Source organism: Puma concolor, chromosome A1, assembly GCF_028749965.1.
Source record: "Puma concolor isolate L17-30 chromosome A1, mPumCon1.1.hap2, whole genome shotgun sequence".
Taxonomy (NCBI): Eukaryota; Metazoa; Chordata; class Mammalia; order Carnivora; family Felidae; genus Puma; species Puma concolor.
Window position 1 is genome coordinate 205,348,362 of NC_141667.1, and position 121,896 is coordinate 205,470,257.

Consider the following 121,896-nt stretch of genomic DNA (forward strand, 5'->3'; position numbering starts at 1 on the left):
CCCTCATTACTCCACATGCCATTCCTTCTGACAAGAGAACACATGCCTCAGCAAAAGGAGAAAAGAAATAAGCTCACATCCACAGGATTAATTAGTCTTACCCTGACAATCGAAACAGATGGTTTGATAGAACAGTAGACTAGTCCATTGAAGACTTGGTTGCCTGGTTAGTTGGGTTGTCTTGTGGGCTACAGTCTCTTGCAGGTTGGGCTCCTTGGGAAGCTGATTCTGTCAGTCTGATTAGCACAATAGAAAGTCTTGGAATCAATGTCTATCAAACACATGGAAGGAAGCAGGATTGAACAGAGACAGAAGCTGAGCTAACAATATAGGTCCAACAGAAGCCTCAGTTAACCTTGTGTAGGGTACTGAAGATAAAATCATCCAGAGCTAGAGCAAGAGGATTAAGCCTTTATAACCCTATGTTAACCAGTCATTCATTCAATGCACTAGGTCCTGGGAAGGGATGAGATCTTGAAAGAGGTAGCTTTCTTCAGCTGCAGCAATTCCAAAAAGGGGTAAAAGCTAAAGGCTCTGTGCCAGAAGCACCCCCAGCAGCTGAGGGAATGAGTATTTTATTCCTTAAGGAAGGATCTGGGTGATGCATCACAATATCCACTGTATGTGCTGTCCTAAAAATGCAATGCATGCTCTGAACCGGCAAACAACACATGGTTTCTGAGAATTAGGTGGTAGAAGTGGCAGTGATTCACTTCACTATTAACCCTAATAACATACTTGCAAAGTGTTTGCTTGCCATGTCCCAACATCTTTGTGCTACTCTTGATGTCTTAGTTCCCAAAAAAGGGATATTTCTACCAGGAAACAGACAAGACTTCCTCTTAACTAGAGGCTGAGATGGCTACCCAGCCACATTTGATTCTTCATGCCACTTAACTGGAAAAAATGAGGCTTATGAAGTTTCTAGGGTAATTGATCCTTATTATTTTTTTTAAATTTTTTTTTCAACATTTATTTATTTTTGGGACAGAGAGAGACAGAGCATGAACAGGGGAGGGGCAGAGAGAGAGGGAGACACAGAATCGGAAACAGGCTCCAGGCTCTGAGCCATCAGCCCAGAGCCCGACGCGGGGCTCGAACTCACGGACCGCGAGATCGTGACCTGGCTGAAGTCGGACGCTTAACCGACTGCGCCACCCAGGCGCCCCATTTTTTTTTTTTTTAATTTTTTTTTTTCAACGTTTATTTTTGGGACAGAGAGAGACAGAGCATGAACAGGGGAGGGGCAGAGTAATTGATCCTTATTATTAAGGGGAGAATTGTGTTGCTTCTCTGCAACAGAGAAACGGAATATAGGTAATCCAGAAAGCAAAAGTCCAAAGAATAAAAGTTAATGCGACACACCAGTAACCCAGTGCGGGAAGGACTACTAATTCCTTGATCCTTCAGGAATTAAGATTTTGAGTCACTCTACCAGGTAGAGAAATCTAACCAGCTGAGGTACTGATATATTTTAAAAGAACATGGAATGGATATTGGAAGAAAGAACTCATAAATACCAAGTATAGCCACATAACCCACTGTAGACACAAAGACAGAAATGGCTATACATTTTGTCTTCCTTGCTTTCTGAATATATCTATATTTATTAACTATTTTTCCTCTTTCTATGTCTAGTATTATGTGTGTTCATAGCGGTTAGCCTTATCATTCAATTTTTAAGTTTTACAAAATATCAAACGGGAATTATAACTAACCTAGGAAAACAATAAGCATCAGGTAGAGAGGCATACAGCTAGAATGCAGCTCTGTATATATAAAACACCTGAAGGAGAAATCTTATTTATCAGAAAGCCATGTTATTGAACATAATTCTCACAGATGGGTTAAAATGTAGATTTCCTATATGTGTCAGAAACCAAGTCTATACTGGGCTCACACAACTTAAAACATTGCCAATTTCTGTCCATGGAGACTAAGGCACAGGAAACCTACACTATAAAAATTCTCTTCTCTGTCCCTCTTACTTGAAACATTTATTCCTATTAGCATGAATAAAGAGTGAGGGCTCTCGAAATCCTCACTTTGCTTGGCTCTAGTCATGCCATACATTCCTCCTATTTCTTTATTCATTCAAATTCTCTGCTAGTTCATCTTCTTCTACCTAGTTCTTAGTGGTACCTTGAAGCTCAGCCTTCTTATTTTTTCCAGTCTGTACTCTCTCCATTAGCAATCTCATTAGGACACATGGATTCAATGAGCAATTAATGCAAGTGTTTGCAAATTCATACTCCAACCCAAGTTAAACTTTTCCTTGAACTCCAGATCCATATATCTAACTTGCTGCTCAACATTTTCATTTGGAAATTTCCAAGGTACCTCAGACGTATGTCCAAGACCAAATTCACTATCTGTTCCCGGAATTCCAGTGTTCAACTCAGTGAATTACACCGCTATAATTCAGTTCCTCAAAGTAGAAACCTAGATGTAATCTTTGTTACAAGTCTTCTTCTTACCCCTTATAACCAATTTAGTTTGTTCAGTTGATAACAGCTCTTAAATTCCTACATCTGTGCATTTCCACTGCCACCATCCTATTCCAAAGTGACAGGGATAGCATGGCAGTCTCGAAGAAAAAGTCCTGGACTACCATAATAGCCTCTAACTGGACTCCACAAGACCCTTTGTGCATCTTTATAATCTGTTCTTCTCAGAAGCAAGAAGTGTCTTTTCAGAATACAGACCTGATTTTATGACTTTTAAAATTCTTCAGTGAGTTCCACTGTTCTCAGGTTTAAGCTCGAAATCATTACAATGAACCATGAGGCTTTGCCAGGTCGAGACCCTATCTGTCACACCCTTCCCTTCCAGGAACCACAGGAACATAAGCCTTCCCTCCAGGATCTATCCTCTTCTCCACCATAGGTCCTCTGTACACACTGCTTCCCTGTCTGCAAGAAGCCGGCCCTCGTGTCTGAAATGAGCCTGCACATGTGTACATGTGTACACACATATGCACACGTGCATACACACCCACACTCATCTAATTAACTTCTATTCAGGCTAATCTAATTTGTGATTAGCCCCTCCTCAGAAGAGCATTCCTCAATGCCATAGTCAAGATCAAGATGCTGTACTATATACTCATACTATATGTTCATTTCTTTCATAGCTTTTAACTAAACAACAATTTCTGTGATTATCCTGTTTAACTCCATCTCCCCCACCAGACTGTAATCTCCACAAAGGCAGGACCATGGCAATTTTGCTCATTTTATCCACAGTATCTAGCACAGTGCTTTACAAAGAGGTAGTACTTTCCAGAGGTTTGCTGAATATTTAAAAAATGACAAAAAAAAAAAGTTAGTAGAAACCCTTGAGAGATTTACCTAACAAGAAATAAAATGATTTAAAAGTTAAAAATCACATATGTGATCTCATTTTATCTGCACAATAGCTTATCAGATGAAATGGTTACAGTAATTTGCCACTTTACAAATCACTGTCCCTTGCACTAAGAGAGGTTTACTCCAACCTTCCTAACCAAAGTAGAGATATTTCTGCTCTACGGCTAAATATGCCTTACGGAAAAACCTCATGTTCTTATGAGAGAAACAGGACTGTGGCAGACCAGTCAAAACCCACAGGACTCTGTAACCAGATGACAGACAAAACCAATCCCAATCCTGATAAATCCATTAGCACAGTTAAGCCTCCACTGGCATTTCCACCTAAAATCATCTCCAGTACCTCCTTTGCAATCTTGTACCCTTGGGCATATGCTTCCTACTTTGAGATGTTGATCCTTGCAGAATTCATTTCTAATAGCCAACTATGTGAAAATTAAAAATTTGATCCAAGGATATTCTTCTCCATTAATTTTTTCAACACTGGAGAAATGTATTTTCACCCGCTGCTTCTGCATTTGCAGCTTCCCCAGATAGCTTCACCCAGTGGAGATCATACCATTTCCTAAGCCAGAAAGCCACTGTCTTCCAGGAAAGGAAGTCACTTCTGAAGCAATTTTCAGCTATTTTATTAAGGCATTTCTAATTGCTAAGACTTTCTTCTCAACTGTGTAAAAGTTTACATCTGATAGCTACAAAACACTGGCATGTTGGGACATAACATCTACCTTCCATGTTATGCTGACATCATGCCCTATTTACCAAATGCATATGAGCTAATCCACATTAGAGAAACATGCATTTCAGCAGAACAAATTGTAGACTGTTCATTTCATTTATTATATTTGAGTTGAATGGAATTGTCAAGCTTATGTCATTACTGAAACTTTATTTCACTATTGAAAGTCTCTCTCTTCAACTTACTATTTGTACAAAGAAATATACACTTGAACAACTGTAAACCCATCTTGCATATTAAGATGTTTCATAAATGATAGCCAAGTACAAATTCTTTATCGAAAGAGAAGACATGGGGCGCCTGGGTAGCTCAGTCAGTTCAATGTCCATCTCTTGGTTTCAGTTCAGGTCACGATCTCATAGTGGTGATATGGAGCCCCACATCAGGCTCTCTGATGAGCATGGCACCTGCTTGGGATTCTCTCTCTCTCCCTCTCTCTGTCCCTCCCCCACCCACATGTAAACTCTCTTTCTTTCTCTCAAAATAAATATTTAAAAAATAAAAAATTTTGGGGGGTACCTAGGTGGCTCGGTCAGTTAAGCATCTGACTCTGGCTCAGTTCGTGATCTCATGGTTCACAGGTCTGAGCACTGTGTCAGGCTCTGTGCTGACAGCTCAGATCCTGGAGCCCGCTTCAGATTCTGTGTCTCCCTCTTGCTCTTGCCCTTCCTGACTTATTCTCGCTCTCTCTCTCTCTCTCAAAAATAAATAAAAACATTAAAATATGTATATTTTAAAAATTAAAAAAATTTAAAAGAGATATTATTAGTGTTCTCCCCCCTTTAAAAGTTCAGCATTTGGGGCTCCTGGGTGGCTCAGCTGGTTAAGTGTCTAACTCTTAATTTCGGCTCAGGTCATGATCTCAGGGTTCATGAATTCAAGCCCCACGTCCAGCTCTGTGCTGACAGTACAAAGCCTGTTTGGGATCTTCTCTCTTCCTCTCTCTCTCTGCCCCTCCCCCACTTGTTCACTCGCTCTCTCTCTCTCTCTCTCTCTCTCTCTCTCTGAAAAATAAATAAACTTTAAAAAAAAGCTCAGTGTTGTTTTCTGAAGGCCACATACACAAATCAGTAAACATAAAACAAACACCACTGGAGTAATATTATCCATATTACAGACTACAAGACACCATTTAGATTTTAATGCAATTTATGAGTCCAGTATCTTCCAAGTAATACCACATGTTAAAAACTAAGTTCAACTGATGTGTTTTACAATTTGGAGCCATCATATAGTTGACAAATAAGAAAAATCATACCAATGATAACATATCCCTGTGACCACAATGCTCCACACAGTGGAGGTCAAAATCTTCCTGCAATACTCTGTCATATGCTCATACATTTTACCTGACATATGACTTATATTGAAGGAAATGGAGGGCATTTTGCTGGGCTTATTCTGTTGACATTTTATGAGATATTCTAAAATGGAATCCCATTTTGTGAGGCCTTCAAAATAGAAAATTTAATTTTCCCAAAATTCGTCTTTAAGTAAGGCAGAGTTCAATGGATTCTGTAGTGAAATAAATGTATTTCACTCTTCTGTTAAACTATAATGAATACCAAAAAAAAAAAAAAACCACACACTTAATGTTGCATGCATGTATAACAATTTGTAGGAAGATAGCAAATTAAAAATATCAGCTCCTCCCTATTCAACCACCATACAATCAATAGATAGACCTAAAACAACAAATTACAAGTTACCAAATTAATAGGCCTCCAAAACAATGGTAATGTGAACAAAAGCCACGTAGATGCAAATCCAACACTCTTGTTGGCTCTGAAAAAGACAGTGTGAAGGGCAACTGTCAGAATAGTTTCATAGAAAACTGAGTGTTCCAGTCAATTTTCCACTCCCTATGGAAGAAGAGATGAAATATGGATCCACACTGGCTAAGTGTCAAGGGGCTTAGAAAAAATTAGAATTACTGACAAAAAGGCCTGGGGAAGAGCAATGTGAATGGACTTTATAGAAGGGACACAAAGTGTGAAAATACTTCTATTGTATTTGTAAATATTCACCAGAGGTGAAATTTAAAGCAAGTAAACAGGGTGAACAATTCTGTAGATGTCAGTTACCACATTTTCAGTGCCACCCCAGTGTTGTATCAATGGGGCCATGTAAAAGTGGCTCTGGTTGTATGAGTGGATGCAATAAACGGAATCAACAATATGGTTTTCTTGTCATCATTGTTCATCTGGTACTGTAACTGCTGAATGCCCTATCTGCAACCATAGATTCTAGAACAACTAACCAGCCATCTGCTTGCAGGATGATTATAATAAACTGTCATCATGGAGAGCACTTGTCTACACTGCAACAAAGACCACTGTTCTCTCAGCAACACTATCCATGGGCTTATGAAACCTTTATTGCAATGCCATTATTGTTACTCTAGTATTGATGTTATTCCAAGCAGCTCTGCTTCTTGACCAAGGACTGCATTTTAAGACCAAAAAAAGTGAGCTTAAACAGCTGGCACCTACTATATTTTCATGTATCATCACACAAAAGCAGGTGACTTCACAGAACATACTTGCTTCTTGAAGACTCAGTTAACTGCATCAGCTTCTAGGCAACACCTTGCAAAGTGGGAGTGTTCTCCTAGTGAAGAACTCGACATGGTATGTGCTCTGGATCAGCAATTATTACATGGTACAGTTTCTTCTAGAGATGATAGGATTCATGTGTTTGGTGGGGGAAGCACTTGTTATATGTAATTGGTGAAACATAAATTTTGCTTCATGACACAAAACTTTAGATTTTACTGGTTTAGCTGTCTTATTGGTTCTACTGAACTTGAAGCTGAGGCAGTCATATGGCCCTTAAAAGCATTTGAAGCAGTTAAAGTCATGAAACAAATAGGGACAGGGAAGAGGAGAAGGGGGAAGGGGAGAGGGGAAGGAGGGGGAGGGGGAAGAGAAGAAGTAGAAGATTTTGTGGTGTTTCAAGTAATCGATATTTTGTTTTACACAAAGAAAATGAGAAGTGCATCTCTTTTCTGGTAATGCCATGTCTACTGGGAAAAGTTGATGGAAAATAGAATAATCCAGTACAAGCAGGACTACCAAGGTTCCTAGTGCCTCAGGATTGAGGTTTGGAGTCATCCCAACTAACCAAGGTTAAAAAAATTAAATTAAAATTATAAACAAACTGAGGTACTGGCTTTGGAAAAAAGAAAACATAAAATAGTTAATAAGATATAAGTACCAATTATACCCTCATGGCCAGGTGCAGAAAAAGCTTATAGGAGCACGGTGCCTGGGTGGTTCAGTCAGTTCAGTGTCTGACTCTTGATTTCGGCTCAGGTCATGATCTCACAAACCCTGAGTTTGAGCCCCACTTTGGGCTCTGCATTGACAGTGCAGGCCCTGCTTGAGATTCTCTCTCTCTCTGCCCCTCTTCCGTTCACTCTGTCTCTGCCTCAAACCTTTTTAAAAAGGAAAAGGGAAAAAAAAAGACCATAGGAGCTATGTATCTTTCTTCTTTGCTCTTTATATGTACAGTATCATATATACAATATTTGCATTATATTTATTAACCACATTCTCTCTTTTTCCCCTAATATTTTATATAAATTTTTGCTGATACTGAATTTACAATTTGTTCTTCAGGTTAAAGACATCAAGATAGGATTGTGACTAAACTCGAAGAGGAATAAATGTCACTGAGATGGTACAGTGACTATTGGAACTAGAGGTCTCACCATTTGGGGAAAGGACTTTATATATACGAAGAACAATTGTATTGTGTTAGGCAGGATTATGTATGCTGCCGTTGTTCTTTAGAAGGCTGTTTGTTTTGAGGGAGCCCGGCTGGCTCAGCTGGTGGAGCATGCAACTCTTGATCTCGAGGTCATGAGTTCAAGCCCCGTGTTGGGTGTGGAGCCCACTTTAAAAAAAAAAAAAAAGGAGCTTGTTTTGTTTAGATTTCAGTTGGAGAACAGATACTATGTCAGCTTACCATCACTGTATCCAGATTATGGCAGCCTAGTGCCCAGCCCATAGCAGGCACTCAATAAATAATAAAGGACCCTCAGTAAAGAACCAATATCATAGGTTGAGGTAAAGGAACTTCCAATAAAATTAGGAAAAGCAATTCCATTATAAGCAAGGACAATAATTAGTGGCTTCTGCCACAAAACTATAGTCTCACTAACATGCTTTTTATCACCAATTCCACTTATCCCTATACTAGTAATGATTGAAACTATCAGGCTTTTTCTTAATAGCTTTGGCTGTGAAACTGATATAATATTTAACAAATAGCGTAACAGGTCATTTATTAATTTACCTGCATCAAGAAATCACAGTAGTCCTGATCCCAATTAGTCCCTAACTGGATCCAATTGCATTTATGATTTTAGCACTCATAATTTTAGAATTTGGAGTAGTCTTCATTCAACCTTATGTCTTTACACTACTGGCTAGCCTTCATTTATAACACTTACTGACACATGTATATCGCATAATAAATCTTAACCCTTGATCCCAACAGGAGCATTATCCACATTTTTAATAACTTCGGGGTTAAGTATATGTTTTTGTTTCATTTAACAACTTCGTTAATTCTAGGCTTGTTATCAAATTCAGTTGACCCTCAAACAACATGGGGGTTAGGACTGTCGACCCTCCGTGCAATCAAAAACCCACATGTAACTTTTCACTCCCCAAAATCTCAACTATTAATAGCCTACTGTTGACCAGAAGCCTTACCAATAATACAACCAGCCTAACTAACACACATTCTGTGTGTTATGTATGTTATATTCTTACAATAAAGCTAGAGAAAAGAAAATGTTAAGAAAATCATAAGGAGGAGAAAATTCATTTACAGCACTGTACTGTATTATTTTTTTTCAAAGCCACTTGAAAGTGGCCCCACACAGCTCAAACCAGTGTTGTTCAAGGGTCACCTGTATTTTAACAAGTGTATCAGTATGACCAAAGACTGTGAGAGAAAGTACATTCCAAGGTCATCATAAAAGAGAGACAAGTTTAAAAATGAAGGTCCCACTACAGATGAGGAATTCGGTTAATCTGATAGAGAGTAGTAGCAGTTGGATAATGAGAAAGGAAATGAAACTATGAGTCAGAGCTGCTGGGCTGAGTGACCACATGCTAGGAAAAGAAAGATAAGGAGGAGTCTAGAATGACTCCCAGCTTTTTGGTTTGTGTGACTACATGGGTTGTGATGCCACCAAATGAGTGTGGGAGGAGGAGGAGGTCAGTTTTGGACACACTGTGCTTCACAAGTCAGCTATATTATACCCAGCTGTCTGGAATGAAACTGATTTGAGAGTCATCAGTGTCAAGGCAGCAGTCATGCATTTTGTAACACTTATCCCATTAAATAAAATAGTTTGTACTTGCTTTTCCCTTCTTCAACCTCTGTTTTCTATATAGACATACAAGCTATACTGATCCAATCTCAAATATCAATGAAAGTGAGAGAGGGTAGCCCACCCGGAGGGCTAGCAGAGTTGTGTACCAGTCACTGCTCCGGCCTTGAATGTGAATAAGTGATTGTATTATCTCCACCTTCACATCATAAGTAGCTTGTGAAGACCCATGCAGGAGTGGTAAGTGTATGCTCAGTACCCCCACTGTGCCAGCTGCTGGGCACCTTCTCCCTGCTCTATTACATCCAGTGCCTACATCTGGGAACTGAGTCCAGCTCTAGCATCTGCATGTGCTTGGATAAGCTTCCATCTACTGCCCTGTTACTACTCGACCAGGCCACCCACTCTCTCCCCCAAGGTCACAGCTTGCTCCACCACCAGCCCTTTTGAGCTCTGGCTCTCCCTTATGCCCATGAAAGCTACATCTAGCCATCCTCCCTTCCCATGTTATGCCCAAGAGACCTTACGCAATCACCCTCGGATGGCTCACCAAGACAGTGTGCAGAAATGAGGACAAAGCAAAATGTTCCATAAGAGGAGGGAGAAAGAAGAGGCCCCAAAGGGAAGGGGAAAAAAAAATCACCAAAAGAGAAAATTTTATTTATAATCTTAAAGTAAAGGTAGTCTCATTTCTAAAGGAAAGGGAAAAAAATCCATGTATTGAAGAGTATGAGAAACTGTCTAAGAGATAGGAAATGCAGGTCATTTCTCTAGAAGTTTGGTTGTTAGGACTAAAAGGTGGAAGACAAAACACACAATACATATTCAGTGAAAGTTCATGAAAGTTACTCAATAGAGTTCCTCGGTCACCATTTACCTTTACTCTTATTTTCTACTTCTAATATGCTCTGTCGTCTGGTTTCTCATTCTATGCAAAATTATACTTAAAAAAATCAGAAGGGAGAACACACTAAGGAGAGTAAATATAACACTACAATTTGACAAAAGAGAAGAAATAGGGGGGAAAAGGAGCAGCAGACCTCGGACATAGCCACCCAGCATCACTGAGTACAGATGTAAACCACTTTAGACAAACACCCAGAGAAAAATCATTGCATTTCAGCGTAATGCAATACATGAAATTCCCAAGATGAATCTTGGATGTCAAGAAAATGCTAAACAGTGCTCAATGGATTTAATTTTAAAGGACTACAAAGTGAGAGGATTTTTACCTAAACTTCTTATAAGACATTTGTGTCCTTAAAAGGGTGGCGCAGCCCTGGACCCTGGCCTTGTGCTCCAGGCTAGTGGCTATAACACTGCTCCTCAAACCAGCCCCACTTGTTAAAAGGAGATCAGTGGGAATTAACACCATATTAGCATCTATTTGAAGCTAACTTTTTGCTATAGCACTAAAAGAAAAGTTTTGGAATAAAAGTTTGTATTTGGGGAAAAGGAAAACTCTTATGAAGAATACTGAAATTCTTTGGCTTTATTATTTGTGCAGCATAGGTAAAAGTAAATTGATTATTGATTTTTTTATGTCTGTGCTTTATGGAAAGGATTCATCTATCCCGTATTTAAAATGCATCCAGACAGGAGAAGATGAGGGATGCAGGAGTTGCCATAACCCCTACTTGTCACAGCCATGGTTTCTTTCTAACTGAAGTAATCTACAATGTGATCATGAAAGATTTTGATTGATTGCAAAATAGCTGAGCCCCTGATATCCCTCTTTAAATACATTCAGCCTCCACTCTAGGTTGAACAGTTAAAACTAGCTGGGAATTGCAACTTGTAGAAGGTATGATAAGATTTCCAGGGCTCTGCCTGAGTGCAGAGCATGGGAGCCAGAGCAAAGGAAAAGCTTAAGACTCAGTTACTCATGATGCACACCAGAGACAGGGATGCTGGCAGAAGTGGGAGGTGACGGGACAAACCCAGGGGACACCGTGCATCAGGGAAATGAACCCCACTTTTGCTACAGAGCCATAAACAGTTCCATTAATATTTTGACTTAACTCGATAAAGGACTTTGCAGCCCTGGGCATTTCGGCTTCGTCTCTGCCTTCCCCAGATTCCAATCACTTCAGTGCCTACATAAAGCTGTCCAATAAAAAAAGTATTACTGCTAACTTCCTTTAACATATTGTACTTTTCAAGGTTGCCCAGTCACAGTTATGCTCTCCTGCTACCATTTCTCAAGTGAATTACAGTGTTTCTTTTCCCCCTCCCTCCCTCTATTTTTGCCTTCCCAGTGCTGGGTCATTCATGGTCTCGGTATTCTCTGGATAATAATGCTGCTTTCCATCAGGTACAAAGAAATGGAATTCTACTTGAAAAAGCAGCCCAGCTAGGTACTGGTTACTCATTAATCAATGGAACTAAAGGTTTTTATCCATAATTATTTAACCTAGAAAAGCAACTAAACTTGATGTCAGATAACGTACTAACTGGTTGGAAGGAAGGGGGGAGGTTTTAGAGGGGACAGGTTTTCCATCTGACAGTTACCAGAAATAAGAAATGGTACACCAGTGGAAAAGGGAGGCATAATAATCATCATTAACCACGTTGAGGAAATAAAGTAGATCATCTCTAGGAGTGAGCCATCTAATAAAGGTTCCCACACTGGCTCAGAATCACCTCAATAATGGGCAGATGTCATTCATTAGCTCTGTGACCTTGACATGTTACTACACCTCTCTGGGCCTATTTTCTCATCTATAAACATAAGATTGTTGTGAGGTATTAATGCAAAGCTCTAAGAATGCAAAGTTCTTAAACCAGTAGCTGACATACAATAGGTTATTCAATAAGTGTGATCCATCATATATATTTTATATACATCTGTATGTATACAGAATGTCACCACCACCATCATGAGGCTGGTATTATTCACCTGTCAAAATAATAGGCTGTTCCTAATGGAGCAGAGAATCTGAGAGTCTTTATTAATTGGCCATCAGCCTCTGGTTGGAATTCCAACTTGCTCTACTTCTCCTACTGGAATAATCCTAATACCACTTTATGTATCTTGATATGACTCACTTTTAGTTAATTCTTCATGTCTATGGTCCTAAATCTAGTTATAAGATACATTTTTCCTAGATATTCAGCTTCCCCTAGGCTGATAACTTGATTAAGACTGCTAAATTTTTCACATCTCTTTTTTTAGATTCTCATCCTCAGATTCCCACCTTTTAAAAAATCTCATATGTAGCAGGTGCTATAGAAGGTTCTTTAAACTCATTACCCTTAATCCTTTCAATTATCTATCATTACGTCCAGTTACTAAGTTGGGGAAACCTCACCAAAATTTTGACTCAATTTCCAGAGTGATAACATTGAATTTCAACCTTGGCCCAATGTGTCCAAATTGTTCTGGTTTGCTTTTTCCTAGCATGTTATCATGCCCCTGGCTCTTTTCTCCTCTGCCTGGCCTTCTATTTTTAGCCCTTAATATTCTCGAACTAAATTTTAGCAGGTATTTTTCTGAGACAATGGGAAATAAAATTTGGAAAACACAAAAAGAAAGTAAAAAGAAAATAAGAATCATCCATATTTTTAGCATACAAAATCAGTGTTATGATCTATTTGTTTCTATTATTCTAATACTTTCTCCATATATAAACTTTTAATACACAAGTAATATATGAATAAATTCTCTGCAAGAGAATGTGAAAATCCCAAATAAAACTAAATGTCTTATTTTTAGTACAAAAAGAAAACTACAGTCTCCTTTGACCATCAATCCAATACTCCCCGCAATCCTCATTTTCTAGACACTATGAATTTGGTGTATATCCTCCTAGTCCATTTTTATTCTTTTACATAAATACATTGAAATATAATAGTATATTCTGTGGGTGATGTTGAATGTAAATATCTCATGGTGAATGTAATATTTACAGTTTGCTTTTCATTGAATGATTCTCCTTAAAGCACTTGCACTCTTTGTTAGGTTTATTTCCAGATACTAGATAGGTTTTCTTGCAATTTTGAACAGATCCTTTTTGCAACTCCATTTTCTAATGGGTAATTGCCAGGATATAGGCAAGCAATTGATTTTTATATGCTGATCTTGTACCCAACAATCTGGCTGTACTCTTTTATTACTTCTAAGAAGGCAGGTCTTTTCTACTGCCTTGTTATCTCTGGAGAAACTGGGTGCCACGTATGTCATTTGTAGTCTTGAAAACTGGACAATTTGAGCAAGGTTCTGAAAATAACAAAATTCCACTACAATGAAACTGTGATGTCTCATGAGGTTCCTGATAATGGGAACTGCCTGTCATGCTTTGCTGATTTATAGCTCAGTCAGACATCACATACATTTGGCAGCTGCCTCTACTTGTGTATGCCTATAAGGTAATTGCAGTGACTTTCTGGGTTGTTTTTTTTAATATCATAGCACAAAGTTATAGTCACTTTTCCAAGGTCCAGTCATGTTTAATTCTCCTCCAGTGAATTACAGTGATGAAGATGATGTTAAGCTTCTCAGAACTAACCTGCAGGAGGTTTGTTTGAGGGAGTGAAGTGTTCTAAGTAAATACTGTAAGTTGATACAGTGTCACCACGATTCCCACAGCAAGCAAAAAAAGAATAAAAAATAAAAAATAAAAATTAAATAATTGTTGAAAAGTAATACCGTACCAGCTAGTGATTTCAGTTAAAGCTCTGAAGTAAAATGCCTTTTGCATATATCCAGATTTCATGCCACTTCTAATTTTCATTTGCATTATTCCAAGAAGCCAATGGACTTTGGCCATATCTACCTGTACAAGATGAACCCATAGTACATTCCGTCTGCTCAGTGGATTGGATCCATCAGCAATCATCATTCTCAACCACAAAATGCCCAAAGTTAATAAACTGGCTAACCTTTTATTCTATACATTTCTAGTCTATGTAGATAAACTTCTATAGAAACCTTGTTTTTTTCTTTCGTTCTCTTTCTCTCCCTCTCCCCCATGCCTTCTCACTCTTCCTTTTTTTCTCCAGACGTAATTCAGTCAAATGAAAGGAAAAACGTCAACAAAAAAAATCCATCTTCCAAACTGATGAAATCTTCTTGAAGGATTTTTCATGGTGACTACAGAGCCTCCCCCCACCTCCCTCATCTTCCGGTCAGATTTAGGGTTTCAAAACACTCTACTGAAATGAACAAAGAACAATTTGCTTTAAAAACCTTAAAGAAAAATTATTTGCTTCCAGGTACAATGAACCTGAGCCCTCTCCAAACTCTCAAAGGCACTGGAAGCATGATGAGGTTAGGACTCCCTAGCCTTAGACTATAGGACCTGTTTTGTGCAAGTAGTTGTACACTGAGTTTAAAGTAAGTACTTTCCATACTACAAGATGTTTCTTTTTTTCTTTTCATTCCAGATGATTATTATAGAAAAAAAATGATAGGAAGAAAATACAGACTTGACATAGATATCAGCATTGAGGCAGTTAGTTTTTTTTTTTTTTTTTTTTTTTTTTTACCTATTTGAAAAATGCCAAACTGTCCATGACTGAACTGGTTTTCTTATTCCCACTGCTACTAAAATGGAGGAAATTCATGAGGTTTTTGAGATTAGTGATCTAACAGTTTGCAAATTTCTAAAGAGTTCTAGATCAAAATATTAAGTTCTGAAGCTGAATGTTTTTATTTTATTCTTTCTCTCTCTCATAAACACACACACACACACACACACACACACAAAGTCAAAGGTAAAAATAAATAATTGAGGCAGAAATTAAGCAAATGAGTATCCTGTATGAATAATTATGCTCTTTCTGGTTGTAATCTGGTCCAGAGGATCACCATAATTCATGCTATGTAATTCAAAACTTATCCTTTGTTCTATATTACAAGGCATAGATAAATCACAACTGAAGGAAAGATAGCATGCTTTGAATTAAACACATAAGGGTCACTTTGCAAGAACTATGTCCCAAAATACTGTTCTTTCCATTCAAATTTTTTAAATATTTATATTTCAGAAAGAGATAGCATGCAAATGGGGAAGGGGCAAAGAGAGAGGGAGACACAGAATCTGAAGCAGGCTCCAGGCTCCAAGCTGTCAATACAGAGTCCCATGTGCAGCTGACAAGCTGAGAGATCATGACCTGAGCAGAAGTCGGATGCTTAACCAACTGAGCTACCCAGGAGCCCCTGTTCTTTCCATTCGGACAATAACAAATGATCATTAATGAAAAGAACAATTTTCATGGATCATGGTTGAAGGGGATATAAATATTTACTAGATGGCCGTTTTATTAGAGTCTCAATATAATTTTTAGGAGATAGGTGATATTTAATAGTATTTTTCTTTGTTTGGGAAAACCAAGCTTTTCCCACAAACTTAGTTACTATAAAAAAATGGAAAATATTTTCTTCTATATTTTCACTTTTAATAATTAGGAATCACAATAATCTTTATCATATATGCGCCCTTTCAAAAGCATCTGACAGCAAGCATCAAAATAAAATTCATTTATTGTCAAGAAGGTTACTGATACATGCTATGACTAGGACAGAACAATAAGTTACAGCCTTTAACAAGGAATCTTGATGGAATGCAATGGGTTTAATTGTAAATGCGTTAACATGAAAAAAGAAAGAAAATAATTCTTATGAGTACACTGCTATAAATAATTCCCAAAAAAAGACTTAATCAGTGGACTAGACCGATCAAACATGCAACTTATTTTTTATCCACGAGTGGAGGTTTTACAGTGTTTTAATCATTAGTCCTAAATTTATCTTATTTTTTGTTCATGTTTAACCTATTACTGAAATGTAATGAGTGAAGAGAGTGAAAACAGAGAAGAGCATAGGAACTAAGTGTTTTGGCAAGCCGAGCCTTTTCCGGAAAGAACATTACTGTCACGGTCAGTTCTGCCCCGTATCCAAGGAGAGAATTGGAGCATACTTAGAGGAGCCCTGCCATACTCCTTAGGAGGTGACTAAGATAGTGAGAGCTCGATGGCATTGGGTACACCTCCTAATAATGGCTTCTGGGTGGCACAAGATCCAATGGCTGCAAGCTGCCAGGAAACTCAAGCCAGCAATTACACAGCAGCGGCACTTCTACATAATGACCTTCAGCTCACTGACAATCAGCTGCTGACTGCCCCGAGCAGGAGCAGAAAAGCACATGAGCCTAGGTGAGGATGTTAGGTACCCATGGAATATGTAGTTCTCAGAGTGTAAATGGATCAGACTAAATCTGCCTCTCATAACTTCCAAGAGACATTTTTTTTTTTTTTGGATCCAAATCAGAAACAAACAAACAAACAAACAAACAAAAAAGATGAGGGAGAAGTTAGAAAGGATGAGGTGGTTTGAATAGCATCTGGCCATGGTTTCTGGAGCCACTCAAGCAGCTGAGATGTTGGGAAGTGAAAGCAAAGGTTTCCTGAAGATGGAGCAGCTAGCTGCTCCATTCGGAGGCACTCAGGACACGTGAGACCCTACAAGACGTGGTTCAGTCCATTGTGCAAAGGACCGAAAGAAGCCCGTGAGGGTCTTTGCATCACTGAAGTAAGGGAGGCTCTGAGGCCATCTGTGGGAGTTTGTGGGACTTCTCAAATACAGGCTCTCACAATCTCATTTGCCTATGTCCGTACCAGCTTGCACATACATAGGCTATGCATTCAGATGTCATGTAACTAGGCAAAAAAAAGTTCCACGTGCCTAGGTGAATACAATTACTAAAAGGAAAAAGTCTTTAGAGGCAAACATTTGTCAATATACAGCATTTCTTTTTAACCATTTCTGTCTTAAGGTTCTGCCAAAATTCTCTTCCTTATAATAAGCACTTCAGCCTATTATAGACAAAAATAAAATGAAATCAGGGCAGAGACAGCAAGAAACTTTTCCCAAACTGCTTTTAGGACACCATTCAATGCAGCACATGGAAATTAAGTCGGAAGTTTCTCAGTCCTTTTGAAAGTTGTTTCTTTTTTGTTTTGCTGAGTGAGGAGAGAAATGATATAAGCACTTTAGAAAAAGAGGGAAAAACATGTCATCACTGTGTCAAAATTATTTAGCTGAAAAGGATGCATTATTTTTAATGTGTATTCATCACATAGTCTATGATGGCTCAAATGCCATGACTGAAGGATGCAAACTATTGTTAATATGCATTGGAGTTCCACCTTGCCAGCTGCATTAATTGTAATTAACTGACAGATTGACAGCTACATATTGATGGATTGTGTGGTGAAGGTTCCTTTAATGTTACTATGTATAGTGTGGATGCATATTCACAGAATAAATAATTAGCATATCTCAGACTGATCACATCTAGTCTTGTATTTCTCTTGTATCTATAAATACAACTAGTATAGTAAAATATCCTCACACAAATTAAGAAAAACTGTATGAGCAGCAACCATTTGTCCTGCCATTTGTATCCCTGGCTGTTTTAAAGTAGTAAAATAAGTGAGTCATCTATTCTAAGAACTAATAATAATGCATGAGATTGAATTTTAAAGAGAAAAGCAGGCATTTTTTTTTATCACACACACACACACACACACACACACACACACACACACACACATCAAACTTCTATGTACTAAGATGGGCTCAGGAGAAATACACCTACTCATTCTGCTTGTTCCTAAACTTGGGTAACTTAGTGGGTGGGGAGGAATGGATGGCAGTTGGAATGGCATGGGCTCTGGAGTCAAGCTTACATGGGCTTAAAAGTCCTCTACTGCTTATTAGCAATGACTTTGGACAAACTGTGTAGTCAACTATTCTCCTTAGTAAAGTGAGAATTACAATATACACCTCAAAGGTTTGATTTCAATATCAGAGAGTAATGTGAATGAAAAATTTAGCATAGTGTCTGGCACAAAGTAGATGCTGTATAAATTATAGTTACTATTGTTACTGAAGCAGAATTAATAAGAAAGAAGCTTCCTGTGACTACAAAGAGATTATGGATGGATATTATCAGCCTTTTCCAAAACTAAAATGGTAACAGTGAATAGTCAATGCAGAATACAGTTTTAAATCTTTTCTTTCTACAACTATTTCAGTTTTGTCTAATTCTTACTCCATTTTTACTGATTCCTGAGTTGGCTTCCTTCACCAAAGAGATCTTAAAATGGTCAAGAGAAAGGATTAAGACAAACACCTCACCCACAATTACCCCATTATAATCTTCCTATAACATAGAAACTGACAACTAACTGTTAATTTTGACCTGTTGTAGGACAGAGAGATTTTCCCCCGTACATCAAACCTTAGCATGGAATTAAAGTGGCCCCTGATTGTTAGGCAATTATACAGATGGAATTAGCACTAAAAAAAATCTTTATCATAAAGTATACTGAAACATCTTGTTACTCTAGAAATTTTATTAACAAGGGCATAAGCAAATCAAGGCATATTATAGATTCTTTATTACTTTTACTTTAAAAACACTCCAAAATCCATGGTTTCATAATCTACCTTCCCCTCCCTGAGTCTGTCTGTTCCAGCCACCACCGTGGCTGGAACCTGCAATTTCTAACAATGCATGAACAACGCGTTCTAATGAACTATGAAATTCAGTGTTCCAGGCCAGCACATGGGAAATCAAAGAATGTCATTTGCTTAATTATACAGGTCTTTGGGAAATGGCAAGGAGGTCGCTTTTCAGTGCTCTTACCAAGTTCTGTTGCATACACTATGGATAATCAATGCTCCAATTCCCTGAGATGAGCACTGATGTATACTTAATTAGTTTTTATTGATAGATTACAAAACACTTGTATGTTATTTATATTGTTCGATGATTGATTTCTTTTATTTTCCTGCTATGGTGGTCTTATCTTCATGAAGCCTAGATTTGTATAATCCCAAACCTTGCCATGGAATTAAAGTTTTTGCTTTGAAGACCTGCCCTAACTCTGAAAGATGGCAAAAGAGATCCAGACTTCTTGTGTTTCCTATAAAGTGTTCTACAGATGAATTAGCTGCTGCTAAATGGATGATTCATTTAGTACCTAAGCATGCCCCACTACCACCTCTATCTTACTTTCTGTGGGTTTTCAAATCTTGACAGTGCTGTAAAGCGATGGCTTTGTTCATTTCAAAGTAAAAAGAGAGGGGCAAATCTATCAACAAATATTTCACCTGAGTATTTTTCTTAGTGTTTTGAATTCCAGCTGTGTTCTACTCTCTCACATAAAAGCAGGCAGAGATGCACGTCATCTCAGACAAGTTTGACAAACAAATCAGAAGGTCATGCGGTGCTTTCCCCATAGCTTTTAAACAGCGGGATACGTCAGGCTTATGTTTAAACTGCGGTTGACCTTCCTGATAGTAAAACAACACAGGTTAGCTGACCTACCAACGTCCTTGTATGGGTTCCTTGATTTCAAATCTGAAAGAACTCAAACAGATAATTCAGAGCATGAGCGCTTCTCGCTCATGAGATTTGTTTTGTATTTCTCATCTGCTGTGATGCCATCTCCAAGAAAGGAAAGCATGGAAATCATTGCAAGTCAAATCTCAGGACAGGCAACATGTTCATCTCCTACCAGACATTAATACATTTTGAAGTGTTTTGGAATACTTGCATGTACTTGTCCAACCTTATCAGCAAAACTTTAAGCCTGGAAACCCATGGCCATTCATGGCTTGGTGTGGTGAGGCTAAGGCAACACAAGAGGTCAGCTGTGAACTTCCTCAGCATCCCATCAACAGTTACTTCCGGGGGAGGGAGACCTCAGAGGAAAAGTTCCAAGCTTCTTTAGCTTCACTTTCTAAATCTATAGGTAAGGTACAGGATGAATAATCTACCAAAATGAACATAAATCTGGGGTGCCTGACTAGCTCAGTTGGAAGAGCACGCAACTCTTGATCTCGGGGTCGTGAGTTCAAGCCCCAGGTTGGGTGGAGAGATTACTCAAATAATAAATAAACTTATTTAAAAAATGAACATAAATCTAAAAGTGAAAGGATCTTGGACTCTTTAACTTGTCACAGCACATACAGAAGAGCTGAACTCCCCACGGCTGCGTCTCTATTTACTTTCAGAGAAGCTTGCCTGAGAATCGTATTAATAACTCTTCCATCACTATAGCTTGCCCATATTGTATAGCTGTGAGACCAAAATATGGAGGTCCTGGCTTTACTACCCAGAAAACCATGAACTGAACTTGATCGAGGTCAAGAATCTAGTTTGCCTTGGAGCAATGATCATTCCTCATATATGGCATTCATATAAAACATAAAACTTCATTTATTCATATGTAACATAAAAAGAATAAGGCAATGTCATCTTTAGGCATTCAAGAAAATAGTAATTTGAAAGCCCCTGTGATGATGAAGAAACAAAAAAATATGAATATGTTAATCATTACTAAAATGGAGGATGAATATGGCACCCTACTGGTTATTTTAAAAACCAGGAAAACCTCTTTTGGAGCAAGTTGACATTTTCACCTCATCGATTTCCACTGCTAATTACGACATGATCAACTGTTCACTGGAGTTTCATTTCCCTTAATTTTCCTCTTCTCCTCTTACTCAGCACTTCTCTGAATTAGTGCTTCATTTCCAACTAATGACCACTGTAAGCTATTAGCAGCAGCTGATACTCCTCTCTCACCCCTCAGTTCCTACCTTAAATTCCTAAATTTTGCAGCCAGACTCTCATGTAGTAACAAAAGGTAGCCACCCGGTGGGATAACAAGGAGCTCTGGGGACTCCCACTCCCATTTACACACACCTATACATACCTCCCCAACCCAGGCTGCCACTCCCCAAGTCCCACTGTGGTCTGTCTGCTAAAATGAAAAACCTCCATGAAAACACAAAGGATCATCAATTATATATATCTCAGGGTGAGCAGGTAGCTCATTTCTTAACAACAGGGTTTAAAGAGGAAGACCAGAGGATTCCATACAGCTGTAGGGGTGGGATGAGGTCAGAGCTCAACAGGTTAGTGAAGGACACAGAACAGAAAGCTAACCCAGATGATCACAGAGGTCTCAGTTTTGCTTAAACATGCACATACATACAAACACACAAAGCTCTGCCCAGATAAGAGTTCAGCTCCATTCTCTACCACATCATTCCAGGGCTCTTGGAACTTGCCCCTATCACAGCCCTAAAATATTAGTGTGATTTACATTCACATCTCTCCCACAAAACTACAGATGCCTTGATGGCATAGGCTTGTCCTAATTTTTTAAATATGTGCCTTGGCACTAAACATAGAGTTGACAACACATCAGAATTACCCAGAGTTTCATAAAAATACAGATTTCCAGGTCCTACTCCATAGGCCCCAGACAGCTCTCAGAATGATTGTGATATACAGCAAGAGTTGAGAATAATTATATTAAAAAGATGTTACGTGATGGGGCGCCTGGGTGGCGCAGTCGGTTAAGCGTCCGACTTCAGCCAGGTCACCATCTTGCAGTCCGTGAATTCGAGCCCCACGTCAGGCTCCGGGCTGATCAGAGCCTGGAGCCTGTTTCCAATTCTGTGTCTCCCTCTCTCTCTGCCCCTCCCCCGTTCATGCTCTGTCTCTCTGTCCCAAAAATAAATAAACGTTGAAAAAAAAAATTTTTTTTAATAAAAAAATTAAAAAAAAAGATGTTACATGAAAGAAATAGCTCTGATTATCCTTTTTACCTACTGCCCACATTGGGAAATGTAAACAGAATTGCGGTACTGCATAACTCTGGAGGCCTCATTCACATAAGCTATAGTGATGAATGGGAACTCCCTGGAGTTATGTGACATAGCAGCTCCAAAGGTACACAAAGGCCCTGGATACACAAAGTCAACAGGGAAAAATGTGCTGATGCCTCCAAGTTTTTAGCCTTTGTAATTTCAAAAATTTACCACCAGGGAATGTCAATTGGTGCAGCCACTATGGAAAACAGTATAGAGGTTCCTCAAGAAATTAGAAACAGACTACCCTAGGATCCAGCAATCCTACTTCTGGGTATTCCTCCAAAAGAAACACTAATTCAAAAACGTATGTGTACCCCCATGCTCCCTGCATTGTTCACAAAAGCCAAGATATGAAAGCAACCTAAACCCAAGTGTCCATACAAATATGAATGGATCCAGAAAATGTGGTGTATAGATAGATAGATAGATAGATAGATAGATAGATATGGATACCGATTAGACAGAGAGAGAGAGAGAGATGATATAGATACACACACACAGTGGAACATTATTCAGCCATAAAAAAGGAAATCTTGCCATTTGTGACAATATAAATGGACCTAGAGGGTATAATGTTTAGTAAAATAAGTCAGAAAAGAATGTCTTTTCTCACTTATATGTGGAATCTAAAACAACAACAACAAAAACAAACAGACCAAAAAACAATAACAACAACAAGATCATGGAACAGAGAGCAAATTGGTGGTTGCCAGAAGCTGTGAGGGGGGAAGGTGGGCAGAATGGGTGAAGTGAGTCAAAAGGTACTGACTTCCAGTTATATAATAAGTGAGTCCTGGGGATGTAATGTACAATACAGCAACTCTAGTTAACAATACTGTATTGTATACTTGAAAGCTGCTAAAAGAATAGATCTTAAAGGTTCTCATCACCAGAAAAAAAAACTGTAGCTACATGTGGTGATAGGTGATAACTAGACTTACTGTAATCATTTGCAATGTATACAACTATCACATCATTATGTTGCACACCTAAAACTAATACAATTTGTCAATTGTATCTCAATTTAAAATAATAATATATCTTAGAAAAAACTTATTCTGGCATGGATCAACAGGAAAGCTTTCCATGAAAATAAAAGGAGCTAGCCTTTGTCTCATCTCCAATTCTGCCGTCCACAACCTCAAACTACAGCGTCGCCATTGCCTTATTGATTACCTAACAGTATGATACCAAGGCATTGCATCTTTTGCTGCTAAGTGCTTGTAGGTCCTAATTACCTACCTAATGATTACTATTTCCTTCCTGGAGGTTTATTGAGACCTCCCCTGAGGAAACTGCAGCCCGCACCCCTTCCAAATTCTGCTCCTTTATGACTTGTCTCTTCCAAACATAACAAAACAAGCACTTTACCCAAAGCACTGATGGCTTGGAAAATGGATTGCAGCTGTCATTTTGCTCGAGTAGACCAAAAGTCAACTTCCAAATGTAGTAATGTGTTTGCAAGAACAGTAAAAGTGGTACCAATGTTCATAAAACAGCAGACATTGATGCTTGGAGGAATTCTCTTCTATAACAGGATTTGTGCAAATACATCGAGTCTTGGGCAGATATTCTGAGGACGAGGGACCTTAGAATTACAGGACAGATTGCTTGGATTCATATATCATTGCTAGAGCCAACCCATCATTTTCCTCCCAATTCTCTACAGTACTATTTTTCAAACTTTAATGTGCTTACTAATTACCTGGGAATTGTGTTAACGTGCAAATTCTGATTCAGTAGGTCTGAGGCTGGGCCTGAGGCTGCGGTTCTAACAGGCTCTCAGGTGATGCTGATGCTGCCTCCCTCAGGCACACTTTGAGCAGTAAGTACTGAAGTACTGCATAGTTAGCACACAAAAAAATTCCGGTAAATTCTCTCTGGAGCTCATAACCACCTTGTGATACCTAAATCCAGAAGAAGGCCTTTGCCCCACCAGGTCCTCTGAAGGTAATCTGAAAAGGTGATGAACTAAAAACAAAACATTTTCCAACTATTTTTCAAAGATTGACTTCATCACTAACGTCACATGATTGAATAAATTCTAAGGGCAGAAATTAGGTAATAGCCTCAAACTGTAATCGAGAAATGTCCACCTTCCAATTATTCTCCCTACTGCTACTGATGACTGAAAATCTCTGTCAAAACAGTATTTTAGAATGTACACAAAAGAACTTTAACATGAAATCCAAGGTAGCCAGAATTCTATTCTATGAGAAAATATCCAGCCCTTCTAGAAAGCCACTCTGCACACAGCAGGCTCTTCAGGAGCATTAGAGCCACTCGTGGAGAAAAATGGAATAAACTACAGTGGGAAACTATGGCATGCAGGCAGCAATGCCCAGCAGAATCCGTGGGCAGCTCAGGTTTGCTTGGAGCGCCACTTTCCATCTTCCCTCACCTTTATTACTGACTCTGAATTCACCCGTTTGCACAACAATCGTAGAGGATATTTCTGAAAGTTCTATTGGGGATTGTCTAAACTTGCATTTGGGATGAGAAAGGTGAAGCAGATGTGTGGGAGTCTTCCTCCACACGTATATTCTCTCCTTTTGTTGAGCGATTCAGACTGAGACCACAGTACCGACCAAAATTTTGATAGTGGGTGTGTTTCAGATCAAAATGTATCATGAATCAAAAAGTAATTTTGTACTGGCGCATGAAACCCAGTCGGATGTGTGTCCTAATGTATTAATGTTACTTCCCTACATAAAATGAAGTGGTTAAGCCAGTAGTATAGATTCTGCTTCCTCTGTCACTGAGTACTGAATAAGCCCCACGCGGTTCAATAGAACAGCCTCAGGGGTTAGAGAGACTCTGATCTGTCTGATGCATAAAAGTCAAGTGGGGAGATTTTGTATAATGTCTACACAATGCCCTATCTCTTTTTAGTAGGGTCCACACCAGTCTGGTCAGTTGACCCCCAAGCTCATCAGCCTAGGACAAAGCAGGACAATTTTTCCACCACTGTCTCAATTATAATGCTAAAATCCCACATCCTAGAAAGCCCCTCAGTCTTGGGAAAAACAGGACGATTGTTCATCCCAGCCCTGAATCCTAACTCTACTCCCTAGCCCTACCTATGATGTGAAACACCTGTGCAGCTAAGCACATCTCCCATAAAGCCTCTTCCATCCCAAGGGTACATATACCTATACCCATGAGACTATCCCACTCCAATGAAAGAAATGGAAGCAGAAGGGTAGCAGATGGCATATGCATCTTTTTCCCCCCTTTTTAATACATGTATCACGTAAGTGGAGGTCTCTCAAGCCCTGAGTGAGAGTGCTGAATAGTCCAACTCAGGGGTGAGAGATGGAGAACTGAAGTAGTTACAAACTACTGATTTGGGTCCATGAAGGCATGCTGGAGCCTACCGCATTCTCAACATGACTCACTTGGACATTCTGAGTTTCTCCTGCATCACGCCCTAACTCAAGCACTGCCATGATCGGTGTCCGCATGTCTCTGAACCTGACTCTTGGTTCTGTATGTGACCACAGTCCATCTCGTCTGCTCCAAACTCCCAGTTCATCTCCAGCTCTCCCCAACTCTTCATCTCCTCTCCAGGGACCATTAATGGTAGAGTCCACCAACACCCACAAAGGAATACTGAATCCTAACAAAAGTAATTTATCCTCTGAAGAGGCTATACCTCAGAGAATTTTTTAAGTGGGAATTAGAGGATTAATTGAATTATAATATATGTTGCAAAGGACTACGTAGCAGCAGAGGAAGAGCGCAGTGTTAAGAGTTGTCAGCTTTACTCAAATGCCCATCCTCTTCTCAATAGAGTCACAAGGTTTGTGCTTTTCTTTCACAAATTCAACTGTTTATTGAGCTTCATGCTGAACAGAGAGTTGTGTCCTCTGATTGCAGTGGGGGGGAAGGGGGGGGAGGGGTACAGTGCAAGTAATATCCCAAGGAATCTTTGACTACAAGAGAATTAATGAGGTGGCTGAGAGAGAAAGATGGGTGTTAACATTTTCATACTTAGAAAGTTCCTCAGAGATAATTTGGAGATAATCTAGAGAGTATTCTAGATAGGCTTAAACCTTATCTGTCATGGCATCCCTAAACATACACTTGCCTGTGAGAGTCCTTTCTCCACATTCCAGGGACTTGGGCTAAGCCACATGGAGCCCCGGGCTCTCTCTGATCCAACCTACACAGGTTAAACGTCTGGTCTTAATAAATCTGAGAACCTAATTTGACCTGTAAAAACTTTGGTCATCCTTTCCACAAATGTCCACACTGTAAGGTAACAGAAAATAATAGAAGACATAATTCTAACCAAGTCATTTTCCTCTTTGGAAAAAAAAAATGTCTAGTTGTGAAAAATTGCTGACCTGGCCTTTTGTGGATGACCATGTGTTGCTATTAACTTTAAAAACCAATGGTTAGCCCTGGTTAATTTTGTGGTTAATGTTTTTCTTTTTTTGAAAGTGGGCTTTTTTCCTGAACTCTCTCTATATACCTACAACTTTGCACTCCTATACTAAGTCTCTTCCTACAGGAGACTGACAGTCATGCTAGGTTGAGCCCTAACAGATGGCTCTGTGGCTCTGTGAACCAGCTTGGACCAGTGATCATATTTTACTCCAATCCATCTGTCCCAGGTTTTCCAAGCATGCACACCTGCCCCATAACTCACTCAGCCAAGTCCTGATAAAGCATTTCCTTTTCACTTCCTGTCATGATGTTCCATTCACAGAGAGAGTCACACATTGAAAAGAAATAATTCATTTTCTGCAAATTAACTCTGAGCCTCATCGTGTTGGGCCAGCAGCTGGCTGTTTTCCATTTCAGCTATTCCCGCTCGTTTGCCATTCTGATTCACTGGATGGGTCCCAAGCTGCAGAAGATGCCTTTGAGCCCTGCTCAGGTGGCTGTAACCTTACATCAAGCAAGAGGAGTCCAGAGATCCAATCACACCAATGGCACCAAAGCACCTTGGCTTCTCAAGGGGGATATCCTGAATAAAACAATTCATTTCTCATTTCAGAATGACCACAGAATCCTTTAACTGGACACTAGCCCACTGCAGCAACAGAAAATCTAATTCTTCAGCAGTAACACAAGACTACTAAAAGTAGAAGAAATTCTCATCATCATTTTCACCAAATGGCATCCTGAAAAGGTCCCATAAGGCTACCCTTGCTAAGGGCTCTGTTATAAGTGAAGGGAAGCTATAACAAGGTCCTTCTGGCACTTAAAGGAACAAACTGCTCTCACTGCTTGCAATGGATCTGCCTTACATGAAATTTTACGCCATAGTGAGGCTTCTGTGTGTTTAATGATGTGTTTGTCCTACATTGACCAATTAGGGAGGAAATAACGTACTGCAAGGAAAAGGACCCCTACATAGTTCCTTAAGTGCTTATTTATGACTCATACAAAAATGGGCATACCAAAATAAAAAAAACAATCCAGACAAAGCCCTAAGATATTTTAATCTGCTTTTTGAGTTTTATACCAATTTTCCTTAACTCTATACTTTGTGTTTTCCAATAGTATTTAAGAGCATTCAAAAATTGACTTAAATATAGTTGCATATTACATAAAACCTGACTATACCTGATTTAGTGCTGTGTGTATACATGTGTGTTTGTAGACCTAAGAATCTTAGCACCATACCCAAGACTGAACAGGATATATACTTTACCTGTGTCTCTTTATTCTGAATATATTGTACATAAGGGATACTTTGTTCCAATGAACTTGAAGCAAATATAAGAGCAGCAGAGCAAATTGATAGATTGCTAATAATTAAAAAATTATGATGTGATAATCTCCCATGTATATTTTCAAACAAAAATCATACAATTATTCATTTTAATACATAATGTTTAACACATAAATCCTATAACACTTATAAACTTATAAAATGCATCACATAATTTCAGAGACCAAGCGGAGTGTCATCGTCAGACATAGAAGGGTTAGAATCCTAGACTTGCAATTAAGTAACTTTGTGAGCTGATGCAAGTCACTTAACTTCTTTGGGCCTCATTTTCCTCATCTTCAAAATGATAAAAATAACATGTGCCCTGCTGGTGTTGTGAGGACTAAAGAAGGATGCATATAAACCATTTAGCACAGCGGCTGGCACATATTACATGCTCAATAAAATGATATACATTATAAACTTCACTACATCTTTATAATTATTTAGTCAGATTTAAAATGTACAGCTGACATCAAAAAATATTTTAGTGACATTCACAGATAATTACTGACAATGTACTGTGCTCCAAGTGCTATTTTAATCATGGGAACTATAAAGAATAATGAAAGTTTCCTGCGTCCAATGAAATCATTATATAAAGAGCTTTTTGATTTATACTTAAAATATTCCTATCTGCAAACTGGTGCAGCCACTCTGGAAAACAGCACGGAGTTTCCTCGTAAAGTTAAAAATAGAACTACCCTACGATCCAGCAATTGCACTAGTAGGTATTTACCCAAAGGATACAAAAATACCCATTCAAAGGGACAAAAGGTGCCCATTCAAAGGCACCCCGATTTTATAGCAGTGTTATGTGCAATAGCCAAATTATGGAAAGAGCCCAAATGTCCTTCCACTGATGAATGGTAAAGAAACTGTGGTATGTATGTGTAATGGAATATTACTCAGCCATAAAAAGAATGAAATCTTGACATCTGCAATGACATGGATAGAGCTAGAGAGTATCATGCTAACTGAAATAAGTCAGTCACAGAAAGACAAACACCCTATGATCTCACTCATATGTGGAATTTAAGAAACAAAACAAATGAGCAAAGGGAAAAAAAGAGAGGGAGAAAGACAAACCAAGAAACAGGACCTTTAACTACAGAGAACAAACTAATGGTTACCAGAGGGGAGGTGGGCAGGGGAATGGGTGAAATTGGTAATGGAGATTAAGGAGGCCACTCGTGATGAGAAGTGTTGAATCGCTAAATTGTACATCTGAAACTAATAGTATACTGTATGTTAACTAACCGGAATTTAAATAAAAACTAAAAGAAAAAGAAAATATTCTTATCAAATGAAGAAAATGGGAAAATATGGATGTCTGGCCTTCCGTCTCACAACTTTCCATTTAAATACTAACACAGAGGGGCGCCTGGGTGGCGCAGTCGGTTAAGCGTCCGACTTCAGCCAGGTCACGATCTCACGGTCTGTGAGTTCGAGCCCCGCGTCAGGCTCTGGGCTGATGGCTCACAGCCTGGAGCCTGTTTCCGATTCTGTGTCTCCCTCTCACTCTGCCCCTCCTCCGTTCATGCTCTGTCTCTCTCTGTCCCAAAAATAAATAAACGTTGAAAAAAAAATTAAAAAAAAAAATAAAAATAAAAAAAAATAAATACTAACACAGAGACAAAGAGAAATTTAGAGTTTCAACAGTTTTAAAAACTAAGAATATTGAAATATTGACCAGTGATCTACCAGACATTAGCCAAATCCATGATGAAGTCATGAGGCAGAAAGCAGGACCCTAAAGAAGTGGCAGAGGTAGAGGAACAGACTCCATTCAGCAACCCCCACTGGGAAGCTCCTCTCTGCAAAAGCTAAGGAAATGCCCGTGCCGGAGCTTTCTAGGTTGGCCAGTATCATTTCTCTGCCACTTCCAGGACCCTCGTCAAACCCCCCACTCTTTTTCTCTCAATGTGCACTGTGTGTCTTAACTTCTTATCTTCAAATAATTCCAGATCTACGAAGAGTTACATACGACGGAGAATTCCACATCCAACCAGCTTCCCCTAAATTAGTATCTTACACAATATAAATATCAAAACTAAGAAATTAATGTTGATACAGTATCATTAACTACACTACAGACTTTATTTACTTTTCACCAGTTTTACTATTAATGTCCTCTTTCTGCTTAAGGATCTAATTGATATTGCACTGAATTCATTACATTAGATGATTGACATTGCAATTCATATTACATTTAGTTGTCATGTCTCCTCAGTTTTCTTGTCTTTCCTTGTGTTTCATCACCTTAACACTTTTTTTTAATCACCTTAACACTTTTAAAGAGTACCAGTCCGTTATTTTCATAGTACGCCTCCCAATTTGGGTTAGTCTGATGTTTTCTCATAATTAGGTCACAGCTGTGCACTCCTGGAAATGACACCAGAGATGGCAAGCCCTTCTCAGTGCCTCATATTGAGAAGTACATGACATTGACAGGTCCTAAATGGTAATGCTAACCTTGATCCTTGGTTAAGATGGTGTCACCCAGGTTTGTCCACTGAAAAATTATCATTTTCCCTTCTGTATTTAATAAATATTTAGTTTGACTCTCCCTTATTTTTTTTCCTCTCTCATATTAGAAATTCCCTCTGTTTCACCTGCATTTCCGTGTACATTTTACATTTAGGCTCAACCATAACCTCACAACAGTCATTCCTCAGGTCAGTGGGGTTTCATGTAAGGCTCGGATACCTCACAATGAAACAGAGACAAGCAAGTACTGTCTGAACTCTTTCAACTACAAGCTACATAAACCCAGCCAAAACAAGCTTAAGTAAAAAAGGTATTTATTGGCTCACATAACTGTGAAGGCCGATCATGGATTTGTTCAGAAACTGTCAAATCTTTGGGCTCAAATAACACCATTAAATCTTTCTCACTCCTCTCAACTCTGCTTCTCTCTTTGTGTGTGTTTTGTTCTGTACAGTTTCTGTCCACATGGATTGGAATAAGACTGACCAAGAGCTCTCGAGCCATACCCTGTCAAACTAGCAACCCTGTGAATAAAGGCATTTCCATTGCTGAATACCCATATAGGAATTCAGTAAATGATTCTGTTCAGCTCCTACCCTACAGAGGACCACCACTGAGCCGATCTCAATAGCCCATGGGACAGTCTGATCTGTTAGATTATTTCTACTTGTGCTTTGTTGTGTTTTCCTCATCTTTTACATGTATTACTCTTTTTTTTAACGTTTATTTATTTTTGAGACAGGGAGAGACAGAGCATGAATGGGGGAGGGTCAGAGAGAGGGAGACATAGTATCTGAAGCAGGCTCCAGGCTCTGAGCCATCAGCCCATAGCCTGACGCGGGGCTCAAACCCACGGACCGCGAGATCGTGACCTGGCTGAAGTCGGACGCTTAACCGACTGCGCCACCCAGGCGCCCCGATGTATTACTCTTAAAATACGTTTTTACTAAGTGGCAATTGAATAAAATAAATATTACATTTTCAATGATAAAAATGTTCATTATGAAAGCCCATAAATCCTTCGCACTTCATATCTAGAGGGGCTCACAGAATCTCATGAACTGTTTCATGGTCTTAGACAAGGTAAAAAACCCTATTAGGAGTCTCTGTTGCTGTGATCTTCTAGGGAACTCCCAATGCAGCCACCTCCAATGCAGTCACTGAGAGGTGATGGTGAATGACAGCACTTGTAGCAGAACTGAGCCTGACACCTAAGCACCCCATTAGGACTCATTGCTTGATTCTATGAAGCCTCCGTTCCTCTCCTCCATCCCACTGTAATCTACCCTCAAGAGAAAAAATAAATAAAAAGTACGCTTTCACTCTCTACTTAACATTCAGTTATAAGCAGAGATCACTGACTTTTTTGTAATGTTCCTTGTTAAAGGAAGGAGTAATAATTCCTCAGCAGAAAACCTGGTAAGATGTTTAGGGAGCCTGAAAATCTAGGTGGAAATTTGAATCAGCACAAACCTAATGGGGAAGGTTAATCTAGGGAAAAATAACTACCCTGAAGAGACTAAAATTAGACTATAGGCACACCACTTGGAAGATTCTGGAATACTGTACTTTAAGAACCACTGACCTGTTAAAAAAAAATTCACTGGGAACTCTCCCAACAAACGGAATCATATATTCCAGCCACAGCAAAGCCAAGAAGGCACTGGAGAGATTTTTAACAAACATTACCAATGCACAGGGAAGATTACACCTTTGTCTCTGTATCTTGTGCCTTTATTGAATCAAGAACAGAATGGCAACAATGCCAGACCTAGATATTTCAGTCCAAATTATATCTCCAAGTAAAAAGTGCTAGATCTTTCCTAAAGTCAGCCACAGTCCCAAAAGCATCTGGTAAATTTGAATAATGTATGGACAGAGAAGGATTATGTAGACTTTCAAAACATAAACACCATTGACTGTTAGACATTTAATCCTCCTTTGCCTCCCAAAAGTAAACCTACATTAAAAGAAATCAAATCCAATACAATCTCACATTACACTTTTTGAAAATACACTAGTATACTCTGCAACAACATGCGTATAACTTTATGTATTGTTAGTAGTGGCTTTGTGTAGTAAAAACTATAATCTAGGCTTTATTTTCTATTTTCTCCTATATGCACACAAGGAGATGTTTTGGATCCATGCAAACTAGTATACTTGATCCTGAGAGGCCAAACATGTCTGCACTGTGGTTCATTCAAATTCCCCTGGCTAATTCCATAATTACCTTAATTAAGCATAATTAACTATTACTTTAAAATAACTTTAATTAAGCTACCATAATTAGTTAAAAGGGCACTGTGATTTTAAGGGTTTCATAACAAATCTTTTGTTCTTGCGTCTATCTCCTTGGATGCAGCAGACTCGCATTGCTTTATTTCTGAACTCTTCCTCTCTTCAGGGAAAGAAATGGGACTAAGTTAATCACCATCATAAACCCACACTGAATTAACTTCCTTTTTGTTACCCTCATTATCTAGATGTTAAATTGTAAGTGATTTCTGGAATATTGAGTTTATTGACTTTTATGAACTTACGTAAAACTTATACAGTAAATAAAACTCCAAATGCAGAGGACAGACAATTAAAGTACAAAACTGTTTTCTTACCCAGGAATTTAGTGGTAATGATTCTGAGGTTTTCTCTGGCAAGCACTTTACTTAGGTAAGAAAAAGTTGAGGAAAATGTCATATAAACAATCATATTCTTCTCATTAGAGAATGAATAAGATATGGGGCTTCAGTAAAAGATTATATTGAGTTCACATCCTCAGCTCTTCCTTCAATTTGCTAAATTGGACAAGTTTTTGTGTTTTTTTTAATGTTTATTTTTTATATATATAAAGAGACAGAGCATGAGCAAGGGAGGAGCAGAGAGAGAGGGAGACACAGAATCTGAAGCAGGCTCCAGGCTCCAAGCTGTCAGCACAGAGCCTGACATGGGGCTCGAACCATAAACCCTGAGATCATGCCCTGAGCCAATGTCAGATGCTCAACCGACTGAGCCACCCAGGCGCCCCACTAGACAAAGACTTTGAGCTTTACTTCAATTTCCTTTCTTTTGAAGGATTCTGCTTTGAAGATACGTTATGAGAACTCAAGGACATAAAATTTCACAAGTACTTGGTAGTAACACCAGAGAAAAATGGTGGTGCCTTTCGTTCTACCTTCTTCATTCTTCTCTCAGATACTAATTCATGACTCAGAATGGCTTCCAAAATAGGTGGAGGAAAATTAGAGATGCCTAAAGAACCTCCATTAAATTAACACACAAAAAACTACTCTTTGAAAGAAGTCAACCGTCAACTACCCCACTTCCCCATGTATTACACTTCGTCTCTCTTCTGTGGTTTTCATCACATAATTCTCCCTATGTGTAGTGCTCTCTTTTAGCTAACTGTAGCTGGTAAGCTCTTACTCACTGATTAAGATTCATATAGAGTCATCTCCTCCCAGATACCTCCCAACCTGATGTAATTTTTATCTGCTTTCCTCGAAAAAAAGGCCAAATTAGATGTCTTTTCATTAAGCTAACATGATGAAAATATGTGTAGGTCCTACACATATCTGCATATGATGGCCCTGAATATATACTCATCAGTGCCTTACTAAATGTCGTCACCATTGCCTATTTATGCGTCTGTTTCCCTCACCTGAATGAACTTCTTTAGGACTGAAGTTGGTGATTTTCATTATTGTATCCATTACCTGGCATAGTGCAGGCACAGAGAAGGCACTCAATAAATATTTCTTGTATGAATGAATGAATAAATGAATGAATGCAATACAGTGGTTTAGAGCATTAGCTTCAGAGCCAAAAATATGTGGGTATCCATCTGAGCTCAACTACTTGTATGACTTTAGACAAATAACCTTTCTAAGTCTCCCTTTCTTCTTCAAAAATAGGAATATTACCTACCTTACAGAACTGCTGGCAAGATTATGGGTGACAATACATGCAAAGTATATAAAGTTCTTAGCACACTCAATAAATGATATGGCAGGGGTGGAAGTGTGTACCGGGTGTATATATATGTTTAAGAGTAATTTCATCTTCTAGCAATAAATTAAAGTGAAAAATGTAACTTTGGGCATTGATGCTCTTTCTTGTTATATCAAAGAATCGATTGTCTTGCCCTGGGAGACACAGTACAGCAATTTGAGACTTGGAACTTTGTCCTTTGGAATGAGCGACAGTATTCCTTATTTAAGAAGGAATCTATATTGTCCTGTGTCCTGGTTAGAGGAGCAAGAAAAAACTAGGCTTTGAAATCAGATCAAATAGGTTTCAATGCTGAATCTACCACTTTCTAACTGAGAATCTTCAAAAATCACTAAACTTTCCTGAACCTGTTTTCTCAAATAAGTGCTAATGCCTGATTTCCATGGATTAAGTGAGATACTGCACAATGGAGCACCTACTGTAGTGTCTGCACCCAACAGGCAATGCATAAGTGTGACCTTTCCTCCACCACCGCTCTCTGAACTCCACTATGGGTATGATGGTATCCACACTGCACCCATCCTCTTGCACACACCCTTCCCCCGGAAGGCAGTTGGAGGAAGGGAAAGGAGAGTGTCCTGGGCTAAGTTCATGGCCCTAAAATACTGATTTCAGAAAACTCAACCCCATCTATTTTGTCATTTTTGTTCTATCCTACATTGATTATTATTGTTTCGAGGGTAGGTGGCAGCAAGAGGGTATTTAAAGGAGAATAATGTAAAAGAACTCAAGAAATTAAAATATGAAAACAAAAAGGGCAGAAAAGTCTGTGATTTGTCTCCTATAATGCCATGACTTCCCTCATGCGATGACCACAACACACATGATAGCCTTCAGATCATTCCATCATCCCTTTAGGGTATATACACAATGCTTTCTCCATGTTTCTTAGTTCCTTGACTTCTCAGTTTCAAAACAGCTTAGCTTCAAAAGTTCTTTGAAACATTTCTCCACTTTGCCTTTAATCCTCAATTAATAAATTATAGGGGTAAAATCCCTTGCTTGTTCATCATAATTTCTCTTTGCTTCTTTTAAAATATAGTGACAAGGCAAAGAAAAACAATGTCCTAGAGCAAGATGTTTGTTAAAGGTCTCCTCACCATGCAAATCTTGATCCCATCTCACTGCCAGCTGCTTTGCTTGGTTGGTGTTGGAAAATGAAACATGGGGAACTCTATATCAAATACCTATTCTTGGTCTCTTCCTAGGTCTCTGCCCATCTGCTTTCCAACCCCAGTGAAATGGGTAAACAATTCCAACTACTCATTGATTCTCCAAGAACAATAACTTTTGGCACTGGAGATACAACAGCAACTAAAAGCAGACCCATTATCTGCTCTTAAGCATCCCATAGTCTGGTAGGGAAGACAGATGTTAATCACAGAGCCACATTAAGTTTATAGTTTCAGGCTGTAATATGATGTCACTCTGTCCATGAAAAAAAGAGGAAATGGGTGTTTGGGATATTATGACACACCTTGGCCTCAATCATCATTGAGAAGCAGAATAAAGAAGAAAAGAGGAACTAATACTGTTATCTACCTGTGATGGTTAATCCTCTATGTCAATTTGGTAGGCTTTGGTGCCCAGCTGTTTGGTCAAACACTAGTCTAGATGTTGCTGTGAAGGTATTTTTTACATGTGATTAACATTTACAATCAGTGGACTTTAAGTAAAGCAGATTGTCTCAGATGGATGAAATCAGTTGAAGGCCTTAGGAGTAAAGACTAGGATCTCCCAACTAAGAAATCCTGCCCTCAAACTGCAACACAGAAATCCTGCCTGTTTCCAGCCTGCTTGCCTTCCCTTCAGATTTCATACTTAAGACTGCAACATCAACTCTTACCTGAATTTCCGGCGTACTGAACTCGCCTTAAGGATTTTGGACTTAACAACTCCCATGGTTACATGAACCAATTTCCCCCTTCCCTAACAATTACAAGAAGCCAATTCTCTGGAGAATCCTGACAAATATATTACTGTTCTCCCTACACCATACATGCATCCCTCACAACACACATACACACAAAAAACCCACACACCCCAGGGCTGCAAACTCTAAACATCAAAATGCTGTCTATGCAATGGTGGCTCTACTTTGATCCAAGGAACAAATTTTGACTTCTTTCAATCCTAGATATTATAATAACCCAGGAAAACATCTTAGCATGTTTAACAGTAAACTAAATGGAACATTTCCTGATACCTTAGAACTGATAACACTACATCGTTCCCTGATTCACCTATCTCAACCTGACTTCCTGATGTGAACCCTACCCAGCCTCTTGCAGTGGGTACCTTGCACCCGCCAGGTAGATTTCCTTGTCAAAATCATTCAAGATGACTCATTTCTGGCCACCCTTTACAGCACTCATTTAGCTCATGGGGTAAATTCGACCCCCAAACTCCTTCAAATGCTGGAAATGCAGACCATTTCCAGTGCATCCCCTTCTCTCTTCACTCTACTCTGGTTACCTGCTTATTTTGGACTTTTTCAGGCACTAGCCCCTGTGCCTTTAAAATACTAGAGTTATACGTCAAACTCTCTAAACAGTTCTCTTGGGGGAACCACTTGGCTTGAGGTAGCAGTGGGAGCAGCAGAAAGTTTCCAACATACAGCACTTCTATACCTCACCGTAAAGTATTCTTGACTCAACGGTCTTTACTCATCCATCTCCTGGTGGCCCTTTCCATCCATCTCCTGTTGGGGAATGAGTTCAAGGTTGCCTAACTAGCTTCGGGCCAGTTCTTAGCAAGTCATACATAGGTGTTTCCATATAGGTATTTTGGCATATCTTTTTGGAGTATTATACTTTACTATGTTTGTCTTTACCTTTACGGCTTTCTCTAAAGCTTTGAGACAACAGGAAATGTTCCATTTAGTATACTGTTACACATGCCAAGATGTTTTCCTGGATTATTATAGTATCCAGCATTGAAAGAAGTCAAAACCCAGAAGCGCCCCAGAACCCAGAAGTGCCTAGAACCCAGAAGTGCCCCAGAAGAGAAGGGCTCAGCTATAGGGCATTGTCTCACATGACAGCACACATGACAGACCACACCACTGCCAATCAGATAAGCCCTTCTCCTCCAGTTCTGGCTCATCCTTCTCTCTGACCCGGAAAGCCTCAGACAGCAGTGAGTCAAGAAAGACAAAAATGCCTGTCACCTTCCCTATGTAGGTTTCTGACTCTGGGAAGAAACTTTTAAGTTAGACAAGTGGGACTAGATTATTAATACATGAACCTGGAGAAGTTAATGGATCTGCCACAACCTTAAAAAAAGTGGTTTAAAAGGAACCTTACCCAAGATTCTACCCTAAAAAAGCAGTCTTGCCCTCTCTGTGTCATTTGTTCCTCAAAAGTGAAACTTCTTTCCCTATTTCATTTCTTCTACTGAGCATGTGCTCCAAATTCCCATCTTACTCAACCTTCCTAGACTTCATTATAAATGACTTCATTATAATTCCATTTTACCCTAAGATAATTTTTAAAGCACACTTAAATAAAATATATTATCATTTTGAAATTGAGATAAACATGATTTTTCTGTTGTAAATAGGTTAAATATTATGTCTGAAGAACTAGTAACGGTAACAAAAAAGAGAAGATATGTTTCAGATTTTACCAGAAAACAGACAAGCAGGTAGAAATGATCATTTACTAAAACACTTATGGAAACAAACCTCACATTAGGTAACCTATATTTAACAAATAAAAATGCCTATGAATACTTTCCTAACAGCAGCATATTTAAGGTGAATCAGAAAAAGATATACAGGTACATACCCACATACATGAAATAAGTAGTAGTTGTTTCTATATTATTTATGCCATGACAGGTTGGATGGATGATGAGAGAGAGAGGAGAGAGAGAGAGTAGGTGCACCAGCCAGCTATCAGTGCATTGTTTTATACTATGAGAGATTCAAAGTTCATAAAACATGGAAGTATCAGAAATAATGGTACAATGAGTAGAGACGGTGATGAGCAGAGATTCTTCTAATTAAAATACAATAATAATAGTAATTACAATAATTAATTACTTTTATAGTCTTTTAAATGTTTGAATTTGAAGAGCATTGGTCAATGGGCCAGATAATTTGATAATCAAGGCTCTTCTATTTACTAGTTAGGCCACTTTAAACAAGCCACTTAAATTCTCTCAGCCACCATTTTACCATTTATTATAAATGGTATGACCATTTATTATAAAATGAATAGATCAATCTTTAAAATTACAATGAAATATAATCTTCCATAAATCAATTTCATACTTCACCCCTCCCCATCTTAACATGATTCCCCATTTCTCTTAACTCTATCTTCCCCTTCCTATGGTAAAGGATATTACATGGTGGCAAAGATAGGAAGTAAGGAGGCTTGCAAAGAATGTAAATGAAATCTCAACCTCTGTCCCAACTGCACTGATTTGTGCTGATTTGTTCTTTTTCTCAGTCTTCATTTGATCTCCTAATGGGGTGCCTCACCAGAGAATAAACTTGCTTGGTTTTCCTCCTTTGAGCTAGTTAGAGAGGAAGTGCTGGAAAGTCCCCATTGGTCATCCTAATGGAGCAGATACCCTTTGATGTACTGAAGGCTGCCTCCAGAGAGTAGATGTAGGACTCTTTGAATGCAAGATGCAAAAGTATTTCTAGGATGGTAGGTAGGAAATAAAGTGCAATCAGACCCATTTTTTTCTGCAGTTTGAAAAGAGAAATCTATAAATTCAATACAATTTCAAACAGAATCCCAATGGACTTGTCTCGCTTTGGATCTTGACAAACTGATTCTAAAATCTGTATTAAAAGAGCAAAAAACTATTTGAAGTATGATAAGAATAGGGAAGTCACTCTGCCATACATCAAGTCTTATTATAAACTATATTATTTAACACAGTACAATATTGAAGCAGAGATAGATGACTAAACCAACAGAAGGGATGAGAGAGCCCAGAAACAGACCTGTGCATATCTGGTAACTTCATACAGGAGAGAAGTATCACTGCAGATCAGCCAAGAAAATAGGGACAATTCAATAAATGGTGCTCATACAAGTAGACACATGGGAAAAAAAATTGGATTCCCTGCCTCAGCCCATAAACAAAAATAAACTCTATAAGTAGTTAAAGACTTAAATACAGACAACACAATTTTAGAACATTGAGAGGAATATTGCTTTTTTAAAAAACAAACAAAGGGGGCACCTGTGTGGCTCAGCTGGTTAAGTTTCTGACTTTGGCTCAGGTCATAATCTCATGGTTTGTGGGTTCAAGCCTCATATGGGGCTCTGTGTTGGAGCCTACTTCAGATCCTGGGTCTCCCTCTCTCTCTGCCCCTCCCCTGCTTGTGCTCTGTCTTTCTCTCTCAAAAATAAACAAACATTAAAAAAAGACCAAAAAATTGGGGCGCCTGGGTGGCGCAGTCGGTTAAGCATCCGACTTCAGCCAGGTCACGATCTCGCGGTCCGTGAGTTCGAGCCCCGCGTCAGGCTCTGGGCTGATGGCTCAGAGCCTGGAGCCTATTTCCGATTCTGTGTCTCCCTCTCTCTCTGCCCCTCCCCCGTTCATGCTCTGTCTCTCTCTGTCCCAAAAATAAAATAAAAACGTTGAAAAAAAAAAAAATTAAAAAAAAAAAAAGACCAAAAAATAATCATAAAGGAAAAGACTAATAAGTTAGACCATATTAAAATTAGGAATTTCTGCATATCAAATGGCAATATTAAAAGGAACGATGTCATGTCAAAAGACAAGCTGAAGACACCTGTAACCAGTTTAACCTAGAAGGGATCAGTATCCAGAACAAGCAAGCCAAGAGAAAAACATGAGCATGCTATTTAAAGTTAATCATGGAAGAGAAAATTCAAGTGACCATTAAATATATAAAAAGATGCTCATCTTCACAAGAAATCAGGGAAATGCATAAGAAAACGTAAACAAGTTAACATTTCACACCCATCTAATATTACCAACTGTTGAGAAGAATATGGAGTAATTGGAACTCTTACCCAGTATTGGTGCCAAAACACACTGCTTGGTGGCCTTGACTGGCTCATATTATTGAGCATAAATTGGTACAATCACTTTGAAGAGTAATTTAACAATATCTAATTAATTTGAATATGCACAGATCTTTTTTACCCAGGTAATCCATTGGAACAGACTACCAGGAGCAAAATCATGAAAGCAGAAAAGATCTGACATTTTGGGGGAAATGACAATGAATTCATTTTGGCTGGAGCTCATGTGAAAACATGCTGGATGAAATAAAATCTTTGATTTGGCAACAAGGCACTCTGGCTCCAAGCTGAATTTCCTACTCAAATTCTATTCCATAGGCGATGAGGATCATTTGAAGACTTGATAGGACAGCAAACCCAGCAGAGCTTTGAGAATTCAAGCTTAGGACAATGAGGAAACCTCTGAATGATTATAAACTGAAGAGCGACATGATCCAACATGCACTTTGGAAAGATAACTCAGACAAAAAATGATTATTCCATCTCTGTGTGTTTGCTGCCAATCAGAGTTGATGCTCGGTGTAATCGGGTGGAGACAGGGCAAAAGGACAAATGGCCACAGAAACCAGTAAGAGACCAGATCACACTAAAGAGTAAGTCAAGACCTTCAGTGTGAAAAGTTTGTCCAACACAGACTTTATCACAGGAGAAAATTTCCTGGTGGATGTTAAGAAACAGAGCTATTACAGGATATTAAGATAGTACAATAATTTGCTTATTACAGATTTTTACTCTTTTTTTTTTTTTTCAACGTTTATTTATTTTTGGGACAGAGAGAGACAGAGCATGAACGGGGAGGGGCAGAGAGAGAGGAAGACACAGAATCGGAAACAGGCTCCAGGCTCTGAGCCATCAGCCCAGAGCCTGACGCGGGGCTCGATCTCACAGACCGCGAGATCGTGACCTGGCTGAAGTCGGACGCTTAACCGACTGCGCCACCCAGGCGCCCCGATTTTTACTCTTTTAATAAAACCTTCTTCTTATAGTAAAAAGCTTCTCCCTTTTTGCCAATAGACAATTTTGATACAAGAATTATGTAAGAATGCTTCCCATGTTATTACTCACATATTTTTCACTGTCCAGCTTTTTATACAGCTAAGAAAATAATCAGAAAAAGTACAGCAATGCTAGAGAAATGTAAGTGTAATAAAAGAAATATACTCATATACCCACCCTAATTCCACCTCATAAATGAACAAAGGTGCTTTGCTATGATTTCATAATATTCTTTACAGAGGTCCGTAACTAAAAGAAATTTCCAAAAAAATAATCTCCAAAACAGTAAAATGCTGCTTGTTATAGACTATTGCTTATTAATACAAAAGATTGTATTGCAGAACTTACTATGTAGAGAACAATGATATATTCTTATTTTCTCTTAAACACAGCCTCAGTATACATGAATGGGGCATATTACAAATGATTGTAGTATATTAACAATTCTTCTGAAAATAGTCCTATAGCGACTGTCAGGTAGAATAGTATAAGTGACTCACATAGTTATTTTTACACCATATTTCTTTTATTTATTTTCCTACAGTATCTGAAACTGAAAGAACATCTGAAATAGTTTCTTCAAAATTTATCATAAAGAACTACTTATTCCACTTACTAAAATCCCATTCACTAATTTCTACGAAATATTAGAAGAGATTTCTGTTTTTCATCTCAAATGTACCAGTGAGAAATAAACAAAAATCTCCAGCTTTTATCCAAACATTTAAAAAATTAACACCCACTGTAAGCAAAATGTAACTGGTCTCGCTTTGTCTAAAATGCCCATTAGTTTCATTTTAGTGCTACTCTTCAGTATTTTAATACAATATTATTTGACAAAGTTTCTTGTTTATTTCCCACAATAAGAACGCCTGAACTTTGAAAAGAACATCTAAGTACCATGAATTTGAGGTGTGGATTCAAATATCCTGACTATGTGCTTCCTTTTTCTTCCTTCCAAAATTGGCATCAGCTAGCTCTTCTTGGAGAACAGATAGAGGTACCACAATTCTTAATGGGCTCTCCATTTTCAGAAGACGTTCTTTTTCAACTACACAAAAAACTATGGAACTAATATAAAACTACTTCCTCTAAACACAGCAGGGGATAGGTTTCAATACTGTCAATATTTTGTCCAAACCAACTTCACAAAATGAACAAGCTGGACAAATGGAGCACACGTGGGGAATCTTGGATCACAACTCCATGTATAATTATTGTCATGACTATTGTTGTCATCATAAAGTATATAGCATGCTAGCACCACTAAGGGCACAAAGAAAAGGCTGAATTTTGGCTTCAATTTTGTAACATTTTTCTCCATTATTCTTCTTGATCTATAACTAGCTTGTTTCTGCTATTATAATAGGGAAAAAACACTTACTCCCCATATGAATGTAGGAGTATTTTTTCTTTCCTTTTCTTTCCTTTACGTGTCTCCTGAATACCCACTTCAGAAAATCACAGGATGACTTATTCATACAGGCATTTTCCCATAAAACCAGCTTCTTCGGAGATCCTTAGTAACAGGAGAGTATAATTATTAGAATCACATTTAAATGCATTTTAGGAGTTCATCACAAAATAAATTAGAAACGCCACCAACATTATCTTTCAAAATTGCTCACACAATTCTATGAAAGAACAGTCCTTCATTTAGGCTTTCAAATTTCTGACCATTAAATCTGACCCATTAGTGTCATTTTGATTAGAAAATACTGCTTACCCAGTAAAGGACTGTATCTCTGGAAGTGAAAGTAAGTTTTTCCTATATGTACAATTACATCTTCTTCAGAGAAAAAAAAGCACTCTCATGAATATCTAAAGGAAATTATTTTACCTTTCTGATATTCTCAATTACCTTTCAGATAGAAGCAAAACCAAAAATTTTGGTATTTCAGCACTAAATAAAAAACATTTAACTTTCTAGGGCTTTTTTTCTTCTTGCTACAGAGCTCATAATTATTAATATATGAATATATCATATCATATCATATATCATATCATATATATATGATATATTCGTATATTAATTCACATCTATCCCATAGATTATTACTAATGGAAACTTGACACACCAAGGATGTACAAAACCTTTGAATCAACTCATTCCGTCTTTTGTTTTTCAAAAAAGGACCTTTTGTCAGAACTTGTCCTTTGTTTGCATAGAAAATAATTTGTAATTGCTAAAAGGCAGAAAGTGTACCTCTGAGCAGTACCAGGCTCTACTGAAAGCCATGTCCCCATGAGCCCATCATAACCTGGATTCTGACAACTACCTCCATTTCCTACAGTTGCGGTCCTTTCAGCTTGCATCCCTGAAATCTCCATGAGGATGGAAAAGCTGTCATTTCTTCTCTTTTAAAAGTAACTCATAACTCTAATTTAATATATTTAAACTGCGGCTAAACATTCAGATGATGCACCAGGGTTACAAGATCCAGCCCTTGCTCTCAAGGGGATGTTTAATGAAGCTTCATAATGCTACAAATTAATTCTGGTACCCTGTCAGAAAGAAACAAATAATTAAGTGCCCATTGAAGCAAAACAAATACTCCAATATCAATATAGCACATAAGACACCACAACTTGTCAGGTAATTTAGTGTGCTGGAATTCTTTCAATGTAACTGACAGTAGCAGGCCCAATTTTCAAGGTAATCTGGAAATTTTATCATGTATTGAAATGCAGTTCCTTTTCAACGTTGAACACTGCACATTTTAACAGCACTTATTTCACAGCCTCATGCACAGCCCATTTATTCCGCTGTCAAAACCTGGGGCCAAGGAAGCTAGGACCAGGAAAAAGCACCAAAGAAACTCATGTATAGTACTCACTTCCCCTTTAGAAGGACCGTAACTAAAACTACTTTGCATTCATAACGAACTGAAATTATAAGAGCAAACGACAGTGCCATTTGACTGACTTATATGACACCTGTGACTGAAGATGCTATAATTTCCCTCATTAACCAAACACAAAACAAGAATTAATGAGTAGAAGCAGTAGGGGTTTGGGGATAGCCTGAAATTTTTTGGTCTCTTTTTTTTTAGGGACTATACTTAAATCTTACATTGACCCCCCAACTCTAAAACTAGTTTACAATAGCTTTTCTTGTCTTAAAATTGAAATGGATTAAACCTACCTTTCTTCCATGGTTATCTGCAACAACTTAGGACCCAAAATAAAACCTCTTTCTCTCTCCCTCTCTGCCAACCCTCCCCCTGCCTTTAATTCATTTCTTAGGTTTTGCCTATATATGCATGGATGAATTCGCATGCTTTTTTAGTTAGAGAAGCCCTAGCTGCTATAACAAATAAAACCAAAAGTTTCAGAGACCCAACATAATTAAAATTTCTTGATTTCTCACCTAATAATACTGAACAGGAAAACAGAAGGAATAGCCCTTCAATGAAGCCATAGGAACTCAGGATTACATAAATTCTGCCATCTTTACCAGAAAGCTTGTAAATTCATCCTGGGAGTTATCACCTTCCCAACTGGCTAGAGGGAAAGAAGAGCCTGGAAAAGAGTAGGACAGAAGAGTATGTGTCGGGCTTGAAAGTCACGGGCATCACTTGCAGTCCCTTTCCATTTACTAAACCCAATCAGCGGCTAAATCTAACAAGAGGGTCTTGGAAAATGTGGTCCCCAGCAGAACAGCCACTTCTCACCAACAGCTCCATAACATGTAAGCTGAAGGGCTGAGGGACAGCAAAATATTTTGCTTGAAAGTTCCATGTTCCATGTTTCTATCATACATGTGTCCTCATCAGAGACATGCGCTCTAAGGCAGCTTGGGACCAAGCCTGGTTGGCTGCTGCCTGATACTGTCAACCTCAGTTTACCTGTAAGTTACCTTTGAGATACATGTTGGGGGAAAGAAAAAAAAAAAAAAAGCATGAAGAGACTCAAGATGACTACTGATTTTTTCATGTGTTAAGTGATTTTGAAAATAAATGTTATTTGTGACATCCATAAGCTATCAAGTGTTACAATTCATATCTCAATACAGTTTTCCTATTCCATGCAACTACTAATTTTGATGCATAGGAAACTAAGAAAGGGTAGTAGAAATCAACTTTTATCTCCAGTAGAATATGTGATATCCATGGCATTTCCAGTTTAAATCAGTGAAGAAGTGGATCTTTAATATAGTCTGTAATGGTCTTTAATACACTCATATATCTCATACAAAAGAGTTGTATGCTGTAAACATGACCTATTCATTTTCTACCAAAGGAAATCTGACCATAATTTCAGCAGAAACTTGTAGTTCTAGCAGTCAGATATGAAGAGTTTCGCAAAGGTATTTTTGAAACTTTTTAATGACATCAACCTCTGCCTCTGGCCCTCGTCTTTTTACTGGCAATTCTAAGAGGATTGAATAAATCTAATGAAACATTGAACTCTTTCAAGTGGCTAGTAATCCATAGAAAGTGCACTAGTTAGGAATCATTATTGCCTGAGCTATATCAAAAAAAAATTGAGTAGAGCACTAGGTCATAATCTTCCAAGAAGAAGTTATAAATAATTCAGTCTACATCTCATGAAAATCATCTGGAAAAAAAAAATGAATACTATGCAGCTCTTTCTGCTACTGAACAAAATTGGAGAACAAAGCAATTTGCAAGAGTGGCAATCAGGGGTAAGATATTTGCCATGGTAAATGATAAAAATAACTGAGATTTAAAATTTCTAGAAAGAGGTGAAAAGTTATAATCACTGAGCCTTCTTAACATGTTGCACAACATCTCACCCATTTGAGACAGAATGAAAGGATACAGGAAACCTCCCACTTCTCCATACAACACACATCACCAACTGCCTCTGCAATATTTTCTACCTATTCCCCTGAATTGTACGCATGTCCCTGCAAAGTAGTTCTCTCTCTGAAATTCACAACAGCAACAAATTTACATATGAACTGATGTGAATTTAATTGAACACTGATGTGGTTAAGTATAATTAAGGGCACCAAGACTGGGGGGGGGGGGGGCGGGGCGGGGGTGAAAAGTGTGTTAGAGCTGACAATATGTTATGCATAGCAACTTGGTCCAATTTAACTTTTGATCAATAGTGGCGTTTGGGAGTAAAGAGAAAATAGACTGTGCATATCAATTAAAAATTGGTCTGAAATAACAGGAGCCACTTCGGATGAACTTCAACTGCATTTTAAAAAAATGTGATTTTTTTAAAAGGCCAATATAATGCCTGGCTACTGCCTAGATTCCACTTTTACATGAGATCTAGAAAACTGCAGACCCAGTGCTGGTCTACACAATGTATAACATTTCCCATTTTGCATTTTGTGATTTGAAAGAGAAATACACTTGTACCCATCCAGATGAACTATGCAGTGAATGGCAAGTACTCTCTGGCAGAAAACCACATGCTGTGGATTTATTTTCACTTGAGAGGCTGCTCCAACATGTGCTGCAACTCAGTTTCTTGGGTATTCTCTTGGGGGCTCTCCAATCAGCCACTCAGCAACCTTATCTGCCCTTTTCAACATAACTCATTATGGTAACAATGGAAGCTGATCCCCAAAAGATAGCAGCAATATAAATCAGAAACCTGTTTCCACTCTCTATATTTACAATTTGTTCTCTACCTTAGCATGGCATGACACTTTGCTTATTCTTGTTAGCCTCTCAGGGAAAAAAAAATCATTCTATAATCTTGCTATAGTCTGTTTCTCATTTCATATATAAATATTAGACTCAGTTAGCCCTGAATAGCAGGAAGAGCACAAGCAAGATTTTTGTTCCAAATCACTCAATGCTATTTTGGGGTTTGGGGGCTTTGGGCAAAGGGCTGAGAATCATTGACACACATTGTTACTTAGTTTCAGGTGTACAACACAATGATTCAACAAGTTTATACATGATGCTGTCCCCCCTACATCACTATTACAATATCATTGACTGTTATTCCTTATGTTGTGCCTTTTATTCCCGTGATTTATTCATTCCACAGCTCAATGCTATTTTGACTGGAGGAACTTTAATTTTGTAATGTGAAGTATTATTAAATATGCTACATAAATAAATTACTTAAACCAACAATCTTAGTGAGATAATTCAGTATCCTTGTTACCCTGAAATACCTCCACAGTAGATATATGATACTTCACACATAAACTCTAATTACGCTAATTACAATGCTGGGGGAAAACAGCCTTTGTTTTGTAAATGCCTAATAAAATTGAGAATCAGAGCATTCCAAATGAACACATTAGGCATTGGTTAAGCAACAAGTCTCTTTGTCAGGTTATTTACAGGGACCAAGAGAAACAGCCTTCTCAGATATTTCCTCTTGCCATAATTCTCCAACCTGGGCCCGAATATTTAATAGCTAAACTTAAGTTAAACTGGGGGAGAAACAAAAACAAACTGCTATTTATATTTATAACCCAAACTAATTTGCCTAATTATCTTTGATGAGACTAATCAAATAAAGTCACTATTTGATTCCATGAAGCATCTAACCTATCTATCTGAAGACATGTTTGGGTTGAATTAGGACAAAGCACAAGAAGAACATCACTGGTTCTTTATAAGCTACTCCAAGAAAGCTATAAAGCATTGAAAGATGTATATACCATCCTGAAAGCAGGAGGGAATTATCTAGAGAAAGAGAAAGAATATAGAAAGGGAAAATGAAAGAAAAGGACGACATATAGCAATAATGTGGCTTATGGTGATTCCATGATTTTAAAACCTTATTTTCCAGTAATCATCTTTTCATTCATTCTATGATTATACACCAACTGAACACTAGTTATACTAGTCATAAAACTACTGAACTCAAGTAAAAGATCTAAATGTCTGGATGTAAAGAAGCAAAATAATGGCACTATTTCTCATACTATTCTCACTCCATCATAAAAAGAATATTCTGGTTTCTTGACCATCAAAAAGAATAGAATCTTGCCATTTGCAATGATGTGGATGGAACTAGACTGTATAATACTAAGCAAAATCAGTTGATCAGAGAAAGGCAAATACCATATGATTTCACTCATATGTGGAATTTAATAAACAAAACAGATGAACATATGGGAAGGAGGGGGAAGAGAAGAGAAGGAAACAAACCACAAGAAACTCTTAACGATAGAGAACAACCTATGGGTTGAGGGAGGTAGGTGGGAGAGGGGCTACATGGGTGATGGGTACTAAGGAGAGCACTTTTTGTGATGAGCACTGGGTGCTCATAAATAAATCACTGAATTCTACCCCTGAAACCAATATTGCACTGTATGTTAACTAAAATTTAAATTTAAAGAAAAGAAATATTCCAGGAATATGGTAGCCACATAGTTCTTGAAACTTCTTAAATCTTCACATAAACACAGAGCAGAAAAACAATTTGTGGACAGCATTTCTATCAAGCTAAGTGACAAGACATCCCCCACAAACCCTAAATTTCAAGACAGTGAGAACAAATCACTAACAACCACAAGATCTGCAAGGTATCAGTGTTTGTGCAGAAGAAAACAAAGAGAAACAATACAGTATCTGATGATCCTGAGGACAAGAAATGCACCTGAAACTGGAGGATTTTGCCCAATCTAACAGTGGGAGAGTACAAGGAAATGGCATCAAGGACTGAAGGAAACAGAGTAGACTAGACCCTATAAAACTGACCAGACAGGCTTCTCTTCTCAAAGAGACCCACATGCTGAAAAGAAACGGGTGGGAAGTCAATCAAAATTTCACAGAACAAGGAAGACAGAGATGAAGTGAAAAAGGAAACAGATGCAGGAAATCTCAGAAAGCAAGCCACCAGCTTTTGAACACTACTCGACAGTAATGGAAGAAGAAATCCGAAGTTAGAAAGCATTATTAACAGTAAGACTATGGTTTTGAGTTGTCTTTTCCTATGAAGAGGAGCCAACGCTTCTTGGACAAATAGTTGATTTCATGTCTGGGGCAGGCTATGCACAAAACAATCCTGAAATACCTTGTCAAAAAGAAGCAAAGACTACCAGACCTGTTAAAAGGACTCAGTAGACAACTTTATGAGGTTTCCACTGGTCAAAGATGGGACAATTTGGCTTCAATAAGGGAAATAATTCCCATGGATTGAAATCAACAAATATGCATAAATCCATTCATTTATATTTAAATTAAAAATTAAATGATCATCTTCAAAGGATGTAAATAAAGAGAAAGAAAGAAGCATTTATTCTGCCTTTCCTACATGACTAGACCACTGGATAAACAAATAATAGATGAGAGCAAGTGTCTATTTATAAAATATTTCAGATTACAATTTTTTAAATGATGGATTATCTTCATTTGCAACCACCCCCCATTCAATGCCTGATAACAAAAAGAGACAATCAGACATATGTACATTCTACTGACTTGCTAAAATGTTAAACATGAGTATGACCAACCCTCTGAATCCTGTGGCACATTTTCAGAAAATAGAGAGGAGAATAGAACGTGTTAACTTAGCCAAGTATATATAGTTAACAAAATCTAGACAATAGGAAACTTGACACTTCAGATTATCTAGGTCCTTTAACAAGAAAATTTTAAGTAAAAGAAAGGGATGAGACAGGGGTGGGGAGAAAAACTGTAGGTTAAAAGAGAATCTAAAGACATCATTTTTTAATGCAAAAGACTAAGATACAATGTATAAAGATGCACTGTTGGTAAAAAATGTATATATACAAGGACATAATTACTATAAAAGTCAAGATAATAGTTAATATGACAGAAGGGAGTGTTTGTAACTGTGAAGGGCCTCACCAAAGGGTTTCTGGGATGGCAGGCATGGTTCTGTCTTTTGGTTTGGATGACAGTTACCACAGTGACTATTTTAAAATAATTCACTATCGGGGCTCTTGGGTGGCTCAGTAGGTTAAGGGGCCAACTTCAGTTCAGGTCATGATCTTGTGGTTCATGAGTCTGAGCCCCACATTGGGCTTTGTGCTGACAGCTCAGAGCCTGGAACCTGCTTTGGATTCTGTGTCTCCCTCTCTCTCTCTCTGCCCCTCCCCCACTCGTGCTCTGTCTCTCTCTCAAAAATAAATATTTTAAAATAATATTAAAATAAAATAAAATAAAATAATTCACTATCAAGAAATATTAATAAAAGGGGGCGCCTGGGTGGCGCAGTCGGTTAAGAGTCCGACTTCAGCCAGGTCACGATCTCGCGGTCCGTGAGTTCGAGCCCCGCGTCGGGCTCTGGGCTGATGGCTCAGAGCCTGGAGCCTGTTTCCGATTCTGTGTCTCCCTCTCTCTCTGCCCCTCCCCCGTTCATGCTCTGTCTCTCTCTGTCCCAAAAATAAATAAAAACGTTGAAGAAGAAAAAAAAAAAAGAAATATTAATAAAAGGAGAAATGAAAGGGGAAAAAAGGGGGGGGGAAGCAACAGAAGACTTGTAGCTGTGGGAAGATGGTAGGGGCTATGCATGAATTTCTGTCTATGCAATCAGAAAAAGACTGAATTAAGATTCTCAAACACCCACCTTCCACCTCCAATGAAACCTTAAAGAATATTAAAGCAGAGGCCAATAGCAGGTCTTTAGTAGAAAGTACCCTGTTTCCCCCCAAATATCTGTGTGTTCAGATTTTTTTTTGTCACAGTATTTTTGCAGGATTAGGTTACAACACTCACTATAGATCCCACAATCAAGAAATAGAAAAACTGTCCTAGGAAACTTACACTTTATACTGACAAGAAAAGAATTTGCCTCAATGTTCCATCATCTCATGTAAAAAACAAGAAGTTGGAATTGAAATGTTTCAGATGATTTTATTTTATTCTATTGTTTTTTTTTTTCTTTCTATATCCATAACGTCTATAACAATAAAATAGTTTTGGCATGGCAATATATTGTTATGTATTGTGTAATAATATATGAAAGTATAATTTGATGAAATGACAATTCTGAAGCCTGAAGCAACTACAGACGCTTAACATAAGACAGGGGAAGATGGGTGAGGAGGAAGCCAATTTCTTGAACTGAATTTAAAACCATGCTGTGGTTGTTACTCTTCTGCTCCCCACAGCATTACCTGGATACAAACCCCCTTACTGTGGAAGGGAAGAGTAGCACATTCAGCAAACAAAATGTCATTTCTACTACCATGTTATGGGGCCCCACGGAGGACTTTTCACCATACTGCCTTCTACCCTGAAGGAGGCAGGGCATCAGCTAGGGAGAGGGAAGGAAAGACCATCTTACAACCTATTTAGTCCATGAAGCACATATGCAGAATGTTTTTATTTTTTAAATTTTTTTAATGTTTATTTATTTTTGAGAGAGAGATAGACAGAGACAGAGAGAGAGAGCAGGGGAGGGGCAGAGAGAGGGAGACACAGAATCCAAAGTAAGTTCCAGGCTCTAAGCTGTCAGCACAGAGCCCAACGCCAGGCTCGAACTCATGAACCACAAGATTGTGACCTGAGCCAAAGTCAGATACTTAACGGAGCGACCCAGGTGCCCATAGCTGGAATCTTAAAAAGCGTCCAGTTAGTTATTTACTGTCGGTTCAAACAATTTAGTCTACAGCGGGGGCAGAGATCTAGGAGGTTTCCTGCAAAGGAGTCATAGTCCAACTGGTCTCTTGGAGGATAGCATGCAAGCCCTCTCCGACCAGAAGAGACTCTCCGTCAGAGCCCTCCAGGAACTCCCTCTGCTCCTCACTGCCATTCCCTCCTTTTAACCCTACACCCCCACACCCCAATCCTACCCCTTTGTTCTCTTCTAGTTGGCCTCCAGAGAGGGATTTCAATCAGTCCCTTCTCTCTCTGGCTCTCTCACTGCTTAGGCATAAAGAATGCTTCAAATTCCCCATGGTGGTGTGACCTTCAAATAGGATATCCAAAAAACAACCAAGCCATCCTGTAGCGGGAGAAATAACCCACTGCCAGCATACCTCTTCAACCTTATTCTGCTGAAGCAGAAGCTTTTCCTTTGCCAGCTTTCAGTTATACTATCAAAAACCTCCATCCACTGCATCAAACTTAACATCCAGGAAAAAAGGCAGGATTGCCACAGAGCTAATGCAAGGAGAATCAGTGTTTATAACTTAATAAAAATTTCAGATTTATATCACAGATATTTTACATACATAGGCATACCCCATCGTCTGTGGTATGTGTAAGACCATTACTTGAAAAATAATAATGGAAATTCCAAGGAAAACAACACTAAATGGGGAATCATGAAGAATAAGAAACCTCTGATGTAAGGAAAAGTTGGGCTGCGTTTCAGGAGCTGGCCTTTAGGAGGCCTCCGTGAGTCTCCAAGAAAGCATAGGGTCACAGAAAGAGTTGTTTCAAAAAGGGCTTTGAGGGAGGAAGATGGCGGCGTAGGAGGACGCTGGGCTCACCGCGCGTCCTGCTGATCACTTAGATTCCACCTACACCTGCCTAAATAACCCAGAAAACCACCAGAGGATTAGCAGAACGGAGTCGCCGGAGCCAAGCGCAGACGAGAGGCCCACGGAAGAGGGTAGGAAGGGCGGCGAGGCGGTGCGCGCTCCACGGACTGGCGGGAGGGAGCCGGGGCGGAGGGGCGGCTCGCCGGCCAAGCAGAGCCCCCGAGTCTGGCTTGCAAAAAGCGGAGGGGCCTGACGGACTGTGTTCCGACAGCAAGCGCGACTTAGCGTCTGGGAAGTCATAAGTTAACAGCTCTGCTCAGAAAGCGGGAAGGCTGGAGGACAAAGGGAAGGAGAGCTGCTGAGCCCCCGGACGACAGAGCTCAGTTTGGTGGGGAACAAAGGCGCTCGCCAGCGCCATCTTCCCCGCCCATCCCCCAGCCAAAATCCCAAAGAGAACCAGTTCCTGCCAGGGAACTTGCTCGCTCTGCGCAAACACCCAACTCTGCACTTCTGCGGAGCCAAACCTCCGGCAGCGGATCTGACTCCCTCCTGCTGCCACAGGGCCCCTCCTGAAGTGGATCACCTAAGGAGAAGCAAGCTAAGCCTGCCCCTCCTGCCCCTGTGCACCTTGCCTACCCACCCCAGCTAAGACGCCAGATCCCCAGCATCACAAGCCTGGCAGTGTGCAAGTAGCCCAGACAGACCACCCCACCCCACAGTGAATCCCGCCCCTAGGAGAGGGGAAGAGAAGGCACGCACCAGTCTGACTGTGGCCCCAGCGGTGGGCTGGGAGCAGACATCAGGTCTGACTGCGGCTCCGCCCACCAACTCCAGTTATACACCACAGCACAGGGGAAGTGCCCTGCAGGTCCTCACCACGCCAGGGACTATCCAAAATGACCAAGCGAAAGAATTCCCCTCAGAAGAATCTCCAGGAAATAACAACAGCTAATGAGCTGATCAAAAAGGATTTAAATAATATAACAGAAAGTGAATTTAGAATAATAGTCATAAAATTAATCGCTGGGCTTGAAAACAGTATAGCTGACAGCAGAGAATCTCTTGCTACAGAGATCAAGGGACTAAGGAACAGTCACGAGGAGCTGAAAAACGCTTTAAACGAAATGCATAACAAAATGGAAACCACCACGGCTCGGATTGAAGAGGCAGAGGAGAGAATAGGTGAACTAGAAGATAAAGTTATGTAAAAAGAAGAAGCTGAGAAAAAGAGGGATAAAAAAATCCAGGAATATGAGGGGAAAATTAGAGAACTAAGTGATACACTAAAAAGAAATAATATACGCATCATTGGTATCCCAGAGGAGGAAGAGAGAGGGAAAGGTGCTGAAGGGGTACTTGAAGAAATAATAGCTGAGAACTTCCCTGAACTGGGGAAGGAAAAAGGCATTGAAATCCAAGAGGCACAGAGAACTCCCTTCAGACGTAACTTGAATCGATCTTCTGCACGACATATCATAGTGAAACTGGCAAAATACAAGGATAAAGAGAAAATTCTGAAAGCAGCAAGGGGTAAACGTGCCCTCACATATAAAGGGAGACCTATAAGACTCGTGACTGATCTCTCTTTTGAAACTTGGCAGGCCAGAAAGAATTGGCACGAGATTTTCAGTGTGCTAGACAGAAAAAATATGCAGCCGAGAATCCTTTATCCAGCAAGTCTGTCATTTAGAATAGAAGGAGAGATAAAGGTCTTCCCAAACAAACAAAAACTGAAGGAATTTGTCACCACTAAACCAGCCCTACAAGAGATCCTAAGGGGGACCCTGTGAGACAAAGTACCAGAGACATCACTACAAGCATAAAACATACAGACATCACAATGACTCTAAACCCATATCTTTCTATAATAACACTGAATGTAAATGGACTAAATGCGCCAACCAAAAGACATAGGGTATCAGAATGGATAAAAAAACAAGACCCATCTATTTGCTGTCTACAAGAGACTCATTTTAGACCTGAGGACACCTTTAGATTGAGAGTGAGGGGATGGAGAACAATTTATCATGCGACTGGAAGCCAAAAGAAAGCTGGAGTAGCCATCCTTATATCAGACAAACTAGACTTTAAATTAAAGGCTGTAACAAGAGATGAAGAAGGACATTATATAATAGTGACAGGGTCTATCCATCAGGAAGAGCTAACAATTATAAATGTCTATGCGCCGAATACCGGAGCGCCCAAATATATAAAACAATTACTCATAAACACAAGCAACCTTATTGATAAGAATGTGGTAATTGCGGGGGACTTTAACACCCCACTTACAGAAATGGATAGATCATCTAGACACACGATCAATAAAGAAACAAGGGCCCTGAATGAGACATTGGATCAGATGGACTTGACAGATATATTTAGAACTCTGCATCCCAAAGCAACAGAATATACTTTCTTCTCGAGTGCACATGGAACATTCTCCAAGATAGATCATATACTGGGTCACAAAACAGCCCTTCATAAGTTTACAAGAATTGAAATCATACCATGCATACTTTCAGACCACAATGCTATGAAGCTTGAAATCAACCACAGAAAAAAGTCTGGAAAACCTCCAAAAGCATGGAGGTTAAAGAACACCCTACTAACGAATGAGTGGGTCAACCAGGCAATTAGAGAAGAAATTAAAAAATATATGGAAACAAACGAAAATGAAAATACAACAATCCAAACGCTTTGGGACGCAGCGAAGGCAGTCCTGAGAGGAAAATACATTGCAATCCAGGCCTATCTCAAGAAACAAGAAAAATCCCAAATACAAAATCTAACAGCACACCTAAAGGAAATAGAAGCAGAACAGCAAAGGCAGCCTAAACCCAGCAGAAGAAGAGAAATAATAAAGATCAGAGCAGAAATAAACAATATAGAATCTAAAAAAACTGTAGAGCAGATCAACGAAACCAAGAGTTGGTTTTTTGAAAAAATAAACAAAATTGACAAACCTCTAGCCAGGCTTCTCAAAAAGAAAAGGGAGATGACCCAAATAGATAAAATCATGAAGGAAAATGGAATTATTACAACCAATCCCTCAGAGATACAAACAATTATCAGGGAATACTATGAAAAATTATATGCCAACAAATTGGACAACCTAGAAGAAATGGACAAATTCCTGAACACCCACACTCTTCCAAAACTCAATCAGGAGGAAATAGAAAGCTTGAACAGACCCATCACCAGCGAAGAAATTGAATCGGTTATCAAAAATCTCCCAACAAATAAGAGTCCAGGACCAGATGGCTTCCCAGGGGAGTTCTACCAGACGTTTAAAGCAGAGATAATACCTATCCTTCTCAAGCTATTCCAAGAAATAGAAAGGGAAGGAAAACTTCCAGACTCATTCTATGAAGCCAGTATTACTTTGATTCCTAAACCAGACAGAGACCCAGTAAAAAAAGAGAACTACAGGCCAATATCCCTGATGAATATGGATGCAAAAATTCTCAATAAGATACTAGCAAATCGAATTCAACGGCATATAAAAAGAATTATTCACCATGATCAAGTGGGATTCATTCCTGGGATGCAGGGCTGGTTCAACATTCGCAAATCAATCAACGTGATACATCACATTAACAAAAAAAAAGAGAAAAACCATATGATCCTGTCAATCGATGCAGAAAAGGCCTTTGATAAAATCCAGCACCCTTTCTTAATAAAAACTCTTGAGAAAGTCGGGATAGAAGGAACATACTTAAAGATCATAAAAGCCATTTATGAAAAGCCCACAGCTAACATCATCCTCAACGGGGAAAAACTGAGAGCTTTTTCCCTGAGATCGGGAACACGACAGGGATGCCCACTCTCACCGCTGTTGTTTAACATAGTGCTGGAAGTTCTAGCATCAGCAATCAGACAACAAAAGGAAATCAAAGGCGTCAAAATTGGCAAAGATGAAGTCAAGCTTTCGCTCTTTGCAGATGACATGATATTATACATGGAAAATCCGATAGACTCCACCAAAAGTCTTCTAGAACTGATACATGAATTCAGCAAAGTTGCAGGATACAAAATCAATGTACAGAAATCAGTTGCATTCTTATACACTAACAATGAAGCAACAGAAAGACAAATAAAGAAACTGATCCCATTCACAATTGCACCAAGAAGCATAAAATACCTAGGAATAAATCTAACCAAAGATGTAAAGGATCTGTATGCTGGAAACTATAGAAAGCTTATGAAGGTAATTGAAGAAGATTTAAAGAAATGGAAAGACATTCCCTGCTCATGGATTGGAAGAATAAATATTGTCAAAATGTCAATACTACCCAAAGCTATCTACACATTCAATGCAATCCCAATCAAAATTGCACCAGCATTCTTCTCGAAACTAGAACAAGCAATCCTAAAATTCATATGGAACCACAAAAGGCCCCGAATAGCCAAAGTAATTTTGAAGAAGAAGACCAAAGCAGGAGGCATCACAATCCCAGACTTTAGCCTCTACTACAAAGCTGTCATCATCAAGACAGCATGGTATTGGCACCAAAACAGACACATAGACCAATGGAATAGAATAGAAACCCCGGAACTAGACCCACAAACGTACGGCCAACTCATCTTTGACAAAGCAGGAAAGAATATCCAATGGAAAAAAGACAGTCTCTTCAACAAATAGTGCTGGGAGAACTGGACAGCAACATGCAGAAGGTTGAAACTAGACCACTTTCTCACACCATTCACAAAAATAAACTCCAAATGGATAAAGGACCTGAATGTGAGACAGGAAACCATCAAAACCTTAGAGGAGAAAGCAGGAAAAGACCTCTCTGACCTCAGCCGTAGCAATCTCTTACTCGACACATCCCCAAAGGCAAGGGAATTAAAAGCAAAAGTGAATTACTGGGACCTTATGAAGATAAAAAGCTTCTGTACAGCAAAGGAAACAACCAACAAAACTAAAAGGCAACCAACAGAATGGGAAAAGATATTTGCAAATGACATATCGGACAAAGGGCTAGTATCCAAAATCTATAAAGAGCTCACCAAACTCCACACCCGAAAAGCAAATAACCCAGTGAAGAAATGGGCAGAAAACATGAATAGACACTTCTCTAAAGAAGACATCCGGATGGCCAACAGGCACATGAAAAGATGTTCAGCGTCGCTCCTTATCAGGGAAATACAAATCAAAACCACACTCAGGTATAACCTCACGCCAGTCAGAGTGGCCAAAATGAACTAATCAGGAGACTATAGATGCTGGAGAGGATGTGGAGAAACGGGAACCCTCTTGCACTGTTGGTGGGAATGCAAATTGGTGCAGCCGCTCTGCAAAGCAGTGTGGAGGTTCCTCAGAAAATTAAAAATAGACCTACCCTATGACCCAGCAATAGCACTGCTAGGAATTTATCCAAGGGACACAGGAGTACTGATGCATAGGGGCACTTGTACCCCAATGTTCATAGCAGCACTCTCAACAATAGCCAAATTATGGAAAGAGCCTAAATGTCCATCAACTGATGAATGGATAAAGAAATTGTGGTTTATATACACAATGGAGTACTACGTGGCAATGAGAAAAAATGAAATATGGCCTTTTGTAGCAACGTGGATGGAACTGGAGAGTGTGATGCTAAGTGAAATAAGCCATACAGAGAAAGACAGATACCATATGGTTTCACTCTTATGTGGATCCTGAGAAACTTAAGAGAAACCCATGGGGGAGGGGAACAAAAAAAAAAAAAAAAAAAGAGGTTAGAGTGGGAGAGAGCCAAAGCATAAGAGACTGTTGAGAACTGAGAACAAACTAAGGGTTGATGGGGGGTGGGAGGGAGGAGAGGGTGGGTGATGGGTACTGAGGAGGGCACCTTTTGGGATGAGCACTGGGTGTTGTATGGAAACCAATTTGACAATAAATTTCATATATAAATAAAAAAAAAAAAAAAAAAAAAAAAGGGCTTTGAAACATCAGCAAGAGTTATGAGCAGAATTACAGAATATAGTTGGGGCACCTGGGTGGCTCAGGTCATGATCTCGCTGTTTGTAAGTTCAAGCCCCACATCGGGCTCACTGCTGTTAGCCTGTCACCACAGAGCCCACTTCAGATCCTCTGTCACCCTCTCTCTAGCCCTCCCCCGCTTGCACTCTCCCTGAAAAATAAAATATTTTTTTAAAAAAAAGCATGACTATATGTAGTAGGTGACCAATAAATAGTTGTTGAATGACTGAATGATTAAAAAATATAGTGTGGTTGATGACACATGCCACCATTCAAATGTGCAAAAAAAAAAAAAAGGAACTACTTTCAACAACAAATCTCATCTTGCTTTTGAGCCCACTGAACAGTAATAACCATCTTCAACTCATCAATGATCAGAACTGAGTCTCTCTCAGTTTTCAGCTATTACCTACTTTTCAGCTATTATCTCAGTCGCTTCAGGATTTAATCTCAGTAAATTACATCTTCGTTCCTCCTTCCTTCTGATGACCTCTTAGCCAGGGACTTTCTTTTTTTTTTTTTTTTTTAAATTTTTTTTTCAACGTTTATTTATTTTTGGGACAGAGAGAGACAGAGCATGAACGGGGGGAGGGGCAGAGAGAGAGGGAGACACAGAATCGGAAACAGGCTCCAGGCTCCGAGCCATCAGCCCAGAGCCTGACGCGGGGCTCGAACTCACGGACCGCAAGATCGTGACCTGGCTGAAGTCGGACGCTTAACCGACTGCGCCACCCAGGCGCCCCAGCCAGGGACTTTCTAAGTTCTTGCAGACTTGAGGCAGAGACGTTTTGACAATAATGTGCTCTGGTCTAGCTTGTCCCAACTGGCTCATCATCCTGCTAATGTGAGATTGGTCCCGTCCATTTCCAACTTGCACCCAGTGTTGAAAGGGATAGGCCCTCCTCCAGACTCCAGCCACACGGTCAGTCCCCACATGTGGCAGCCTCCTTGTCCTGACTCTATGGCTCTTGCAGTCCTCTTAGCATTTATGCACACCCCACAAGCACTATGAGAAAGGTCCACTCCCCAGATGACACACACAAGCCACAGGAACCTGCTAGCACAGGCTGATTTGCCTAGACCTCTTCTTCAGACATTTCAAAGCAACCACAGCCGGCAGCTATGCATGCTGAATATACTGAAGGTTTGACTTCATTAAGAGAGTTGCAGTTTCTCCAGGCTATGCCATGAGAAACAAGGAAGCTTCCTTGTTCCAGACACTCCAAATCTCTCTGGCTTTCCCTACCCTTTGCCTCCTTCCCAAAGATTTGATTGTGGAGGGGGTGTGGGGGAGAGGTTCAGGAATGAAGACACTCTGACTTTTGGCTTTTCTCCTCCTCCTTCCTCAGGCCCCTGCATAAGAAGCATTTTTCTCCTTCCCCTTGGATATCATTTATTTGTGTCACTGTTCTCCATTGGTATTATACAAATATTAATTCCCACTCTGTAGGAGGTTGTAAGACTTGAATAAAATATTATGTAAAGCTTTCCTGCCTATTCAGTGCTCTCCTAATTTTACCCCAACAGTGAGTTGTCTCAGTCCCAAAATCTGCTTGGACACTTATATGCCCAAACCCACTGATACATGTCCAGAGTCCAACAGTGGGTCAAAAGACAGAATCCTGGTAAAAGCCAGGACTCCTGGTGTGTAACTAAACTTCTCAAGCTTTTCCACAATAAACACTTCTTTCCTGAAAGATCTGTGAAAAAGAAGAGCAGAAACATTTGTTTATTCTTTCAGGAAACACATCTACTGAGAACTTTGGGTATATGAAGCACAGTGCTCATTACTGGGGAAGAAGAAGGTAGGAGCGCAATGAGGGGTCACATTCACAAAGATGAAAAAGCACTTTTGTGTGCTCAAGAGAACTTGGAGCATGTGGTATTGCTTGAGCATTCTAGTGAGATTCTTGGCTGGAGAGGTAAGAAACGTAGGTGAGGAGAGCCTTGAAGCTGCCCTAATGAGCTCTAACTTGGCTAAAGGGGGAAATGTGGTTAATACTGGTAATATATGGCTGCAGCGACAGTGCAGAGAATGCTTTAAGGAAGATAAGATTAGAGATGAAGAGACCATTTTATAGGCTGTTGTAGTAACCCAGGTCAGGTATTATTATATGGGCTACAATGAATAGTAAATAGGGATAGAGGATGGGAAAGATACAAAAGAGGAAAAGATTTTTTTTGAAGTGTCAAAATCAGTAGTCCTATTTTTACTCATTTTTTTCTCCCTTTGGAGCCACAGTTAAGACCTTCCCATAAACCGAACTTGTGTAATTAAAGCACATTTTATATTAAAGCATGTTATAGAAAAACATTCCACAAGTAAATGAACATGGAAGTGTAAGAATAAATTTTGTGATTAAAAAGGCATATATTTTCAAATAAATCTTTTACTATATGGCCATGTTTAAATCTTGACTTTGGCTTTAGAGTAGGGAAATCTGGATTTCAATTTTGGTTCAGATACCTTTTTAACCACTCTGAGTAGAATATAACATTTATGAAATTAGTATAATCATTATTCTATCAAAGGAGATTTGGAGTACCAAACGAATTGACCAATGAAAGTAGAGTTCCCCACCATGGAAGAAAATGTGTCCTATTCATCTTAAAACTTTTCCCAAGTATAGAAACAAGAAAGCATCCAAAGCAAGCGAGAAACAAGCTAACTTCTATACCAATATCTGATTAAGAAAAGTGGTTAAACTGATGAAGCACTATTCTAAGCATTTTTCATAGATTATCTGCAATCCTCACAATAACAGCCAGTAAGTGATAGAGCTGGGACTCATCTGGCACTGACCCATGTAATCTTACATTACATTCACAGCCTCTTAATAATAATCATTCTTAGATGGCTGGGACAAAACTTATATACAAAAGTAAGGAGCTTTCTGTGTAAAAATAATAACCAATCAAAAATATAATGGAAAAATAACAAAACAAAGAGAAAAGATATCTAATATGCTTCAAAAGAAGTTTAGATGAAGAAAACATTAAAATGCAACTAAAGAGGGGTGCCTGGGTAGCTCAATTGGTTCAGCATCCGACTTTGACTCAGGTCATGATCTCATAGTTTGTGGGTTCGAGCCCTCCGGTGGGCTTTGTGCTGACAGTTCAGAACCTGAAGCCTGCTTCAGATTCTGTGTCTCTGCTCTCTCTCCCCCTCCCCTGTTCATGCTCTGTCTCTCCCTCTCAAAAATAAATAAACATTAGAAAAATAAAATAAAACGTAGGGGCACCTGGGCGGCTCAGTCGGTTAAGCATCCGACTTCGGCTCAGGTCATGATCTCGCAGTTCCTGAGTTTGAGCCCCATGTCGGGCTCTGTTCTAACAGCTCAGAGCCTGGAGCCTGCCTCTGATCTCTGTCTCCCTCTCTCTCTGCCCCTCCCCCACTCTCTCTCTCTCTCTTTCTCTCAAAAACAAAATAAACATTAAAAAAAAATTTTTAATAAAATAAAATGCAACTGAAGAAACTAGAGACACTTAATAAATTAAAAGATATAACCTATTCTTGGGTGGATAGATATTAATTCTGTATTAATACATGATCTCTACAACAATAACAATAGGCCTCTTTATTAAGAACTACTCAAGGAGTACCTGGCTAGCTCAGTCAGTTAAGCATTTCACTCTTGGTTTCCACTCAGGTCATGATCTCACAGGAGGTCGAGCCCCACCTAGGGCTCTGTGCTGATGGTGCAGACCCTGCTTTGGATTCTCTCTCTCCCTCTCTCTGCTCGTACCCTGCTCGTGCACATGCACATACACACACTCTCCCTCTCAAAACAAATAAACATGTGTAAAACAAAAAACAAAGAGATATATACACCCCTATGTTCATCACAGTATTATATACACAGTCAAGATATGCAAGCAACTTAAGTGTCCATGTATCCATCCATACATAAATGGATAAACAATACATATACATATATGTATATTTATAAACACACACACATACATACATACATACAATGGAATATTATTCAGCTGTAAAAAAAAAAAAAAAAACAATGAAATCTTCCAATTTAGCAATGTGGATGGGCCTAGAGGGTATTTGCTAGGTGAAATAAATCAGACAGACAAAGACAAATATCATGATTTCACTCACATGTAGACTCTAAAAAACAAATGAACAAACAAAATAGAAAGAGGCTCATAGATACAGGAAACAAACTGCTGGTTACCAGAGCTAGAAGCACTCATGGGAATGAGAGAAATAGGAGAAGAGGATTAAGAGGCACAAACTTTCAGGTATAAAATATAATTCATGGTGATGTAATATACAGCATAGGGAATATAGTCAATAATATTGTCATAACTTTGTATAGTGACATACAGTAACTACACTTATTGTGGGGATCATTTCACATCTATAAAAATATCAAATTGCCATGATGTACATCTGAAACTAATAGGACGTTGCATGTCAATGATACTTCAATAAAAAATTAAATATATGCATATATAAAATCTAAAGATGATCTAATTAAATGATCTTTTTTTTGATATCTGATTAAAACATCATTAAAAACGTAAGGTTTTCAGATGTCATTATTTCCATTCTAAAGTGAAATTCCAATGATCTCTTTGCCAAAAATTAATGTTGAATTTTTTTTGTACTACTACAAAAGGCTTTTTAATGCTGGGATTCCTTCAAAAGCAAACAAATGACAAATAATCAGAAAAATACACTCATAACAAAGAAATGTTGCTAATTTATATGCTGCTTATACATCTTTGCATTTTTTTGTGGTATTTATCACACTGTGTTGCATGGCTAAGAACCAAGCACAAGCTTCACACGGTAAAGCTCAATAAATACTGCTGTTCATTACAAAATTAAAAAAAATAAAAAAGTACTGGAACAGGAAGAGGCACTCCTCAATGTCACCACACCCCAGGACCTATGCAGCAGGGAATACTGCGGTGGCTTCAGTATAACTCACTGCACATTAGAAATACAATTCTACCTGTGTTCAGCTCAGGCAACACAGCAAAGAAGAAGTGCATTTTGTGCATAATGGAAATGTGCTTAGAGCAATCTGCCTTCTGAAAAGTTCTTACGGCACTAGGGGATGCTGCCATCCCCAAAGTGACAGACAATTTTAAATTATGGTTTGGTTTTACCATTTTCATAGAAAAATTACTGACATTTCTCTTAAGATTGTTTTCTTGAAAAATGAGATGTTGTTACAATTACTGCAAAATAAATGAGAGTTGGCTAAATGATAACACTTAATACCTATTTTTTTCCTAGAAGAGTATTCTGTGGATCCTCAATCTAAAGAATCTGTCCATTTTCTTCCATTGTATTCTTAAATATTACAAAGCAATAAAAGTTATGAGATAGAAGAAAAGCTAGTATCAAATACCATTTTTACTTATAATTTAGCAAATAGCAAAAAGCAGAAAAATTCGTGCAGTATAACTATGGAGAAATATATATTTTCATACTTTGTTGATGGAAATGTAAACTGTATTCTTTTTATATAAAAGATATTCCAACCATAGGGAAATTTGAAAACATCTGTAAAAGTAAATATACATATACCATTCTAGATGAGCAATTTTACTTCTAGGAAGTATTCTTCTCCATATACATGCACATGTGTGCAAACATAAACTTTTGAGCATATTCACTGCAACACTGCTTGAAATGGGGAAAAATGGAAAGAATCTTCATCATAACTGTACTTAAATCATGACTCATTTATGTATACAGTATACATCTATCAAAAAATAAATAAGCAGCCTTATATATACTAGCATTAAATAATCTCAACTAAATATCCTTAAGGGGAAAAAACAGTTACAAATAGAAAACTGTGTGCATAATATACTACTCTATATAAAGAAAGGATAAGTACAGTGGCTAAGCCCAGCTCTAGTGTCAGACATTTCTAGGCTCTGCCACTTACTAGCCGTAGGCATAATAGTTTATGAATCTGTAAAGTGGGCATAATAGTAGCCCCTAGTTCATAGAACTGTTGGATGAACACATTAGTAAGGCAAAGACGGCTCGCTGATGGCCAAACACAGTTCCTCTTCATCTGTGGGCACAATAAACCATATCTGCCAGCCTCTTTTGCACTAAGGTGTGGGGACACGACTGAACTCTAGTCAATGATTGGCAGACCTGGCCTATAAAAGCCTCTCACATGCTATCCTTTATGCTCTTTGCCCTTTTGCCAGGCAGATATTAATGGCCAGGTCAGTCTCAATGACACATATGAAAGACTGCAAAGCCTCTTTTAGTTGGGGTCCTTTAATGACTCACTGGAACAAAGACTCCCTTCACCACACACACATACTGCTCACCTAGATTACTTTCCATTGGGGTTGAAGAATAACTTTTAGGGTCAATTGTCACAGCAAGCTCTTACTAAATGTTTGCTGCCATTACCACAGTTATTACTTTTTTTGTTATTAGCACATAACTTATCTCTGAAAGATAGGTAAGAAACCAGGAACAGTGGTTGCCTCTGGCAAAGGAGACTGTCAGGACTCTTACATCTCTTAAACTTTGTGCATCTGCATGTCCGATATGCATAGATCATGTCTGAATCAGCAGGCTAGCCTGTACTATGCTGTGATCAATTAGCCCTGAAACCTCAGAGTCTTAACACAGCGGAAGTTTATTTCTCATCAACACCAGAGTCTGACAGAGACCTGGAGATTCAACTGCCTGCAGCTCCTCCACAAGGTAACTCAAGAATCCAGACTGTCTCATCTGCCAACCCCTTCCCTTACCGCAGCACCGAAGGGAGAAACAGGCACACCCTTTCCTAACTGCCATTGCTGCTCCCATTTCAGGGGCACGACCCCACTGAGAACCTGAGAAATGGAGCTCAGCCCTGTGTGCTTGGTAATTAAATGTCTTGATGAATGCCCTTACTTCCCCATGACCTCTGGGGAAACTCTGACAATACAAAAGACACAGGATAAGGTTACTTTCTTGGCCATTTGCTATGCTACAATGTTTCCTTTAGCTGTGAACATACAGATTGAGGAACCTGTCTCTACAAAAGCATGATGTATGAAGGCCTAGGCTATGCCAGGTCTATCAGATAACTGATATAAGATACAACAAATAAAAATAACTAGAGCTTAGGTGTTCTTGTATCTTACACTCTATCATAAGAGCTTTGTTGTGTGCTTTCTGTTTTAATATCTCTACCCAAGAACTGCAGAAGTTCACCTCTCAGCACTCCAAATGAGAAAGTTAAATCTGTGATCAGATGCTTTCACTAGCAATATTCTCGAGTACATAAAAGGAAGGCAGGTCACTTTTCTTGAGATGAGAAGCAGTGACCAAGCTATGGTCCATCACCACACTTGTCCATCACCAGCCTCTTTTTGCCCAAATCTCCCCAGACTTCGAAAACAGAAGAGAGGTCGCACATCGCTGCTTGGACGGAGACCTCATCAGGGGCTCAGAACTAATAAGAGTAACAGCTACTGATTTCCTGATATTTATCATTAAAGAACAGCTTTTGAGCTGAAAATCTTTCTAACTGGTATTTGTCTCTTTCATTTGGTAACTCATTCAAAAAACTATTAATTTGGATGCTATCGATTAAAGGAGTATTAATTAATGATTAACTGACAATGAATTAGATATTTGTCAATTATAACATACAATACCCTTTTTAATGAGGTACAATTGACATAACATTAGTTTCAGGGGTATAATGCAATGATTCCCTATTTGTATATATTGCTAAATGAGCACCGCTCCAGTTAACATCCATCGCCATACATAGTTACAATGTTTTTTTCCTTGTGATGAAAACTTTCAAGACCCACTCCCCCAGGTACTTTCAAATATGCAATACAGTATTATTAACTTCAGTCACCATGCTGTACGTTACATACCCATGACTTTCCGAATTTCCAGTTATAAAATGAATAAGCCATACCCGTTTTTATACTGCAGAGGGCCGCCTCTCACTGACAACTGCATTGTTCAATCCCCTCGTGAAGGGTTGGGTGAAAAAGCCATCTTCCCCATCACAGTGTGCTGATAGATGTGCTGGGTCAGAAAGAGAGAAGAATGCTCTGAGGCATGCTATTCAGGGGAAAGCTTCAAGGAACAGGCAGCAATGGTTTCCTGGGATGAATTTTAGACACCTCGCAGCTTCCTGGTGGAATAACTGGCACCAGGGATGTGCGATGGAGCGGCACTTCGGGGCTGCTGCTGTCCAAGACCCGGCAACCTGCGCCCACAGAGCTGCCAGGGCCTTTCCGGATTCGCAAGGCTTTTCGGCCCAGGCATGCGCAATTCACTCCCCAGTTCAGGCCTCAGTCATCCCTCCGTTCCTCGGCTTTTGGGCCACACCCCGTTCGCATGCACCTTTCCGGGGCTCTGAGGCGAGGCACCGCTGCACTGTGACTCTGGGTTGAGGCAGCGAGGCCACGAGGATTGGGTTTTGTGTGAGAAATGGAATGAGCCAGATTCCTTTGGATCGAGTCTCGGAGGAGAGCCCGCCAGTCCCCTGGGCGCCCAGGTTTTTCTCATCTCAGCTCTCTCCTGCTAATTTCCCGTGGGAACTCCTGAGATCCCGCGAGAATAGGTTAGGACGTGTACGCCAGGCCAGGTCAGTTTGCCTCCAGCCTGATTCTGCCTATGTCTGAACGGCCGCTGATGATCAGCCTGCTCCAGTACATTGCCCTTCCATGGGGACCTGCACTTACTCCCCCTACACCTCCTAAGTTCCATAGCCCACACTGTGGGACCCAACTGCACCCTGTTTGCCTTCCTGAAAAAAAAAAAAAAGAGGGCGGGGAGGTGGCGGCAGGTATTCAAGATCTTTAGGTCACGAATTCCCGTTTTTTTAATGAACACATCAGACGGAAAACTAAATGTAAATATTGATCATTGGATCCTACTTTGCTCTTTCTCCCTCTATGGCAGAGTCATTTCCTGCTGTTCTCTTCCACATTTCCCTGTCCTCTTGCAAATCACTAGATTTGGCCAAAGGGCTATGAGCAGAAGTAAGGTGTGTCAGTTCTAAACCAAAGTATTTGGGAACCAGTGCATGGCTCTCTTTTCCTACTATGGGGACTTGGAAGCCTCCTGTTTTAGATGGCAGAGCTACGGGATATTATAGGCCTGGACCTTGGAGTCACCATTTGAAAAGGAGCTGCTCTGTAGAATTACCAGATCTGTGGTGCATTATGCATGACTGAGAAATAAATTTTTATGTGATAAGTCACTAACATTTAAAGGCATGTTTGTTACTACAACATAGCCTAGCCTAAAATAACTGAACTATTTCCAATTCTCCAATACATTTGAAAAACCTATTCCAATATAATTCAATTGACAACACATATTAAATATCTACAATATACAAATATGCTAGGTAGATAGATAACAGATACTATCCTGCATAAAGTAGATACTCCATAGAAACATTGAAAATTAGACATGGCTAGAGTACAGAAATAACAGGAGTTCTTGGAACTCCAGGAGTTTCCAAACGAATTTCAACACACCTTTATTTCATTTTAATAAACATTTATTAAATGCCTGTTATGGACAAAGCATCTGCAAAGCAGATGGCTGCAAACATGAAGACACAACTCCTGCTCTCAAAGGTCTGTCAGACCAGTGAAGGAAACAGACAAGCTAACAGACAATTACTGAAAAATGTTCTGAGTCCAGCAGTCAGCATATGAGGCCATGGGAGGGACATCTACCTCAGACTAGAAGAATCCTGGAAGGTTTTCCCAAGGAAATGATTCCTAAAGAACGATAGTTGGGGTACCTGCGTGGCTCAGTCAATTAAGTTTCCAACTCTTGATTTCGGCTCAGGTCATGATCTCAGTCATGAGATCTAGCCCCACACTGGGCTCCATGCTGCTGAGTGTGGAGCCTGCTTAAGATTCTCTCCCTCTCTCTCTCTCTCTCTCCCCCCCTCCTCCTCCCTCCTCCAAAAAAAAAAAAAAAAAAAAAAAGCTATAGTTGGATTGATTCTACTTTGCTTTTCACAGAGGACAGCTATCAAAAGTAGATGTTGCTTTTCTATTCAGTTGGAATTTGATGCATGTAAAGCAGTTGGCTCTTGAAGAAAATGGGGCAAAATTCTGACTGTACAATTCTTGGAATTTCAACCTTCTTTAATCAATCAGGAAAGAACATAAAACTCTTATCAACTCTCACTGTGAAGCCCAAACCATAGGAAATCCCACCCTTGATATGCATTTGCCCTAAATATAATTTCCTTCTGCACATTTATAAAAATGCTTCTAAAGCATATGCCCATATCCTGTATTTCTATTCCTTTGTGTAAGTTATATGTCCATATGAACATGGCTTAGAATGTTTGTGGTATTTAGGATATATAGCTTGACAATTTAGTATAGTGATCAAGAACTTGGGTTTTAAAACCAGTTTTCCAGGAGCGCCTGGGTAGCTTAGTTGGTTGAGCATCCAACTCTTGATTTCTGCTCATGTCATGATCCCAGAGTCATAGGATGGAGCACTGTGCTGGGCCCCGTACTGAGAGCGTGGAGCCTGTTTAAGATTCATTCTCCCTCCCCCCCCTCCTCTGCTCATGCTCTCTCTCTCTCTCTCTCTCTCTCTCTCTTAAATAAATAAATAAATAAATAAATAAATAAATAAACAAATATTTTTTAAAAAGTTTTTCATATCCTAGCTCTGACCATAACTAGTTTTGTGACTATAGGCAAGTTACTAAAATCAGTGTACTTTTGTTGCTTTGCCCAAGGAGAGGAGATTATTGTGGATTCTACCTCATAAAGCTGTTAGGAGGATTAAATAAGCTGATATAAGTTCCACCTACAGTACTAAGTGTTTGATGAATTAGTTAATATTGTGAGTATGGTTGTTTTGTTGTTGTCATTAACTCTATAAAGATGTTTTCATTTGGAATTTATAGTTCCAATCTAAAATTAGGTACATAGTCTTGTATGTAAAGCATAAAAATAACAAAGTTAAATGCTTGAGAAATACTATTAATAAACTAAAAAATGAATAGTGTCCCAGCATTTTCATGAAGGAAGGAATTAAGAAGGGAATTAAGGAGCTATGGTACCAGAGGAGTAGGAATATAGGAATAGGGGATTCATTCAGTGGCTTTGTGTCCTGTTTGTAAAAGGGATTCATTGCTTTGCCTATTTAAGTAAAAAGGTGCTGTTGAGAAGAATATGAACATCAACACTTTGTCAATTTCACGTCTCTGGGAGGTGCCATATTTGGAGCATGTTCTTTTCTACCTGAATAAGCAACATTGATTAAAAAACCCTAAGGTTAGGGGTGCTGGGTGGCTCAGTCAGTGAAGCATCCGACTTCAGTTCAGGTCATGGTCTCACTGTGTGTGAGTTCGAGCCCTATGTTGGACGCTGTGCTGACAGCTCAGAGCCTGGAGCCTGCTTAGGATTCTGTGTCTCCCTCTCTCTCCTCTCTCTCTCTGTCCATCCCCCACTCACATTCTGCTCTAAAAAATAAACATTAAAAAAAAATTTTTTTAACCTAAGGTTGAGAAGTCATCTGAAACAGTCCCCTAACTTTAGTCAAATTAATCTTAATTATTTCATTTTACAGATTACGAAGTGAATTCCAGAAATGTTAGTGTTATTATAAAGAGTTACAATGGGGATTAGAACTTGAAATTTCTCACTCTGGGTAAAATAGCCTCAGCAGACTTTAACTTCAACCATACAGAACCCAAAGTGTAATACCCCGGGAAACTGAAGAGGAAAATAGATCAGTTGAGTGACTATAATCCTGGAAACTAATAAATCTGTTAAACACTGTTCTGGCCCAGATTTGCTCTATGCTAACGTCCAAGTCATTTATCATTTTAGGATTTCTCATACTCTAACAATAGAAAACCAAAGCACTTTATAAGGATATTAATCCTACCTGCTTCCTGGGGATGCAATAATAATGCAAAGTTCTTTGAAATGGCAAGTACTAGAAGGAAAACTATCTGATTCAATGTTCTATTCCTATTTCAATATCAAAGCCCAATGCTGTGAGTTAAGGACAGAATGAAATCACTTGAAATCAAATGGTTGATGAAATTTCCCAAAGCCCAGCTGTATCTCATTACATCAGATCCTTTAGTTACTAGTCTTTGCAACTATTATTTAAAAAAAAAAAAAAAAATTCCCTGTCTGTTGAGACGGTAGACTGACATTCTTCCGTTCACTGTGCATTACCTCATAAACTTGGTTCGTAACATTATCCCACACCTTCTTAGATTTAATGATAGATGTGTGTACATGTGCATATGTGTGTGTGTGTGTGTGTGAGAGAGAGAGAGAGAGAGAGAGGGAGAGAATATGCACAATATTCAAAGCGAAGTGGGTGCTCACAGAATCTGAAAAACTCACTCTTTCTTCTTTTTACAGAAGGAATTCCCTCCTGCCACTTTAAATACTTTTTTCAAAAATCTTTTTTTTTCTGCTTCACTCAAACAAAAATAAAAATCTGACATAAGGATAATGGGTATTGTAAAAATGGAAGGTGAACAATATGTACACTTTAAAGCAGAGACCCATAAAGGACTGTTTAGCCCAGTTTCTACATGTTTGCTGCTATTCCACTGCAGACTCTAGAATCCTTCTGTGCAGTTCTGTACAACCACAAAGCTTCCATGAGTTTATAGAGATTTTATGTTCTAGCATATGACCTAATGAAATAACCATTCAGCTGCTATCCGCAGAAGTACAAAAGCCAACACCATCAACCCCTGGTTTCAAAAGCACCCCATTTTCCTCCATGATTCCTGTGGAATTCATTTCCTAAATATGGAATTGATAATGAATTAAGTTGATTATTTCAAAAACAGCCACAAGTTGCTTTGAGTTCTCCAAGTAATACAGAATACATGGAGTAGATGGTGGAAGTTTAGGAAAAGAGAAGCCGAACAAAAGTCTCCACCCATTGTAAGGATCAGATCTTGAGAAACTGGGAACATATGCAAATGAGCTTAAACTTTAATCTGCTGGATACTTTGAGCAAGAGATCACCATAATAAGGTATGTGCTTTAGGAGCACAGATTATGCATAAAATTCAGAAAGAAAATTCAAGAGGCCAATGTGCTATTTTGGGAGAAGTTGATGAAGAGTGAGTTTATCATTGACATTGGGGATGAAGAGGAAAGGATGAATTCAAGAGACAGTCAAGAGGTGGAAGTAAAAGAACAGGTGGGAGAATCTCAAATCCCTGGAAATTCGGTACACATTTATCTTCTGAGATTGGACAAACTACCAGAGGGTGATGCTATTCACGGAGAGAATAATTGCATGATGAGGATAAGGAATATGTACTGAACACCTACCACGTGCCAGGTGGTGTTTTAGGAGCTAGCATCACTAGGCTGAACAACACTTCTCCTTCAGTGGGCAAATGATAAACTGGTATATCCAGACAATGTAATATTATTCAGTGCTAAAAAGAAATGAGCTACTGGGGCACCTGGGTGGCTCTGTCGGTTAAGCATCTGATTTAGGTTCCGGTCACAATCTCATGGTTTGTGAGTTTGAGCCTCGCATTGGACTCTGTGCTGACAGCTCAGAGCCTGGAGCCTGCTTCGGATTCTGTGTTTCCCTCTCCCTGCCCCTCCCCCACTTGCACGCGCTCTCTCTCTCGCTCTCTCTCTCAAAAATAAACATTAAAAAAATAGTTTTAAAAAAATGAGCTATCAAGCTATGAAGAGACATGGAAGAACCTTAAATATATGTTAATAAGTGAAAAAGGCCAATCTGAAATGGCTACATGCTGTATAATTCCAATTATATAACATTCTGAAAAAGGCAAAATATGGAGACAGTAAAAAGACCAGCGGTTGCCAGGAGTTTGGAGGGAAGGAGGGACAAATACATGGAGTGCACAGGATTTTTAGGGCAGTGACACTACTGTCTATGATACTACAGTGGTCGTTATATGTCATCATACATTTGTCAAAACCTATAGACCATAAAACACCAAGAGTGAAGCCTAATGTAAACTATGGACTTTGGATGATAATGATGTGTCAATACGGGTTCATCATGTATAACAAATGTCCACTCTGGTGGGGGATGTTGATAATGGAGGAGTCTCTGCATGTGTGGGGGCAGGGGGGTATATGGGAAATCTTTGGATCTCCCTCACAACGTTGCTGTGAACCTAAAACTGCTCTAAAAAATAAAGTCTATTTTGTAAAAACTACGTCCTTTGGGAGAAAAGGGGAGCTGCATACATTCTGGGGTGGGGGGACTCACATTCCAAAAGAAAAACAAATTATAAACAAAGACAAATCATCTGACTGCCAATGAACTGAAAGGCAAAAAGAAGGAGAGGAGAGGAAGTTGTTTCTGTACTGGACTGTCAAGAGAATAAATATTACACAATTGGGTCAGAGAAGAGTATGTGTGGAATGCAGGAGATCTTCAGAATGCACATTTTACTACTCCCATGTTCTAGGATTAAAAATAATGGATACAGGGGCGCCTGGGTGGCGCAGTCGGTTGAGCGTCCGACTTCAGCCAGGTCACGATCTCGCGGTCCGTGAGTTCGAGCCCCGCGTCGGGCTCTGGGCTGATGGCTCGGAGCCTGGAGCCTGTTTCGGATTCTGTGTCTCCCTCTCTCTCTGCCCCTCCCCCGTTCATGCTCTGTCTCTCTCTGTCCCAAAAATAAATAAACGTTGAAAAAAAAATTAAAAAAAAATAAAAAATAATAAAAAAATAAAAATAAAAATAATGGATACAATATTGGATATATTATTGGATATTGGATAATATTGGGTATATGATTTCCTTTGTATATATTGGATATTTTACACACACACACACACACACACACACACACATTCTATGGAGGAAAAATACAGTCAGACAGGGGTTAGGAAATGCACAGAGTATGAGCTTGTTCTTTGAAAAAGGTGGTCATTGGGGGCACCTGGGTGGCTCAGTTGATTAAGTGTCAGACTTCGGCTTGGTCATGATCTCATGGCTCATGAATTTGAGCCTCTCTTTGGGCTCTCTGCTGTCAGCACAGAGCCCACTTCAGATCCTTTGTTCCCCTCTCTCTCTGCCCCTCCTCTGCTCAGGGGTGCAAGTGCATGCTCTCTCTTTCAAAAATAAACAGAAATAGGGGCGCCTGGGTGGCTCGGTCGGTTAAGCGTCCGACTTCGGCTCAGGTAATGATCTCACAGTCTGTGAGTTCGAGCCCTGCGTCGGGCTCTGTGCTGACAGCTCAGAGCCTGGAGCCTGTTTCAGATTCTGTGTCTCCCTCTCTCTCTGCCCCTCCCCTGTTCATCCTCTGTCTCTCTCTGTCTCAAAAATAAATAAACGTTAAAAAAAACAGAAATAAATAAATAAATAAGGTGGTCATTAAATAAAGTGATTATGAAAGGCCTCATTGATTAAGGGACATTTGGACAGAAACCCAAGCACTGTTGATACCTGGGAAATAGCATTCCAAGAAGGACCTAAGTATGAAGTCTCTGAGGCAAAAGTATGTTAACGTGTTCAAAAATGTCACAAAGTCCAGTGTTACTAGAATGGAATGAGCCAGAGATTTTAGGACAGAGAAGTAGATAAAAGTAGATTGTTCCAGTAATTAAAGGATTTTGTAAGGATTTGAGATCTTACTCTAAATGAGATGAGAAGCCACTGAAAACTCCACAGCAGAATGGCATGGTGATTCTTTCATGTTAACAGGCTCTAACTGCTACCCTGAGAATAGATCAGGAGGAGAGAAAAGGCAGAACCAGGAAGAATAATTATGAGTTGATGGCAATTATTCAGGCAAGATATGATGGCACTTTAGACCACCGTGGCAGCAGTGGTGAGAAGAGATTGGATTCTAGATGTATTTTGAAGGTAGAGCTGGCAGGATTTGCTGATGCCTCTAAGATGGGCTGTGAAACAGAGAAGTCAAGATGGCTCCAGGTTTTTTGTCTAAGCATCTGAAAGTCTGAAGTGGTCATTTACTGAAGAGGGAAAGCTGTGGAAGGAACAGAACTGGGGATGGTTAAGAAGGTTAGGAATTTGGTTTTGGACATATTAAGTTCTTGGTAGACATCCAAATGAAGATAGAATCCTGAAGACCAGGATTGAGGCCTGTTTAAATTTTGGCATCATCAGCACACAGGAAATTAAATAAGGCCATGGGAGTAAATGTACTCACCTAAGAGGTGAGAGTAAAAAAAGAAGAAAAAAGTTCAACAATCGACCCCTGGGACACTCCACCAATAAAGTTTGGAAAAGTAAGGAATAAACAGAAGAAGAGATTGAAAAGAAACAATCTGTTCTACAGAAAGAGAAAGACAGAGACAGAGACAGAGACCTTGGCCAAGTGAAGAAAGGGTTGCAAGAAGGAAAAAATGATCAATTGACAGGTGAAGTAATGTGAGGGATTAGAATGGCCTGTTGAAATTAGCGTTGGGAGGGGCGCCTGGTGGCACAGTCGGTTGGTGTCTGACTTTGGCTCAGGTCATGGTCTCACAGTTCATGTGTTCGAGCCCCGCGTCAGGCTCTGTGCTGACAGCTCAGAGGCTGGAGCCTGCTTTGGATTCTGTGTCTCCCTCTCTCTCTGCCCCTTCCCTGTTCATCTTGCTCACTCTCTATCTCTTTCTCTCTGTCTCTCAAAATAAATAAACATTAAAAAAAAAACAGAAATTAACATTGGGAGAGCCACTGGGGAACTTGAGAAATCAATTTCAGTAGAAAGTGCTGAGGGAAACCCGATTGAAATGAATTTCGGAAGAGAAAACAAAGGATATGAGTTGGACACATTGATGATAGATAAATGTCTTAAAGAACTTTGCTATAACTGGAAGCAAATAAATATGGTGGTGGCTGAAAAGGGATGTAGAATTAAGGGTAATTGTTGTTGAAATGGAATAAAACTATATTGTTTGCCTGTGGGAGTGATCTACTCAAGAGGAGATCATTTATGATGCAGAAGAGAGAGGAGACAATTGTAATATCAATGTCCTTGAGGAAGATAATCATTCAGAAATCAGTCACTCAAGAAGAGACATGATGACTAATATGGGAAGAAGAAATGTATTATAGAGGGGCGCCTGTGTGGCTCAGTTGGTTAGGCATCAACTCTTGATTTAGGCTCAGGTCATGATCTCACAGTTTGTGGGATCAAGCCCCATGTCAAGCTCTGTGCTGTCAGCAGAACTTGCTTGGGATTCTCTCTTCCTTTCTCTTTCTGTACCTCCCCGCACCCCCTCCCCCCCCCCCCCCCGTGCTCTCTCTCTTTCTCTCAAAATAAGTAAATAAAAAAATGTTTAAAAGAAATCTATTATGGAAATTAGAATTTATGCTTATGTAAGAGATGCTGAGGAAGTAAAATTTGTAGGGTCAGAGCAAGAGTTACTAGTCAGCCTGCCTAGGTAGTGTGGGTTGGTAGTTTGGAGCTTGTGGAAAAATCCAAAAAACCAACATTTCTAGCTGCCAAATTAGGACCACAAAGGAGGAGCTCACGGAGGGATCTATGGAAGTTGTTGTTTCTGTGCAGCTACCACCTGTGTGGGTTCACATCCAAGCATCTGGTGGTTGGCCTGGGGCCACAGGTGGTCAGCAAGGCCAACAGTTAGGAAGATGAGCTAGACATGGAACAGAGTGAAGACCAGCTGAGACCCACTAGACATCCTCACATCTGATGGTCACAGTATCTGAGCACTACAACCTTCCAAAAGCAATGACCACTGATTCACTTCCACCTCCTAAATCTTGTGCAAGTTGCCTTTTGGGGCACTTCTAATCTAGCATTCAAGGGATTCTAGAAAACGTAGTTCCTAAATTGATAATAGCACAATCCAGGACTTTTCAACCCTTTCAACTTAGCATCCACATACAACTCTTTCAGGCATACTTAACTTTCAGATAAAGATGGCAAAGGCAAAAATATGTTTCTACTTAATATAATGCAAATGTCACACGATCAAAAACTGCTAACCCTCTCTCCAAAAGAGAATACAAAAGAGAATACATATATTTAATCCATCTCTAGGTAAATTTATTCCTCTTCTACCTGAGTCACATGCTCACTTTGATATCTTATAACTTAAATCCTGAGATATAAAATTAACCACTATTAACCGTATATTAGTTAGTGGAAGAAGAAGTTGTTGCAGTAATCAACCTGTCACCAGGAAAGAGAAGGGAAGAGGGAAAAAGAAATGTTTTCATTGGTTAATTGCATATACAAATATATTTATATAAAAGCAAGTAAGAAAAACACATACCTCTACAAATTCTATAACTGGTCCCATAGTCATACTGGTATTTGCTGTCCTTCTACTACCTATTCTATGTTGATTTTGTCCTCCCCAAGAATGTCTGCTGGTCATGGTTCCTTGCCTGTGGAGTGACAGAGACTTTCATTTCAAGAGGCTCTGTCAGTTTGGGGCAGTTTCTCATGGTTTCTATCACAGAACATGGGAGTACTAAAAGGTGGCCCTGTGAATCTTCAGCATTCCATATGTACACTTCTCTGGCCAATTGTGTAATAGTTATTTTCTGGATGATATAAATTACCCCAATATAGTAACCACTTCTTTTTTTCTTTTCTTTCTTTTTTTTTCTCTTTACGTATGTATGTATTCATTTATTGCCTATTGTTTCACTAGCGTGAGAAACACTAAGTTGCCAGGTGACTGCTGATGAACAAACTTTCTTTTAATGTTAAATAAAAGAAGCAGCACTATATGTAGGTCAGTAATTCAGAGAATACTCCATATTCTGGAGAACATAACCCCATACTCACAGTTTTATTACCCTCAGAGTGGTATAATTGAGTCTTCAAAAGGACATTTCACCATCCCATCATATAAGCTCCTATAGGGTGAGAGAGATGGTGGTAAGACCAGCGAATTCCATGAGCACAAGCCCATTTCCTTTAAAATGAGTTGCTTTGTCAGAAGCAATGGTTTGTAGAATATCATGACATGAATAAGGCATTCTGCAAATCCATGGATGGTAGATTTGTCAGATGCATTATAAGCAGAGAAGGCAAATCCACATGCAGAGTGTCTATTTCGATGAGAACAAAATGCTGTCTTTTCCAAGATGGATGTGGTCCAGTATAATCAACCTGTCACCAAGTGGCTGCCTGGTTCCCCCAAGAAACTGGTGACAAATCAGTGGCTCAGGGTTGATGTTTTCTGTTGGCATATTGGACATTTAGCAGTGGCTGTAGACAAATAAGTCTTAGTAAGTAGAAGTCCATGTTGCTGAGCCCATGCATAACCTCCATCCCAGCCACCATAGCCATTTGTTCATGAGCTCATGAGAAAGAATGGGGGTGTCTGGGAAAATGGTCTAACATCCACAAAACAGGCCATTTTTCCACCTGACAAATAAAATCCTTCTCTACTCAGGTTTTTCTTTAAAGAGCACTCATATGGAACATAAAACTCCTTGTACTGTTTTGGAGAGAGTATTTCCAGAAATCTCTTCCCAGATCTCCTAGCTACCTACTTTCAAATTTTTTTTTTTTCAAACGTTTTTTATTTATTTTTGGGACAGAGAGAGACAGAGCATGAACGGGGGAGGGGCAGAGAGAGAGGGAGACACAGAATCGGAAACAGGCTCCAGGCTCTGAGCCATCAGCCCAGAGCCCGACGCGGGGCTCGAACTCACAGACCGCGAGATCGTGACCTGGCTGAAGTCGGACGCTTAACCGACTGCGCCACCCAGGCGCCCGCTACCTACTTTCTAATCATGTTCCTTCCAAGCCTCTGACCACCAAGCCAAATTGTTAGCCACTTACCCTGAAATAATGTAGATCTCTACCTACCTCTGACCATCTCATCTCCCAAGAAAAAGGAAAAAAAGACGGGTTGTACTCAAAATTCTGCCTTGGTGGCGGGAGGGGGGGGGGTTCCCTTCACCACTATTCTTCAAAGACATCCCAGAGAGGATTTAGAGTGCTGTCACTGTCTACTTCCACATGATACCATAATACTGTGCAGAACCATCTGTAAATTAGGCCTTGATTTTTCTTCCTCAGTCATCAGTTAATGGGGAGCTTCCCATGAGGGGGATGCAGCAATGTGTCAGGAGTGAAGACCATGGGCAACTGGGCCACTCACCCATGCAACTTTCTTGAGCCTTCAAGATATGCTCGAGCCTGATCTCACATATATCACCTATACTTGATGGTGGAATGCTGCTAAACATTATATCTTATTGAGTCAGGTAACAAGCAGTTTATGATGGTTACTTCGTGGTCCATTTTCAAGTGTAGAGCCCGGCAGGAAGCCAGAAGTTGTTTCTCAAAAGAAGAATAGTTATCTGCAGAAGGTGGCATTGCTTTCATCTAAAATTCGAAAGGTCTGTTTTGTCGGTCACCTATGGTGTCCCGTCAAAGGCTCCACAAAACATCCCTCTCTGCCACATTCACTTCATGTACCATCAAAGGGACCTACTGGGTCATAGAGCCTAAGTGGCAGAGCAGCTTGGCACTTTCAACCAGCTGCCGAGTTTCTCTTGTCTGAAGCTCCTCAAAACTGACAGCTCTTCAAGTTATTTGATCAATGGGTCTGAGCATCAGGCCCAAATGAGTGTATGTTGCCTTCAAAAATCCAAAGGGATGCATTCGGTGCTATGCCACTATCATTGTTGTAGGAAGGGGTTACAAGCAGCAACTTATCCTTCAATTTAGAAGGGATATGTCAACATACCATGAGATGCCTAGAACTCTCACAAAGTAGAAGGCCGTCTAAATTTGGGGGCAGTTATTTCCTACCCTATGTTTTGCGTGTGTTTTACCAAGATGTCTAGAGGTGTTGCTACTTTTTGCTCACTAGTCCAATTAGCATGATATCATCAAATTAGTGGAGCAGCATGGTGTCTTATGGAATAACGAAGAAATCAAGGTCCCCATGGACAAGATTATACCAGAAAATTGGAGATTTTTAATCCAGAGGTAGTACACTGAAGGAGTATTGATGACTTCGTGTATTGAAAGCAAACTGCTTCTGATAATATTTATTAAAACATACAATGAAAAAGCATTCATTACATCAGTTGCTATATCAGTCAGGGTTAAACCAGAGAAATAGAACCAGTAGGAGATATATATTAAGAGATTGATGGCAAGCAATTGGCTTCTATGCTTAGGAAGGCTAGCTAGGCAAGTTGCAAATCCATAGCATAACTGGCATGGACTGATGCTGCTATCTGTAGGAAGAACTTTTTTTTTCATTAAGGAAGCCTCAGTTCTATTCTTGAAACCTTCCAACTGATTGAATCAGACCTACCCAGGTTAGCTAGAATAATCTCTCTTTCTGAAAGTCAACTGGCTATCTAATCACATCCTCAAAATAATCACCGCAACACCTACATTAGAGTTTGGGTGGATCACTAGGGCCCACAGCCTACCCAAGTTGCATACCAGGTGCCAGAGGTATTGACTTTCTCCAGCAAGGGAAACATCTGGAACAGCAGTTGGAATTTGATTCACCACTTCCTTAAGTTTACAAAAATCCCATTGTCATTCTCTAAGATCCAAGATCCATCTGTCCTCTGCAGAAACGAAATACGTGAATTGAATCAGGATGTAGTAGGAATGACCATGCTTGCATCCTTCAACTTTTTGATCAAGGCACAAATTTCAGTATTTCTTGTAAGAATGCAATATACTTTTAGTTGGAGGTACAGGCCTTCCTAGTGGCTTCCATGCAATCTTTCCTACCAAAACAGTCCTTTCTTCATGGGTCAGAAAATTAGTGTGGAAATTCTCCTAGTGGCTAAGTATGACTCCTATAACTATAAATTCCAGACTTGAAAAAATAACCACAAGATAGACTTGGGAACCAACTGGCCCACTTTGAGATGGGCACAAGCCAAGATTCCATTAATTATCTGAACTCCTCAAGCCCTTAATCTTATAGGTGGACCATGGAGATGTTTTGAGTCTCCAAGATTTAGGGTCAGTTCAAAACCATAAAGTCTAGTTAGTTCTCCTTCCCCAGTGCACAGACACCAGGTAAGTACCATGGTCACTTCAAGGAAATCTAAAAAGAAAGATTTACAGTATAATTTTTGGCATCATAGCAGGATTTTCCTCAAAGGGACTTAGTCTCCCCTTCATATAAGGGGCTCTTGATCTGTGAACTGGCTCCATCCAGGAAACAATTGAAGGACTGCAAACCCTTCCATGGTGACTAAAGTCAAGACTACTGTTTGCAAGATACAGAGATCTTCACTTATTTTAATCAAGTACAATTTTACTAGACTGCCCATTGATTTCGGTCCAAAGGACACCATGATTGATTAGCCAATGCCAAAATAGATCAAACCACACTGTTACTATTTTACCTTTGCTGTTTATTACAGTAACCACGTCCACTTTGTCTCATCTGACTGCCTGACCACCATCTGACCCCTTCTTCATTATCGCCATTAAATCCCCATTATCCCCCTTGACTTCTAAATGGACTTCTGGAATTCCTATTATCCCTGCTAAATTCAGGAAGTTTCTTTCAACGGCAGAATTTCCCATTCTCCTTTCTGACTTACAGAAAATTATCCACAGAACTCTCCAAAGATGTCGGTTCACCTCTCACTAAGTATTCTTAATGTCCTGCTAAATGGGAGGCTTTCTGCACCACTCTCCCCCAGGTGGCATTTTTAAAGAGTGTGGAAGCATGTATTCATAATACATCTATGATAGAGATTTTCCCCCCATTTTACAGATGTGGAAATTGAGGGATGCTGTTTACTCGAGGTTATTCAATTTCCAATTTAATTGATGTATTTGGAATTTGAACCCTAACTCTATTTGACCCCAAATTCATGCTTCTTAGAATTAGACCCTTAGCCACACAAAGTACAAGTTTACTCTAGTTACAGCTTTTAAGGATTTTTTTTTTAATTTTTTTTTTCAACGTTTATTTATTTTTGGGACAGAGAGAGACAGAGCATGAACGGGCGAGGGGCAGAGAGAGAGGGAGACACAGAATCAGAAACAGGCTCCAGGCTCTGAGCCATCAGCCCAGAGCCCGACGCGGGGCTCGAACTCACGGACCGTGAGATCGTGACCTGGTTGAAGTCGGACGCTTAACCGACTGCGCCACCCAGGCGCCCCCAAGGATTTTTTTTAAAGTAGACTTAATTTATTTTTAGAATAGTTTTAGGTTTACAGAAAATTGAGTAGAAGGTACAGAGAATGCCGATGAACTCCCTGCTCCCACACATGTATAGCCTCCCCCCATTATCACCATCCCCACTAAAGCATTTGTTTCAACTGATGAGCCTACATTGACAAATAATTATCATCCAGAGTCTATAACTTACATTAGGGTCCACTCTTGAGAGTGAATACTCTATAGGTTTGGACAAATATGTGATGATATGTATCCACGTAGAATAGTGTCACAGCCTGAAAAATCCTCTGTGCTCTACCTCTCTCCCCCTACACACACTTTTCATGGATTTTTATGTAATAAACATAGTTTTTATGCCAGATTTCAAACACAAACATTCTTGATCAATTCTTTTTTGTCCAAAAAAATTCACATGAGTGAGAATATTTTGAGATACTGTTAAGATACTTAACTGGACTGGGCATAACCTGCCAATTATAATCAATATCTTGGTGCACATGATAGGCAAGTCAGGTAAGCAGCACCTTGAACAGAATGCAGGCTAAAAGAGGTTTATTTCTGCCCATGCATGCTGCATGCTAAATGGTCCCTTTTCACGCCTCTGCACCTTGGCACATGTTGCTTTCATTTTTACACTGCTATCCTTTTTTCTACCTAAAAGTATGCCTACTCATCTTTTAACATGTTAGGTAACATGTCCCTCTTCTATAAGCTCCTACTGGATTTTCCTGAGTGAGAAAAGACTTCTCCTTTCTTTAGGACATACATTCTCAATGGAGGTGACATCACACCCAAATGGACAAAAAATCTTGCCCTTTTTTATATAAGACACAGATAAAACATTAGTACTTAAACAGATACACAACATATGTGTGGTATTAAAATTTAATGTGGGAAGGAGTTTTTGAGATAAAAAATGTCTAGAAAGGCTCTTTTGGGACAGAGGATAATAATAATAATAATAGTAAAAAAGGCTAAGAAACATTGCCCCAAGATGACATTGTATCTGTACATATCTGAATTAGTCTTTATAATGTTTTATTGTCTCTATCCCCCACTAGATTATAAGATCTTGAGGACAAGACCCAGGTCTTATTCTGTTTAGTCCTGCTCAACACACAGTAGACACTTAAATACATGTTGAATACATTAATGAACCAATTTCCTCATACATTAATGAACAAATCATATGAGTGACTATTTACAAACTCATGATGAGATCTCTATCTGGGAAAACAACCGCTCATCCATCATCTGTCTCCAGTTTAGAGAGTAGAAATTCCAGGTACAAGAACCTCTCCTGCAGCCCCCCAGATCCCTCTTTTTCTTTTTCCAAGGATGTTTGGGGTACAGAACAGTTGATGGAGGAGCGTCCTCATGAAATTCCTGAGTACTTTATGCACACGGAGAGTTTTCAAGAAAAGCATATGAACTGATTACTTTCCTCCTTTCTTCTCCCTACCCTTTAAACTGCTAGGTGTTAAGTTGGGTCATTTTAGGATAAGACTGCTTATAAATATAGTTTTGCAAGCCATCACCAACAACAGCCCAGAACCCCATCCCAAATCACTTTCCAGGTGAAAAATAGCTGAGGTCCAAGACTGTAAGCTAACTGATACAATGTGTCCAAGAGAAAAGAGCGGAAACATTGCTATCAAATTGGATTTTCTGTGTCCCAAAGGCAGTGTTATTTTTGACAGGGTTCGATACAAAATACTTCTACAATTGAAAATGTATGATTCCTAGCACCTCCTTTACCCACGGTCTGTGGGAGGGCAGCATCAAAAAGCCACCCGGTGCTCATTAAAGACTGCCCTGAGAAAATAAGAAATCGTCCTCTACCAGCCCACAGTAAACACAAAGACTGAGCAATGTCTTCAAGGGTTTCCGAACAAGCAGTTGCTACTCGCTGCCAAGAGCAACTGTCTCTCAAACGGATTGTGCATTTGGCCTCCAATAAAGAGATTCTGTGCACTCGATGCAGCGAAATGATATTAGAGTAGAAATACAACTTTCATCGCACTGTTTAGCTTTCTTGGAGAAGCCAGGCTGGGGATGTGCAGGTGTAAAGCAATTAACCTTTTAATACAAACATTGAAAATGGAGCTAGAATTGACCCAGGAAATAGCTGACTCCACTGCCTGGCCAAGATGAGAGACGCCTCCTGCAGCACGCTAGCTCCTGGGTTCACAGGAAGGAAAGAGCATTCCAGGCCACACTAGGGTGTCAGTCACAGGCACTGCCCCGGCTCACCTCAGCCCGGCTCAGCCTCCAAGCCCTCACACGTCTTCCAGGGCAGCTCGCACGGCTCAAAAAAGCACAGGTGGGGGGAGATTCATCAGAGCTGGGGTGGGGGGTGGCCAGGGTAAGTGTGACAGGGCCCCAGCTCTGCAGAGAGCACGGCTCTTCTGGATTGAAAAGGGAAGTGACAATACTGAGGGAAGATGCCCAAGTGAAGCACAGATAATAGAAAAGAAATCTGTTCCTTTGTTCACCCAAACTTTGATACATCAGAGGCTATGCACACACACACACACACACACACACACACACACACACATATATACACACATATGAAATATATATGAATATATGTGGATATATAAATATATATGAAAACAATATATATATGAATATACATACACACACACACACACACACACACACACACATATATATATATATATAAACAAAACCAGAAAACAAACAAACACCCCATGGTCTTTGCCCTCAGGTGCTTACGTCCTAGGTACACAGACAGAAAACAAACAATAAGCTAACAAATGAGGCCATTTTGAATCAAGGATTGAACAATAAAGGAGAATAGATGTTCTAAGTAAGAATACTACTGGGCTCAGAAGAAGCTTTGCTCGAAGCTTGTTTCCACCCTGAGATTCATGCTGTTGGGAGTCAGGGGGCCAGAGCATCTGTCTTTTCTCATGAGCTGATTTCCTTTGGGAAGTGGTCCACGTGGATGAGCTCTCTCCACATACCTGGGAAGACAACGAATGTAGGAGATGGAGAGGAGTTTTCAGCTAGAGCCCAGAATTCAGTGACAGAGCAAATATTCAAAATTGAGCTTCCTGCCTTCAACTCCATAGTGTGAAATAGTCTGCAAGTTCTTGAGAAAGAAGGAACAGAATCATATGAAGTTCTTTTATGAAGGCCCACATTCCTAGCCTCTCTCACCTCCCAACATACTTCAAACATTCAAAATCTAAAAATCAGTGGTGTGTTTCTATTTTCTCTCCCTCACTCTCCAGCATCCTCTCATCTCTACTCTGTAGTCAGTGAGAGTCAAGGCTTGGTGTAAGTCCACCCTCCGTCTTAACTCCCTTCCCAGGGGAGATGGTTATAAAGAGTGGCAGGCAGATGAGCACGTTGGCTGGTCTGACCCTACTAAATAATAACCTGGGGTCCCAAGATGCCACTTTTCACCAGAGGGCTACCTGATTGCTCCCCTAAAATAGCATGCAATTACTCTTACCTTGCATGGAGTATGCCTAGCATCAAGCCTATAGGTTCCTAAATGGATAAAGCCTAAATAAAAGATTTCTCAATGCATCTTGTTTCCTCACTGTTTGATGATGGTTACTGTTTGATTTGTTTGCACAGTATCTAGAATGCCCTGGGTGATTTCTACATTAATACATTTAAGGTCTGAACCTGAGCCAGTGTTTTGGTTTCCTTCCATTTTGTTTGAAAATAAAATAAGGATGCCACGAAGAATACACTTGTTGCTGCAACCATATTTGATATTCCTCTAAGAAGTTTGAAGTCTAGAATAGAAAGAATTAGACATTACCAAGGTTTTTTTTCAAAGATTTCATGTATATTATTCATAATATTTTTGCCAGGAAAGTTCCTTCTGATGAGGAGAGTCTAGAGATTACACAGAGATAGTTATTGCCAAAAGACTGAATGTTGCATGAAATAAAACTGCCAATTTACAGTTGATTTTCAGCAGTTATGTAGTGTTCCTATACTTACTTCCTGATACTAAATATGTGTTCCTTTGCAACTGTGTAATAGCTGTGTAGATGATGATGATGATAAGGGAGGTAAACATCAGACAAAGAATTACTGAAAACCAGAGGTAACGGATTCATATCCAAGGGTGAGCATAAAGATCCAAGAACAGAACAAATCTTCTGTCTTCAAGGGAATATGTTGAACCAATATTCCAGATCACCACCATTAAGCATTGATTTGTCACATGGATTCTGAACTTCATCATGTTTGCCTTCCTTTAAAAACACGAACATCAGGGGAGCCTGGGTGGCTCAGTCGGTTGAGTGTCCGACTTCGGCTCAGGTCATGATCTCACAGTCCGTGAGTTCGAGCCTCGCGTCAGTCTCTGTGCTAACAGCTCAGAGCCTGGAGCCTGCTTCAGATTCTGTGTCTCCCTCTCTCTGTCCCTCCCCCGCTTATTCTCTCTCTCTCTCTCAAAAATAAATAAACGTTAAAGAAAAAAATGAATAAAAAAAGAAAAAACCACGAACATCAATTTAGAGGTCAGAGGAGAATAATCTAGTAGCAGTTTGTCCATTGGCAGGAGGCTCTCAGAAAGGAAAGATAATATAAATCTAGGGATAGATTCAGGATTAGAACACAGCAGCTGGTTGAAACCATTCAATACAATGCTCACTGGCTCCTCTGCCATTTCATGGGCCGTCTTCAGCAAATGTTCTACATATGCCTCTGTATGCGCAGAACCCCAGCAGCTGGTGTGTTGAGGTAACAGGTGTGCAAACAATCCCCATATCTGTATTCTGACAACCAACTCCCACATCAGGCACCTACTAGCCCCAAAACTGAGAGCCTGACTCCAGCTGATACTCAAGGCAATCCCTTCACTCCTTCTTAGCCCTCATCTCCCATCTCAGCCCCAAGGAGCCTTAGACCTTCCCTGACCCATCAGTTTCCTCACCTCTTGCTTCCCCATCCTTGAGGGTAGGCAGAGCTAGGCACAGGTCACTGCAGTGTATATACACACACACACACACACACACACACACACACACACACACATTTTATATATATCTACATACAAAGTACATTTTATAAATAATACTTATTTTCATAAGTGATACCTATAAATATCTTAATCTATGCTCATATAAAAGTGTATTTGGTATTCTATTAGTATGTGCATAATTATTTGTAATAGCTTGAGTTTCAAAAAGCAACTAATACCGGTTATGTCCTATTACGGATGTCAGGTGTTAGTGAAATCAGAAGTTCTGTAAACATCCTGCTTCTGCTCTTAGTTTCTTAACTACTTTAACCTGTAGAGTAGTTCCTGGTACATAGTGACAGCTCAGCAAATATTAAATCACAAGGAATGGCCTAGAGGAAATACCGGACTTGGAGCTAGAATATCTAGATTCAAGTTTAGACCGATTCACTACAAATGTTCCTCAGCTATAATATGGGAATAATACCTCCCACTTGTCCCTGCTTTCCTCAGAGGGATATTGATGGCAGAAATAGTAATAGTTCCAGAAGCAGTAATAGTATCAGAAGAATTAGCTTTAGTAGCAAGAAGAGTGACAATACGAAGGTAGAAATTACATTTACTATATAAACAGTACATTGGAATAAATTCATTCATTCCCTTGATTGTACCAAGAACCATACAATTGGCTAGATACAGAGTCTTTACCCAGGGAGTCACCATCTAGCTGGAGGACAAAGTTGTGCATGCCAGGGAGATAACTACTCGTACACAAAGATATACAAGGATGTTTTCTGTTTTCCTTCTCAGGGTGAGATGCTATACCATGAACCTCAGGGAAAGATGGCTAGCCCCTTCAAAGTAGTTCTTTTTCATGCCATTTCCTGGAACAAATGTCTTATCTTAGGTAACTTTTTTCCTCTTGTATTTACCTAGGTCCTCTTTTGGCAGACCATTCATTGATGCACCGTACCAGGTGCTTTGCTAAACCCTGAATTTCAAAGAAAACAGAATCCCTCCCCTCAAGTAAAGAATTTTCCCCCATTGCCAGGAAAAGCAATAAGAACTTACCAAAGGGACCGCTTTGAAGATAGCTAAAAGCTCACTTTGAAATGAAGTCTCAATATCGAGAGGTGTAGTGTCATATCTGAAACTTGCCTTCAAATATTGCAGCAAGAAATACATGTGTACACAGAGAGAGAATGCAAATATGACAAAATGTTTAAAACAGTTGAATATTGAGAGTATAAGTTCATAATACTATTCTTTCAACTTTTCTATATGTTCAAAATATTTCAATAAATAGTGGGAGCTAATAAGAACAAAACGTATAATGGAGTTGGATCACCATGAGTTGAGGTACAGCTTCAAAACAGTCTGGCAGTATGAGCTGGGGGAAATTATTAACCTTTCTAGACCTCAGTTTCCCCATCTTGAAATGAAAATAATCTTTGAACCTATCAGGATGGGTTGTTATGAACATTAAATTGGATTACACATATCGAGCCCTTCTCCGAATGCTGACACTTAAGTAAAATAAATATTAGCTACTATTATTTTATTTTAAAGTAATACTTTTGTGAAATGGTGTAATCATTAAAATGTAGAAACCAGAAACAAAAAGAAAATACAAAAAAGAATAAATAGAACAGACTAGAGATCCAGAAAGTCCTTCTAAAAATATGTTTAAAAGTCTTTTCCCAACATTTTAACCACATGGCTGAGCTAATAGCAAGTCAAAGGAAATCTGCTGATGTCGGAAAAAAAGTAGAAAGGGTGTTTCCGGAGAGGTAAGCAAGATCTAGAGTGGGCGCTGCTCTGGGGGGATATGCTAACCTCTGGTGGTTTTGATGCTGAGTTTTAATGGTCCCATTAATGAGGGAAACAAAGGCAAGAGACATAGAGCTTAAAGTAAATCTCCTTACAGCTTGCTGCCCACTGATAGACACCTGGAACATGCAGAGCATGACCTTCCTCAAGGAACTCATGGCTGCCTTAGCGCCTAAATGTTCATGGTTCATTAAAACTGAAAGTAACCTTATCTTAACAGCAGCTAGCCCCTCAAAGTCCTGAAAGCCTTGCATCCAAAATTCCTTAGAAACTTACTTCATCTCTATCCCCCACCCCCCACAAACTTAAAAGTATATAATCAGTCACCCATCACAGCCCATCACAGGAGGCAAAGCCTAGGGCTTGCAAAATGCAAAATTTTATGGCAGAGACAAGTGAATGAAGTTAGGACTTCCATAAGGCAACAACAGCAGTAAGTGGTCTTCAGAAAAGCCCTGAGGGACAAAGTGAGATGGGGAAGTTACTTGCTTAGTTCTGAATGGAGCCCATACTCACATGCATTTAGAAATAGAAGCTCTATCCCTGGGTAGTCCAAAACCACAAGCTAAATTTTACTTGAAAATCTATTCACGTCGGTAGTACCTTCTAGCACCTGTGGAAACAAACACAATCCTATGTGAGAGAAGTTACTTTAAGCCCACACTTCAAAGAATTCCCAGACAGAATAACCCAGAGACATGAATTCATGATCAAAATTCATGGCACATGAAGACCAAGGTAACATGAGCAAAGGTCGACCTTAACAACAGACTACAGAATGTGATTCACAAAACTATGAGTTTGTTAAGATGAGTTTGATATATTAAGAAAAATAGTAAAAGTATGGCAATGGAATAAGACACTTTAGAAGGCCAAATTTTGACCTCTAGAAGTAAAAAAATAAAATTACATTAAAAATTCAATTATAGATTAAATAGCCAGATAGGACACAGCATGAACTGGGATATAGGTCTGAAGAAATTATCCAGAATTTACTATAGACAATCAAAGAGGTAGAAAATATCGACTATCATATGGAAAGAATAAAAAGAATAGAATAGAGGAAATATTCAAAGGGAAAAAAGACGGAAAACTTTCCAGAATTGGCAAGACTGGTCCTCAGATTCAGCAGCAAAGTGTCTGATGCAAAAACAAATGGAGATAAACCCACCTTAGGTTGTAACTGCTGAACACCAAAAGAGACTACCTGAAAAACATATAGGAAAAAAAGATCAATGGCATAAAAAAAAATTATAAAAACAATGAAAGATAACTTCAATAACCACAATGGAAGCCAGAGGAGAATGGATTTATGTTTTCAAAATGCTAAAAGAAAATAGCAAAAAATTACAAAAACAAGATAATTTTATTTAAAAAAAAATCAGTTGAGAAAAAAAAAAAAAAAACCTGAGAGTATTTACTACCAACAGAAACTACAAAGAATTTTCCAAAGGAGGAACATGAGTAAAAAGAAAAATCATCTCAGAAGGGAGGTCTAAGATGCAAGAAGAAATTCTGAGCTTCAAAAATGATGAACATGGGGGTAAATGTAAACAAATAGCAACCTTATAATTTAATAATCAGGAAAAATGTCTGCATTTTAAGGCTTTTAAAAAAAAGCAAAGTAAAACTAAAATACTGCAATGGTATAACACTCACACATTATTGACATGAGTGCTTTTTAGGACAAAAGTAATGACGTTAACGTTACACTTTGCTAAATTAAAAAAGGAACTTAAGAATTTTTAGTGAAACCACTAAATGAAAAGAAATGTAATATATAACTTCCTTACTTCATGGAGTTTCTTTTAAATGCAAAGAAATTTGTTTTTGTTTTTGTTTTTGTTTGTGAAATTTATTGTCAAATTGGTTTCCGTACAACACCCAGTGCTCATCCCAACAGGTGCCCTCAATACCCATCCCCCACCCACCAATCCCTCCCACCCCCCATCAACCCTCAGTTTCTTCTCAGGTTTTAGGAGTCTCTTATGTTTTGGCTCCCTCCCTCTCTAACCATTTTTTTTTCCTTCCCCTCCCCCATGGTCTTCTGTTAAGTTTCTCAGGATCCACATAGGAGTGAAAACATATGGAATCTGTCCTTCTCTGTATGATTTATTTCACTTATAAAATGCAAAGAAATTTGTATTAGGATCAATGGTCTAACAATAGCTAAAATACTCCTGGAAAAAAAAAAAAGACTGGAAGTATCTGTCCTTCTGGATATTGAGTTAGGCGCCAAGGTATTGACACAGGAATAAACAAACAAACAAAAACAAAGTATTCAGATACTAAAAGAGAAGTATTTTCAAACTGGATTAATTAAAAACATAGCCCAGTATATGCTGTTTCAACATCATACTGGAGTGTCTAATAATAACATTTAACACTTATTAGGCATACATGTACCAGGCACTTTACATGAATTAATTTATTTAATCCACACACAGTCCTATGAGGTGTACATTTTTGCCATTTTTGCCATTTTTATCCATTTTTCCAGTGAGAAAACTTGGGTTATATAGCTTGTCCATGGTTACACAGCAAGTTAGTAGCAGAGGTGGGTTGACCCAGAAAGACAGACTCCAAAATCCATGCTCTTAACCACCACATTATACTTTCCCAGCAAGCAAAATAGAAACAGAAATTTTAAAACAAGGGTTATAAAGGAAGAAACAAAACTGTCTCAGATGACAATTGTCTACATAGTTAACCCCCAAACATTTGCAGATAACATAGTAGAAATATTGAGTGTTTAGCAAAATTGATGGATATAATATCAATATATAAAATCCCATTTTATTTCAATAAACCAAGAGAAGTTAAGAAAGCATACTTTTAAAACAATCATTTAAAATAGCAACCAAAAGTAAGATGCTCAGTAGTGAATCTAACAAAATTTGTGCAAGGACTTTATTTAGAAAATAATTTTTTAATGTTTAAATATTAATGACCTAAATAAAGAGATATACCATGTTCATGGACAGAAACAAGCAGTATTAAAAGATATTAATCTTTTCAAAATGTTTTATAGATTCAATGCAATTGCCATAAAAATTCGAACAGTATTTTAAAAAAATTTTTTAATGTTTATTTTTTAGAGAGAGACAGATCGTGAGGGGGAGGGGCAGAGAGAGAGGGAGACACAGAATCCAAAGCAGACTCCAGGCTCTGAGCTGTCAGCACAGAGCCCAACGTGGGGCTTGAACTCAAACTGCAAGCTCATGACCTGAGCTGAAGTCAGATGCTTAACTGACTAAGCCATCCAGTCGCCCCTATCAGTATATTTTGTGGAACTTCCCAAACTGATTCTGAAATGTAGATCTGAAGATCAATGGTCTCAGGATAACTAAAACACTCCTGAAGGAAAAAATAAGACTGGGGGCATTTTTTTCTTATGGATACTGGCTTATTATAAAGCTAGAGCAATTTAGGCACCAACATCCTGACATAGGGGTAGACAAACCAATGAAACGGGATAGAGAGCCCAGAAATAGTCCATGTATATATAAAAGCCAAATATAAATTAGAGCTATCACACAGCTAAATAGACAAACAAACAAGAAAAAGGACTGAAAAGTCAAGCTGAAACAATTGTTACTCATATGGGGAAAAAATGGATTCAAATACTCACTTTGTCAATGATAAAAATCTATCCCAGGTGGATCAAAGACTTCAATATCAAAGGTACAACTTTTAGGGAAAAAATATCAGGGAATACCTTTATGGCTTCAGCATAAGAAAGAATTTCTTTTAAACAACTCAAAAAGCCCAAACTATAAAGAAAAGATAAATGAATTCAACTACACTTAAAGTAAGGACTTCTACACACACACACACACACACACACACACACACACACAGATGAACAATAAAGGTGGTAAAAGGTAAGTTACATTCTATGAGACTATATTTGCAACATGTATAACTGCTAAAAGGCTAGTGTCCAGAATATATAAGAAACTCCAACAAAGCAATAAGAAAACAACAATCCTTTATAAAAGTGGTCAAAGTACATCAACAGACATTTCACAGATAAGGAAACACAAGTGGCCATTAAAAGATAATTCAAACTCAGTGTTAATCAAGAGAAAGCAAAATGAAAACACAGTGATATGCCATTTTATTCTCATGAAATTGATAAAAATCTGAAAGTATTGACTAAGATATAAACCAAAAGAAATTCTGAGATAATAGTGAGTTTAAATTGGTGCAATTTGGAAAATAATTAGGCATTCTCTTGTAAAGTTGAACATAAGCATTCCTCATGACCTTGTGATTCTATATGAGTCTACATCTTTGGGAAATTTATATATTTCCACCAACAGATGTATCTAAAACTGTTCATAGGAGTATTATTTGTAATATCAAAAAACTGAAAAATAACCCAATCGTCCAAGTAGAATAGAGTGGGGAAAAAATCATGTGTCATACACCTCGCAATGGAATGCTATACAGCATGAAAAATAGATGAACTATACCTACATTCATCAATTCAGATGCATCTCAAGAGTTATACCGAGAGAAGAAAGCTAGACACATAAAAACATATAGTATAGGGGCGCCTGGGTGGTGCAGTCGGTTGAGCCTCCGACTTCAGCCAGGTCATGATCTTGCGGTCCGTGAGTTCGAGCCCCGCGTCAGGCTCTGGGCTGATGGCTCAGAGCCTGGAGCCTGTTTCCGATTCTGTGTCTCCCTCTCTCTCTGCCCCTCCCCCGTTCATGCTCTGTCTCTCTCTGTCCCAAAAATAAATAAACGTTGAAAAAAAAAAATTAAAAAAAAAAAAACATATAGTATAATCCCATTTATATAAAGGTCAAAAGTAAAATTCTATAATTTATTTCTTAGGGAAATATACTATGTGGTAAAAGCATTTTAAAAAGCAAGCCAATAATAACAAAAATTTGAATTCTAATTCCTTTCTGGAGAGGAGAGAAAGGAGATGAGATCATTGAGAGACATATAAGGACACTCAAAGTTGCTGTTTTGCTCCATTTATTAATGTACCTTCTTGTTCATTTTGTTGCTTTTTAAGATGTACAAATATCTTAAATATTCCTCTGTTTATGACCTATTTCTCCAAAATAAAAAATACAGACCATCTGAAAACATGTACTTTGACAATACTTTCCATGAGTATCACCTATGACTTAATACATCTAGCTCAGATTTCAATACAAACCATAAAAATTAAAATAAAAAAAAATAATGTGGGAAAAATTTACCCTTTGCAAAACACCCAACACATTTAAAGAATTATTATGATCATTTCAGTACTTTGTCCAACAGCTTGCATTAGGGACCGTTTACTGCTAGGGTAGAATAAGTTGGTAGAAGTTCTTTCACTGCAGACAGCCCCCTCATAGCAGGTGGCAGACAATTAGCACCACCAAATATGGGAAGAATTCCATGATATTTGATGATCATGAATGGTCACGTTATCTCCTTGTGATAGAGGCATTGTCTGCCCTGGCTGAACTTTCAGTCTATACAGTGGAATAGATCATAAACAAGGAAATGAGCCAATGAATTGTGAAGAGTACTGTTAATAAAATGAACAGGGTTCAGTAATAGAAAATAATAATAAACAGGTGTGTGGAAAGGATTCGATCCTACCAGGCTGACCAAAAGGAGCCTCTCTGAAGAGATGGCATAGAAGAGATGACCCGAGGGAAGGGAAAGGGACCCATTTAAAGAATATGACAGGGAGAGAATTGGCCCCAAGAGGAAGCAGGATTCCAAGGTACAGGAAGTACACCTACCAAGGCTGGAGAGGAGATTTTGGTCTCTGAGAACATAGGGGCTGAAAGGTAAAATGTTGAGAAAGTCAAGAGTGGGACTGCAAAAGCAGACTGGGACCAGATCACGCAGGGCCTTGAAGGCCATGCCAAGGAGGTCTGATTCTTTTTTCAAACATCACTAGAAAGAAATGGAAATGGTTACAGTGTAGAAGCCGCATGATTGAATTTCTGCTTTCAGAGATTGCTCTGACTGCTAATTAGTGAATAGTAGAAACAGGGAGACAGTTACTGTAGTCATGGTACATTGGAAGAGAAGGACGGGGTAGAACTAGGGTTGTAGCAGTGTTAGCAGAAATCAAGCGAACAGATTCAAGCTACATTTTACACATGAAATTAATAAGATGTGCTGCGAAATCAGTTGTGGGGGAAAATGATATAAAACTGGTATGTCAAAAATGTTCTCATTTGCTAAGGATGCACAGTTGTTTTGGTTATTTCAACTGATTTCTCTCTTCTTTGACAGAAGTTAGAAAACATAAAAGCAAAAACCTCCTGGGGCACCTGGGTGGCTCAGTGGGTTAAGTGCCAACTTCGGCTCAGGTCATGATCTCACGGTTTGTGGGTTGGAGCCCTGCATCAGGCTCTGCGCTGGCAGCTGAGAGCCCGGAGCCTGCTTCAGATTCTCTCTGCCCCTCCCACGATCACACTCGGTCTCTCTCTCTCTCTTAAAAATAAATAAACATTAAAGAAAATTTAAAAAAAAAACCTCCTGATTACTCATAACATTTGACCGCACTGCCCAAGCCACTCTCTGGCACACACATTCTCCCAGGGGAAACAGGTGGAACGATCACAAACATGTCAGTATGTCACCAACTCTTTCAATCATCTGTAAATGTATATAAAACTCTCTCTATATAAATAACATCTCATTATTGTGTTTGTTCTCCGGTCTCAAATTTCCATGAAGGTGGATGATTTGAAGCCTTTCGCTACACAGCCAACTCATCTGTGCCCCCCATTTCCAAACACAGGTGTGATACCCTGACCCCCAACTCCTGGAATAATAAAATAAGCTAATGCTTCCTGAGAGCTTACTAGGCAGCAGCCACTGCTCATAACACTTGTAAATGTCAACAAGTGAAATCCTCACTTCAGCCCTGAGAGAAAGTTACTCTTATTTTTCCCATTTACTGTACATGAATTCAAACGTGTTTACTGTTTCTGAAGCGTTAGGCTTTAGAAGGCAGCTCCTTCTGACTGACACCAAAGAGTGTGTTTTAAGCTGCTCAAATTGCACTTGAAGAATCTTAAATGTCTTTGCTGATTAATTGTGGTGAAAAGAGCCAATCAAAAATTTAGGAAACATACAAATATTGGGAAAACGAATCAATCTCTCGCCCAACAAAAGACTGAAAATAAGTGATTTCTCTATCACAAGGAGAGAAAAAGATGCAAGCAAATTTCAAGGAAATAAACTCTTTATTACCAAGTATTCCAAATGTTACAGAGTATATAGAATGAAACCAGACAGGATCCAAAGATCCCCCTTCAAATGGCGGGGGGGGGGGGGGGGGGGGGAGAATCTAACATCTGGATGTATAAAACTTAGCTTTCATTTCAGTTTTGTTTTGTTTTTTTCTCAGCTGTCACACTCTAAAACAGCTAACACTGAAATCTTTCTCGGCAGCTGTAAAATCCACGTGTGTTGACAGCTAGAGGAGATACAGCCTCTGGGGTGGAAGTCTCTCGCTTGCATTTAAGTACTAAGCCGGTAATGAATGGTTTAGAGTCATCCTAAGTCTGTAATGCGCAGTTTATGGTGGTTCTCAACCTCAGCTACACGTTAAAATCACCTGGGGTGCTTTCTTAAAATACTATCCCCAGAGATTTTTTTTTTTTTTTTGGCCGTTCTCAGGTTGGCCCTGGGAACCAGTAGCTTTTACAAATCCCTAGGAGATTCTAATGTACCACCCAAGCTTGAGAACCACTGCTTTGGACCCAAGCCTGTGGGCATTCTCTTGGCGACAACAGAGCCGTGCTCTTGGGTTTATCACTGCCCCAGAAGGTAAGAAAATCAGCAAGAAGCTAAAGGCATCTTCTGAATTAATACAGCCACGAGGAGCAAACACTGTGGTTACACCTCTCCCTCCCCTTCCTGCGCTGGCATTTGGAGGAACTGCTTACCAGCAACGCCCTCTGGGGAACTCAGCTGTCCATCAAGCTAGCCACTGCTGACAACTTCCTTCAGATTTATTTGCTTCAATATAACTTGTTAACACTCTGAGCATCAATAAACACTATAGTTTTCTTCATTGTAAGTGTGAATTTGCTAAGTATAGATTAGACAAGGAGAAGGCACCAAGTAGAGACATAGAGTACCTAGTATGTGTTGGACGTTTTGTATATTTTGCTTTTAATCCTTACAACAACCGTCTGAGGAAGGTATTTTTTATTTTGGTCCTCCAATGAGGAAACTGAAGTTCAGCGGGATTATTAAGTGATTTCTCAAGGTCACGGGGCTACTGAGAGGAACACTGGGGAGGAGATCCATTCGATTTTTTACTATACCACACTGCCCCCTAGGGCTGCAGGCGTCAATGGCAAGCAGGGGACGTTAAAAAAACTTGAAACGCCTGAAGGCTGGAAGCTTGAAATCCCCTGGTGGACGTAATTGGCTGTGATTGCTCTTTCCTCTGAACCCTTGGAGCCTTTTCTGTTGGTACCACTGGCTTAGCACTTAACTCTTGCCGCCTTTTGTTAATTGCCAGTTCATGTGCTTTCAGCTCATTGCCGTTACAAGCAAGCTCAGGCAGGGCAAAGACGATTCTTGATATTTTTAATCCACCTGAGAGCCTAAATTTGCCTTAGAGCAGAGCTCCTGTAACTGTATTGTACTTACGAATCACCTATAAACCTTGTTAGAAAGCAGATTCTAACAGACTGTTTGGGTGGGCCTGAGACTCTGTATTTCTAACGGGGATACCACCAGGGATACCAGTGCTACTGGGGAGAGGATCACACATGGAGCAGCAAGGAACTCATTATTCCAAATAAGTGGGTTTTTTAACTATAATTTTGAAACAAGCAGTAGTGGGTGTAGTTTAGTAAATTTTATTTCACCACATATTTTACTTCTTCAACAAAGTTGTCTCATTATCCTAATGAGACTGTCTACAATCGTTCCTTTCCCACTCAGTGAATCTTTGCAGATTGATTTGCTGATAGGTAGGACATCGCAACATGAAAAGATAACACCTACAAATTACCGTTGCATTTTTTATGAATAACGCAAAGAAACATTAGCTGGTTAATCAATGGTTTAAAACAAGGATGGTAATACACCCCTCTCGTCATTGCTCCTATTAGCTCAGGACCCCCTCCTGTGGGGCTGTGACATCCTTGGGGATGGCATGGTAATTAGGTTGCTTCTGATAGGAAAGCTGGAGGTAAGTCTAACTGTACTCTGAGTGAGACCAGTCATTAAGAACATCAGCTTCAGGGTCAGTAGAACCGAGTTCAAGCCCTTGCTAACTTTTTTACTTTTCAAAGCTCATTTCTTGTCCAGTACCACCCCAGAGCAAGACTTGTAACTCTGACTATCCCCAAAATAGTCCCAAGTTCAAATCATTAACGAGAAATATATTCATACACTCCATAGAAGAGCTTTTCTCATTCAAAAAATGAAGTATTTCAATATTGATTTTGTAGTCCAACACATAAAAAGGCTTTATGTTGTAGTTCATACAATAAAACATTATAAATCCTTAAATATACCTTATCACGGTTTAGAAAAGGACATCTTTCTGACATTCACTTCTGTGCCTTCCCACCCCCAACGCACAAACACACATCCTGCTATTATGGAACAGTGCTTTACATGGATATAACTGTATGCCTCAGGCAGCCTCAGTTTCCTCAGCTATAAAAGGGAACTAATAATTCTTTATAGGTGTCTATGAAGGTTAGACGCATATCTCCCTTCAAAACTCCCTAGCAACCCCAGCCAGCAGGTCTCTCTAGACCATTTCCCCCCATGCACCCCTCTAACCTCCATCTTACCAGCCATACCCCCCAACTTTCTATGTCCCTTTTTAGAGTGATTTGCTGGTCTCTTGGCTTTTCCAGCTGGAATCCAATCCTTTAGATGACAGTGGAGAGTTAGACATAGCAAATAAATAATTTCACACACACACAGTCAGTTCTCTCTAAATATTTATTAAATTAATTAATGGCTGGCCTTCCTATAAGCCAGGAAACCCCAGGGGATCCTCAATATTGAGTTCCAGAAAATCTATTAGAAAAATTAGAGGTGGAAATATTAAGAAGTTTCAGATATCTATATCCCTCTTCATTGGATTTTTTCCAGCCCCTTTTCACAAGGAGAAAAGAACAAATCAAAGGCAACACCAATTTTTGATGGAATCTCAGACATAGTGCTTTAGCAAGGACATCAGGATGTCAGAAATGCTGTTTGATAGCACCTAGAGCTCACATCTCCCTATGGCAGTCTTAAAAATGTATTTAGAAACATAAGAAATGCCCAGCCCCATAAAATCCATGTGATTCACTTAATACACACTTAAGCTGTCACATGGGTGAATTGAGGATATTATTACTTCAAATATAGGTTTGTTACAAAGAGTAACGGAAATGGCATGTATGTTTCTTATCCTGGCAGTTAACACTTAGTAGATATTTAGTAAATGTTCCATTCCAGCTTATCTGGGTAGCGATTTTCATCACAAGTGTGCAGGAAGGAAGGTAGCGAATGCGTAGCCAACATCTGTGTTTGGTGAACTTAAAAATATAGAAAGCTCTGACCATGTCAAACAGTTTATATGTTGGGCAACCTTAGCTCTTGTAGCCTTCCAAAATCTTACGAAAGGAGGTTTCAAGTTCTAAAAAGTATAGTTGTCCATGTACAATCAACTTGCATTTTATGGCCAGGAAAGAGGGAATAATAAAAACAATGTGATGATAGAAAGTCTCATCACTACAAAAAAAAACTTCATAAGAAGAGATCAAATCATAGCACCAGATAACAGGCAGTCTAGTAAATCAGTGACATTAAAATAACTATAAAAGAGGGGTGCCTGGGTGGCTCAGTCGGTTAAGCGTCCGACTTCAGCTCAGGTTATGATCTCACGATTCATGAGTTCGAGCCACATGGGCTCTGTGCTAACAGCTCAGCACCTGGAGCCTACTTCTGGTTGTGTGTGTGTCTCTCTCTGCCCCTCCCCTGCTTGCACTCTGTCTCTCTCTCTCAAAAATAAATAAACATCTTAAAAAATTAAAATAACCATAAAAGAAAATCTGAAAAAAATCCTTACCTAAGGAAAAACTGAGAACAAGGAAATAATGACGATTAATTGAATAAAATTTAAGCTATAAACTTAAGATAGACAAACAAGATATCTTCACCAGAGAGAAATTTTTCTTAAAGTCATATAAAGTCATATAAAGAGTACCTGCACACAAAACCTGTGGCAAGATATCAGAGCTAAATGATTGTATGGCAAACCAAAAACACAACACAAGACAAAACAAGAAAAGACCGCAAGATACTTTACGTTACATATTTATTTAGCAATGAAATCACCTTTTCTATGTCTCTTAGGGACTCTCAAGTATTCAAGAAGCAATTGCCCTTAAAGTACTAGCTGAAAATCTATCCAATACTTCATTAATTGAATTATATGCAGTAAAATCTAGGGACTACAGTGAACACATTCAGGCAGTGTGCTCAGTACAAAATCTAGTACATGCGATTAACATTTCTAAGGCCAGAAAGAAAGCCCATGGGAATGAAGGTAATTTCCAGATTTTATCCACGTGTGGAACATGTCACACTACCTCCTCTCCTGGAGGTTTCTGAGGAATGCATTTTATTCCAGTTGCAGCCGAAGGCATGTTAGAACTTCTCAGACAATGTGTACTCTATACCTCTGTCTCCCCTGCGTGTTGGACGTGATTCCTTAAGAACCTATATAAATGATCATGCTCAGGGATATCTTCTGTCTTCCTTTTCCTTTTCCTTTTTGTTTTTGTTTTTGTTTTTTTTTTTCAAGTTCACATGCCCATATTCCTGTTGATTATCTTACTAATGCTATAACTTTAATAAGCCGCCATCACCACCTAAAAACCTGCGGAGTCTATTAAAACACATTCTTGGGGTGCCTGGGTGGCTCAGTCGGTTGAGCGTCTGACTTCGGCTCAGGTCATGATCTTACAGTTTGTGAGTTTCAGCCCCCGCATCGGGCTCTGTGCTGACAGCTTAGAGCCTGCAGCCTTTGTGGATTCTGTGTCTCCCTCTCTCTGCCCCTCCCCCACCAGTGCTCTGTGTCTCTCTCTGCCTCTCAAAAATAAATAAATGTAAAAAATATATATATATTTAAACATTCTCAAATCTTGAGCTGAGAAAGAGAAGTACTAGCTAAACATCAGTAAGGACTGTTGTTGCAAAATATCAGAGACATACCAGCAGTCACCCATATTTTCTATTGAAAAATGAAACACTTAAAAGAGCAAATGTTAGCCCTAGTACGGCAAGTACGTTGAGTGAAACCAGCATAGAAACGGGAGAGGGCTCATCTCAAACTCAATTCCCAAATAAGGATGGGGAATCGTGCCGTTGACTTCAGAACAGAGCTCATGACCCTCCAGAGCAGTTAGTCACTTGCGTGGCAAATTCCAAAAATTTCCAGAAAATTATCCTCATCCCAGCCACATCACATAGCCATATCTACCAGAAATGCACGTCTCTTGGATGATGGTTGCAATTGCTATTATCTTCAGGGCTGCTTTTGTCGGTTTCCGGTTGTTGTCCTCCACTTGAATGAGAGTGGTATTAGAAAGGTAATGCTTCGGACCTTGTGTAGTAGCGGGATCTAAATTTATCTGTCCCTTTCTCAAGAGCTGCAGTGGTGAAAAGATGGAATGAAGAGTGTAGGAGGACAGAAAGGCCCAGGGGGAGAGAAGGAGCAGGAGGGGGGCACTAATGACTCCAAAGACTGAATTTACCTAAGGCTGCAGCAGGGCAAACATTTGTTTAATGAAATCATACATAGAACAAAAACACAAAACAAAACAAAAAACCACCACCACCACCAACAAAAACATTTGAAACAGATAAGCCTAGAGCTGTTCTGATTGCTGTTACAGTTGGAGCCTGGACCTCTGCCCACTGTCCTTTCCTTCCAGTCGCCCGTGTAGTTCCGAAGGTGCTAGGGTTCCAGGAAAGATGCTTTGAAAACCACTGGCCCATTGGAAGTTGATATAGTGAAAGCTATCATCTCTGATGTAAGAACCGTTCCTTCCTTTACACCTGTAATTATACAGCGGCGACGCATAGACCATTGGCACCATTCAAGGGCAGTTCCGAGCCCCCACCACACACAGCGCCCAGCCCCCCAACCCCCTTCAGGAGGAGTTGCCGTGGGAGCAGCAGCCGGCGGGCGTCAGAAAGGTAAACTGAGTCCCAGGCGGCTGAGCTACGAACCGCCTATCCCTGAGCTAGAGGCGACGTGCCACCACCCCAGTCACCCCACTTCTGTGTGTCCTTCCACGCCCAGGTCGAAAAGCCTGGGAGGGCCGCTGAGCGAACCCCGGAGCAGGAGCCAGTCCGAGCCCAGGGCGCCACCACCGCAGGAGCAATGTGCAACAGCGTCGCTTTCGTGGCCTGCTCACCACGAAACCCGGGGGGTGGCCTGCTCACCACTTTCGTGGCCTGCTCACCACTTGGACCCGGGACTGTCCAAGTTCCCGGGATGCAGAATAACACAGCCCATCCAGAAGAACTAGTCACAAAACTAAAACACATCGGGAAAGGCTCCTTTGGAGAAGTTTTCAAAGGAATTTGATACCGCACCCAGCAGGTGCTTGCTATCAAAGTCCCAGACCCCGAGGGAGCGGAAGAAGAAACTGCAGGCGTTCAGCAAGAAATCGCTGTTTTGAGTCAGCGTGACAGCTCATATGTAACAAAATGCTATGGAGCATATTTAAAGCGTTCAAAATTAACAATGGAATACCCGGGTGGTGGTGGTTCATCCCTGACTCTTCCTCAAGCTGGTCCATTTGATGAGTGCCAGATCGCTACCCTGCTAAAGGAAATGTTGGAAGGTCTGCACTATCTCCGTTCAGAAAAGAAAATTCACTGAGACATAAAAAGCTGCCCACATCTTGCTGTCAGAACAAGGAGATGTTAAACCTGCTGACTTTGGAGTTACTGTCCAGCTGACAGATACACAAATTAAAAGAAATACCTTTGTGGGAACACCATTTTGGATGGTTCCTGAACTTCTTCAACGGTGGGTTTATAACTCAAAAGCTGACATTTGGTCATTGGGAATGACTGCTATTGAACCATCCAAGGCAGAGCCACCTAACTGTGATGTGCGTCCAATGAGAGTTCTGTTTCTTATTCCAAAAAATATCCCCCAACTCTTGTTGGAGACTTTACTAAGTCCTTTAAGGAGTTTATTGATGCTTGCCTGAACAAAGAACCATGATTTTGTCCTACAGCTAAAGAACTCCTGAAACACAAATTCATTGTAAAAAAAAATTCAAAGAAGACGTCTTATTTGACAGAACTGATAGATCAGTTTTAGGGATGGGAGGCAGAAGGGCACAGTGATGATGAAACTGATGCTGAGGGCTCTGATTCAGAATCCACCAGCAGGGAAAAAAATACTCCTGCTGAATGGAGCTTTACCAGCATGTGAAAGAAGCCCAATCCAAAGAAGCAAGATCTTGCACAGACCCTGAGCCATTGGTCTATGGTAATCACACCTGCATTTGCTGAACTTAAACAGCAGGATGAGAATAACGTTAGCAGCAATCAGGCAGTTGAAGAACTCCAGAAACATATTGCTGTGGCAGAAGCCGCCTGTCCTGGCATCACAGATAAAAAGGTGAAGAAATTAATTGAAAAATTTCAAAAGCATTCAGCAGATGGATTCCTTGAAGGGACTCCTTATTATTGGCGTCTACTTCATACAGACGCAGAGAAACCCACCAAAGCTACTTCAGCCTTAACAAGGCTTAACTCATGAGCCCTGTGTGCCTTTTGGATCTTGGCAGCATCAAAGATCTGGGAGAAGCCATTCAACTACCTTGTGAGAGTGTTTATCATGTTATATATTTTTAAAAATTTTTTCAATGTTTATTTTTTGAGAGAGAGACAGAGCATGAGCAGGCCAGGGGTAGAGAGAGGAAACACAGAAACCGAAGCAGGCTCCTGGCTGTGAGCTGTCAGCACAGAGCCCAACGTGGGGCTCGAACTCACAAACCGTGAGATCGTGACCTGAGCCAAAGGCGGACACTTAACCAACCAACAGAGCCACCCAGGTGCCACTTTATCATTTTATATTTTAAAGAGATTACTTTGTAAGGAATAACTTCTAATACTATGGTTTCCCCTGTATTCTACTAAATGTTGAGAGACAGTTTTGCTTTTAGGTACCATTATTACTTAAGTGACTGGCATGAAAACCTTTCCTGTTTTGATCTTTAGTTAACTGTATGCACACAGGTCTTTCAAAGTCATCCTAAATATTCGACTTTTGTAACCCATCAAGCTGCAAAATGCTTTTTTAAAAACATGAGCATATTCTAAAAATGACTATTGGTGGGGAGATGGAAACAAGTCTTACCTTCTTAAACAGAGGTTTTTCATAAGCTCTTGGAAACGAAACCTGGAAAAGTATTGACTCTTCTACGAAGTTGGTATGATATTCCAGGCAGCTCAATGACAATCATATTTGAGAACCCTGTGTTTGAAGCATTTACAGGCAACAGAGCTACCTCTTGGTGTGTGGTATTTACCTTCTCTTTTAGAAGAGGCAATTAACCCTTATTTAACACGGTTGGAAATTTAAAGCAATGCTAATTAGCCATGGATGGGGTTTTGGCAATACTGAAGAAATTAGTCAGGCTTCATTTTTAAAAACTTCAACTCATATTACATATTATATACCTGGATTTGGGAAGCGTAATAAAAGCTGATAATCATATGATTAAATACCTGATCAACAGGTATAGAATATACTCATAGCAGCATATTTTTTCATGGTAGTAAAATGTCCTATAAACTATTTATACATTTTTGTTCTTCATAATTACCCAGTACATAAGTATCATTTGTTCATATGAAAATAACCATAGGGCAGGCTGATCTCTGCCCAAAGTTAGGTTAGACGGTATAGTTAATTTTCAGTTATATTTATGGTACTGTAACGTGGGTAATACCTTTTCATTTTTAAGCCCAGTATGTATATTATGCCTGCCTAAGTTCTGAACTGGGGCTGTATTTCATTAGTTATAGAATTATTGATATTAATTAGTTTTGATAGTTAATGTTTGGATCTGCACAGTTTTGTCTTGTCACAGAAGTCATTTTTAAAAATCTGAATAATTGCCAAATATTAGAAGAAAAATGTTCTTCAAGAATATAATTTTTAGTCAAAGTGGCCATTACCTCCTCTTTTTCTGTAATAATACAGACATTTGAATAATCTGTGGTTGTGTCATATACCAAGAAATTTCTTTTCAGTGGTGCCTATAACAATTACTTTTAACACATTATATTTTGAAGTGATAGTTCAGTTAAAATGTTCACCTGCTATGTAACTGAAACTGAATTTCAGTTTGTAATCTATAGAAATCTGGAAATAATTTTGCAACTCATCTCATGGATGAAATGAATATTTTTGTAAAAGTAAATTCTACAAATTTATAAATTGATTATTTGAAACTTTACAGCTGTGTCATGGGTAGGAATTGTATTGCTTATTAATTATTATTGTTATTAGTCCTGTAAACTGTTTCTAGATGAAGCATACTCCAGGGTTTTGGGAGGTTTAAAAATAGATATTTAAATTTCAAAAAAAAAAAACCCTATGATCAAAGTTTTATGATTTCGGGTGTTAGTTTCTGAACCGATAGTTGGGAGGATGAACACAGAAAAGAAAGGTTTGATAGTTGTTTTTCAGCCAGATTCTCTGTACTATTATCCTCTGTACTATTAACATGCCTGTTTTCAAATACACAGTGCTAACTTAAACAAAGGTAAGGGGGCGCCTGGGTGGCTTAGTCGGTTAAGCGTCCGACTTCGGCTCAGGTCATGATATCACGGTCCGTGAGTTGGAGCCCCGTGTGGGGCTCTGTGCTGACAGCTCAGAGCCTGGAGCCTGCTTCGGATTCTGTGTCTCCCTCTCTCTCTGACCCTCCCCCATTCATGCTCTGTCTCTCTCTGTCTCAAAAATAAATAAACATTTAAAAAAATTTTTTTAAAACAAAGGTAAGTAGGGTCAGGCAGTCTCTCATATCCATGCACGGAGGTACTCCTCATCTCAGATGCTAAAGAGCTATAGAAACCCAGTCATTCCCTTCTTCGTATATCCTGTTGCTGCTTCTTTCTTGCTGCAGGTGGGCTTATTCTACTCTAACTCCATGTTAAGGAAATGGCCGCTCTAACTCCTGATCTATGTCTCTGTATATGAAACCAGCCAGATTCCCAAACTAGGTGTATTAGAAAGTACTTTGCTCAGCCCAGCTGGAGTTGAGCACCTCCAATCCCATCAGGATAATCCAGCTGATAACTCTGCAGGGTTGTAAGGCAACTTTCAGAAAAGAGAGCAGGGTGCTGGTCAGACTAATGATAGCTACCCAGCGCCCCCTTCCTGGAAGCCTGTGCTCCCTGACATAGCAGTGATGTGCTGGACCGGCTTGTACCAGTTAGCAAGAGCCGATTCTACCTATCACCTCCCAACTCTGTGTTCAATGATGTCATATTGGTAGCTTGAAATCAACCACGGTAGGCATATTTATACCACGCAAACTGGCAAAAGCTATAAATCAGGGATATCTTTTATTTCAGAAAGTCCCTTTATGAGCACCACACCATCACACAAGTCTCCATATTTGTGATGTTGGAGACAGTCACGTTAACATGGACTCACACACTGTGAAGCTCTGCAGAAAGCCTTAGTATCCTCTTCCTCACAAGTTTAGTCCTCTAGAAGGAACCCAGTAGACCTGTTCACTCAGGTGTGCTTATATGATGAAGAAAGCAAATAAAGCAAGACATAGGCATCACCATGGGCCAAATGCAGTATACCTCTGATTCTACACAAAGCCTTGTTTTCTCCTATACTTATTACAGGGTCAGACATAGATAAGAATGATCTTGAAGATTATCCACATTCTTGGTAAAAATAGAAAAACAGCAAATGAAGAACTCTAATGCAGAAGATGTGAAGAAATGGTAGAAAGAGGTTAGAAGAGCACTTCTTGGAATACAGTAGGGGTTCAATAAGTATTTTGGAAAGGAGGAAGAGAAGAAAGGAAATGGGAAAGGGGTGGGGGTACAGCCGTCAATCAAAGGAAACAGTCCTCCACTGAGAGTAGAAGCAAATGGTCTATTAACTGATAAATACAAAAGCATTCATTCAACACATTGTATCAAGTGCTGAACCTGTGACAGGTCTGGGTGCACAATGGTTAGTAGGACAGGGTCCCTGCCTCAGGCACTGTGCAATTCAGTGGAAGAGAGACTCAAATAAATCATCGTCTCAACGTTGGTACATATGATGATTAGATAACCGTGAGGTGCTGAAGGAGACCATAGAGAAGCTTTCATCCCAAATCTGGGAGTCAGAAAAGACTTCCCAGAAAGGGAACATATAAACCAAGCCCTGAAGAACACATAAAAGCTTCACAAATGAATAGGATGAAGCAAAGGGAAATTCAGATGGAGGGGAACATTTATAAAATGGGTTTGGTGGTAAAGAGAAATAGGCAATCGTGAGTCTGAAGGAAGTTCAGACTGGTTGAGTATAGGCAAGAGAGTAAACTGAAGAGCTACACCACACCCGGTCATGGAGGCTTTCAGGCGTACTTGGAATTGGACTTTAAGGACAAAAGGGAGTTACGGAGAGGGATCTAAAGAAGAGAACGCTTTAGAAAAATCACTCAAATTAGTTCTTTTCTTCACCACCACCACTTTTTTCTCTCAACAGGATTGATACCACAACCCCCAGCTGGTCTCCATGACTCCCCTCCATCCCACCTCCCAACTATTTTCCACAGGGAAAGTAGAGAGACCAGCTGGTGGTTGTAACATCAATGCTGTTGAGAGAAGAGCAATGTGGAGGTAATGAGAAGTTTGAGAGTTACTTAGGGGATAAAGTCAGCAGGATTGGATGATTACCAGACCTTGGGGGATGAAGGAGAGACAGTCACTAAGAGAGACTCCAAGATTCCTGACCTGGGCAGGCGGCCAGATGGTGGTGCTATTGAATATAAGAAGGAAATGAAAGAAAAACAGGTTTAGCAGGGTGTATCAGGAGTTTAATTCTGGGGTGCTGTGGGGCATCCTGAGAGAGATGTATAGTAGGCAATTAATTAGAAAAGCATATGAGAGGGATTACCATGATTTACAATTTTTTACATGTTGGGTTATGAGAGAGTCGATAACATTGCTTTTCCCCATCCAAGCTAGCAATCAAATGAAACCTGGCCATGAGCAGACAGAAGCAAAATATCACCTTTGATTATAGATACATGCCATGTTTGTGTGAAAGGATTTCAATGGAACCAGAGGATATGAGATGTAGCATCTCACACATGTGCCCTCAGGATAATGGAATTTAAGAACCAAGAGACTGACTTTCATTAAGTGTATGATTTACAGAAGACCAAGACTTACCTCCTGACCTGTGAACATCTGCCAAGAATCTCTCTACATCCTCAAGCCAATGAAATTACTTCTTGGACTCTGGCTCAACTTCCTCCTCTTTGCATTCCTTACCATAAATACATTCTACTCCAAACCCTCCACAGACTCACCTGTAGCTTGTTATAGCATGGGTTTCCCGAATTGCAATTCCTCTGCTATTCCCAACTAAACTCAATTTCTGGTCATTTGTGTTGGCCTTCGTGTACCTCTTTATTTAGGTTGACATTTGGGAAACTTACATTGCCACTGTTGCATTTCTGATTTAGAGAGACTATGGTAGTCAGCCTCCAAGATGTCCCCCAATGACCCCTGCCCCATGGCATTCATGTCCCATACTAGGGCTGAATTTCATAACCAATAGGACATTGTGAAAATGGCAAATGTGATTTCTGAGGGTAGGTTATAAAAGACACTATAACTTCTCTCTTGCTTTCTTTTGGATCTCTTATTCTGTGGGAAGCCAACTTCCTTGTCATTAAATTATTCAGGCAGCCCTACAGAGGTACTCACATGGTAAGCAACTCAGAGGTCTTGCCAACAGCCATGAGAGTGAGCCACCTTGGAAACAGACCTTCCTAGTCAAACCCCTAGATGACTGAAGTCCCAACCAACATCCTGACGGTAACCACATGAGAAATCCAGACCCCGAACCACCCAGCTAAGCTGATTCTGAATTCTTAACCCACAGAAACAATGAGATAATAAATGTGAATTATTTTAAGCTACTAACTGTTGAGGGAAATTTGTTACACAGCAACAGATTAATAATACAGAAACTTACCAGGTCATAACACACATGCGAAAGAACTACAGGCTTCACCAATGGGTGTCCTGCCTTATGAAAGACTTAATCTTTCTCAAAGATTGGTTCTCAAACTTCAGCATTCAACACAATCACCTGAAGCATTTATTAAAGTATAGATTACTGGTCCCCACCCAAGAGTAGAGACTTAGTAGGCCTGAGGCAGGACCTGAATTCTGTAATTCTGTAGTGAGTTCCAAAGATTTGGGAGTTGATCAAGGAACAGATGTGATAGCTGTGAACACTGCAATAACATACAACAAGCTTTATTTGGCTGACACTTTGACACATTCACATGTGGGGCAGGTCTCTCACCGCGTGAGATAATGCAGAGACCACCACCCAGCAAGAGGATCAAGTGTCTGGGTGATGTTGTGCAGCTGTCCATGGGGAGGGTCTGGGTCACAGAGCTCTGAAGGGCAGCAGCATCTTGGAGTCTTCTTTACAGCTCCAGTAGTTACCTTATCTTATCTATCTTGTCTTCTCTTATCTACGGTTAGTGGAGGCTGGCTGCAATTATATGGGGTATGCAAAGCAGGTAGGATCTACTTGGCTAATAATCTGCTAATTTATTAGGGCTCTGCTTAAAACATTTGGATATGTAAAAAATTAAGTTTGGTGCCAGTGGGCTATTGAGCTAACTGGTCCCATACTGCTGTGAAGAAGAAAACAGATTGGGCCAACACCCAGAGGCCATCTTTGGCTCATTTAAATTTTGTTTGTTTCTTTGTCTATTTTTGAGAGACAGACAGAGCATGAGTGGGGAAGGGGCAGAGAAAGGGAGACACAGAATCCGAAGCAAGCTCCAGACTCTGAGCTGTCAGCACAGAGCCCAACATGAGGCCTGAACCCATGAACCCCAAGATCATGACATGAGAGGAAGTTAGATGCTTAACTGCCTGAGCCACCCAGGTGCCCCTTCTTTTTAATTTTTTAATATTTTTTGGGGGGTGGCTCATTCAGATAACAAATTCTCACAAGTCTCCAGAGAATCTTGAGGCCTTTGGTCTGAGAACACACTTTTGAGAACAACTGACCAGAGGAAAAATAATGCAGGCTTCTTGTGAGCAGAGTGGCTCTAAAAAAGAGGGTGAGGTTCAGCTTCTTCTCCCAAGTTGGCATACCAAATAAAGTCTCTTTTCCTGAAGACAAGTAAAAAGGAAAGGGGAAGATTATTGTAATAGAAGTTCTATCCACAAGGACAAAATATTAGGACTAAGGAATAACTGTTTTCTCCCTAAGATGATGACTCTATGTCCTAAAAAAACATATTTTCTGTATGGATTTTTGTCATTGTTGTGCTTGTTCAGAAGAAAAAGCTCCAAGGAGGGCTGCCTAGTTTTCTATAAGCAGAAACCAGTTTCATTACCCAGAGAAACATCAGTACTTTGCCTGTGGGTGGTACAAGCTCTTTATATATACTTACCTTAATTAAGTAATCTCTGACTAAAAATGATTATCTCATAAGTGTTCTCAACAGACTTTCTTTAAAGAATTCCAAGAAATACATCTATTTTCAGTGTTGTAAGAGCTGTGTAAATCGTATCAGCCTGGATAATAAAACAGCCAGTTATTTTAATAGCAAAATGGGTTTATTTCTGAATAGCAGAGGAATTGCAGTTCAGGACAAGTAAGCTATGGTGAACCATAGGCAAGCCTGAAGAATAAGGGAGAGGCTCTTTTATAAAGGAAAGGGGGGAGCTGGGAAGGGCTTTTATAAGCAAAAAGTCCATTGAAGTAAACTGGGAGTTGGAAATGTAGTGTCTTCTCATTGGCTGATTTGTGACAGTCTTCATTGGCTGGGCTGTTGCTGGGGGAGGAGAAAATCTTCCTCCTGTTAGGTAGTAAAGTAGGCTTCTTCCCCTTAGGATCTGCAAAGAGTTTCAACCAGTGGTAGGTCTGTGAGAACTACCCCTCCTGGCCTCCTGACTCCATTTTTTTTCCCCTTCAGACTCCATTTTAAATACCTTTTCTTAAATGTTTGTTTGTTCGTTTGTTTAGACAAAGAGAGTGTGCAAGTGGGGAAGGGGCAGAAAGAGAGGGAGAGAATCCCAAGCAGGCTCCATGTTGAGCATGGAGCTCAGAGCATCGAGCTCAGGGCTCGATCCCATGACCATGATACCATGACCTGAGCCGAGATCAAGACTCCAATGCTTACCTAGCTGAGCCACCCAGGCACGCCTCAGACTCCAGTTTGAATGAGGTTTCCTTTGTTCAGTTTCATAACTGAGATCTAATATTGAAGCTCTGTCCCTCAGTTGGGTTTTTAGTTTCTTTCCTTTCTCCTTTACAACATTCATGTCCCCATAATCATCCGTTCATTCAATCATTAATTTATTTATCAAGTCTTAATAAGTATGTTCTATGCATTAAGAATTGCCCTGGGTACTTTGAAATGATAGATATTGAAGCCAGAGCTGGGAATTAAAAGACAAACAATAATGTTTTTTTGTTGTTGTTTTTGTTTTTTTTACTAATAAGAACCTATGTAAAGAACATGTTGGTCTGCTATTTATTTACTTCTTCCTCAATTCACATTTAAGGAAATTCACACTAAATTGGCACCAAAATTTCAGAAGGAAAAAGACAACAGAAGTACTAACCTAACAAAGAAAATCTCTACCTTGAGATTTAGTGAATAGAACCGTGTCACTTTATGCAGTAGTTTTAATGACAGATGCTGAATCTTCGGTAGGTGTTGCACATCTCCCTTCTGGCTCCAGCCTCTTCATTCTGTCAGTGTTGATACCATTTGCATAAGTACCTGTCATTATCCCCTATCAGGAGCCTCCTTTCCAACCTTGAACGTTTCTTCTTGATTCATTATAATTAAAGAGCTAATGTAGCCATTCAAGTTCACATTGTCAATGACCATGTAATCATCTTCCCTAGTGACCAGAATTCCTTTCTTTTTATGAGGTTACAATTAAATACCTTCCAGCCATAAGGTCAAAAGAATCTGGAACAGTTAGCCTTCCCAGTGACTAATTTCACACCTGTGACTCTGATACACATAAAATAAGACCTCTTAAATAGAAGGTGTCAAATTAAGAAATAATATACATTTGACTACACCTCAACTGAAGTCAATTAGACGTAAAAATTAAAGACTGTGGATTCTTTTCCTGTTATTGGAAGTGATGCTTGACACTCTACTTATCAATTTAAGACACATCTGTGTCCCTTATAAATGTTAAAGTAATTTGTAAATTGGAAGGGAATTAAAATGGACCAAAGCCTGGGAGAATACTGGCCAGGAGATTAAGATAATGTTCTCATGTCTGTTCCATACAATAACTTGTCTATCACTTTGTTTTTTTCCCTTCCAAAGATTTGCTTAAGTTCTTCCAAAATGGATTTTGTTACTTTTCCTTCTCCTGAGGCTTTTTATATTTTGTAAAAGATTCTGATTATTAGATCACTATGCATGGCTAAATGCCACTGGCAGACTTAGCCTCTGGCTTCTAAGACGTAACACTGACCATGGAAGCCTCTTTTTCCTGTCATCTTGAAAGCTCTTGTGGACTTTCAGTTACACCTATAGCTTTCAGTGGTTCTCATTTAACTCTTGCACACACACTCCTCTCCAACTCCCTATGCCTTTATCCTCCCTTCTTCAAGACAGTTGTTTTCAGCAGTGAGGCTATTTACTGGAAGTCTTGTGGCTCTAACTACAATTGGAAGTCACTGTCAAGTTTCCATCAGTGTATCTCAAGGAGATTCCCCAAAAGGAGTCTTTCTATGGCAACCACAGTGCTACTGTCCACATGGCTCAAAAAGGTTTCTGGAAAGTGAGGATCGTGACCCACAGCCAGCAACCTCCAAACCCTGTGGTTCAGTGGTCCTGGGGTTCCAAGAAGTTAAAGTGAGCACCTCATCATGAACAAAGGCAAATGACCTTCACTCAGACACATCTAGGTGAGGACTCTGTGCCCTGAAGAGCAAACAAGATTCTACTTCTGTGCTTTTTGATGTTATTGTTGGTGTCACAAGAAAAAATATTGTTGTTATTGTTGTCTATCTATTGTTTCTGCTGCTTGAATCCAGTTACTCTTCTTGAGATACATGTGTGTGTGTGTGTGTGTGTGTGTGTGTGTGTAGTGCCCTGATTTCCCTCCAAGTAACCATGCTTTCCCTCTTCTCAGGCCATATGCTTTGGATAACATTTTGCATGCTGTGGACTACATGTACCCAACTGTGGAGACAACGGACTGAGCAGTATGAGGTCTGGTTCCATTTCTCTAGCACAAAGAGAGAAATGTCTAAGAATAGGGACAAAACAAAAGAAGCAGAGTCCAGAAATAGAGGGGAGGGGAAAAAAAAAGATTCTAGTGATATTGAGTCCCTTCATCAACATAAAGCTGAAACCAAGCCTACTTACAATAACTGAATTCTTCATTCGTGTTTTCATTGAAAATATTTATCAAGCCCTTCTGTGTACCTTACTGTCTGCTACAGCCAGAGAGACAGTGTGGTTCCTGATTTCCATGACGTGTAAAAGGCGATGACCAAGCAGTGTGATAAATGCTGAGTCATGACAAAGCTGCATGGGGTGCACCCAGAACAGCAGCCTAACTCAAAAGAGATGATCTGTGTTCTAGAGGAAGAAGAGTTTGAGATCTGTGGAGACTCTGATTATTGTAAATAATATCAGCATGTGGATGAGTCCTCCCAGCCTCTGACCTCTCACTTCTTTGACCCGTTCCCAGATAGTGATTTTCTTCACCAGACCATCCTTTGACATAGCACATCATGAACTGCAATTTTACCTGGAACTTCTGTACCTTTGAAAAAATGAGACAAACACCCCACTCTCTGAGCACAATTTCAATTTTCCCAATTCTTTCACTCAGTGCTTCTTCCAGGTAGTTGATCCCTCTATTCCCTATCACCACACTCTATCTTCAGGTGTTTCCCTACCCAGCTACAATCCTTAGATCCTTATTTCAACCCTCATCAGTGTCTTCCCTTACCCTATTTCCCATCAGCCTCACCAACCTGGCACATCACTTATCATATACTATTCTGATTGCCTATTTAATACTTTATCTTCTTTGTGAAACTATAGCCTATAAGAAGCGGGGACTTCTGAATCACCATTGGATTCCCAGTGCTTAGTGTCATTTTGCTTTACATATAGCAGACAATTAACAAACTCATCCACCCAAAACATATCTCTTACAAACTTCTATGGACAGACATCGTGCTGAGTGCCTAGAATTTGATGATTAGAAGACAGGAACTCAGCCCTGCCCTCACAGAACTAGACCATGGTGGCGGCACTGCACTGAGCAGGATGTAGTCCAAGAAACCTAGGCAGTAACCAGCAGCAAACAGAGTGGGGTTCACTGCAGAAAACCTGCAATTCAAAGAATTAGCTGCCAAGTAGTTAACTCCCTGACAAATACATGATAAATAACTTCTTTTCCAAATATATTGAGGAAGCTGCCCCTTAAAGTTGGAGACTTTGACATTTGTTACATATGTACTGAGAATTGGCCAAAAATCATAAAAGGGATAAGTAAGTCTTGATATGTTTCCTTGACAACAGGGTTAAGGGAGAGAGATCACACAAGGAAGTGGTAACTCTTTTTAAGATTATCCTGCTAACGTGGAATCATTTTCAACAAGTCCAACTGAGCACATGCATTATGTCTCTCCCTGGGATTTTCCTGGCCTGTGCCTCTCCAAGATCCATAAACATTGAACACTAATAACAGAAAAGGAAAATAGAACACACCTGGTGAAATGTTTAGATGTTAGATGATGCTAAACTGGGAGAATATGCAAATGCCTCAAAAAAAAAAAAAAAGAAGAAGAAAAATTACAAATGGCAGTAATATGGATCCAAATAATAAAATAACATCCAAATCTCAAGTTTAAAAATTAATATACTTAGGGAATAAGCACACACTAAAAAAGAGAAAATACCGAAATGAAAACTGCATGGTAACAAACACTAAATTAGGTAAAAATTTTAAATATGAAAGGGTAGGGGTGCCTGGCTGGCTCAGTCAGTAGATCATGAGACTTCATCTCAGGGTTGTTAAGTGAAAGCCCACATTGGATCTGGAGCCTACCTAAAAAATAAAAAATAAAATAAAATAAATAAAATATGAAAGGTAACCGTATGCTAATTTTAAATCCAGGGACCCAGAAAAAAACAAAAACAAAAAACATTGAAAAGGACCCCATGATCAAAACAGGATGCATTAATAGGGTCCTGTGTCAGAAGAGGGTGGTCTTAAATGTGAGTCTGGGCAGAATTCACTGTCAAATGAAGTAACAAATACTTCATTAAAATACTAGTTGATTTGTATACCAAAAAAAAAAAAAAAAAAAAAAAATGAGGAGGGGCCAGAGAGTTAGTTTCTCTGGTTTTCTAGGTAAAGCTAAGACTCCCTGTACTGACTGGTAGCCCATCACAGAGGAAAGTGAGCAAATCTGAAAACTCAAGATATGCAAGAGGAAGGATTAAACACACACAAAGGAATTTGAACATGAATATCCATGGTTTAGACAAGATTCAAATCAAGCTGGGGAGTTTGCCTGTGAATGCCACATAGAAAAAGTGTCAATAATCAGAAAAAGAGAAATATTAGATATAGATAACATTGTATTGTTACCAGAGCTTCAGGGTGCAAGATCTTACACCTGGTCCCAGGGTCCCAAAGGGACCAGGTTGTGCCACTCACTGCTGACAAAATGGGAAGGCAGAGAGGCCAATGGTGGTGAAACAAGAAAGGATTTTACTTCAATGAGGCCAACACCAGGAAGACAGCAGACGAGTGTCCCAAGAACTGCTGAGAATACTTCCAAGTTTATATAGGGAAAATGCAGAACAAAGATTGGTGGGTATGTGCAGCTAAGCAACAAAAGTCAGGTTGATCATTATCTTGGGACCGATCATATGGGGTCTTACTGACATCAGGGCAGTCGTTACTGCTTAAAGGGGCAATTTTGATTCCCATCACGGGAGGTTTTGCCCACCATGCCCCCTGCCGGAGTTACCTGAGTAGATAGAGGGGAAAACAGCCATTAAGTGGAACAGGTTGAAGGCAAAATGGAGTCAGTCGGGGCAATGACTGGGTCCTGCTTCACTATTTGATCTGTTTCTCTGGAGAACCCTGACTACTCCAGCAATCATCTTTTCTGTTGTTTATGATTCCTTAAATCAATCTCTGTGTCTCTGTCTCTTTACTTTTTTATTTAGTTACCCAATAATCCAGATGGTAAACTGGACAGTAGCAGCTTGGTCTCTGGCTTCCCTATGCCAGTCTTTCTACTCGTTGACCAGCATTTCTCCATCGAGTGTGGACAGCTCAGATAAGTCTTCAGCATACGAGGTTTCACGCGATCCCTGGCCTGAGACAGCTGGCCTGAGACCCCTTAGTTTGGGGTTTCTAGTTAGATGGTTGGTCATATTACACAACACATTGTGTTCAAAGACCTCTCCTCAGACAAAATTCTCATCAAGGGGGATCCCTGGGGCTTACACATTGGGGTGTGAGAGCTGATGGGACTCTCGAGGCCACTGAAGAGTCATCACTCACATTCTTGCCTCTGTTAAGGCAGCTGAGTCTGAATGGAAGAAGCATTGCTTCATAAGAAACTTGCTGAGCTGGTGAGGACATGCTGTTTCTCCTTCTGGGATCTGGTTTTGAATAGGATTATGGAATAAAAGGAAAAGAGGGGGAAAGAATTTGTCCCAATACTCACAGTTAATTAGACAAGCATACCAATTTAATTTTGCAATGAAACCGATATTTTCTGCAACTGAAAGACAAGTGGTGAGGCAAAGCATCTGCTTAATGATGTGCATGGCTCTAAGTCTGACTTTAGTATTTAAGATGAAAGGCAGCCACCTCGCCACAGAGTGTGATTCATTAACGTTAAACTGGTCAGATCCCATTACTGTGAACTTCCACCAACACAGAAACAAGATGGGTATTAGCTAAGCCTTGTTAATCACTTAGGTGTATGGAGATTTTCAACATGACAGCATCTGTTGCTGTAGGATCTGACTCCTAGCATAGAAAAGGCTGAAACTCAAGTGCCTTCAGAGGGCAACGATAACAAGGAGTCATGCAATCCACCCTTTGGAAGCCTGAAAAGTCACAGAAATCAGAAGTAACACATAATTCAAAGTGCACTTGAAAGCTAAATACTGGGATGGGTGGAAAGCTCCTTCTTTAAGGAGCAGGTGGACCTTCAAGTCCCCATTTCCCAGTCTGTGTGGTTAGGCATTCCCCTTATGCTCACTCCTGAGGAGACCAAATGCTTACTCTTCAGACGAAATGAATCTGAACCACCCTAGACTCAAGGACACCTCATACAGTGGAGGGCTGAGGCAGGGCGATTAATTGGAAGTCTCCATACAGAGTTACTGGGAAGCCCAAGGCCTTCTTCTCTTCTCCTGCCCAGCCCTAGAGCTCCAGCAGGCAGACTCATTCACCTAGGAGTCTCCCATGAAACCCTGAACTCCAAAATAAAGACCTACAGATATTGATATTTGGAAGCTCCAAAGCAAAACTCAGATGTGCCCAACAACCCCCTGGCAAACCCCACCCACCAGTCAGCCCTGCCCTTGCATACAGAGCTTCCAAACAGCGTCTTATTACTTTGCTTTAAGTATTAAAAGGAGCACCAAGTAATTGAGGAAATTTCCCAACATTCAAGAAACCAGAACAAAAATATAAAATAAATAAAGAACTCCAAAACCAAAGTCAATTAAGGAGCAGGAGAGAACTAAAGAAACAGAGAAAGATGAGATAGATGACCCAAAAAAGAAAAAGAAAAATAAGATTCCAAGATCAAGAAAGAGATTTAAAAAAATGTTTAAATAGAACACCAGCTTTTTTTCAATCTATAGAAGAGACAGAAAATAAAGCCAGGATTTCTGTGTGAAAGACGAACAAAAAGACACGGAGGTGGACAACAGAAAAGAAACGGTAAGAAAATCAGAGAATCAGTCCTGGGGATTGCACATGCAATCAACATACATTCCAGAAACAACATAAAACAGAGGGGAGATTGCTATCAAGGAGTTAGTACAGGAAACTCCCATTCCAGGAGGGGGGCATGGATGGGAACCTCTGATTTACAGTCAGTCAGAGGTACAGGTAACAATCTGGATTTGCCACCAGCGTCTGAGGGGGAGGGCAGTCTTGTGGGACAGAGCCAGGAAGCTGTGGAATCTGACTCTACCTCTCGTTAGATGGTGTCAGAATTGAGTTGAATTGTCAAATACCCAGCTGGTGTCCAAACATGGCTTGATGGTGTGGGGAAACCCTCTCACACGTACTGGACTTGAGCCTGAGGCCCTTTAGGAATCTTCTAGAGAAAACTGATGGAGTCTCTATCCCAACACATGTTCCCATGATTTGAAAGGAAGGCAGAAGAGAAGATACAGACACATAACATATGCCTTAGTACATCAGAGCTGGATCATATAATCCACTCACAGGAGGGAACACCACTGGGCCCACATTTATTTTTAGCAGAAATCTGCAGGAGTCAAGTAGCAATGATTCCTTTTGATGTGCATGCACACTCAAATTTGCTACAATTTTCACTACATCCTAACGTCTCCTAAACTGAGACCACTATTAGTTGCCATGCATGATTGCATTGTTATAGTATAGTATTTGCAATTTTTTAGAGTATAGCATTTTTAAATTTTGTTTTAATGTTTGTTTACTTTTGAGACAGAGACAGAGCATGAGTGGGGGATGGGGAGAGAGAGAGGGTGACAGAGAATCGGAAGCAGGCTCCAGGCTCTGAGCTGTCAGCACAGAGCCCGACACAGGGCTCAAACCCATGGGCAGCGTGATCATGACCTGAGCTGAAGTCAGATGCTTAATCGCCTGAGCCATCCAGGTGCCCCTAGAGTATAGTATTTTTAAGAGCAGATGTAAAAATAAAATAAAACATCTCCCGACACCCATGAAGCAACAAGAAATGTAGAACAAGATAACTGAATGTTTCAAGGAAAATGGAATAAACATCATATTTCATCACAGAAGTGAAGAATACACCTACCAATTTAGGGTATGCAAACAAAACATACTTTCTTGCACACTCATTTGCTTTACCTTCTTGTTGTGGTTTACACTGTGTCCCCCCGATTCATATGTTGAAGTCCAAACCCCTTATACCTCAGGATGTGACCTTAGTTGGAAATAAGGTCTTTGCAGATGTGGTTAGTTAAGATGAAATAATCTTGGAGTAGGGTGGGTCCTTAATCCAATATGACTGGTCTCCTTAAGAGAAGGGGACAACCAAAGAGAGAATGTCATGTGATCATAGAGGCAGAAACTTCATACCACCACAAACCATTGAATGCCTAGGGCTCCCGGAAGCTGAAAGGGGCTGGGAAGGATTCTCCTCCAGAGGCTTCAGAGACAACAGGGCCTGGCAACACCTTGATTTTACACTTTGAGCCTCTAGAACTGTGGGAGAATAAATTCCTTTTGTTTAGAAATTTAAAGACACCGGACCGTGGTGCTTTGTTACAACCCCCCTAGGAAATCTCCTAACCCCCGTGGGACCAAACGGTCCAGCTTCCAATTCAGAACATTTCTGAGTAAGAGAGATGGTGGAGGTCACCACAAAACTCCTTACTCAAGGCCTGCATTTCTGTCTTTGAATGAAGCCTTCCTTCTTTAATCACATATTTAATGATGACACAGCAGACGGCAGAAATTATTCTGAGTCTGATAGCATCACTCAGCAGGTCACGAACAACTCATTACCAGTTAGTTCAGACGGGCATAGGGCTGCAGATTTTCTAGACTGTCAAGTGCAGTAGAAGCTGCAATCCCATTAGAAAACTGGGTTCTCCCAGGATGCGCATGTGAGCACTACATATCACAAGGGCAAGTTAAGGTCAAAAGTTAGAGATCTGAGCAGGTAGGAGGGAGCAAATCCCAGGTAAGCCAGTTGGGGTTACAATCCAAACAGAAGGGCATGAGCCAAAAATCATTCCATAAAGCAGGGATGGGAGTGTAGTCTTGGGCTCAGAATAAGTAAGAAAATACTCACAAGGAGCAGAATGGATGATGATGACTTATTTTAGGACAGAGATGAGCTGTTCTCTGTGGGACTGGAACTAATAGGTCTAGGCTGAGAGCAGGTATGGTCTGGCAAAGCCAGGCAGCAATGTGGAAGCCCAAGGCAGCATGTCTACAGGGGATCTTCTGGCCCGTGGTACCTTTTCTCAGTGTTTGTGAACATCACCGCAATCAAAGTGAGATGAGAATATCTATTTGAGTCAAGTACCTAAACCACCACCTAGGGATTCGCTAAAACACGATAGTAAGAAATAGCACGTTAGGCCTATAGATGCCATGTTGTTTGGGAAGATGATGTTTTAATCGCCTGTTGGTAGTCTGGCCCTGCTTTTTATCGCACAATTCAGGGCTTACTGCCTTTTCATTTGCATCGTGTCAAAACTGCCCTCACTGCTTTCTCTAGTTTTCACAGATCACATACTTTTTCATTAGGGGATTACAATTTGTATCTTTATTTCCCATCATGTTCAATCAGTTATAAGTCTCCCAAATAATTTCTTTCTCCTGTATATACAAAGGCACATCAATACTAAAAGGCTAATTAATTTGGACTTTCATCCTGTGTTGTTTTCCTGTCCTTTTTAGTAAAAGGGCTGGAGCACATCATTTGCTAGTCACTTATATAATAAGCACTAATTTTCACTCTTAAATAGTTATTGATCTAAAGAGCCAACCATAGAAGAATCATTAAGAAAATGAAACAATTCCCAGTGATGGAAGATTAGCCACCGCTAAGCATGAGGCTTACACAGAATTTTTTATATGTTGGGGAAAGATTTGCTGTAGGATAAGTGAAAAATCAGAATATAAAATACAAATATGGGATCAGTCTAAGTATATAAAAATACATATTAAAATCTAGATAGTATTTTCTTTTTCTTGTTCATTCTTTCTGTACTTTTCAAAATTCCAGTAATGAGCACATATTGTTTTTATAATCAGAAAAAGATAAACTTAAAAAAAAATTTTGGAATATGAATGGTATTCATGTTACCCAATTTTATAGTACTACTTTAGAAGGATTTATATTTGCATTCAAAATCTTTGAACACTTTTTCCCAATAAAAAAGAATAGAAAACAAATGAATATTTACATTAGTGTCCAGGCCACAACATTCACACACGGCATGCGGCCTCTCGGAAGGTATGTCCAGAATAACACTGGAACCCAGGAAGAGAGACTGCAAACTGATTCTTAAAGGGTCAGATGGGGGGGGGGGCCCTGGGTGACTCAGTCGGTTAAGTGTCCGTCTTTGGCTCGGGTCATGATCTCACGGTTCACGAGTTCGAGCCCCGCGTTGGGTTCCGTGCTGACGGCTCAGAGCCTGGAACCTGCTTTGGATTCTGTGTCTCTCTCTCTTTCTGCCCCTTGCCATTTGCACTCTGTCTCTCAAAAATAAACAAACATTAAAAAAAATATGGGAAGTATTTCAGGCCTTGCAAGCCAGTCTCTATGATAGCTCCTCAGCTCTGCTGTTGTAGCACAACAATCCACAGGCAATGTGTAAATATGTATGGCTATGTTCCAATAAAACTTTGTTTACAAAAACAAGTAGTAGTTTGCCAACCCGGCTGCAGAACAGTGTTTCTTAAAACTTTAATGTGCTCATGAATCACCTGGGGTTTTAGCTGAAAAGCATCGTTTGATCCAGGAGGTGTGCAGTGGAGCATTTCTAACTATCTTCCAAGTGATACCATTGCTGCTGGTCTGAGGACAACACTCTCAGTAGAAAGACCGAACATCCATCAGCTACATAATATAGAGATGAAAGAGTCATGAGACAGACCTCTTTAGGGGACAAAAAGTACCTTATGTTTACCCATAATACATTTGCATTACAGTAATAACACTTTGCTTATTTTTTTTTTTCTTTTTATCTTATGCCTTGTTTTATAAAATCAAATTTAGGGCATTAAGTGGGAGATAGATTACTTCAAATGTCTAAAAATAGTTTACTGAAACAAAATACGTAACTGACCCTCACATAGA

At 39.6% G+C, this 121,896-nt stretch overlaps 1 protein-coding gene across 1 annotated transcript; it reads left to right on the top strand.

The window, feature by feature from the left end:
- Positions 1-67,126: 67,126 nt before the first annotated feature.
- On the top strand, positions 67,127-103,408 carry LOC147584724 (uncharacterized). Its single transcript, XM_086717477.1, is given in 12 exon segments — positions 67,127-67,278; positions 71,732-71,891; positions 74,361-74,591; positions 79,478-79,587; positions 96,213-96,362; positions 97,494-97,522; positions 97,664-97,743; positions 99,915-100,107; positions 101,668-101,762; positions 101,869-102,459; positions 102,461-102,725; positions 102,728-103,408. Coding segments are annotated over 12 exon segments (2,676 nt in total). The 3' UTR covers positions 103,348-103,408.
- The last annotated feature ends 18,488 nt before the right edge of the window (positions 103,409-121,896 follow it).